This window comes from Schistocerca cancellata, chromosome 3, assembly GCF_023864275.1.
Source record: "Schistocerca cancellata isolate TAMUIC-IGC-003103 chromosome 3, iqSchCanc2.1, whole genome shotgun sequence".
Classification (NCBI taxonomy): Eukaryota; Metazoa; Arthropoda; class Insecta; order Orthoptera; family Acrididae; genus Schistocerca; species Schistocerca cancellata.
The window spans coordinates 51874160-52018338 of NC_064628.1; the positions used below are offsets into that span (position 1 = coordinate 51874160).

At 40.5% G+C, this 144179-nt stretch overlaps 1 protein-coding gene and 2 non-coding genes across 7 annotated transcripts; all 3 read right to left on the reverse strand.

The window, feature by feature from the left end:
• Nucleotides 1–10121: 10121 nt before the first annotated feature.
• LOC126176938 (uncharacterized) lies at nucleotides 10122–111893 on the reverse strand. 5 transcript variants are annotated; one of them, XM_049924136.1, is made up of 4 exons: nucleotides 91147–91285; nucleotides 90305–90412; nucleotides 63016–63237; nucleotides 10123–16325 (listed from the first exon to the last, which is right to left on the reverse strand). In XM_049924136.1, exons 3-4 carry the CDS (start codon nucleotides 63025–63027, stop codon nucleotides 12720–12722), a joined length of 3618 nt encoding a protein of 1205 aa, XP_049780093.1. In that variant the 5' UTR covers nucleotides 63028–63237; nucleotides 90305–90412; nucleotides 91147–91285; the 3' UTR covers nucleotides 10123–12719. The 5 variants fall into 5 exon arrangements, with proteins under 5 accessions (XP_049780092.1, XP_049780091.1, XP_049780093.1 ...); XM_049924135.1 differs by lacking the exons at nucleotides 63016–63237; nucleotides 90305–90412 and adding an exon at nucleotides 111324–111893 and having other exon boundaries at nucleotides 10122–16325; nucleotides 91147–91286; XM_049924134.1 differs by lacking the exons at nucleotides 63016–63237; nucleotides 90305–90412 and adding an exon at nucleotides 91569–91719 and having other exon boundaries at nucleotides 10122–16325; nucleotides 91147–91286.
• Nucleotides 21319–21392, reverse strand: Trnat-ugu (transfer RNA threonine (anticodon UGU)). Its single transcript has one exon. It is a non-coding gene; the product is annotated as a tRNA-Thr (tRNA).
• An 8013-nt stretch (nucleotides 111894–119906) lies between the features above and the next one.
• Trnas-cga (transfer RNA serine (anticodon CGA)) lies at nucleotides 119907–119981 on the reverse strand. Its single transcript has one exon. It is a non-coding gene; the product is annotated as a tRNA-Ser (tRNA).
• Between the last annotated feature and the right edge of the window lie 24198 nt (nucleotides 119982–144179).

A 144179-nucleotide genomic window follows, 5' to 3' on the forward strand; every position in this document is an offset into this window, starting at 1 on the left:
CTCTCTCTCTCTCTCTCTCTCTCTCTCTCTTCATTCAGATCTTTTATACAGTTCATTTACTTTCTGCCACTAATACCATGTCATTGGCAAATCTAATACTTTTTGTTCTCTTTTCGCCAACACATACACTTATTTTTTCCACCTGAGAGCCTTTCGCAGTAATCTCTTTGATTTAAGTTGAACAGTAAAAGAGAGATACAACAACCTTCTCTAATGACCCTTCCAGTTCTGCTTCCTCCTGACAGTTCATTTCCAATCCTTATTCTTACTTTCTATTGTAAATATAGATTCTGTACCAGTCATCTCTCCTCCTAATCTACATCTTTCATCTTCAAAGCATCAATCAGTTATGTACTATGTCAAAAGCTTTTTCCCAATCAAAAAACAGCATCACTTTCTCTACCTTTCTGAACACATCTTTCCCTATGATTCTCACAGGCCAATAACACCTCTTGTTCTTTTTCCTCTTCTAAATCCAAACTGTTCCTCCTCAATCCGCCTATCCAACTTGCCATTCAACATTCTCAGCAATATTTTACCTGCATGAGAAATTAGACTCCTAGTCCTATGCTCTTCACGTTTTTTGGTATTTCTCTTTTTCTCAACTGGTGTCATTACCACTGCAAGAAAAATGTCAGGCAATTCCCCTTTGTCATGTACCTCATTACACAGGCACACTCTTTCCTTCATTATCATTTCCCAAACTCTTCAACACCTCTGACAGCGAGTTATCGATCCCATGTAACTTCTGGTTCTTCATCTCCACCAGTGCTTTTCCTACTTCTGCTTCCAAGATGCTGCACCCCCTTCCATCTTTTCGGACATATTCCTTCTCTTCAATCTTGAATTCACTTAGTATTTGATCTATTTTACACAGACATTCTATATATTCTTGCAACCTGCTCAAAACCTCTATTATTCTTCAGCTAATCTACCATTTATTCTTTCTATTTCCATATTCCTCTTCCTTCTTTCACTTTCAGAAACCATCTCCCTAGCCAATTTGTACATCATTTCATATGATCCCCTCTCTCCATTTTCTCTATTTCCTCACACTTCTCTTTCATCCCTCTTTCTTTTCTTAATTCATTTTCCAGTTCCCTGCACCTCTTCTTCCCTCCTTCATTTTTCACTTTCTCCCTTTTTCCAAGATGTTTTCCATTATCCATTCTTTCCTGATACTTTTGCACACACTAATTCCTAGAACTTCTTTTGCAGAATCCACTAGTCCTTATTTTTATCCATTTGTCATTTACATATTCTTCAAATTCACCTCTTCCCATTTTTCCATAAAACTGTCTCCCAACTCTGAAGCATTTACCTACCTCCTTGAGTATCTCCTAAGTTTAATCTTACTTTTGCTTCCTCACTCCACACTTTCTTCAACTTCACTTGTGTTTCCCTCATTACAAGGTTGTGGTCTGAATTTGTCTGCTCCTGGGTAAGACTTGGCATTCTTCAGACAGTTCCCAAACCTTTCTGTATTAGGATGTAGTACAACTGACGCCTTTCTCTATTCAAATTTGAGATCTATGCCTAACATCTTTTGTTATTTTCACGTAATGTGTAACTCACTACTAGCGAGTTTTCTTTACAGAAGCTAATTGGCTGACCTCTCTCACTTTTTATCCCTAACCAAAATTTTCCTACCATATGGTTCTCTCTCTCTTCACCCACCACTGCATTCCAATCCCCCATAATGATAATGCAGGAATTTCTTTCTCGATAAGTTCTTGAATTTTCTCATAATATTCTTCCACCTCCCTCGACTCTATGCTGGCTGGTTGGCACACATATATGTATTAACAACATCTTTTGAACTACAATGTAGTCATATTACGATCAATCTTCCATCAATATATTGCAGATTCATTACCTCATTTCTCAGTTTCTGTCCTATCAATATTCCAACTCAGTTTTCACCACTCTTTAGTTTCCCCCTAATACAAAAGCTTACATTCTCTACTTTCTATATCTCCATTCTGTCCCCATCTAACGTCGTACATGCCAAACACGTCTAAATCTGTTCTTTTTCATGTCCTGCTTTGCATTTTCTAATTTTCCTGCTTGTAGCAGTTTGCAGAAATTTCATATGTCAATCCTTACCATTCCTTCCTTCTATCTCTCCTCCTTCCTTTCACACGTGTAGCCTCACAATGTGTTCCCCTGCCAGAGATCAGAGTGAGGGAAGTTTTAACTTTGGACTCTTTCACATGAAGACGTACCATATCCTGCTTGGGAATTTAACATGGTAGTATCCTGTTACTTTCCTCGTAGACAGTAGGTTGCCAAAATGGCTGTGCAGACGCTTTCTGTAGCTGCCCCTCTGGCATACAGTTGCTACTTGCTATCTTTATGTACCCAAAGAGAAAGGTGCCTCTTCTGCCAGCTTCTACATTCCGAAAGACTATGATGCCACTGCATTGAGGTCTTCACCATTACCCTGCCAAGGGGTCCTTACATGGAGCTACAAACCAGACCCAGATGAACCAATGTTTTTTTAACAAGGTGCTCTGCCTGTAACTTCTTCCTCCCGTTACTTGAGAAGTATAACAGTATTGCCACCAGCTTAGCATTAGTGTTATGTTAATATGCATTCAATGAATTGCAAGTTGTTTTGGATAAGCAGGAAAACCTTTGTGACGTATTTCATATCAATGAGGAGTATATGTAATGTGCTATGTCAATTTTGATAAAAGGATATGTCACATTCCTTAAGCCTTCATAACGATGGAGGATGGTTGTGAGATTTGAAGAAAGTTGTGGGAGGAACGGTTTGCAATATGAGCAGGTATTATGAAAGACAAGGGTGCATCAGGCTTACAAGATGGAATGGTGAGTTAGTGTCTCCATCTGCTGTTTCTCGTAGTTTTGCAGCCATAAAGAAAAGGGTTGTTATAACAACAGTGCAAACTGTGTGTCAAGCAAAAAGCTAATGAACTGTTACCTGAATCTTGTCCGAACTAAGATGTAAAGAAGTCAGTCACCATAATATATTTTGAAGACTGTGACAGTTATTGTGATAGGATGTCATGAGTTACTGTATTAAGAGGAGTTAATACAACAGTTCAGTGTGGAATTATTCCAAGTGATTTGGGTAGTATGGAAGAAAACCACAGCTCCCTTTCAGCATACAAACAACTAAGGGGACATAAGTCCATAAACTACTATTACATTACTGTTATTTAATCCTGTCTTGCAGGTCCAAATCAGCAAAATATTGAAATAGGTGACCACAAGAAATTTTATTAATATGTGTCATCAAAAATTTCCATAAATAACTTCCTTGAGCAAGTTTCAAAGGGCATAAGGAGGGGTAGTCAAAGCCCTGGTGATGGATGTGGCTGAGATTTTCAAGGTCAGTGTGGCAACAGGAGGCTAGTCAGTGGCTGGTTAACAGTTTACAAGTGACAGAGGAGACGTCAGAGAAGATCTGTTTATTGATGAGCTGGATTGGATATTTTTCTGTCAAAGGCTCTGGTAACAATATTGGCATATTTAAACAACTCCTGCTCTCCACTGTAGATGAGTGCCATCCACAAATGGAGATGCTGTGTGGAAGACACTTTTTGGCAAGGAATGGGTGTCAGGTGGGAAAGTGGAGGTACTGTTGGGGGTTGTTGCACTTTACCTGCACAGACACATTTACAGAGCCATCTGAGAGGTAGAGATCGAAATCTGGGAAGGTGGTTTGTCAGGCTGAGAAGGACCTGGTACGCTGATCTGGCAGTAGGTGTTGAGGTTGTGGAGAAATGCGTGAAGTTGTCCTTGCCACAAGTCCAGATCATGAAAATGTCAATGTATCTGAACAAGACAAGTGGTTTCAGGTATTGACTGGATAGGAAGGATTCCTCCAGATCGACACGTAAGTTTGCTTAAGATGGTGCCATGTGACTACCCATGGCAGAACTCTGGATTCACTTATAAATTTGGCCTTTAAAGTGAATTAATTGTGGGTCAGGGTGTAGTTGGCTAGAAGGATTAGGAAAGAGGTGATAGGTTTGGTACCAGGACATTTGAGAAGGTAGTGTTCCATGGCCACAAGCCGATGGGCATGGGGAATGCTGGTGTAAAAGGACTTTGCGTGCACAGTGGCAAACAGAGGGCCTGGTTATAATGGTAAATTAACTGTGGAAAGGTGATGAAGCTTAGTGAGCAGTGTCTTGAATGTAGGATAAGAGGTTACACAAAATACTTTGGAGGTGTTGATCAACAAAAGGTAGAGGTTTGTTTTATAGAAGCCTTGCAGCCAGCCACAATAAGACAACCAGTAGAGAGCCCTGTGGGTTTGGGTTTGGAGAGTAGGTAAAAGGTAGGTGTGCTGGAGGTTGCTGGTGTGAGGAGGGAGGCCGATTCAGGTGTCATGTTTTAGGATGGACCTAAGGCCTTCAGCAGCTGCTAGAGGTCATGCTGGACTTGTATGATAGGATCATGGTCTGAAGGGTTGTATGCATGTTTCCCTTTTATGCATGGTTTCATTCCGGAATCTCCATTATTATTATTATCATCATAAATGGTTTTGTTATTTCTTTCTGTATATTCTTTTTGTGTTATTACCACAGTTTATTTACTTAACAGGTTACAAAATCACAACAGTTTACTATATATGCCCAACATTCGAAATAAAGTTTTAAACAAATAACAATAATCATTTAACCATCAATGTGTGTCTCTACATTCCTTATTACAGTATCTGTGTATATGAAGCAACGTAACAGTTAATGTCATGCATCCCAATTTCTTCTACACAAATCTGTCTTCATAAGGCCCGACATTGTCAGGTGAGGGAGATAAGAGCTATCTGCATTATTTATTATAAATTTTAATGGCCTTGATTACAGTATAATGCAAATGCACTATACTGTGATGAAGCCCTTTAAACTCTCTAATAAATCTGTCTTCATCTGACATCATACAGAAAACTCGTAATGTATTAGGTCTAGTGAGATCTTGGTGGCCTGGTAATGGTAATGTCATGACTAATCCAAAAATTGCGTAATGTATAACAAGGAACTGCCTCGAAAGTGTTAAAAGGTGGAAACACTCCATCCTGCTGTGAAAGTACCTTCCATTCTATGTAGCTAGTGAAAATCATCCACTAGCCCTGTGGGGCTGGGTTTGGGGAGTAGGTATAAAGTAGGAGTGCTGGAGGTTCCTGGTGTGAGGAGGGATGTGGATTCAGGTGTCATGCTAGTAACTTTCACTATCTTCCATTCCTCCAAAATAAACGTAGCACTGTGTTCTAACTTCAACAATTTGGAACAAAGAATATGTACATATGTTTTTTGCTTTTAATATTCATTTATGTCTCCTCCCGTAGTATGAGTTGTATAAGTTTGTGTGTGGCCCACTCAATAACAAAAGCAGTCTGGTATGGAGAACAATAAACTGAATTAGGAGACTACACTGTACCAACATGTGTGACTATAAATGACAGAAACTGAAGTAGTGAATCTTTTGTTTTAATTACATTCCTAATTTGTCATGTCTCCATTATGGAGTAGCTGTTAAAAAAAATTCAATGCACCTGTGTTGAAATCATAGGTAAATAACTGCAAGAGTTCAGCATATTTAATATCTGTCTAGATTTGTATAAATGGTTGAAACACACTGACCTGTGGCACAGCTGGAAATCTGTGTATGAAGTTTGATCAACACACAGCCCTGTAGTGTACACTGATTCAACTAAGCTTGTAAGAACAAGAAATCATTCAAACATGATGGTAAAAAAAAATTTTTAAAAATGGAAGGCACAAGACAGATCAGGTAGAACTGAAGCTGCAATGGCACAGCTGTCAGTAACTGATTCATATGTAATGTTCTGAAGATCCCATGGACATTCAGGGATGTGTAACAATTTAAGGTTTGAAACTATGTTTTCACATATCTCGATCTTTATGACATATCTCCTGAACTATACATTGACAATGAAATAATTTCGCAAGTGCTCTCATTGGAGTATGTGTATACTACATGCACTGTGTGTTGTTAATAGAGTTAGCAGTAAGTAATAAATTAAAATGTCATGCTCAATACTAAAGTTTTACTGCATGAACAGCAAATACACAGAAAGCGATAAACATTTTTTCCTTTCATTATTCTGTGTGGGATACCATTGAGAAAACTTTTTGAAAAGGTTTGAAAGTATGTAATAAGATTGTTGGAAGTCACTAAGGGCTCTTTCTCCAATTCTGGATGAATAGTTTACATAAACATCAATATTACGAAAAGGATAAATTGCTACTCACCGTAAAACAACACACTGAGTTGCGGACAGGCACAGCAAAAATATTTTTCGACTCTGAGCTTTTGGCCGAAGCCTGGTTCATAATGGAAAACACGCACACAAGCAAGCACACCACACACACACACGAACACTTCTTGGCCAGAATGCAACAGTGTTGCATCGCAAAGCAGCAATCCCGAGTGGGGCAGGGAAGGGAAAGAGATAGCAGGGTACAGTTGGTTGGGAGAGAAGTTAGTGCAGCTTGGCAGAGTGATAGGGACTAGATCATGGCAGGACAAGGCTACCAGGTGCACCATCCAGAGGCTGGGGAATGGGGGGGGGGGGGGGGGGGGGGGAAGGTTGAGAGGACAGGGAGTGGGAAAGCAGAGGAGCAGAGATGGGGAAAAGACTAATGAGTGCACTAGCAGAGAGTGGTGCACAAAGAGGGTGAGATGGTGTGAACTGTGAGGTGGTGATAGGCCAGGGACAGAAACTGTTGGGTGGAGGGTATGGGGGCAGTAGGTTACCGTATGCTGAGGCTGGGATGATTTCAGAAGTGAACAGTGTGTTTTAAAGAGAACTTTCATCTGCACAGTGCAGAAAAGCCGATGGTGGGAGGAGGATCCAGATGGCTTGCGTTGTGAAGCAGCCATTTAAATCAAGAATGTTACGTTCACTTGCATGCCATGCCAGAGGTGGGCGATTTTGCTCTTGGCCACAGTTAGGAAATGGCCATGCATCCTGGGGGATAGGAATGGAATAGGAAGTGTTGGGTGGGTGGATTGGGCAGGTCTTGCACATGGGTATTACACAAGGATATGATCCTTGTGGCTTGGGATTGGGAGTTTCCATCCCTATGTCACACCAAATCCCACCCCTTGCCACAAGGATTATTTCCCTGTGGAAGACCCAGGTGTAAGACTTGTTCGATTCATCCAATCAGCACTTTCTATTTCAGCCCTGTCACAGGCTTTTCCTTCCCCATCAGAGGCCAGGCCACCTGTGAAAGCAGCTATGTCATATACCAGCTCTGCTGCAATCATTGCACAGCTTTTTATATTGGTGTGACTACCAACTAGCTGTCCATCAGGATGAATGCTCATGCTTGATTTCAGTGGCTGCTTCACAACAAAGGCCATCTGGATCCTCCCTTTCATCACCAGGTTTTCCTGAATTGTGCAGGTGGGATTTATCCTTACAACATATCGTCCACTTCTGAAATCATCTTTGATTCAACCTACAGCAATCTATTGTCTTCACACCCTCCACCCAACAATTTCTGTCCCCCCTGTCTATAACAACCTCACCCTCACTGTACACTGCTCTCTGCCAATGCACTCACCGGTCTTTACCCCATCTTTGCCTCTCTCCCTGTTTCCACTTCCCCTCCCTCACTGCCACTGGACACTGCACCTTGCAGCTTGTCCTGCTATCATCTAGCCCTTTCAAGCTCCTCCAGGCTGCGCTGCCTTCTCTCTCCCCAGCCGTATCCTGCTACCTCTTCCCCTCCCCACCCTGGATTTCTCCTTTGCAAAGCAAGACAGTTGCATTCTGGCCAGAGATAGTGGTCATATGTGCTTGCCTGTATGAACATGTGTGAGATTTCCTTTCTGAAGAAGGCTTTGGACAAAAGTTCAATGTGTAACAGTCTTTGCACCCATCTGCAACTCAATGTGTCATCTTTACATTGAGGAGCGAGCTATCCTTTCCATAATATAGTCTAGCTGATTTGCACACTGTGAGATATGCTGACTCGAGATATTTACACGCTTTCTAACTTTAATACTTGACTTACTGAGTTAAAACTTCATCAAAACATCTCTGCTAGATAGGCAATCATGTATGCTTGAAAATTTGAGGTTGCCTATCTGCTGGCTTCCAGGGACAACAAAACATTCATTTCTTATGCAGTCTTGGATCATTAATTACAAGTGTTTACCAAAACATTTTATACACTAGAATATTGCTCAAATAATGACAATAGCTTGCAATTGCACATCCTCTGCTGCACTGTCACAATTATATTCCTCCTCACAAAGCATACCATACATTAATTTTCAAAGAAGGCCAGGCAGGGGTTTTGAATGCACCTACTGTAGGGCCCCACTTGAGCTCCAGTGATGTGTGTTTCAGGAATAGATAGCTATTTCTCTCTTCAACATATCTGAACTTAATGGAAATCCTGACCTGAATGTTAAGCCTTGTGAGGTCATACATGCTGAAAGTTACAAACCTGGGATTCCGGAACTAACAGCAAAGGACGTACACTGATTAGCCAGAACATTATGACCACCAACCTAACAGCCGGTATGTTCACCTTTGGCACTGATAACAGTGGCAACGCATCACGGCATGAAGGCAAAGAAGCCTTTGTATGCCATTCGAGGGAGTTGGCACCACATCTGCACACACAAGTTGCCGAATTCCCATAAATTCCAGGCAGTGGGGTGATGACCTCTGACCCCAAATTCAATAACATCCCAGATGTCTTTGAAAGGGTTCAGATCTGGCGAGCTGGGGGGGCCAGCACATCAACTGGAACTCACCACCATGTTCCACAAACCACTCTTTCACATTCCTAGCCTTGTGACATAATGCATTATTTTGTTGAAAAATGCCATTACCAACAGCAACACATCACCACCACAAAGGGGTGTACATGGTCTGCAACAAGTGTACGATATTCCTTGGCCGCCATGGTGCCTTGAACCAGCTCCACTGGACCCACGTACGAGTGTTCGGTGCAATGTGTGTTTAGACACACCTGCACTCTGTCCAGCATTTAAGTTTGATGTTAGTTCCTCCACTGTTCACTGGCTGTACTGTTTTACCAGTCTGCCCAGCCTACGAAGTCCGACATCTGTACTGAGGGGTGGACGCCCAAAGCCCATGACGTCTGGCTGAGGTTTCACCTGGATTTCACCATGTGTTGAAAACACTCACTACAGCACTCCTTGAACACCCGGCAAGTTTAACAGCTTCCAAAATGCTTGTGCCAAGCCTCTGGGCCATCAAAATCTGCCCTCTTTGAAACTCAGATCACGCGACTTCACCATTCAACACATGAACAGTGTGCTCACTGATGCTGCAAGAATCATGAGTGTGTCTGACTAGTAGTCATTCCTCTCTAGGTGACTCTGCTATCAACTGGATGTGTTTGTATCGATAGTAGGTCAGTGGTCCTAATGTTCTGGTTCATCAGCGTATTTGAAAAACTTATGCCATGAACTTCTGAAGAACATATGTGAAATGATTATGCTTACACTGAAAATACACTATATATAGTCAGTCTGCAACTGAAGATCAAGCAGACGAGTCCCCATATTCTACCCTACTACTATATTAAACAGCCTGGATATAATACTTGTGGCAAGGTTATACTGACTGTTTCATTGTGAGCACTTAAAATCAGTGGCAATGCAAATGCACATGGGTCTTTTTTTTCTGTTTTACTGAATGTGTTAACACTATAGAATACACTACTGAATATAAGAATAACTAATGTACTAATGCTCATCAACAGTCTGCATAAATCACTGCACTGCTCAACAGGAAACTGATTCTCAGTGTTCCTGTATGGCAGTTCTAGCTTTGTTCTGGAATAGGGCACATTCCCAACACCAAGTGCCACTCACTCTTCAGTTTACAGACTGAGTATACTAATCTTTAATAAGATATTAGTGTTTTTAGACTCACTGGCTGATAGATTCAAAAGCCACCAAGGTGCCTTTAGTCAGTATCTTACAAAAAGCTAATCAGTTAGCACATTGCATTCTTTCATTTGCACATAATACTCTTATAGGTAGATGCCAAAACAAAGCTGATACCAATACTACAATTGTCACAAGAACAATATGTAAAATTTAATGTATGAACTATTCATACATAGAGGTTTTAATGGATTGATACAATGACAGCAAATATGTGAATCAATTCCTGAAATACGAGAAGTTCTGGAGTTCTTCCTTATGCTGCATCCCCACAGGTAAGCTTTGAAAATAAACAACAGGAAAATCTCAGCCAGAAACTTGCAACTATGGAACATCAACATCCTTATTCATCTTCAGAATAAACACTATGAACAAACTTATCACAATGAAGATTACACTCAGCTAAAAGTTAACCAATTCATGAAATGAGTTTCAATAATACAGTTAACACTTTACATGTTTAACATTCTAATCCAGCTGGAAATTTGAGTATGTGCTGTTTAAGTAAGAAGCCACTAAAGTCTCCATTTGCATAACCACACGCTATTTACAGCAGACCAGTTCAGAGCAGTTGTTATTTGGTGATAATGTCAACTTTAGAAATAAAAAAGTCAAAGATGAAGAGGCGAAGTTGTAACAATATCTGAACAACACTGTTTGGAAACTTTATTATTCTAAAACATTCTTCACACAAGAAGTGAACATAGATACATTCTCAACATGGGTAGCAACTGCTCAGAAATGATCACATAATACACCTTTATGCAATATGTTTCTGCTGCACTATCCAATGGCAGTTTTTTTTAACATCTGGTATGCCAACCACACAGGTTTGGATTTGGCACTGAAAAATGTAAATGCATGAAATGGCCACATTAACTCTACTACACGTCACTGACAAAGATTGGTGGAGAACATCCTAAAGAAGACTGCAGATAGTGAATTCCTCAACAACATTAAAAAAGTTTTAAAGGAAGGCTCTAAAAATAGTCAACTTTAAGTTTGAAAAAATATAACACAGATCCTTGCATCTCAAGCAGCATTGTCAAATGTATTTTTCATTTTGTGAAGAAAAATTCCCATTTGTATTAACATTTTGAAAGAGCACAGAAAAGTCTTACCACTGACAGCTATATTTAGTATCACAATCAACCTCGAATAAATGTCACATGGTTTGAGTTTTCTCTCAAATATGCTTCAGTAACAAGCATAATTTGTGATGCAAGAGAACAAGCCTCAGTACACAGGAGAAAGGAAAGGTGAGGCCTTCACAGTCAACTGTATACTTCGATCAAACGTCCAAACTGAAGCACAGTAAACCCTAATCTTCTTTACTTACAAAGTTTAGTTTGAGTACATATTCACATACCACAACAGCTGTCTGAAAATAAACTACAGATGGAACATTTCGAAATTAAAGCATCAGGATGTCAACTTTCTTTATTATTTTAATGGCAGAAAGCAAGCAAACTGCTCTTTTTCTGATAGGAAAGCAATCATAGTTTACAAGCTTTGCACCATTAAATATACAGCGGTTCTACCACAAAGCAATAGAAGAATCCATCAAGAAAGAAAGTTTCATAAACATAAGTAATCATTACCATCTGGGAGTACGTTTTCTTGGAGAAATACACAGTAGAAGCAGTTGAGTGTCTTGGAAAGATATTTCATACTGATAAGAAACACTATGTTTTTTTAAGGAAGAAATTGCAGAAAACTAAAGAACACCTCAGTATAAAATTATTTCTTAAAATAAACAAATCTGTTCAGAGGTAAACAGACATAAAAATGTATCACAAACTATATTTAATGGGACGTCCACATGAATTAAATTTCTCATTTAGTGAAAAACATAGTTTAAAGGTAACAAAAATTAAAGGTCTCTCTCTCTCTCTCTCTCTCTCTCTCTCTCTCTCTCTCTCTCTGAAAATGGAGCTTTGTACTTTATACACTAAAATATGAAATAAATAAGCTATTAAATGCAGTAATTCATGTATCCAAACAGAATATGAAATAAATAAGCTATTAAATGCAGTATTTCATGTATCCAAACAGAATAATCATGTCTAGCTGTAGTCCATACACATGTATTAAAAATCAGCTTTGTCCAACTGGCTTCCCAAGGAAACACCATTACCCTGTAAATGCTGTACACCACTTTAAACAGATTTCACAAAGGTAAATACATCTGCTTGAAATAAGGGCAGAATTACAGTTTTCATTTCAGTTTACTGGATAATGAAGCAAATCAGCCACCCATCCCCCAAGAAAATAATCTTTTCGTTTCCCACCCCTAAAACAAAATGCATAAATAAATAAAAATCACTATTTCTTGTAGAAATCTTAATTTAATATCTGAAGTTATATCAAGACTCAATACTATATTTCACAATCTATCACAACGATTGATACAGCTTTTAATTTTGTTTCAATCTGGAAACATGCAGTGTCTGAAATTGATTAACAATGGAAGTCACTTAAAATATGTATCTATTAAAATTTAAATATAGTATCTGCATGACACATATTGATAAAAAAAACTCAGCAGCACACATAATAAAATACAACTAAAAAATTATATAAAAGACAACAAATTAATTTCCATGTATATTAAGTATGTACAAATAAATTTTCTTTATGTACAATTTATAAATATATCAGCACATTCAAGACATTTAAAAACCAAAACACAAAAGGCTCTGAATTACAACAGTCTCCAACACACAGCTTTTATACAATTTAATAAGATATGAACACAAAATGGAAATTACGTGTTTCCCAAATCATCTACGATTAGGAGTCAACCAAGTGTCCCAACTATCTGAAAATTTTGGTCTCTTTTTCCGGCACGATCTTCTGTTATTAACAGTATCATCTTTGATACTGTCGTCTACAAAATCCATTTTTGTAACAGGAGTATATGTTAACGATGAGGAAGAGGCACTGCGTAGCCGCCTGTTAGATATACCAATTTTAATTGTAGGTACTATCTGATATTCAGCAAGATTAGGAATTCTTTTGACTTTTACACACGGTTTTAGCTCTGAACAAGTGCTGGAGTCTAAACTTCCAGTTCGTAGAAGTCTGCTATGTTTTTCATGCCTCACATTATACGTAACAGGAACATTTTCTGAAGGATCTTTATCAGTTTTTTTATCAGATTGGCTGGATTCACTGGAGACCAAAGCAGAACTAACTAAATCACCCTTTGAAACTGAGTTACCCAGTGGGGTACATGTGCTATGCATACCGTCCTCCTCTATCCTCTCCAAGGGTTCTGGAACTTCAATCTTTTCAGCTTTGTCAGGATATTTTTGCACTTCAGTGTCTATGCCTAAGCTACCAGAACAACCTGCATTAATACTGACATCTAATGGAACTTCAGATTCTGTAGGCTTGCACAAATCTTCCCCATCATGCTTGTGAACATTATCAGAATGTTGCACAGGGATATTTTCATTGCTCTTTTTAAACCTCAAATAGAATTTCCTCCTAAACTTTTGTTTGTCCACAGGCCACCCTGTCCGATTCTTTTTCCTCTTTCTCCGCTTGCCACGGATACCCTGTCTTCCTTCTGGAACATCAGAATACGCAATTGTATCACACGTAGATGAGGCGCCACATTCAGAACTGTTACATGACATCTCTCTCATGGCTGGACAAAATATGTCTACACCACACCTGAGGCAATCCTTGCTACTTACAGGGGGACCTGGACAATGGCAGTCAGTAATGTTACTGAGTAATGAAACTACATCCACTGTTGGACCACCTCTACTACAAGTTTCAGCCTTTGGAATGCAGTCTATGGTATCTTTTGACATTGTTGCTAAACTGGCCAACACAGAATGATCAATATCAATTAGATCTGACTCTCTTAAAGGCAGCTGATTTAATTTCTTAGAAAATTTCTCTCTCTGAGATTTGCTCTGTTTCTTACAAATGACACGACTAGATCGAGGTGTTCTTAATTTCACTTCACTGTTGTCATTTGTATTTCTTGGAGAAGCACTGATACAGCTTCCACTGCTTTCTGGAAAAGATTCCAGCATTTCATCAATATTCTGAGCAAGCTCACTAAAATCTTTCTTCAGTTCCGACGGACCTTCAACAGTTGACATTTCTCCCAAAAATGAAGTATTTGATCGCTCATCTTTGTTTTGCACATCTTCATTAACAACATCATCGGATGATGATGGGCCATCATCTTTCACTGGTGGTGTATCCTCTTTGAACTTGTCTGGTTCTTTGCGTTTTCTGAAATGCATAAGACTTGACAGTATAGCCAATGTAGAAGCATGACAGCGCGGAGACTTTCTAGGTTTCTTATCTAGCAAATGTGCAAATCTTTTCTTCTTCTTTCTAAAAGAAACTGGTGCGTCAATTGATCTGGTGCAAGAAGGAAGGTTACTACTTGCTGCAGCAGCTGCTAATTCAGTTGGGGACATTTCATACGGAAGCAGGAAAGATTTCCAGAATGATGTGTCAATTGGACACGAGAGATAAATCTCATTTCCAGTATCTTGCCTCTGATATGTTTGGTACCACGGCTCTCCCTGCGGCGCAGCTTCAAAAGAAAATCGCAGTCTATCAAGAGAGAGATCCTTTGTAGCTAATTCATTGCCATTCTTTTTGTCACTGGACTCCTCTTTCTTAACACCTGTTTCAACAATTGCCTCAGGGGTATTCTTAACCTCATTCTCAGCATTCAATTTATCATTTAATCCTTTCCTTATTGCTTCGAGAGATTTTACATTAAATTGCACTAACTGACTATCCGATGAATTTAAGCTATTTTCTTTATTTGAATCACATGTGTGACTATTTTCACTTGACTTTTTATTATAGTTACTGTCTGTTTCTGACCCCTGAGTCTCACTGATATTCATCTGAGGCAGCACACTACCTTGGAAACGTAACCGAGATCCAGGTATTTCAAACTTGTAATAATCTAAATTGTCATGTATGAATGCTTCAGCATGTGTACGTCTCTTTCGGTGTCTCCCAGAAAGTGTATTTGCATCCGAAGTACTTCCAACACTGCATGCATCTGCTGATCCCAAAGAACTGTCATCAAACTGATGCACGCTAGCCAAGCGTCGTTTCCTACCACGAGAAGTAATACCATTTTTTGTTTTTCTGGTTGTTACTTTCACTTTTCTGTGTACTTTTCTGTATATACGACGTCCCTTTTTGCGACCAACAGCTCGTTTTGCTTTCCACTTTGCTTTTGTGTCACCATTGTTACTTTTCTTGACAATTTTCAGTTTAAGTGCCACACATTCATCATCTGAAGATTCATCTGATGAAACCTTTTTCACTGGCTCGCCAAACATGAAATTCTCTGCTTCATTGCTCAACAGGGAAAGTTCTGAAAGCCGAATCCTTGTTCGGCTAGGACCACTCCCAGAACTTTCGGTCTTCGATTCCCGCTGTTCCTCAGACTCACAGCTGGCTTGCTTGTTAGAGCTGTCGTTCTTCTCTTCAGTCTCCTTACACTCATTCACAGTGAAACACTGGGAATCTGTTTCTTTCCCACCATCTATAGCCTTGCGGATGGTACTCTTGTTATCAATGCTATTTTTATGCAGGTTGTTATTTTTAGTTTCACATGAACTACTCTTGCCTTGATCATTATCAATGACACCAGACTCATTATGATTAATGCTATTCTCAATATTATCAAGACTGTTACTGCAATCACTCTCAGGTTTTCGACAACTTCGTAGCCTGCACCTTTCTGATTCATCTCCCTGATTGTCCTTAGTAACACATTCACTGGAAATTTTTTGTTCAATGTTTTTATGCTCAAAGTTTTTCTGGTCATAATTATTTTTATGACCACCACTACAATTAACCAAACCAGAATATTGTTTACTAATGTTCACTGGTGACACTTCAGCCTCCTTGACAAAAGCGTGACCCATTTCAAAAGAACTTCTGCTTGTGACAAAGTAACCACTTGACCGAAGTTTGTTGTTTTTCATTTCCAACTTGTAGTACGCTTTATTATCCTCAATTAGCTTTTCTTCAGCAGTCAAACGCTTTCTTTTACGAGCAGGTGTACCTGTGGCCAGATGGGACACTGTCTCTTCAGCATCCCTAGTTGTTCTTGCCGGTTGCGGATGTGAGCTTGAATCTGGAGCCTTTTCCTCAGCAGTTGTTGCGACCAAACCAGCCTGGGGCCAGAAATGGCTTCGAGACCTCAGATGGTGTCCAGTTTCTCCCGTTGGTTGTTCACAAGAAGCCAACTGTTTGGGCTGGCAGCTACGAGGTTCTTCACAGTGGTTATTTTTCTGATTTGCTGATGGTAATGTTACCTCAGCTGCACACTTCCCACCAAATCTTGTCTCATAACAATGCATGCTTGAACTAATATTCCACAGCACCTGCAAAAATAATAACAGAGGTACCATGAAATTCTATTATAACAATTTCTTAGAACAAGACAAAATAAAGATTTATAAGGAAAGAGGACTACACAAGACAAATGCAGCCATTCTGGTTGTCTGTGCAATACACATGGTTGTAACACACGTGGTTAACTGCACAATTGCAAAAAGTGAGGCAAGTATAAAAATCCAATATGTCTTGACATTACGAAGTAATATAGTGGCCTGCCTATTTATTGCTGCAATGAAACTCCCATATTCCACAACATATCACAGTGAAACACTAACTACAAATGCATTAAAAGTTGTTACTTAACATGGTCTGCCTTCACATCACTTTTGAACTGACTGACCAAATCTGTCTTCAGGAGATCTAAAATTTAATGTGGATTTCAAACTATGGGACAACTCTGTATTTTTCATGTTGATAAGTCATTGACAGAGGTGATGAGTGACAGAAAAAAGTTCTAGGACTGAATGGAGAAAGAATCCCAGATGTTTGGATTTGAAGTCCCCACTTATCCACTGAATTACTATACTACAAGGGGAAGACAAAAAAAGGAGGAAAAATAAAGGATATATGAAGTAAACAAAGTGCAGCCACTAACAGAAACTTATTTTCCATGGTATGGACATCATAACACAAACAAGGTCAGTCAACAGAAAAATTTTGAAATCTCTAAACATCCGAAATTTGTAATTGTTTTGGCATGTAAATTTTGTCCAAATAATGATATTTTCATGAGTAATGTGGCAATAATTATCATAGGGGCTGTAGCATTCAATGTAAAAGCTCTTCACGTAAGCAAGAAACATAACTATTCTAGATATTTCTAATTTTATTCAGTGTATGCCATCGACTGGGACATCTATGGGCATTCATGTTTTAGTATCATGTGTGGACATATCAAAGCCACACCTCTTGACTAAATTTGGCCACTGGAAGTCGCTGTATTAAGGACAGTAATTTAAGGTCATTGTGCTGCAAAAGTATTTTATGCAAATGACCTTCCCCCAACTGCATAAAAGTGGATTAAATGGTAGTAGTAGCAAGCTGGAGATTCCAAACAGCACTTTACACCACATTTCAGAAGCAAGAAAATATATTACTAGCCAAAAGCTCTTGGGAGAACCAATATTTAGGTGCTGTGCAGCTCCTGTACACTGAATCACAACATAATTCAGTAGTGACTAAACAAAATCAAATCATCATTGCAAAGGGTCTCATCAAAGGGGACTTTGAAAGTAAGTTACACATGTCCCAAACTGAGAGCATTGCACAAAAAAGAGTGGTGCATTGTGAAAAGGGAAAGCATATTCTTGGTTTCCTGCAGAGACAGTTCTGCACAGTACAGATAACTAGTGCATTACGGTATGGGAGTGAAACTGTGCAGCCACTAGAAACATACTCCAAAGCTTAAGTACGCAAAACAGAACACTACTTGTCAGCAAATTGTCTAAATTACACACAGATTCATCATGAAATTCTGGTAGTCCATGGACCAAATGCACTGTCACATGCACCTGCAGCGAAATAGTGCCAACAATTTGGCCAAGGTTGCACAGAAGTGGGTGATGCTGAACAGGAAAGAAGGCCATGGAAATCTAACACAGGCAACAATGTCCAGGCAATCTAGGAACTGATTTGCAGAAATCACAGGTTTTTCAATGAGGGACATATTCACTCAGCAGTTCTTAAAGGGTTCCATGACCAAGGGCTGGATTTCTATCGCCAAGGAATTTAACAACTGTCAAAACGTTCCAACCATTGTTTACAGAAGAACTTTGTTTCTGGGATAGTTTTGTTTATGAAGCTTTTTAAAGCTGTGTGTTACACAGATAAACTAAAAACCCTCACCACCTTAAAATTCTTTATTCTGGAAGTTTTATTATAGATTACACACAGAAATTCATGAAAAGTCGATGAAAGTTTACGGGGGGGTCTACTTCCCCATTTTCTGCAGTTCAGAATAGGCAATTAATTTCAAATATGGACAATACCCTTCAAAGTGCTCGCATGAACCACGTACCAAAACTACAACAATTGACTGAAAAGCTGATAAAATGCACAATATGTGTACTGAATAAGCACTTAATAACTTCCAATGAAACATGCAAAATATTTGTCACTATAAAAGACAAGGAAGATTTGTCCAAAAATAACTGTGGAAACAAATTTCCCCAGAAATGTTTAGACCAAAAACAATCCAACTAATTTTATTACATACATTTTTTACTGTGGATGTCACATAGGACCATCACATCAAACAAGATATGTAACAGTGAACAAAGCAGTGTGTGGAAGCCCTGTACTAAGAAAAGGTGACGTCTATTTTATTTTCTGAAACATTATCACTTGTATTTTGTGGCATACAGAGGGGACTTCTCGCAGAAAGTACAACATAACTGGTGGTCCCAGACAAGTCATCTGAACCAAAAGGTGATACAATTCCCGATTGTAGAAGAATACTATTTTCACCAGGGAAATAAAGCTGCCCATGAAAGTGGTTTGTAAGTGGAGAAACAGGTTTAAGATAAGCATTGTTAGAACATGTGATTCACCACACTTTGCACACACTGACTACCAATTCCCACTTCTGTCACCAGAATACATAGTGAATCAGAAGGGGCTTTACAGCAGCCACGGACAGGAATCTTGAAAAATGGAACCCACTCACCAGGAAAACACTAGATGAATGGCACTGACTTAAAAGAGGACTACAATGAATAATAAGTGCACTTTTGAGCTTAACAAAATAGTCTTTCACTACATGGTCAAGAACTTTTTACCTTATCCTCATACGTAAACTCTTTACTGTTACTAGTAAAGCTGCAACAACCTGCTTATCACTGTCTCACATTACACAAATAGCCTACAACCAGCACACTATAATTATTTAGCAAATTCTGATCAGCCTATAGCCAAAAATTTGTGTCATGCTTAATTAGTTTCTAGTACAAAGGTGGTCCATTGTCTAATGCAATGCATCAAAATACTCCAAATACCAATGAGTGATCAAGAACTGTATCAGCACATATAACCCTCTTTTCTTTCTAAAATTTAATCTGGAAACAAGCTTTAAAACTGGCAGTGTATAGGAACAAAAACAGAAGCCTATTTAGCACTGACCATAACAAGTGCAATATGAGTCACGAAAATCCCACAGATTTTCTACATCGCTACAGCAGCCCTGCCAAGTAGCTGGCCTGTGTGAACATAACACATTGCGAAATCATTGGTTATGTGTATAAGGGGGGGATACGCACATTCAAAATGCAGTCACATTTTTTAGGTCACTGTGGTGCTATAAACTCTAGCACTATTCAAAAGTACAGGCCCGGAAACATCTCTTTTTTGGTATCCAAAAGATACTTTGAGGTAAACCAATAACGTAACATTAACAAAATGTTTCAGGGGAAGCAAGAAAATGTTTAATGTTTCCATTCACTCATAGTATCTTCAGAAGTGTCTCTTAATGAGCACTGCAAAATCTTAACCACCATTTCATTATATTACTACTGTATAAAAATGTGTGTGTGTTTCCCAATCACAGATAAGCGATCAACTTTTTCAAAAGGGGCTACTTAGTTTCATACATACTGGGAGGGGGGTATGGAGAGGGGGGGGGTATGGAGAGGGAGGGGGTATGGAGGGGGAATGGGAGTGGGGAGAGGAAGGGGGAATGGGAGTGGGGAGAGGAAGGGGGAATGGGGGTGGGGAGAGGGAGGGAGAGGGAGGGGGAGAGGGAGGGAGAGGGAGGGGGAGAGGGAACTCTGACATTTCTGATTTTTGACTGTTGTAGTTTCAGAGGACCTGTAACACTGGAAAATGGTATCCCAAGTCATTCTGAGTATTTGACAGTTTTATTGAGAATGAAACCTTTGACTGAACCCTGAAGATCTGTAATTAAGGTATAGATCAAATGTAAAAAAAACATTGATAAATGAATATGTCTTCACTGCAGTGGATGGTAAACGAGGTCATACTAGGATGTGACAAATATCTATTAATGAAGAAGGTAAACCAAGATGGATTAGAGAATATTTTTTCTGAAGCAATCCTCCTCCAAAGCAATTCACTGCTCTGTTCAACAATGCTATATGTCCCTCAGCCAATAGAAATTGTGAAAGAGTAGACTGAGGGAAGGCAATTTTAGATATTAAGACTCTACAAAGTATTACATCTCCCTCAAACTGCACGTATGTGGAGCCCAACATCCCAGTACTTCCTTTTGAAACCAAACTGGTAGACCTGGGAGAAGAAAACAGTCTGTGAGATGTTTGTGTCTATATTGTGAGAAAAATATTGTCATTTCATAAATGTGAAACATGGTCTGTCTTTTTAACCAATGATAGCACTGTGTCAGATAACCATAATAAACTGTGGAAACATTTCAGAAACTTCAAGATGATACTACTTTTCGTAGTTTTATCATGATCAGTGAAGAGCGGTTCAATTTTTTGGTAAAATGTAAAATTACATTAGCTAGTAACTCTGAGAGGTACACTCAAGAGCATCAGCGTGGCATTACGACTGTATAGAAGTTAATGGATGTTGCAGGGTCTGCTGTGAGGAAACAAAGTTACTGACTGTTAAGTACTTTGTATGATTAAGGCTCTATTTCATTCTCAAGTAGGTAATCATGAACTATTACAAAACAAGAGAAAGACCATAAAATACTTCAGTTGTTATTAGAAAGAGAAATTAACTTTGTTTGCTCTGTCACTTACTGTAGTAGTATATTTCCACCCAATATCCTTTGTCTGTCCATTTCATACTGCAGATTACAAGGTTTTCTTCTTTTTTTTAATAATTGCACTGAGGTAAGTTAATTTTGTAAAAAGGAATGTCGATAGATGGTCAAGTTTCTTTAGAGTACTAAAGAATAACATCTGTTGGGATTAAGTGAAGGATACATTTACAATGAAATGAATACCCTTAGCTGCTTACAGGCATTGACATACGTCAACGGGGACACAGGAAAATGTGTGCCCCGACCGGGACTCGAACCCAGGATCTCCTGCTTACATGGCAGACGCTCTATCCATCTGAGCCACCGAGGACACAGAGGATAGCGCAACTGCAGGGATTTATCTCTGGCACGCCTCGCGTGAAACCCACATTCTCAATGTATTGTCCCGCTCTACATTCGTAATGCCCCCGCCCATTATACTCATTACTCGTGGCACGTTGCCGATTCGGGCACTATTTTTGCATTCGCACAGAAGAAGAAGATGGTCAAGTGGCCGGTGATTATATACCCAAAAAGAAAGATGATGAGACCTACCAAACAAAAGCGCTGGCAGGTCGACAGACACACAAACAAACACAAACATACACACAAAATTCCAGCCTTCGCAACCAACGGTTGCCTCGTCAGGAAAGAGGGAAGGAGAAGGAAAGACATATCCTTTTGTCTTTCCTTCTCCTTCCCTCTTTCCTGACGAGGCAACCGTTGGTTGCGAAGGCTGGAATTTTGTGTGTATGTTTGTGTGTCTGTCGACCTGCCAGCGCTTTTGTTTGGTAGGTCTCATCATCTTTCTTTTTGGGTATATTTTCCCACGTGGAATGTTTCCCTCTATTATATATATATATATATATATATATATATATATATATATATATATATATATATATATATATATATATTTAAAAAGAAAGATTATGAGACTTACCAAACAAAAGCGCTGGCAGGTCGATAGACACACAAACAAGCACAAACATACACACAAAATCTAGCTTTCGCAACCAACGGTTGCCTCGTCAGGAAAGAGGGAAGGAGAAGGAAAGACAAAAGGATATGGGTTTTAAGGGAGAGGGTAAGGAGTCATTCCAATCCCGGGAGCGGAAAGACTTACCTTAAGGGGAAAAAAGGACAGGTATACACTCGCACACACACACATATCCATCCATACATACAAGACACAAGCAGACATTTTTGACAAATGTCTGCTTGTGTCTTGTATGTATGGATGGATATGTGTGTGTGTGCGAGTGTATACCTGTCCTTTTTTCCCCTTAAGGTAAGTCTTTCCGCTCCCGGGATTGGAATGACTCCTTACCCTCTCCCTTAAAACCCATATCCTTTTGTCTTTCCTTCTCCTTCCCTCTTTCCTGACGAGGCAACCGTTGGTTGCGAAAGCTAGATTTTGTGTGTATGTTTGTGCTTGTTTGTGTGTCTATCGACCTGCCAGCGCTTTTGTTTGGTAAGTCTCATAATCTTTCTTTTTAAATATATTTTTCCCACGTGGAATGTTTCCCTCTATTATATATATATATATATATATATATATATATATATATATATATATATATATAAAAACAAAGATGATGTGACTTACCAAATGAAAGTGCTGGCAGGTCGACAGACACACAAACAAACACAAACATACACACAAAATCCAAGCTTTCGCAACCAACGGTTGCCTCGTCAGGAAAGAGGGAAGGAGAAGGAAAGACAAAAGGATATGGGTTTTAAGGGAGAGGGTAAGGAGTCATTCCAATCCCGGGAGCGGAAAGACTTACCTTAGGGGGAAAAAAGGACAGGTATACACTCGCACACACACACATATCCATCCACACATACACAGACCAAAATACACACACACACACACACACACACACACACACACACACACACACACACACACACACAGCACAGTGGTTGAAAAAAATCAGTTCATGGTTGCAGTGCTAATTAAATTTGTAACCCTCATAGGGTGTCACTTTAACACTTACTGTAATTTGCATTTGGGGCATATATTTTTTCACAACATTTATGTATCTGTTGTGTCTGGTCTCCCTCAAGTTGAAGGACAGAATGATGAACAGGTTTTATTTGAGGTTACAAAATGGAACACCATGGCAATTTCTGCAAAAGCATCACATCTGGCAATGAGAGCTCTTAATGGATCTCAGTTAAGAGTGTGACAGTAACACTGTAGAATGAATAACAAATTTCAGTCACAATAGAGACATGTGGGAGGGCACTCCAGAAAGTGTTTCACCATAGTGTTAAGTTATACAGGAAAACTAAGGAAATGTATATTATTTTTTGCAAATACCAAAAGGTGTTTTACAATGTAGGATGAAATAAAACGCTTTCCTTTATTAGGCAGTAAAGGTTTGATAACAGAGAGAGATGGATAACTAAACTCATTATCTTTCTTCAAAGCAATTTTTAATAGTATGCACTCACAGATTTATATAAGAATTCAAAACCAATCCATGAAAGGCATAACACACTAATGTTCATTGTAAACACTAGTGTCTGTTTTGTACTTTGAATAGGGAATGAGGGAAGTAAAAGACTGTTATTGTTTGGCAAGGCCAGAAAGTTAGCACAATACTGTTAATTGATGATGAAGCAGTGGTGCCTGAAAGTGAACAGGAATTGGGTTTTGTGTAAATGTAATGGAACATGGGATAAGCTGTAGTTGTAGCTGTAGATAAAGCACATAAATAATAAGAAAGCTTCATAGGTGTACATGCTGGAGACTAAGTGTTACATTCTTGAAGAGAGATATACATTTGAGAAGCAGGATTGAAGAGAGATATACATTTGAGAAGCAGGAAAGGTAAGCACATTAGGTGCATGCAAGACAGAAGCAAGGACATGGCAAAAAAAGCGTATATAAGAAGTAGCACCTAATGTCCAAACGTAGAAATCTTGTCTAATTTTGAACTATTAAAATGAGTCAGAAAGCTGCTAAAAAAACTCTTGAAGTGAACTATAATCGGTGCAAAGAATCAGAAAGTATGCACTAAGCATGTGGATATAATCATAATCATTTCTTCTTCTGGTTACAATTCATTTCTTGTCTTATACAATTTTCAACAATATGATCACAACTCTGTCACTGTGAACCATATGGATTACAATGTGCTAACATTTTATTATTATAGACTGACATTAACAGGAGATGGGTTATTTGGTTTAATCACATTTTCCTATTTGTACTGGAAAATTCACAACAACTTTTAGTGACTAGGAAATATGGAAGTAACTGCATTAAAAATAACAAGTTCTCCATTTGTATCATGCCATTCTTCTGTTACTACAGGATAGCCACTTTGAGCAGTAGCACCACTTCAGCTACCGAAAGGTTGCACTTTTTGTCCTACAGAATTTGCAAATGTGTGAAGATTGTGATATATGTCAAAACAAAAAGCAACTGGATACTTCTGCCTTCACTATTTCTTTTAGGCTTTGTTTAAGTGCTTCAATGTTTACAACTGATAAGAACATGCTTATCTTGTCTTAGGTGAAGTGTTTATGACCCTTCCATTCTCTTCTGCTTACTTTTTCCATTATATTTCCCATCTTCTCTGCATAAAGACAATATGAAGCACCTTTGCTTCTCTTTCTGGTCTTTTAATAAATGTCTATCACATTATCACAACTCTCCCTAGTTTACATGTCTCATTATTAACAACTGCTTTCTTTTTCTGGTTTACTACATAAACTCCCCACCGACCTAAAATTTAATTTCTTCTGATGAGAGCTATTATGGTGCTTAACAATTCTGTAATCAAGTTCTTGATATAAATGAAATGATGTGTTCCCATATCCCAGCAACTGTAAAATTCTTGAGCATGTAGTCCTGTTTGGGTCTAAACAACCCAATACCAATATGTCTTGGTTATTATCCATTTTATACTTGTACACAAAACATTGAGTTTGTCTACAATTCATACTCAAAAACACATTTTTTGTTTTGTTCCAAATGGTAATACACAACAAGATGATTTCTTTTTATTATTTGAGTGTGTTTGTTGATTAGAGCCATGTAACACTTTTATTTTGTCAAAAGTTGCTTTTCATATAACAATGAAAGCAGCACCAATGACTGAATTATTCTGCGATGTTGCCCACTTGAAATTTCACTAGCAACAATGTCCTTAAACTGCTCAAGTGTTATTACTTAGTTTGTGATGTCTCACAGAAAGGCACAGACCAGCAAGTATCGCTGATGAGGAAGCAACAGTAAATGCTTCTGTACTGAAGACCCCTTTCTCAATACGGAAGTATATGAGTATATACTTCTCAGACCCCAGATATTTTTGCAACCCCGGCAAGGACTTAAAAAAAAACAAACGGACTGTCAGGGCTAGCCCTCGAACTTTCATAAGCCAATACATTGGGGCCCTGTTACTTCCCCTAGGAAAAATAATATGCTAGGATAACTACTCTTATCACTTGCAGACACAATAACTGTTGTCTCCACTCTGCACTATTCACAATAAACACTACAGTGGTTAAAAACATTCACCATACCTAAATTAATGGGACAATAAATGCTAAATGTGAACTGCACTTCCTGTAGTGTACACTACAAACAGATGCTGCAGATAACATGGTATATTGACCAGCTGCTATCACATATCGCTCCACCACCTGCCCTGCCTATTCACCTACAAATAACTGTATGAACTATTCCTTTGAGAAATCAAGCTGTAGGGTGGTAGTTATATTTACTTCTGGAATACACCAATCTTTCTGTAGAAAATGTCATCAAGGCCATATCTGGAATCACAAGCCTTAATAGTAACTGATAAATATTTTAGAAATCAACTGAAAACTAAATTACGGAGATGACAAACATTTAAGATAAGTGGATTTGTAGCTGACACTGGATAAACATGATCCAGTCAAATTACTATAATCACTGCCTGCGTTTTTGGTGTCAACATGCAATCACCATCCAAAGGCGGCAGGAGGCAGCACTAGCAGTGGAGGGTATATAAAGCGGGCCACAGGGACGAGAAAACAGTGCAGTCATTGTCGTAATGCGGAAATAGAGTGATTTATCTGATGTCTAAAAGGGCATGATCATTGGGTTCCAGACGAAAGGTGGAGGCATTTCCAAAATGGCTAACTTTCGAAACTGTTAGCATGCCACCATGGTTAAAGTATACTGTGCATGGCAAAATGGCACAGTCCAAAACTGGCACTGAGGCAAATGTGATGCACCACAGAGCATACACGACTGAGGTGAACAACGGCTCTGGAGATGTGTACAGGCGAATGGACATGCAACTGTTGAGCAACTGACTGCTCAGACGAACCAAGGGGCTATCAACAGTGTCTCCTCAATGACCATTCAGCGCACGTTGGTATGCACGGGTCTACACAGCAGGCACCTGGTTCGTGCACCCACGCTGACTGCTGTTCACCCATGGTGAACGCTGGAATTTGCAAACCAATACCGTAACTGTGTCTACTGAGTGATGACAGGTGGTCTTTTCAGATGAATCACATTTTATGCGTGTATGGCATAAAACATCTGAAAGCAAATAGCCTGCAACAATTGTTGAAACGGTCCAAGTCAGAGGAGGGAGTGTTATGGTCCAGAGAACGTTCTTGAAGTATTCCCTGGGTGATCTTATCATTCTGGAAGGAACAGTGGATCAACACAAGTATACATCTATCCTTGGAAACCATGTCGGCCACTATATGCAATTTCTTTTTCTTCAGCACGGTGGCATCCACCAGCAAGACAGTGCAACCTGTCACACAGTTCGCAATGTATTTGAATGGTTCGAAGAGCACCAGGATGAGTTTACTCCACTCTCCTGGCCATCAAACTGCTTGGATTTAAACCCAATCAGGAATCTGTGGGATCACCTCAATCGAGAAATCTATCACAGCTGGCCACGGTACTACATTTGGCATGGTTCCACATCCATGTCGGTATCTTCTTTAACCTACACTGGTACCTTCCTTAACCTCACCGACACACTCCCTGCATTTCTCATGGCCGTCCGCAGTGTGAAAGGTGATTATTCAGGCTTTAGGCATGTGGTCACATTAATGTGATTCGACAGTGTACATTGATAATGTTATTTTTCAAGCATATCTACATCTGCTGTTTCTTGCACATGTTCACCAATCCTGCAGAGAGTCAACACCTGTGTGATATGGAAATTGGCTCAATAATACACTGGCTACATGTACAATGAGAAATCTATTAGAGAAGAGGTGCAACATCCTGACCAACTTGCTGCAGTTCACACTATCTAGGACACATTTGTAGAAATACTTCCCAAAGTGATTGTTTATGAACAACTGAGGTGTATGTCCCTTAACACAGTATATTCCAAGTAAATCACCAAACATATTTCATTTGCATTAAATTGCAAATTTATGTATTTGAAACAGCACAAGGAAAAAAAATCAAGGTATGAGAATGGAGTTAAGCTGTCAAAACATACCGAGCAACCCTTTTTTTTTAATACTGATTATGAACCGGAATAAATTATTTTTAAAATGGAACTGACACTGCTGGGAATGATATAGTAATAATAGCTAGAATATAGAAAGAGAACATGCAGCGGAGAATTTCAGTCAGTCGTTTTACCTCACTAATGACTTACTATGTTCAAGCCCACTCATATAGTGTAACAAGTAGTGTGCTTGTCTACAAGACAGAAAGGTGAACCAGACCGTGATCAAACCTGTGCAGCGGATTAACAGCTGTCGGCTGGTACACCAGCCAGCCTGAGTGAAGTTTTAAGGTAATTTTCCAAGTTTGTTTAGTAAAATGCCGGGTTGGTACCAACATTCCACCTCAGAGGATGTAGCTCACAAACTGTTAAAACACGATAACAAACAATTCCCAGAAAGATGGCACATACAGATTCCGTACCGTAGGCAGAGCCTTTTGACAAGTGAAGTGACAGGTGGCATAGTAGGTACATGGTAGTGGCATGGCATGCTCAAATTCTACGCCAATGAAAGTAATGTGCACCATGCCTTCTGCCCCTGGTAGCCAAGTGGTCAGCGCAACGGACTGTCAAACCTAACAGCCCGCGTTCGATTCCCAGCTGGGTCGAAGATTTACTCCGTTCAGGGACAGGGTGTTGTGTTGTCATCATCATCATCATCATCATCATCATCATCATCATCATCATCATTTCATCCCCATCGACATGAAGTCGCCGAAGTGGCGTCAACTCGAAAGACTTGCACCAGGCGAATGGTCTACCCAACGGGAGGCCCTAGTCACACGGCGGGTGTTCTAGCTTTAGTTAACCTATGTTTTATGTAAAGAAAGCAAACTATTCACATAAAAATTTAAGAACCACAGATTTGGGATTTATGAATCTTTCTCATCCAATTTCTGAGGAAACTACTCAATAAAAATTTTTTGTTTCTTTCACACCATATAGTTCAATATTGCAGACTGATGATGAATTGGCTCTCTTTAAAATATTGTTTATAGTTACTTTGATATTTGGAAATTAAGTACTGTGCATATACTGAAAAGTTTACAGTACAAACTGTAGTCATTGGCCAGTTTACATTTGGTACATTTTACTTTCTTTTTTGCTGCATGTGAAATGGAGTTAAAATATTGAAACTGTTTTTAGCACTGGAAGGAGAGCCATCTCTCTTTTCACTGCCAAGCAACTATGTGACATGTTTTGATGTGTAACCGCAACAAGCTACATAGTGACACACTCAACATTACGACCACATGCTATGCGGGGTTGTAACTTGTGTTTCCCTTTTGTATGTGGTTTATGTAGTCAGTTACAATCAAATTAAGAGTATTTTTTTATTTTAAAACTAAAGTTAGACAATCGTAGATCCAGAACAGAGTTAGCTATACTAAGTGTAACTAAATTCCCTTTACAAACCTTGAGTACTCATAGCAGGGACTAAGACACTTACGTTCGGCACAAGAACTCATGTCCAGAAATCTATTATTTTCCTGCTACATGCAAAAATGTCGTTTGCCAGTTCCCTGATATTTCACTACAGATTTGTTAGCAGGTCATTCAGTTGAGTTTGTGAACTGCCCAGAAATGTTTGTAATTGTTGTCATCCTTGAGGTATTTATTCACCACAGTGCAGAATACAAGTTGTATGTACATTATATTTTCAGTATGTCACACTTATAGAGGAAGAAACAGCCGAATATATGACCACTAAAGTAATACCGTTTTCTGGTTACAATGGCAAAGTAATAAATAATATGGCAATAAACAAATGGTGAGTGTGAAAATAACTTTAAATTAAAGACATACAATCAGATGATTAATTTTTTTTATTTGTATTATAGGATTAACAATGTCTCAAAGTAAAGAGTGGTTAGAAGAAGGAGACACTAATAATGTGTTCCCAGTCTGGTTGGAGTCCAGACAGTAAGTACACTTAATGACAAAATTCACAGCATCTGAAGAAGACGGATGGGTCGCTTGTCGAAATATTGTGCATAAAATGAAAACAACAACTCTGAAGAACAGCCGGAAGCTCATCATTAATAAATGGCACCGAGAAAACCTGAGAGAAGGGCATATTATCTATGTAAAGAATGTTGTATCCAACTATATGTAGCATGACTAGCTTAGCACCCACTGTTCGCTTGCATAGACTGTACGGCCTGCAGAGATTTAGTTTCTTTTTATTTCATTGAATTTTCATGGTTTCCACAAACTGTAACACCTTTTAAGCTTTTCACTGTAATAATGGTCATATATGCACGGTCTTTTCCGAACGTACTTCTGGCCAAAAAGATTCTGGTAGCTGGAGTCTAAAGTTTTTGCTTATCATATCTTTTACGTTCTTGTGGGGATATTTCCATGGCAACTTTCACCCCCTAACAAATATTTCTATATATCAACTGAAATACCAATTGTCATGGATGAAGACTTTCACAATCACTTAATCTTTCACCCACTATTTTAACCCCTTAGTGGTTGAACCTCCAAAAATGCTGACATGTATTTTCTACTTCTTGACTAGGAAACCAAATACCAGTTTTCACAGTTCTAGCTTCAAAATTCCCTTAATAGCGACATGGTTTCAAAAAGCCTTTCATCCCTTATTTCAACCCTTTAGGAATGGAATTTCGGACAATCCCTTCTTAAACGATGCCTACAGTGTAATATCCACACCCTCTCAAAACTTCATGTTTCCATCCTTAGCAGTTTAGGCTGAGTGACAATGTATTAGTCTCACACTACTTCATTCCCCTAGAGATTGAATTTCCAAAAACAGTAAGAGATATTTTTTCATCTCTAGCCAAGAAGCCAAACACCAATTTTCAAAGATTTAGGTTTAAAAATGCTTTTGCAATGAAATATTTTCATTAAAGATTTCAAACCCTGTTTCCCCCCCTTAGAGACTGAATTTTCACAAACAATGACATGCATACGTTTTATTTCTAACACTGAAGTCAAATACAAACTTTCATAGATTTAGCTTCAAAAATGCTTGCACAATGAAACATTTCCATAAAAACTTTCATCCCTATTTCACCCCTTTAGGGGTTCAATTTCCAAAAACAGTGAAAGATGTAATTTTCTTATTGTAACTGAGAAATCAAATATCAACCTTCTTAGATGTACCTTTAAAAACACTTTAGTAGTTCTTTAATAATGATACGCTTTCAAAAAAAAGCTTTCACCCACTATGGTGTATATCCCAAGTCATCTGTACAGCACAATTTAGATGACCCTACTTATAACTCTCATCAAAAACCAGAAAACCAACATCATCTTTCTCAGTCCAAGAGGAGCACTGTCTCCTCAGAATAAAGTATGTATGTAGCTACATACCAAAGGGATCTGACTTTACATTAGATCTAGAAATCAATGAAGAGGTTTGCAAATACTTTTTATAGAAAATCAGCTTACGTAGTTCCATTTAGTTCTATGTCGTCATTCTCTTCCACAAACGAACTGATTCACTAATAATTACTGTAAACATTTGACGTTTCTCTAGAGATCATCCCAGACTCTACGGGATAAACACCACAGAAAGGAAAGAAAATCATACTGTGTTCAACTACATAAAAAAAGATTCTATTTTTAAGTACATTACATTGCATTGCATTGGCAAAATCTTCAAGTAAAATGAAAAGACAAAACAAATATACAAAATCTAGAAAAGTGCAAGTAGGATTCGTGATCCGAGGAGGTCCAAACAAACTTAATTATGTATACAGACATTTCATCTATCTCAGGAATCAAGAATTTCAACAATTTTTGCCTACTAATGATATTAATACTGGCAAGATATCAAAATACATCATGTAAATAAAAGTGTCTTTCGATTGCAAAGACGTAGAAGCTTAATTTTTTTTACACTGCCAAGGGACCATAGACCTCATTATGCAACACAAATTTCAAGTTGATATGTCTACCTGTTTATGTGAAAAACGGTTCTTAGCACATGGGCAGACAGACAAAGAAAGTGATCCTGCAACTGTTCCACTTTTACTGATTGACGTACGAAATTCTAAAAAGGGTAGGAATGTCCTATGACTACTATAGGAGTAAATTGTCTGTTGACACCCTTGATCAACTACTAAGTACTTACACCTAAAAATGAAAAACAAGTTGTGGGTTAATGTTCCACAACATTCTAACATTCCTTGGTCCAATGCTTGTGCCTTTAGACTTCAGTAAATCCTGGGTAGAACATAAAAAAAGTGACAAGAAGAGCTGGCTGCTGTGGCCGAGCGATTCTAGGCGCTTCAGTCTGGAACTGTGCTGCTGCTACGGTCGCAGGTTCGAATCCTGCCTCAGGCATCAATGTGTGTAATGTCCATAGGTTGGTTAGGTTTAAGCAGTTCTAAGTCTAGGGGACTGATGACCTCAGATGTTAAGTCCCATAGTGCTTAGAGCCATTTGACAAGAAGAGTATATTAGATTCTCGGTTCAAAATGTTCAAATGTGTGAGAATTCCTAAGGGACCAAACTGCTGAGGTCATCAGTCCCTAAACTTACACACTACTTAAACTTAACTTATGCTAAGAACACCACACACACCCATACCCAAGGGAGGACTCAAACCTCCTGCAGGAGGGGCCACGTAATCCATGACATGACACCTAAACTGCGTGGCGGAGTCACTGTAATATCTAGCATGCACTGGAACATGCAACAGGAAAAAAAATCTGTAAAACCATGAATTTAGGCAATGTAACTTGACTGGAAACTGCTGCGAACTTATTACACACACACACACACACACACACACACACACACACACACACACACACACACACACACAACCTATTTTTCAATATTAATTTTTTCATCTTTGAGCTTATGACCTGACATGACAAAACTGGACACATTGTCAATCACAATATATTCTCAAAGTATGTTCAAACAGAACAGTGAAGTTACAGTAATTACAAAAATGATTATGTCCTATATAACCATTCTTCCTTTTTATATTGTTTCTTGCAATTAATATAATTTATTCTGACTTTTTAAGTACATTAACTACTTCCTAATAAAAGCCAACTAAAAGAATGAACATGCAATGAATATTCTTAAAGATAAGATTCAGCAAAATGCATAAATGTAAAATAATTGCATCTTTTTGATAAGCAGCTTGCATGAACTGTAACTGTTTCCAACAATAACACACAAAGACCATTATTTTGCTACCTTTACTGTCACGTTCAGTACACAATTAAAAGAGCACCCTACAATAAAGACAATACAAATGACACACAAAAGATAACAAAATTATTAATCGCTAGATATACAAAACTTACGGAGGTAGAGATTAATATAAGTTGTTCCAGTATGGAAAGCTAGAACAAAACAATATGGATAGCTGAAACAAAACTGTCTGGTAACATAGGCAGATGTTCAAGGAAAAAAAATACAGCCCACATCATATATATTCCTCTACACCACAGGCATTCATTCACGTTACCACTCAACAGAACAGCAAAACTTTGCTCCTGATCCAGATCATCTGGAGTCTACCAATGTGAATGCTTACCGCTAGAAAATGCATCGTGCAGTGACAGCTGTCTCGTCAACTAAAGATAATGCATAATGTGACCGAACGGGCTGAATGTGAGTCCCTCGGAGAGAGTGGTGTCTTAAAATTGAAAACAGCAGCTGCAGTGTAATTTGTAATAAATAAATGTTATGATTTCCAGTTCAGGAAATGGAAACTAAATGAACAACGAAGAAATTATGAAAATAATTCAGCACACATTTTCACGGTTTAAGATGGTACATGAATGCAACAAACAAATCAAAATAGATTTAACCACAGAAGAAACAGTCCAGGCAAAATAATGAGAGGAAATTAATGTAATAATGAACTCTGCATTTGTCATTGGGGTAGTCACTGTTCTTTGCCAAGGGTTTTATTGTCTAATGCTGCTATGAATTTAGTTTTTTACATGGTTTAATATTTTGTACACTAAATACTTCCCATAAAAAAATCTGCAAAACGATATAGCGCCTCCCACAATATTAAAAACAGTTGATAGTCAACAAAGAAAATAAATGAACAGTTATTAGAACTCTCTCTCAATATACTTATGTAAGCTGAAATTATATACATGTGTATTACACAGGACTGCAGCTATTATACAATTTATGTATATGGGGAGGGGAGAGGTGAAAGGTGAAAGGAAAGGAAAAGAAAGGTAAAAGAAAAGAACTAATGATATCAGCTGCATCAGGACTTTGTGCGGAATGAGTGAAACTGTGTGCTGGGCTGGAACTTCAACACAGGATCCCCAGCTTACTAGGCAGTTGCATCAACCTCTGCACTTCCCATACCCAGTGTTTATAGCAAAAGCACGGATTATCTCAGCACACTCCCTGGCCAACTCTCATGGACGGTGAATGCGGATAGGTGGTGCTCAGTGGGAGCACGAGTCAACCACAGAGCGTGCCGAGATAGTCTGCATGTTTGCAATAAACAGTTCCTGGGCACTGCAGTGGGTAGCTCAGCTGCCTAATAAGCAGGTGATCCCAGGTTCACGTCCCAGTCCAACACACACTTTCACTCTTCGCTGCTGATTCCGCACAAAGTCCTGATGCAGCTGATATTGTTAGTTCAGTTCCTTCACTTTTGGAATTGTCTGAGAGCTGTCCACCCAAAACTGTCACTGAGCTCTCTTAGAGCCATCAATCTCCTGCAGATGTAAACGAAGTCACCACTGCATAGTAGGTCCACATCAACAAGAAAGCCACCAAGAGGGTGAGTCAAGTTTAAATAAGACAAAGGTGGTCATATGAAGCATCAGGATGACAGAGTGATCAAGGAGTTACGACTTAGTTACAACCCATAAGAGTTTTTTTTTATTTACCTTCAAACAGATGAAGGCATCAGAAAGACATATTTGTGTAAAGCAGTAAAAACAGGAGGTAAACTTCATGATTCCCTTTAATACTGACAATGACTGCATAATACCATCTCACTGAAGCGGCTATATAATCTGTTTCCACCTCTTCCTTTAGCTGCAGCTGACATTCCTATTCAGTTTTAAACTTCAACTATTTATTCCACTTCAGGCATTTAAGCTTTATCTCTTTTTACTCGTGGTGACAAGTCAAATTTATACACCAACCCATTACTTCTTGTATTACACTGATGGGCAGGTAATTTCTACAAATTTTAAGGTTAGCTTTTCAGTTGCATTTTGAAGGAACCCTTGCAAAGATAAGTACAGACAAAGCATGTTAAATGTTTTTGACTTCGTCTGTTACGAATTATGACTTTTGTGACTGAAAATGACTATAAAAATTTCACAGCAGGTCTGATATGAATGACCAGTAAGTGACAAAGTACATATATAACCACCAACTATATAAACAATGAGTACAACTAGTAAACGGGACAAAGTAGCAGAGTGAGTGTGGAGAAAGAGAAACTGCAAACACTGACTATCGACATATCTTTATAAAGTTATCAATGTAATATGAAAATAATACATATGTATAAATAGTATATACAAACAGTTCCTCAATGCCATAAAAAAGATAAAGCTCTAATCAATCGAAAGGATGGTTTGAATGCTACAGCATTTAACTAGGAATGGTCTAGTTAGAGATGAGGAATGTCATTGCCTTCCTCTCATTTCTGAACTGACCTCCCCATCCAGTTACGGGAGGACCTGCTACATCAGTCCCTAAAAAGTTTCTAGATTGGAACAATAAAAAGCAACTGCCCTATCCTCTCTTCACCTTGTCCCTGTGTATTTCCACAAGCAACACTTAACTGGTCCCCACCCCTACCCTATTATCCCTCCCCCTCCCAACCCCAGCTTCTTCCTTACCTGGCAGTACCTGGGCCACCCAGATTGCTTCTCCCATCATGTGCAGCTGCCCGCAGTCTGGTCTCAGCAGCGAGAGATAGCGGTCATCTGTGTGTGAGTCGTGTTTCTGAGAATATGTGTATGTGTATATTTTTTCTAATTCTGAAAAAAAAGCTTTTTGGCCGAAAGCTTACTTGTTAACAGTCTTTGTTGTGTCTCTCTGCGACACAGAATCTTAGCAATCTATCCTTTTCATAATAATGTCATTATTCCGTCCTGGATTTTCTATCGTTTAGAAAGTAAAGAAATGTTAAGACTGTGGTTCTGATGCTTCTGGTGTTCTACATAGCAACCCCCCCCCCCGCCCCCCCCCCCCCCCCCACACACACACACACACACACACTTATGTACAACATGCAGAACATTCATAAAACTGCACATGAAATTGTCAGAAAAGACCTGTGTTTCAGATAGTATTCAATTCGCTTGTCACATTGGCTTGAATGTCATTTATGTCATTTAAGTGCTGACCCTCATGTGAATTTCACATTTTGATGTTTCGTGGTAGTTTCATATTGTTAACACTAAGTCTCAGCATCCGTGATGATATCTTCCAGAAAAGAAAATGTCTTACATCTCAATCAAATGTGTGTGAATTCCTAAGGGACCAAACTACTGAGTCATCGGTCTCTAGATTTACACATTACTTAACCCTTTAACTGCTCTGGACGTGTTAATGGGCTCGCTTTTGTACCTGTCTGCTACACGTTCAGAGTACCAGGTAGAAGGACTGGTGGCGCGCATAAATACATTCAGATCACACGGGAACAGGCACAAAGGCAAGCGCGTTAACACGTCCAGAGCAGTTAAAGGGTTAAAGTAACGTATGCTAAGAACAACACACACACACACACACACACACACACACACACACACACACACACACACACAAAAGGAAGGACTCTAACCTCCAGCAGGAAGGGCAGCACAATCAATGACATGGCGCCTCTAACCACACGGCAATCTCGATCAAATCATGGTAGGCATCCACAATCATCCATTTTGTTCAAGAGCCTGGGAGACTGGCAGAAATTAACACACAATTTGTTACACTTTCATACTGATGTGCCATTTGAAACAGTTATAAATTCCGGATACTGTAAAAATTATATGGTTTTTTCGCCGTACATCTCAAAATGTCATTTATAAATTGAAAATGGAATATGTTTTTAATCACTGCAAATAATGGACAACTATGTAAATTATTTTGTAATGTATTTTGCACTGTGTCAATGCCAATAAGGAAGACTAGTGAATATCATTTGTCATAGAGTGAAGTTAAAATGCTTGCCCCTTTTCTGGGCAGAGTTGTGCGGCATCAGACGGAGTGCACTGTACAATTAGTCAGGCCTCTGTAAGACCAACTTGTTAGTTGTGTGGCACCAAGGCACAATAAGTATGGGCAGATGCAGAGGCTTCAGGAACATCAAGATCCTGCCCAATAACTAGTCATGCTAATCAAAATGTGCCCATAATATACATTGTCTTTAAAAAAGATTTCATGAATTCACTATAGCTACATTGACATATTGTCACAGAACTCAACACTCATATAGAAAAATTTGAAAGTTTTGGATTGTCGCAAGTGCATTTTAGATTTCTGCCGCATGAACACAGCAGTGAGCAGTTAAGCTAGATAGTGACAGGCACTGAGGAAGCATATGTTGTGCTTGAAATGCATTCACACCAGTCTGCTGTAACAGTGCAATGACACTTCATTCTGAAGTTCAACAAAGAGCCACAAAGTGGCAACTCCATTCAATGATGGTAAGTGCAATTTAGAGAGAGAGAGAGAGAGAGAGAGAGAGAGAGAGAGAGAGAGTGAGTGAGTGAGTGAGTGAGTGTGTGTGTACGCGCGCGCGCGCGCGCGCGCAGGGGGGGGGGGGGGGGACAAAGATTCCCCCACACTACTGTGCACCACATTTTGAGATTCACCAAAAGTTAAGGTGTTCTGTGCAGTCTCATGGTTTAAAGTTTATGGTTGCTTTTCCTACTGCAGAAAGACCATTATAAGATTTGTGTATCGGGACAAGCTGAAAATTTGGTCGTACCAGAACTGGAGACTGACAGTCTGGATTTCATCTACAAACAGGATGGTGCTCCACCCCAATTCCATCATGATGTTCATGAATTCTTAAACAGGAAATTGAAAAACTGATGGAGTATCCAAAAGGGTGTTGTTGATCAGCAATTCATGTTGTGGTCTCCAAACTCTTACAACCTAATCTCCTGTGATTTTTTTGTGAGAGGTTATGTGAATGATTCGACGTTTGTGCCTCCTCTACCAACAAACCTACCAGAACTGCGAGCTCGATAAACAGAGCTTCTGAACATACAGATAGGGACATTTTGCACTAAACGTGGGAAATATTTAGTTATCAAGTTGATATGAGCAGAATCAGTAAGTGGGCACCTACGGAGCACATCCAATAAATTAAAAAACTGAGTTTTCTATGTCTGTGCAAGCCCCTGTGACAATATATCAAATAATACAGCTACAGCAAATTTGTGAAATTGCAAGAGTCATTTATAATTATTTTGTATGGAGTAACAGCAGCACTGTCAACAACAGTGATGATAACGTCCCAACATCTATGATGAATTGTAATATCTTTTTATTTTCGTTCACACCTGAAGCGCTGTGAGGCATTACCCTAGTGCTGTCATTTAAAGCCAAAAGAACATTACTAAGAAAGAATAATAATGCTAGTTTGTTTTCTTGTTGAAAGTATAATAGAGTAATTATTAATTATGTCTCAGACAATTAACTGTTCTGTTCTATAATAATAAAGAGAGAAAATGCGTTCTTGCGATCTAAATATGAAGTAAACTACATTAACTTCAATGAAAGTAACACTAGCATGTTAAAATTCAAGTAATAGAATATATTAATACTATGGAACAGTGTGGGAGGAAAAAAAGGAAAAAGAATCAAGAAGCTTCGCGTGATCCAACAGGGTATAATTGCACATAATAATAGTAATAATACTGTACGCTTCATTTTATACTGTTTGCCAAACCCTTATTTTCTGCTGGCTTGGTTCGTACTCTGGCATTGCAATTGTGCTCAAGGTTAATTGTGATTTATGCACCAACGTGGATTCTAAATTAGGCCAGTAGGAAATCCTAAAGAGATTCACTAGCCAATTTCCTAAGTTCTGTACATGTAAATAAATGTTACTGAGAAGGTACATAATGCTCACTATAACAGAAAAGGAGACAATGGAAAATCCAGGAAGGAACAACGACAATATTATGAAAAGGATAGACTGCTGCTCTCCATATAGTGGAAATGTTGAGTCACAGACTGGCACAACAAAAAGACTGCCAAACAAGTAAGCTATCAAGCCAAGTTGGGGCGGTTGCTGAGAGCGAGCCCGATTTATTCTAGCTACTAAACAATGTAAACAGTTTTGTGAAAACTGCTCTGTATTGTAATTATGATGTGTTCTCTTTACAGCTATTTTTACAATTACGGATTATACAGATAGCTAAGGTCACAATATATCATAGATCATAACACATACTGTCGTATTGGTTTGTCATTAGCTTCTTGAATAAAAGTTCTCAAGTATTCTTCATTTGTTCAGATGTTTACTTTCTTGCCCATGCCCTTTCCTCCATGACTTCCAAGGCATTGCTGAGCCGAACACCAAAGCATATGTGGACCTCCACAGCAGATGAAGACTCGCATTCGCTGTCGTGCCCTATGGATATGCTGAGATGACTTCCTTTTGCATCCATGTGCACATACATCAAACCAGGGTGTGCACACCCAACAACTGCCTAAACTAAGTTTTCAGTTTCCACTAACATCTGTTGTCAGTCTAATTGGTTAAAAGTAGAACATGTTATTCTGTAGATCACCATGTTACACCACAAATAGTGCAGTCACACACGGTTAATGTATGAAATGATGAGGGGTATCACGAACTTGAAAATTTGACAGCAAAACATAAATGAAATAATTTGGAAGTAATTAACGTGTTGAGTGCTGTGTGGCTGCTGGTGGGCACATCAGAACTGCATGCTTGATGGCGTGTTGCCACCGCTGGCCACAGCTTGGTCACACTCATGCCCGAGTGATGCACCTGCTAGCCTGGTGATGAAACATCCATTGCTAATCGTGCGGCAACCAGTGTGTTGAACTGGGTACCAGTCCATTTAGACAATGTCTACTCACTACCTAAAAGATAATTAAAGCAGCAATGATTGTGTTTCTGCAACCGCCCCAACTGCAAAAGGTAGTTACACAACACAGTCTAGCAGCATCGCTTATCATATCCCCTCAAGTAATTAACTTTCAAGAACAGCAACCGCACATTATTTGCAAGGTAAAGTTGGCACACACATGCGACTGGGTGAAAGATCGTGTGTAGAGTGGAACATACAATAACCCAAACCATCCACCAGTAACACCCCATTTCTTAACATATTAATCAAGATTCAAGTGTGCTGGGAGTATAGGAAGTGATATTTGTTGTTCATAACATTAACTTCTTGTACACTTCTCCCCACTAACCAGTTATTCTCTTTGTAAACGACTCCCTTACAAAATTCACTTGCTATTATTAGGCTCACATGACCACTGTCAATAAGTTTGCATTGATCGATTAATAAGTTAGGGAGATTACACATGGCACTTGGGACGGGACAATATCAGTGCCGATACTGCCTTACCTCCAGTAGTGCAAATTCATGTTCGAATAAAACCCTTTCACTATTAATAAAAAGTCACTCCCATGCAATAACAGTCAGTGGAAACAGGAAACCATGATGAGTACAAAACATCATTGGTCGATTTTCACAGACAGAAAAGATGCCATATGCAGTGGAATCCACTGCCAAGAGCTGGGACGCAAACATCACAGACATTGCCATACAAACACAAGCACGTACAGAAACGGAATTTCAAACATTTGCATTCGCCATCAAATATGGTATACATACTAAACCGAACTGACACTGAGTATAAGGTAGAATTAAAAAGGGACACGAGTCAGAATCATAACTGGAACCTCCTATAACTATGAATGATTTATTAAGAATTTTGGTAAATAAAATTGGGTGTTCAAGCAGATCCTCAGTCGTACAAAATGGATGGGCAAATTGCATCCATCAACACTTAATAGCAATACTGGGACAGTAAACAAAAAAGTAAATTCTGTCAAAAAAGGAAAATCCTTAAGCTGGAACTAGCAATGGTACAGAGCAAATTTAATCATCACCAACACTTGGTTTAAAAATCATGAAAGAAGTTTGTATACGTGGAAGAGACCTGGAGACACTGGAAGGTTTCAGATTGACTACGTAATGGTAACACAGTTTTCAGAGGCAGATTTTACATTGTAAGACATTTCCAGGGACAGGTGTAGACTATGACCACAATTTATTTGTTATGAACTGTAAATTAAAACTGAAAAAATTGCAAAGACGTATGATATTAGAGAGACAGGACCAGCATAAGCTGAAAGAACCAGTATGAGTAATCCTTGGATAACAAGAGATACTGAATTTAGTTGATGAAGGGAAAAAATATAAAAAAGGCAGCAAATGAAGCAGGTGAAAGTGAATACAAACATCTAAAAAATGATACTGACAGGAAGTGCAAAATAGGTAAGCAGGATTGGCTAGAGGACAAATTAAAGGACTTAGAAGCATATTCCACTAAGGAAAAGACAGATGCCCCATTCAGGAAAATTTAGGTGACTTTTGGAGAAAAGAGAATCTGCTGAATAAATATCAAGAGCTCAGGTGGAAAACCAATACTAAGCAGTGTGCTGAAAATTGGAAGGAGTATATAGAGGGTCTACACAAGGGAGGTGAACTTTAAGCCAATATTATAAAAATGGAATAGGACATGGATGAAGATGAGATCAGAGATATGATAGTGTGAGAAGAATTTGACAGAGCACTGAAAGACCTAAGTCAAAACAAGGCCCCTGGAGTGGCCTCCAAGTTTAGGGAGAAGAAATAAAAACTCTGAGATTTGCCGATGACATCGTATTCCGTCAGAGTAAGCAAAGTACTTGGAAGAGACGTTTGAACGGAATGTACAGTGTCTTGAAAGGATATAAGATGAATATCCACAAAAACAAGACAAGGATAATGAACAATAAATGAATTAAATCAGATGATGCCGAGGGAATCGCAGATTAGGAAACGAGACACTTAAAGTAGTCTATAAGGTTTTTTTTATTATTATTATTATTTGGGCAGCAAAGTAACTGATGGTGGCCACAGAAGAGAGGATGGGAAGGCGATGGCATGAAAAGTGTTTCTGAAGAGAAATTTGTTAACACTGAATATAGATTTAAGTGTTAGAAAGTCTTTTCTGAAGGCACTCGTCAGGACTGTTTCACTGTATGGAAGTGAAATATAGATGATAAACAGTATAGATAAGAAAAAGAATTTAAGATTATGAAAAATGGCACTACATAAAAATGCTGGAGATTAGATGGGTGGGTCATTTAACTAATGAGGTACCGAACACAACTGGGAAGACAAGAAATTTGTGGCACAGTTTGACTAAAAGAAGGGAATAGTTGATAAGACACATTCTGAAACATCAAGCAATCACCAATTCATTACTGGATGGAAGCATGGGGGGGGGGGGGGGGGGGGGGGGGTTAAAATTGTAGAGAGAGACCAGGAGATGAATACAGTAATCAGATTTAGAAGGGTTGCAGTATTTATTCAGAGATGATGAGGCTTGTACAGGATAGAGTACCACTGAGAGCTGTATCAAACAAGTCTTTGGACTAAGGACAACAATAACAGTCACAATTTACTGACATAAATAGTCAACCAGACTCAGATTCAAGAAAATGTGTAGCCTATCACAGAAAGTAGAAGAGTAGCGAGATGAAATTCGGGCCAGACAGCAGTTGAAAAAAACCACAAATTTGAGAAACGTGGTGTCTGTAGCAGATAATAATGTTAACAAACGGGTTGACCCTTCTGACAAGAAAGGGTCAGGAATGGAGACGCTGGTCATGACCACTTTCGACGTAGTAAGCAGAACTGCAAAATAGAACAAACACTTCATAAAATTACAATATTTGCAAAAACATCGCACAGAATCAGAGAAACCTTAGAAGAAGCTTCCTGATGATTAGAAGTGTTACATCGATAGTAATTACAGAAAAATTACTACATTTTTGGAAAAATGTTGTACAGTAGAGACAACTATCAGAATAATTTCAAAAATTTTAGGTACTGAAGTAATAATGACGGGAACGGGAAAGGCCAGTAACACACAAGAACATGGCACTGAGCCCACAGTAAGATTATAATTGGAACAGAAACATCTAAATTATGTGCAAGCCAAAAGAAACAGTACTACCAACAAAGATTGGGAAAATCTTTAATTATGCTGGTTATGGGCCCGACAGGCACTGATAGCAACTGGCAGCTCAGAAATAAGACAACTTTGGAATCCCTGTGATAAACCTGTTTGGATAAATCAGCGATCAGAGACAGAGCGTGTTAACACAGACCGTAATGCACCTGCAGTTACAATAAAGGAAATAAATGCAAGCAAAAGCTAAGAGCTCAGTTTGCATAAACTAAAGTTTCAGATTTGTATTAGACTTCGACCACTCTGGTTCCACTGGCTGCACTCTTCTGTAATGATTGCTAAAGTATTTCTGTATTCAAACTGTGGTCTACATGCATCCGAACTTTATGTCAATGTGACCACACTACGTGTTTTATGCACTGATGATGACTATTCTATAGTTGAAATTTATCTGCAGCAAAATTCAGACTTTTGTGAGTGTTTGCTATTCTTCCTTTCTGAAAATGCAATGGTCACTGCATATTGTGATCTTATGGACACCAACATAAAAACTCTTCTAAATATCATATCAATGTTGCATGTACAGAAGTGATTCTTTTCTCTTAGTGTGCAACAGCCAAAAATGAGGCAACAAGCAGTATAATAAATCTACAATGCTACAATCAAAAACCAAAAGTCTGTTTAAAATTACTTTAGGACTGACATTTTGGGAGGAACATGTTGATGTGCTGAGCAGCATAATCTTACATTTCATTCAACTTTCTCCAACTCACAAACCACGCACTTTATAACTATGGAACTTGCATCAATGTGTTCTACATGAGCTGCACCACGCTTTCACTTTTATTTCTGGCAACAAATTACTAAGACAATACAAGGACAGTATATGAAAATATATTTTCTGGCAATTTTATCAAAAACTTACAAAATTATAATTTTGTTACGTAGCTACTTTCCAGTGCAAGTTGCACACTTCAAACATACATCTGAATCTGCCTATACTTCATTTCTATTGTGATAATCGAAAAGCTCCATTGTAATCACTCTCATCATTATGACTCATGCTTGAAATGTCACCTGTAACTGCCACTGTTATTATTTGATGAAATAATTGTCTCCTCCACTAATGCTGACCAAATACTGGCAGTGAAAATTTTTTCCACCGCCAGGATACAAATCAGCTGAACACCAGCTCAAAGTTTATAATAAACTTAGCCGTCCAATCTCCCAACCACAGCACTTTATAGCCACACGTCACGGGTTTCACTGGCATATATTGTTGTGTTAAATGTCCTTTGAATGCCAGCATACATTTGTCAACTACCAAAACAGAAGAATGTTTGTACACTTCACACATCTTCTTTGTTACAGCCCTGATGACATCAGATTTTGTGCAGCTTGTCATATCCCAGTTGTCCCTATAATCTACGAGGTGCATTCAAGTTCTAAGGCCTCCAATTTTTTTTCTAATTAACTACTCATCCGAAATCGATGAAACTGGCGTTACTTCTCGACGTAATCGCCCTGCAGACGTACACATTTTTCACAACGCTGACGCCATGATTCCATGGCAGCGGCGAAGGCTTCTTTAGGAGTCTGTTTTGACCACTGAAAAATTGCCGAGGCAATAGCAGCACGGCTGGTTAATGTGCGGCCACGGAGAGTGTCTTTCATTGTTGGAAAAAGCCAAAAGTCACTAGGAGCCAGGTCAGGCGAGTAGGGAGCATGAGGAATCACTTCAAAGTTGTTATCACGAAGAAACTGCTGTGTAACATTAGCTCGATATGCGGGTGCGTTGTCTTGGTGAAACAGCACACGCGCAGCCCTTCCTGGACGTTTTTGTTGCAGTGCAGGAAGGAATTTGTTCTTCAAAACATTTTCGTAGGATGCACCTGTTACCGTAGTGCCCTTTGGAACGCAATGGGTAAGGATTACGCCCTCGCTGTCCCAGAACATGGACACCATCATTTTTTCAGCACTGGCGGTTACCCGAAATTTCTTTGGTGGTGGTGAATCTGTGTGCTTCCATTGAGCTGACTGGCGCTTTGTTTCTGGATTGAAAAATGGCATCCACGTCTCATCCATTGTCACAACCGATGAAAAGGAAGTCCCATTCATGCTGTCGTCGTGCGTCAACATTGCTTGGCAACATGCCACACGGGCAGCCATGTGGTCGTCCGTCAGCATTCGTGGCACCCACCTGGATGACACTTTTCGCATTTTCAGGTCGTCATGCAGGATTGTGTGCACAGAACCCACAGAAATGCCAACTCTGGAGGCGATCTGTTCAACAGTCATTCGGCGAGCCCCCAAAACAATTCTCTCCACTTTCTCGATCATGTCGTCAGGCCGGCTTGTGCGAGCCCGAGGTTGTTTCAGTTTGTTCTCACACGATGTTCTGCCTTCATTAAACTGTCGCACCCACGAACGCGCTTTCGACACATCCATAACTCCATCACCACATGTCTCCTTCAACTGTCGATTAATTTCAATTGGTTTCACACCACGCAAATTCAGAAAACGAATGATTGCACGCTGTTCAAGTAAGGAAAATGTCGCCATTTTAAGTATTTAAAACAGTTCTCATTCTCGCCGCTGGCAGTAAAATTCCATCTGCCATACGGTGCTGCCATCTCTGGGACGTATTGACAATGAACGCGGCCACATTTTAAAACAATGTGCATGTTTCTATCTCTTTCCAGTCCAGGGAAAAAAAATCGGAGGCCTTAGAACTTGATTGCACCTCTTAACACACATGCTGTTGTCACTGCAATGCAGATTCTGAACAATTTTTTTGTATCGATGCTTTGTCATCACCAATGAGATAGCAGGACACTAAGAATATGATTGCTACTCCAATAATAACCCAGTTATGGAATTTAACATACACCCAACAAAATAAGCATTCTTATAAAAGAATTTAGCACAGTGACAGTAATGTCCTGCCAGTTTTAAGTTACTTTACTAGTTTCTTCCCTCACTCCACTAAACATCTTTCTTCCTTTGCACATAAGTTCATTTGATTGTAAAGGTGTAGCAACAAATCTTCTGTGAATCAAGACTGGAAACATTATTTCTTTGTCAAACTTTGAGAAATTAGTGTGATTTTCTGGGCCTTTTTCAATTTCACTGGAAGATTTTCGAAATAAGAAACATCGTCACTCCATGTATTAACACTGGGAGAAAACGTGGAAGCAGCTTTTACTGGAGTTAAGTTAGATACACTGGCATGCCAAGGAGACCCTTTTTTTTCAATTTCAGATACTTCTACTGTCAAATCTAAATCATTATCTTCACTTAGTACAATAATGTTATTAATTTATTCGTTGAATCAATGTCTTCACCAGAATAAGAGTCAGCATCAAAATCTTAATTTGCTATATCCTCTGGTAAGGACTGCAAAACTCAGAATCTCCTCTGGTGTCAGTCCCAAGTATTCTAAACAATGAGAAACATACAATAAACATGATGCCAATTTCACAGCCACACAACTCGCACATCAAAGACAGTTCAGTGGGGTACACAGTTCCCAATAACTTACCTTCAATATTTGTCATTTCAGTGAAAGCTGCCAAATACAGGCATATAATACAAGTCACTTCACACACAAAAGAAAAGCGCAGAATACAAAAAAAGTTGTTGATGTCAAAATAATGGCTTCATTTCACTCAGAAACATCGCCTCTACACTGACTGTCTAAAGACATAGACACACAACAGCTTCTGGGTGCCAGTTGACATTCTATAGGCAGTTAGCACACTATAACAGAGATGGCAGCAGAAGCTAGAAGTGAGAACACTGATTATCACTGAACTTATTGCGAAAGCAAAAAAAGTGGGAACTATAATTTCCATTGGTCACGAAAGGGTTAAATCACACCCACTTCATGCAAATTGTTTTCAATGTTGTGTGAAGATTTTGGGGCAGACATGAAACACTCCTGTTCCACGCCAAGGTTAGATGGTTGTCTTGGGTAAGACCTTAACAAGATTATTCAAACTAGGAGGTAAATTATAAGCTTTTCGATTTTTTTAAATTTTTATTATTTTTTATTTAAAAGACCATTTGAGTGGTGCGACTTCATCTTGACACTAACTTTTCTGGCATATAAGTGGGAAAAATTAATGACTAAATGATCTCGTAAGGAAAACAGACAACTGTTTTTAATACTAATAACAAAATAACCGCTTTAGAAAAAAATATATTTTTGGATTGTTTGTGTTTGCGAGAGAGAACTTGAAAGGTTTTTAAGACTAAATGTCTTTGTTGGTGAGACAGCAGATTTACTGACTGAAATATTTGAAGAAATGATCCAATGTCTCCATCATACGAGCACATCTTCTGAGACATTTTCCTGAAGATCAAAATACAAAACAAACTGAATTCATGGATTAAGAATCCTTTTGTACCAAATTTGCAAAAGCCAGTAAATATTTCAAATTAAGCCTGTGAATCCTTTTCAGAAATGACATCACATTCAAGCATGAAAGTATTGTTCAAAACGTCGTCATTTCATTTTTGTTGATGTATTTCCACAAATGGCCCTGGCCACACAGATGGTGTTCTCCCATTCCCAACAACATACTCACGTGAAATGGGATTCTCAGAATATTCAGCTACAAAGCCAAAATATCAAACTGACTGGATGGTGAACCTAACATGTGTCCCAAGCTCTCTTATTAAGCCTGACAGTTGGCCAAAAATACAAAAATAACTTCATACCTCCCACTAATCTGAAAAAATTTCATCAATTTACAGTGGAATCAACAGTGTTATTTTTGTGTGCTGTATTACTGTGTGGAGTTTTTATATTGTTGTTTACATCAGTAGAGTATAATGCACCTGTTTGTGTATGATTTTCATTAAATGATGTAATTAACAAATGAACATATTATTTTAGGGCTCTGTAGAAAATTTAGTATTTCAAATGTATTCAGTTACCAAAACAAGTTTGAAAATTGCTAACACAACAAAATAATTGTCTTACATCTGAATTAATTTGTTTGATAAACACATTTTTATCTATTCATGCTAAGCATCATTAGTGCTCTATAATACAAAGAAAATTATTTAATCATACATATTTCAATGTAAGATCTGTAGTGATTGGAAGAGACGGAAAAGTAGTAGGTGAATATGGAATGGAGGTAAGGAATGAAAGAGGAAGCGTCCTGGTGGAATTTTGCACAAAGCATAACGTAATCATAGCTAACACATGGTTTCAGAATCATGAAAGAAGGTTGTATATGTGGAAGAGGCCTGGAGACACTGGAAGGTTTCAAATAAATTATATAATTGTAAGACAGATATTTAGGAACCGGGTTTTAAATTGTAAGATACTTCCAGGGGCAGATGTGGATTCTGGCCACAATTTACTGGTTATGAACTGTAGATTAAAACTGAAGAAACTGCAAAAAGGTGGGAATTTAAGGAGGTGGGACCTGGATAAACTGAAAGAACCAGAGGTTGTAGAGAGTTTCAGAGAGAGCATTAGGGAACAGCTGACAAGAACAGGGGAAAGAAACACAGTAGAATAAGAGTGGGCAGCTTTGAGAGATGACATAGTGAAGGCAGCAGAGGATCAAGTAAGTAAAAAGTCGAGGACTAGTAGAAATCCTTGGGTAACAGAAGAGAGATTGAATTTAACTGGTGAAAGGAGAAAATATAAAAATGAAGCAGGCAAAAAGGACTACAAACTTCTCAAAAATAAGATCGGCAGGAAGTGCAATATGACTAAGCAGCGTTGGCCAGAGGATAAATATAAGGATGTAGAGGCATTTATCACTAGGGGTAAGATACATAGATACTGTCTACAGGAAAATTATAGACACCTTTGGAGAAAAGAGAACCACTTGCATGAATATCAAGAGCTCAGATGGAAAACCAGTTCTAAGCAAAGAAGGGAAAGCAGAAAGGTGGAAGAAGTATATAGAGCGTCTATACAAGGGCGATGTTCTTGAGCACTATATTATGGAAATGGAAGAGAACTTAGGTGAAGATGAAATGGCAGATATGATACTGCATTAAGAATTTGACAGAGCACTGGAAGACCTAAGCTGAAACAAGGCCCTGGGAATAGACAACATCCCATTAGAACTATTGACAGCCTTGGGAGAACCAGCCCTGACAAAACTCTACCATCTGGTTAGCAAGATGTATGAGACAGGTGAAATACCCTCAGACTTAAAGAAGAATATATTAATTCCAATCCCAAAACCTGAAAATTACCGAACTTTCAGATTAATAAGACATGGCTGCAAAACACTGACACGAATTCTTTACAGACGAATGGAATGGAGAAACTGGTAGAAGCCGACCTCAGGGAAGATCCGTTTGGATTCCATAGAAATGTTGGGACATGTGAGGTAATACTGACCCTACGACTTATCTTAGAAGAAAGATTAAGGAAAGACAAACCTACATTTCTAGCATTTGTAGACTTAGAGAAAGCTTTTGAAAATGTTGACTGGAATACTCTCTTTCAAATTCTGAAAGTGGCAGGAGTCAAATACAGGGAGTAAAAGGTAATTCACAATTTGTACAGAAACCAGATGACAGTTATAAGAGTCGAGGGGTATGAAAGAGAAGCAGTGGTTGGGAAGGGAATGAGACAGGGTTGTAGCCTATCCCTGATGTTATTCAACCTATATATTAAACAAGCAGTACAGGAAACAAAAGAAAAATTCGGAGTAGGAATTAAAATCCATGGAGAAGAAATAAAAACTTTGAGGTTTGTTGATGACATAATAATTCTGTCAGAGACAGCAAAGGACCTGGAAGAGCAGCTGAACCGAATAGACAGTGTCTTGAAAGGAGGGTATAAGATGAACATCAACAAAAGCAAAACGAGGATAATGGAATGTAGTCAAACTAAATCTAGTGATGCTGATGGTATTAGATTAGGAAATGACACACTTAAAGTAGTAAAGGAGTTTTGCTATTTGGGGAGCAAAATAACTGATGATGGTCGAAGTAGAGAGGATATAAAATGTAGACTGGCAACAACAAGGAAATTGTTTCTAAATAAGAGAAATTTGCTGACATCGAGTATAGATTTAAGTGTCAGGAAGTCATTTCTCAATGTATCTCTATGGAGTGTAGCCATGTATGGAAGTGAAACATGGTCGATAAATAGTTTAGACAAGAAGTGAATAGAAGCTTTTGAAATGTGGTGCTACAGAAGAATGCTGAAGACTAGATGGGTAGATCACATAACTAATGAGGTGGTACTGAATAGAATTGGGGAGAGGAGAAATTTGTGGTACAACTTGACTAGAAGAAGGGATCGGTTTGTAGGACATGTTCTGAGGCATCAAGGGATCACCAATGTAGTACTGGAGGGCAGTGTAGAGGGTAAAAATCGTAGAGGGAGACCAAGAGGCGAATACACTAAGCAGATTCAGAAGGATGTAGGTGACAGTAGGTGCTGGGAGATGATGAAGCTTGCACAGGATAGAGCAGCATGGAGATCTGCATCAAACCAGTCTCTGGACTGAAGACAACAACCACAACAACAACAACAACAACAACAACAACAACAACACAAACAAAAACGAATATCAACACGAAAACTCTTCTGATTATCACTACTGGAATTATTTTCTACAGATAGACCTTTCTATGTACTCTTGGATGTTTCCCAATGTCATCTAACCTTCCATTGGGTCATTGATCTGATCTTTTCTACCTCAAAAGAATTTCTTTGGTTCATCCACTTCAATTTGCCTGGCTACATGTAACACCCACCTCAATTTTGTTTTCATTATGGCCATAATCTTATCTGCAACCTCAATCTGTTTTCTGTGTGTTCTAGAATTCCTAACATATGTCTTTAATTGCTGCAACTTCAACTTTTTAAATGGTTTTTGAATTAAAAAATCTACTGTATTTACCCACATACAAGACAACTCTGAATATAGGATGACATCCTTTTTTCCAAAAGGCTTCTCAATAAAAATATATTTTTAACATATTCCGATCAATCAAAATTACAAACTGTTGGTGCATTAATCCACAGAACATTTTCTTTTTTGTCTCCCTACATTTTTCACTTAGTAACCCTGTCGTCTGTGGTATCACTATCTGTAATTATCATTATCATTCTAATAGCACAGCCATGAAATTTATATCTTCATTCCCTTAAGTGTTTGTTGTTGTTGTTGTTGTTGTTGTTGTTGTTGTTGGTGGTGGTGGTGGTGGTGGTGGTGGCGGCGGCAGTTTAAAAGAGGGGGGAAGGGACCAAACTAAGACGTTATCAGTTCTTTGTTCCTAATAAAGCAATATCCTAAGTGTGAGAATAAAACGAACAAGACATATAACACAAAACAGAAAGAAAGGAAAAACCACATGTATGAAGGAAAAGCAACAAACCGACAAGAAAACAACAGAGATGCTAGAAACAGAAGAAAGTAAAACAAGAAAGCAGATTATAGTGGCTGGGTGACCACGAGAAGAAAAAGGAGAAGCCAGCCACTCTGCAACACATTAAAACTTCAACCCTAAAAGCACTAGGGTGGAGGACACAGAGGAACAAAGGACATGTGCTAAAACCTTCATAGAAGTATAAAACCCACTCTCACAGATAAAACTTAAAACTAAAGCTGCTGCTGAGACATCATCACCCAACACTGAAGGTAGGGAGCTGGGAAAGTTAAAAGTCCGCCGTAGAGCAGCTAAAGTGGGCAGTCCAGCAAGAGGTGGACGACTGTCATTTGGGAGTCAGAGCGACACAGAGGTGGGTCCTCGCGATGGAGTGGGTGACCATGCGTTAGCCATGTATGGCCAACGTGGAGCCAGCAGAGGACAACTGATTCCCTGCGAGAGAACCGCACGGAAAACTTCCGCACGTTCGTCTCCTTAATGATACGCAGCTTGTTGTGCGTACTGTTATGCCATTCCGTCTCCCAAAGCCTGAAAACCCTGCAGCGTAAGACAGAACGCAGATCAGCTTTGGAGATGCCCATCTCCAGAAGCGGTTTCCACATCGTCTGTTTAGCCAGTCTGTCGGCAAGTTCATTGCCTGGGATTCCGACATGTCCAGGGTCCATACAAACACCACTGAACGACGGGGCCATTCCAGAGCATAGATGAACTCCTGGAATGATGCTACCAGAGGATGGCAAGGGTAACACTAGTCGATAGCTTGTAGGCTGCTCAATGAGTCAGTACATAGCAGAAATGACGCACCAGGGCATGAGTGGATGTGCCCAAGAGCATGAGATATGGCTTCCAGCTCTTCAGTGAAAACACTGCAGCCATCTGGCAAGGAGTGCTGTTCAATATGTCCTCCATGAAAATACGCAAAGCCTATGTAACCATCAGCCACCGAGCTGTTGGTGTAAACCACTTATGGCCCTGGTACACATCTAGAATCGAGAAGAAGTGATAGCGGAGAGCCACAGAATTAATGGAGTCCTTAGGGTGACGTGAAAGATCCAGACAAAGCTGCGGCCAAGGCATACACCATGGAGGCATACATGATCGGACCACAAGTAGAGGCAGTAAAGGGAAGGACTCCAGTTCAGAAGAAAGGACTGCACGCAAACCGCAATCGTTAGCCCCAACCAGGGCCGCCAATGGGGAAGATGGACTGCTGCGGGTGGAAAAAGGAGATATTAATTCGGATGCTCAGAAGAACTACGAATATATGCAACGTAAATGGCGAGCAGTTGTGCACGTCTGATCTGCAATGGAGGAACCCCAGTCTCCACCAGTACGCTGGCCACCGGACTCGTCCTAAAAGTTCCTGTCACTAGCTGAACCCCGCAGTGGTGCACAGGGTCGAGTAAATGCAATGTTGAGGGTGCTGCCGAACTGTAAACCACACTCCCATAGTCAATTCAGGGTTGAACAAGGGCTCTGTAGAGCCGCAGCAGCGTAGTGCGATCTGCACCCCAATTGGTGCTGCTCAGGCAATGGAGGGCATTGAGGTGCTTCTGCTTAAGCTAATTAAGATGAAGAAGCCAAATCAATGAGCATCAAAAACCAGCCCTAAGAATCAATCCACTACAGTGAGTGGATCATCATTAAGGTAAAGTTCTGGGTCCAGATGAATGGTACGATGCCGACGGAAGCGCATGACACACGACTTTGCGGCTCAAAACTGGAAGCCGTGGGCTGCAGAAATCATCTGCATACAGAGAAGGTGAGACGGAGGGCCAGACAGCTGCTGCTAGACCATTAATGACCACGAAAAATAGACAACACAGAGCCCTGCAGGACTCCATTCACCTGGGTTGGATGGAACTATGGTAGGCAGGAACTTGGACACGGAAAGTATGGAGTGACGGGAAGTTTTGGATAAAAATCGGGAGCGGGCCCGAGATACCACTCATACAATGTGGCAAGGAAATGGCACCGTCAGGTCATTTCGTATGCTTTATGTAAGTAAAAAAGACGGCAACCAGGTGTTGCGCCTGGAAAAGGCTGTTCGGATGGCAGACTCAAGGGACACAATGTTATCAGCGGTAGAGTGACCCTGGCAGAAGCCACCCTGACAGAGCCAGTAGGCCACGTGACTCCATGACCCAACACAACCGCCGACATACCATACGTTCCAGCAGCTTATAAAGAACGTTGGTGAGGCTGATGGGCCGAAAGCTGTCCACATCAAGCGGGTTTTTACCAGGTTTGAGCACTGGAACAATGGTGTTCTCCCCCCACTGTGATGGAAATGACACCATCGCACCAGATCCAATTGAAGATGACGAGGAGATGTCTCTTTTAGTGAGATGAGAGATGTTTAATCATCTGGCTGTGGATCCGATCAGGCCCAGGAGCTGTGTCAGGGCAATGTGCAAGGGCACTGAGGAGCTTCCACTCTGTAAATGGGGCGTTACAGGATTCACTGTGGCGTGTAGTGAATGAGAGGACGTTCCCTTCCAGCTGCCGTTTGAGAGTGCAAAAGCTGGGAGGTAATTCTCCGACGCAGAGGCTCGAGCAAAGTGCTCGGCAATCACGTTTGCGCCAGTAGATAACACGCCATTTATGGTAACACCAGAACACCTTTGGTGTCAGGTACGCGAAAACACATTTAACTTGGGAAGGTAACGTATGGCACCCAATGATCGAGACTTATCTCTCCCAACACTCTTGCTTCCATCGTTTGATAAGTTGGCGAACGCAGGCACGGAGCCGTTTAAGGGCTGTGAGGTGGTCCAGGGAAGGTTGCTGCTTATGCCGCGGCAGAGCTCGCCGATGCTCCGTAATTCCTTCAGCAACTTCCGGAGACAACCAAGGGACTGCCTTTTGCCAGGTGCACCCTAAAGAGCGAGGGATCTCATTTTCAGCCGCAAGAACAATTGCCGTAGTCATCTGCTCAACCATCACATCAATGTTACTGTGTGGGAGAGATTCAATGGTAACAGCAGAGGTGAAAGTTTCCCAGTCCGCCTTGTTTAAAGCCCATCCCATCTGGGCAGGCGTCCGTGGGCCTGACACTGGGGCAGTGACAGGAAGATGGGGAAGTGGTCACTACCACACAGGTTGTCATGTGCTCTCCAGTGGATAGATGGGAAAGTCCTAGGCTGCAAACTGATTTATCATTGGCCGAGTAAATACCATGAGCCACACTGAAATGCGTGGCAACCCCAGTATTTAAGAGACAGAGGTCGAACTGAGACGGTAAAGTTTCGACATCTCTGCCTCAACCAATATGCAAAGTGCCACCCCACAAGGGTTATGGGCGTTAAAATCTCCCAAAAGTAGGAAAGGTTTAGGGAGTTGATCAATCAGTGCAGCTAATATATTCAGGAGTACTGCACCATCTGGAGGAAGATATACATTGCAGACAGTTATTTTCTACAGCCACAGCTTCAAGAGTGGTTTGAAGGGACACAGTGTCACAACAGACTGAGTTTAGGACATAAACACAAACTCCACCTGAACTCTATTATAGTCGCTACGGTTCCTGTAATGTCCCTTATAGCCACGGAGGGCAGGGGTCCGCATTGCCAGGAACCAGGTTTCCTGGAGGGCAACACAGATAGCAGGTGTAAAGCTTAACAGTTGCCATAGCTCAGCTAGATGGTGGAAAAACCTGCCGCAATTCCACTGGAGAATGATGCGATCGTGAGACTTTGAAGGCATGGAACATTCAATTAGGTAGGTTACGCCTCAAGAGTCACCTGCTGCCACCGACTTATTGCCTGAGCAGTCTATATCCATTGTGTCCGAGGGCCTGGCGAGATCTAGGTCCTCAGCGGATGCCAAAATTTCCATCCAATCCTCACATGCAGAGCTTGTAGGTAGCGGCGGTGTGGCTGCCACTGCAATTTCCTTGGTCTTAGGGGGTTTTCATTTTGGATTTCTCTCGTTGCTCCTTGGGTTTCCATGGCTGGGAGGACTTCACTGGCTCAGTCTCCGAGACTGAGGATGAGTGTGAAGCCTGACAACCAGCTGCTTTTGGGATCTTCAGCCACTGGCAGGTGTCTTTTTCCCACTAGCAGAGATCTGGGAAGGGAGTGACCCAAGGGACCCCTTCCTAGCAAGAGAAGAAGACTAACGCTTCTCCGGCTTAAAAGTGGAGACGGACATATGCGATGGTTGGGGAGTGTTGTTCCCGAAGTAGGTGGTGCAGGAGCAACAGGGATGGAAATGCCCCCTACCATCAAGGGGGCAGGTGTAGTCTTCCAGCTCAGAGAGGTGACTGGGGTTGGCGTAGCTGATGGTGCCAGAACTGTTGTAGCGGCAGCGTAAGAGGTCATATCCACAGGAATGCAAGCGTTCAAATTTTCTCTTAGCCTCAGTGTATGTCAGTCGGTCCAGCGTCTTGTACTCAATGATTTACCTTTCTTTCTGGAGAATCCTGCCGTCTGGCGAGCAAGGTGAATGATGCTCTTCGCAGCTGACACAGATAGGAGGCAGGGCACATGGAGTATTGGGATGTAATGGGGGTCCACAATCTCGACATGTGACACTGGAAGTACAGCTGGAAGACATATGGCCGAACTTCCAGCACTTAAAGCACCGCATCGGGGGAGGGATATAGGGCTTTACATCACACCGGTAGACCATCACCTTGACTTTATCGCGCAATGTATCACCCTTGAAGGCCAAGATGAAGGCACCGGTGGCAACCTGATTATCCCTCAGACCCCGGTGGACACGCCAGATGAAATGTACACCTTGCTGCTCTAAATTGGCATGCAGCTCATCGTCAGACTGCAAAAGAAGGTCCCTGTGAAATATAATACCCTGGACCATATTTAAGTTCTTATGGGGTGTGATGGTTACAGAAATATCTCCCAGCTTGTCACAAGCGATTAACACCCATGACTGGGCAGAGGGTGCTGTTTTGATCAAGACTGACGCAGATCTCATTACGGACAAGCCCTCCACCTCCCCGAACTTGTCCTCTAAATGCTCAACAAAAAACTGAGGCTTCGTTGTCATGAAAGATTCCCCATCAGCTCTTCAACATACAAGGTACTGGGGCAAATAAGATCCGCTGCCATCCTTAGCCTGACATTCCTCCTATGGTGTGGCCAGGGAGGGGAACGATTTGGGGTCGTACTTCTGTGCATTGAATTGAGCTTGTGAACATTTAGAGACTGCTGGTGTTTCACCATCAGCAAGAGATGATGGACTACGCTTCATCACGTGTCATCCACTCCACCCTGATGCCACCCACTTTGACCAGGGGCCCTCCCCACAGGCACCACCCAGCCGCAGCAAAGGCCACCTAGCAGGATGCCATTGCCAGGAGTCCCAATGCCCCAGTAGGATGGGCATCTACCCCTTGGCATACGTGGGGAGTTAAAGGTGCAGGCATCAGCAGAGCAATCCCTGTGTGGTAAGGGGGCTACAACCAACAGGGTACATAGTGGCCCCACCACAACGGACTGGCTACCATGCTGGATATCAGGTGCAAAGAAGTCCATGGTCATCATCAACGCAGAAAGCGACACTGCATAGACGTTGGTGGGAAACGCACCCAGGAAGGTGTCCCACCCAAGAGATGGAGAATAGGCGGGACTGCAATGCGGCGATGAAAAAGCGGGCTAAAGATCTCAATGCACGATGGACACAATGCACCATGTAAGGTGCCCTTCCCCAATTGGCTCGCTCTCACCACATCACTATGAACACAATTGAACTAGAGCCAAATTAAGTGATTTGTTGCAAGAAATAACAAGACATTTAAGGTACCAGATGTAATGTGACTAATGCACGAAGCTTTGTCCCCTGTCATCATTGAACACTGGCAGCATACAGAACAACACATCAAAAGAAAAGGAGAAAATGTGGCACTTGGATGGCTTCATGGCTTTTGTTGTTGGTCAACTCGTTACAATGTAGTAGATGACAGCTCCAGTGCTGAAATTTGCAGTATAACGTCACTAATCTGTCCCCTATGGGACCAGGAGCATGGTCAGAACACAAAAAAGGTTGGGTTATCAGAACACTTTTAATGATCCATAACATAACAATGCAGTATCTTGGGACTGTGGTTAATGTTACTACAGACCAATAATTATTCTATATTTGTCAAGTTCTGCACCCATTACAGATTCACTTTGTGCAGCAAGAATTCTTGTAGGGAAGCATTTTGAAGTTTAAACCAGGCTCATCAATGTTGCACACTTTATCAAGATTAAACTCAACCAGTTTCCAAAATTCAGAATGAATTCAATGGCAGCTGTTTCGGTAGCAGACAACTTCCCACCAGAAATCATTACATTGCCATGTCATTTTTTTCCACCGATGTAATAAGCCTTTACTCACTGCAACTTTTTATTTTTCATTGTTTCCACCTAATTTTTAATACAAAGTCAGTGCCTTTTCTTTTATGAATGGTCCAGAAATTAAGTTTCTTTTCTTCTCACCTGCTTGAACCACACCCACAAAGCACTGTCTAGAATTTCACTTTCAGGTTTCTTGAAAGTCTTGCATATTTTCAGTCCTTTCTCATTGTCAGTCACGACTGTACGACCTTTAAGAGTTTTCCTAGTTTCCCCCCCTCCAGTCTTTAACAGTTGTTATGCCAATCCCTCCCTCAGTTGCAATGGTTTTGGAGTGAATCGTTTTTATCTAATCTTTCAATTACTTTCAGTTTCTTCGCTAAAGCCAGTACCATATGTTTATGGTAAGCTGATGCCGTAATATAGTTTTACTCATTTTAGTGAAAGACGAACACTGTCACTAATTTACACAACCAATGTGTACACAACAACATTTAGTGGCAAATTTGGAAAAATTAATTATTTCACACTAAAACTGATCGACCTACTGCTCCAACCAGACCATCCAAGAGCTTTAGCGAGGTTCTACTGTATTTCTCGGATTGGATATGAGAAGTTCAGAGGTTACCAAATGGATGACTGTAATTAATTTCAGTGGCTTCAGTATTTAACTGCACAATAAAATCCCTGGAATAGGCTTCTGCATCACGCATAGCTCGCTCAGAAGAACTGCTTAAGAATTTTCATTACTCTTGCTTTTAATTGCCATATTATGTTATCTGAGAACGAAAGCAAGTGTGTGGTATTGTTGGAATTTTAGCAAATATTATTTCATTCTCTTCATGCTCGTCTCTTTTTACATCTTAACTGAAACTGCTCACATCACTGGCTGGCTAGGGCTGTCCAAGTTAAATGCACTGGTAAGCAGTTGCCCCATATTATCCCTCAATCAATGTGAGTGTAACACAAAGCATAAAATGTATCTTTATTATCTTACTTAACTGTGCTCGAGTCAGCATGGCTTCGGCTCCACATGAAATGCAATCCAATGAGATTCCTGCAAAAGCGTAACAATACACGGTGTAACGCTTACATCACGTTTATTCTGATGATGAACACAGTATAGTGCATATTTTCTCATTTATCCCTTGCACTAGTACCAGGTGAGTCAAATGTCACTTGATTGTTCGCACAACACTGATAATAACCAAATCTTCACCTGTAAATGCAAGAGAACCCTTATATACTCTATTACACAATGTAAAAATGCTAACCCCAGCAGCAACAGTTTAATTTATTAATGTAAGACAACCCTGTATTTTTTTTGATGATGAATTTGGGAAAAAACTTGTCTTATAATCAGGTAAATATGGTATGCCCCACTACCATTTTTACTTTTCTGTTCCTTCTTTACCAGTTCGTTCAGATTTCATTTCCTAAATACACAGATATTCAAAATAAATATTGTGATTACATACAACTATAGCTATTTAATGCATAATTATGTACTGATAAGAATTATGGAGAATGTAAAAGGAAGTTCAAATTGAATCATTGTGCAAAAGTAGTGAATCAAAAGCTGGCATTTGCATGGTGACATGTAAGTGAAAAGCTTTTAACAATGAGGTAGCCTTAAGTGGCAAACTTAACTGACACATTTGAATATGGATTATAAAAAGACCTTCCTGTGTAATTGTACATCAGAGTGACACACAGAATATCAATGTTTTCAGCACAAAAATTTACAGTACATTTTTCTTCATCACTAGAACACATTTGAGTAATGGCTGATGCCACAGTTTGTTATGATTCCACGGATTACATGTTTCAGCAAGGTGGATCACCCCCACTTTGAGATTCACACCTTTTTTAAATCAACATCTCCCAAAACCACTGGATCAGTCATACTGGAGATGACGTCGTTCTGCTCTTGGCCATCTAGTTCTCTTGACCTTTCACACACAGATTTCTTTTCATGGGTTTATGTGAAAGACCTTGTGCACGTGTCCTCTTCACTAAAAATTCCAGAGATCAAAATGCACATTTATAATGTGCTTCAGAATGTATAGCATGAAGTGAATTATTGCTTAGATGTTGTCCATCTTACCAATGGAGGTCATATAGAACACTTTTTAAACTGGAATTTCTTTCATATTGCCTCTAACTCTTACTGATGCATTAAATGGTCACAGCCATATGTAATCACTATTCATTTACAGTTGTCCTGTATAAAAACCTATCAACTTGTGCAACAACTTCAATCTTAATTTTTACTACTTTCTTTTAAAGGTATTAGTAATAAATTATTTTAGTGAGACTGCAGTTGATTTTCAGTCCTACTGCAAACTACTTCTATAAGTACGTACCGTTAGTTACTACAGTTTAGCTGCACTAGAAGCAAATAGTGCTATGTCGTCATTAAAATGAAGGTAGTTCAAATATTGTCCACTAACATGTATTTCTCCTTCGTTTTTCCAGCTTGAGAATCATGAAACTTCCTCCGAGACTGCTGAGAACAGTTCTGCCGGTATAGAATCTCCTTGCCGATTCCCCCTTCCAATTCAAAATTTCTCACTATCCCGATGAAGTCTAACAGAGGCTGAAGTATTAATTAGTACTTTTCAGTATACTAACATGTTGAATAATGCCCTTTTCTCAGGGGCTGGGAGTACAGATTTTGTTGAAACTGACCTTTATCAAAAACCACAAATCCCAGAAAAAATGATAATTTGTACTCACTGCTCCAAACTATAATCATCCATTGTGCCATGTCAATTTCTGAAGCCTGCTTATCCCTTTGATTCAAGAAAATTTCATTCCTCTATACAGTTAGTGAAATTTTTTATAAATGTCTATTGCATTACTGACAGGCAGCTGATAAATTGAAATTTTTATTTTGCGTGTTCACCTTTTCTTGTTATAGAGAAAGTGCTGTTCCCGTTTTGAAGAACGGTTTTCTTTTGCAATTCTGTAAATAATTCTGTTAGTCCCATTTTCAAAACTGTTCCTCCAACTTTAATCATTTCAACAAACACCTCCTGGTACCTTCACTTTCTTCGTATCTTTAATGACTTTGTATACCACATCTAACATTACTTCCAAAACATCATTTAACTGTGTGTTTCTGATTCATCTGAGGAGCAATACAAATATTTAATTTCAGTTTTCATGAGTTATATCTTATTTTTAAAAATCACCTATCAGCTCAGTTTAATAACTTTATGTTCCCAATGACAGGATAAGCCCAAGTATCTGTCTAATAACGGAATTATTTAAATTCTACTTCAGTGTTCTTTGAAAATAAGATGTCGTTCATAGAAGTTACAAGTCTTAAAGTTTTAGTTTCTGCTTCAATTTTTTCATACATTTATTGTTTATAATTGCTCTCATCAAATTTTAACTGCTGCTCTCAAGTCCTCGCATAAACTCTCACCTTTTCTTTCATAGTTGTCTCATTCCATTTGGCATTTGCACCTTCCTGGCCCCCCCCCCCCTCTGCCCCCCCCCCCCCCCCACTGCGTGTGCATGCGCGCACGCGCGCGCGTCTGTAGTCATTTATGACTCTGTAACCTTCATTTCTTAGATGCTGACCTTTGAACTTCCTAATATAATCTCTTATGCCTCTCTAATCATGCGTACATTCTCAAACTGCATTTCTGATTTCCTGCTCGAAAAGCCTGTTCCTTTGCATCTTTGAACATATTTTGCCTCTGCATCTTACAAGTATACTATCACTTCAAAAGCCATTCAGGATCATTGGATTGTGTGCACAGTCAATTACAATTTTAATTCCATTTGGTTCTTGCCAATCCCTTTTTGTATTTGTTTTCTTCTGGAAGAATGTTTAAAAGTCATACATATTCTCAGCAAATTCTGTTAATGTATGATCTCTGTCATTTCTGGTATCGTGTCTAAAGTTTCCCAGTTAGCACCTACTATTTAGTTTCTGTCCTACTTTAACATTAAAATTTTCATTCTAACCTCTTAGAGGGATTCCTTCAATTAGCTTCCCTCTCTCTTTATTGAGGCCCTCTGTGTCTCATCATCTTACTGGTACTGGATTTTAATCATTCTGTTTACAATAAAGTCTACACTTTAATTTCTTACTGTTTCACTCTTCTGTAATAAAACAAATTACAGTGTTTAATTCAATTTGGTCTTTTTTTTTTGCCATGCTTATCATAACTACTGCAATATATACCATTCAATATTATGTAGCTCATTTTCAAACTACTATCCGATCTACTGGTTCTAAAGTTCTGCACTTTATTGTCTATCAATAAAAAAGTAGAAGCAGTTACATTTCAAGCTCCATGTTACTATCTGTTTAGACAAATCTCATGGAGCGAAGTGTCAGCCTTGAAGTCAGGTATACTCTCATGGCCTGAAGACATTACCTGATTTTCCTTTGTCCACCAGCCCCAAATATCTTGTCGCCTGGGCTAGAATACTAACCTACTAGGGACTCTTACATGGCATTATGTTCCTACAGCCATAAACATTGTACCAGAGCCAGATCCAAAAAAAGTTTGGCAACAAACACAAACAGCACTAAATGTCTGCAAAATTATGCTGACATCAGTCTCTGCCCAGAGACGATTCTGAATTACAGTGCCTGGAACAAACATTTGTTCATAATCCGATCACATGCAAACAGAACTCAAGTCTCCAGTCAATATCATAAATTAGCAGTGAAATGAGTCCTTGTCAATCTTAATACATTTTGTCAAGAGAGTAGTTGCATCTGATTCATCATGCTGCCTAAGGCACGGGTTGATGAGAAGCCCATCCATACTTGTTCCCCATAAACTGATGCATTAAGGTTAGTGTCTTATAAGTGCTGACAGCTCCATAGTGTAAACAACTAGACTGGAAGTATGATGAAATTAGCATAAAAATAAACTCACCATATAAGGGCAACATAGACAATGAAGTGGTGGAAGGGTGCATAGCCAAGTTAATGCTGCTATCTAGGTTCTTTGTGTGTATCTAAAGCTCAACATCTCCTCTGCACAGCATTTGTTGACATTTAACAAAAATTGAACACAGAAAAAAAAATGGACAACTTGTCTGCTCAGAGTTTGGTTTTCGTAAGGTTTTCCATCCCTCCGCCACCCTTAATACATTTCTTCAGTTCCCTTTTTCTTTTCTTCTTTGTTATTTTCAGTACCCAGTGATGTAACTATAGGCTCCCAACACTTCAGGTCTATTACATCAAGTTATTTCAAGTTTTCTTTAATTTTTTCCCATCTTTACATTCCCTATTACAGCTGATACTATATTGCAATCAAAATGTCGTAACTGATGTACTGACCTTAACGAGTGGAACTCCGGAAAATAAACTGCATTTACCAACCTTTTAAGGGCAAAATTATTTGAATTTAACTTTCTGGGTATCATAGGATTTGAAGAATAGGTATTTCACTAAGTAGCTTACTCACCTGAATGACCAGACCATGACGATAACTGTAAAGCAAATTGTCCATATGCTTAGAAGCCACATAACAAATGCATGCATTGCCACATAATAAGGGCATGCTTCACCCAAAGAAGTGAGACCAGAAGACAGAAACTGAATCAATATTTTGTGACCTGCTGGAAGTCTGATACACACCTTACATCGCATGTAGTATAAACTTCAGAGTATGGTTCCATCAAGTTTTTGTTGATAACAGCATTCTCAAGGAGGTGAGGGATCACTACAACTTTTGTTCGTTGATCTGTTTTTCTGTTTTCTTTGTGCCATCTGGAACTCAACTGACAGATTCTGCAATATGCTGACCGATTTCCCAGTGTTGAATGACGCTTATTTGCTTTATGTTTTTCCCCTGTCATTCTTAAAAACAAGAAATGGCATGTGAGACTTAAATTTCAGATATAATAATATTTATGCTTTTCCTAATGTTAGTACTGTCTAGCTGTATAAGAAAAGTGTGATTATCTTATTCGGACAAACGTGATCTTAATTTTTTTTCTCGTACTCTGAATCCTATAGCTGAAGCATAAAAAAATACACTTTTGCAGTTCCATGTAGTTTTATCATTTGAGTATGTCGAAAGGTTAAGCAACTGATTTGCTAATAGTAAACTTCAACGTTATAGTTACACCCAACCATGACAAAGTGAAGACAAATGCAATACTTCATCAAATGAACCCACTGAAATTTATTTCTTACGGTCACAGTAGGCAAGTGTACTGTAATCAAAGTTAATTCATTAAGCAAAAACACAATATAACCCCTTGATGACCACCCGGAGGAAACAAAACTATAATGGCGTTGCTTGTGTGTGACAAGCGAAACTGCACCAAACTTTGCATAATGAGGCAAAAAAGTAGCTAGTAGTAAAAAAAAATACAAACATTAACTGAGGTTTGCACATGAAACTTGGCATTAACTTTCAACTTTTAGACAACGTAAAACAAAAAAAATTGACACACTGAATATTTCTCAAGTAAAAATATGAAGTTGACTCCACACTAAAACCTCAGACCTAATTTTGTGACCAGGCAGAAGTTCTGATGTTGCACCTGGATTCTGATAATTTTGCTTTGCCAATAACAAATGTCGTGGGGGAAAAACGACACAGAATATTTACAGACCACATACCTGCAATCTTTAAATGTTAGCATAAAAATTGCAGTAAACGCAACGCGCACACACACAAATTATCTCATTATGTCTAAACTCTAGATGTAAACAGAGAACAACATTATCCACTACAAGCTTTCTCACAATATTGACAGCAGAAACAGAAATAGATGTAACTTAGGAGGAAAGCTGTACAACATAAAAATAGTAACATGAAACAGTGATGTACCCACAGTAACAAGCTATTTCTTCACCTTTAGTATGCCACAAAAAGACTGAAGCAACCACGAATAATGAACTGATCTTTGAATTATCAAACATGCCATCATGCATCACGGAATAAAGGGAATGTGACCTAATTCTCAAAAATCAGATACCTACAGTTGTGTATTCAACTCAGAAACAAGAAAAGCACTTTGCAAGCACAGGCTAACTGTGGTGTACAATCACATAGTCTGTTCAGGAGACTGTGTCCAAGTAGTATTATACCTTCCACATGTCAAAAATTATATCAAGAGTCAGCTCACAAATGACTGTTATAAAGCTCTCTCCAATACTAACAAGTTAGCAATGATGTAATGATAATTATTGAAGCATACTGAAAGCAAGTAAGTTTTCCATTACTCTATAGTTATTTAGTTTGTTTCTGCTGCTCACATTACATGAACAGAGGTGCAATTACTAAAAGTAAATAGTATTAAAGTTCTCTGGTTTGATAAGTAATATGTTGCAGCACTTACTATCCACTGTATAACTACTCCATCTGTGTAGTGTTAAATAGACAAAAGAGAATCTGTTCAAATTAGTGTGTGTTGTTATACAGCATTCCATCTTGTTTTGGAATAAAAAAAAAAGAGTAATGCAGAGCTCTTATGATGTAAAGTTCAGTACTACAAGAAGAGAGCAGCAACTGAATGGATCCTGGATGCTAAAACTGGAATTACATCTACCTCACCTTAAAACCTTCTTGCTGGATTAAAACAATGTGCTCAACTAGGCTCTAACCAAGCTTCTGTCGTAAGTCATTTCTCCACAACATCATTTCTTCAGCAATGATAGTCTTGCTTAGTATGCAAGAGAATATAAGCAACATTCCAAAACTAGGAGATAGGTACCAGCAAAAGTCAAGTTGTGAGAGCAGAACACCAGTAATGCCCGGATAGCTTAGTCATTAAAAGCATTGTCCGCGAAAGGCAAGTTTCCGGGTTTGAGTACCATCTGCCATACAGTTTTAATATTCAGCAACTTTCAAAACAGTGCACAATCTACTCCAGCAACAGATTCATTTTGATAACTACCTGTTCCTTCTGTTGTCTTTCAAGAGCATAATTAAAGACGATAATTTTCGTTCTATGATACACCATAAAATTTATTTGATATTGGTTAAATGTTGCCAGTTACAGACACACAAAACATTTTCTTCTTTATTATAGGCAGTGTCTGATACTGATCTACCTTTCTCATTAATATTACTTTCAACACTGCAGCAATTTAAGTGGGAATATAAAAAAGAAAGAAAGAAAGAAAAAAGTGAAAACTGCTGAGCAAATGTTAATACCATTGCCTGGCGTGACCCCTATAATACCGTGGAGGCCTCAGACTCACTACTAAAGGGGCATGGGTGCACAATCACATGACAACAGAGTGAACGTGTGCACATGTCAACTATCCACTACACTCACTCAGTCACACTGAAAAAAATCCACTAGAAGAGGAAAGGGGTACATTTCCTGGCAATGGAAGGAAAGAAGTGTACAAATCTTTTTTTTTTTTTGTGGCGCTCAACTACTAAGGTCAATAGCAGCCAGTCACAAATGTAAATGCACATATAATCGCGTAAAACTCAAGAGGAGGGGGAGGGGGGGGGGGGGGGGGACACCAGAAAGTTCTTACAAAGACGCAGATAAAATAGTTAAAACAGTTAGATGTCTTTGGACAAGTCCATCAAAGTAATAAAACGAAGAACGTGAGCAGCTGCTCGAGCGTCATCAGCTAAAATTTCCTGTAAGGTAGATGGGAGAGACAAGACAACACGAGATTGAATTAAAACAGGGACACGACAATAAAACATGGCGCACTGTCAATGCAGGACCACAAGGGCACTGCAGGGCAGGGTCACCGGATAGCAGGTAGCGGTGGCTAACCAGCAATGCCCAATCCGCAACCTGGCCAAAATGACCTCTTCTCGCCGAGAGGGTCGGGAGGAGGTTGTCCAAGCTGTTGGGAATGGTTTTATGGCCCGGAGCTTATTTTCTTGAAGTGACGACCAAGTATCCCACCATAATGACACAAACCTCTTACAAACAACCCCACTTATGTCAGACGATGGGACACAAAGGCAGTCTGGCCGAGGCAGGAGGACTGCAGCCTTGGCTGCAGCATCAGCAGCCTCATTCCCAGGCACTCCTACATGGCCTGGAACCCACATAAAGCTAACACGAGAGCCATCATCAGCAAAAGAATGGAGGGATTGCTGGATCCGTTGCACCAAGGGATGGACCGGATATGGAGCTCCAAGGCTCTGAAGAGTACCGAGTGAATCAGAGCAGAGTACATACGGAGAATGGCGGTGGCGGCGGACATACTTAACGGCCTGATAAAGAGCAAAAAGCTCGGCCGTAAAGCGGGAACACTGGTCGAGGAACCGGTATGTAAAGGTGACGTCCCCGACGACAAAGGCACAGCCGACACCATTGTCAGTTTTGGACCCGTCAGTGTAAATAAAGGTGTTACTGGCGAGTCGCGCACGAAGTTCGACAAACCCGTGAGCAATACACTGCATCCGGAGTACCCTCCTTCGGGAGCGAGCAGAGGTCAAGGTGAATGTGAACCGGAGCCTGGAGCCAAGGTGGTGTTGGGCTCTCACCCTCTCTGAAGGTGGTAGGGAGGGCAAAATCCAATTGTTGAAGCAGGCGACGAAAGCGGACTCCAGGGGGCAGCAGGGCAGACACACACAACCCATACTGACGGTCAAGAGAATCGTCGAAGAAAGGGGTGGTCGGGCATTTACAACAACCGGCAGGCATACCAACAAAGCCGTACGTCACGCCAGTAGGTCAATGGTAATTCGGCAGCTTCAGCAAAAAGACTCTCGACGGGACTAGTAGAGAATGATCCGGTCGCAAGACGTAACCCCCGATGATGGATGGAGTTGAGACGGCGTAAGAGGGATGGCCGAGCAGACGAGGCTCCCATAATCCAGCTTTGATCGGACTATGGACCGATATAAGCGAAGCAGGACAGTGCGATCCGCTCCCCAAGATGAACCACTAAGAACACGGAGGACACTAAGGGAACGTGTACAACGGGCAGCCAAATGAGAGACATGCGGAGACCAACATAGTTTCCTGTCCAGTGTGAGCCCTAAAAACTTCATTGTCTTCACGAATGGGAGAACAACGGGACCGAGATGTAAGGATGGTGGAAGGAATGCTTTATATCGCCAAAAGTTGATGCAAACCGTGTTTCTCTTCAGAGAACCGGAAGCCATTAGCCACACTCCATGAGTATAGGCTCTCAAGACAACGCTGAAGGCAGCGCCCCAGGAGGCATGTTCTCTGGGCACTGCAGTAGATCGCGAAGTCATCGACGAAAAGAGAGCCAGAGACATTAGGTGGAATGCAATCCATAATTGGATTGATCGCTATGGCAAAAAGGGCTATGCTCAAAACGGAGCCCTGAGGCACTCCTTCTCATGGAGGAAGACGTCTGACAATATGGAACCCACACATACCCTAAACATTCGATCTGTTAAAAATTAATCAATAAAATGGGGCAGGCGACCACGTAGGCCCCACCTGTGCATAGTGTGGAGGATATCTCCTCTCCAACAGGTATCATAAGCCTTCTCCAAATCGAAGAACACAGCTACCATTTGGCGCTTGCGCAAAAAGTTGTTCATGATAAACGTTGACAAGGTCACAAGCGGCATCGATGAAAGCCGCATTGAACATTGGTAAGTAGCCGTCGAGATTCAAGAATCCAAACCAACCGAGCGTTAACCATGCGCTCCATCACCTTACAGACACAGCTTGTAAGAGAAATGGGGTGGTAACTAGAAGGAAGGTGTCTATCCTTCCTGGGTTTGGGTATGGGAACAACGATGGCCTCACGCCAACGCATGGGGACCTGACCTTCGGTCCAGACATGATTATAGGTACGAAGAAGAAAGCATTTGCCTGCCGGAGAAAGGTGTGCCAGCATCTGAATGTGAATGGCATCTGGCCCCGGAGCAGAGGACCGGGACAGTGCAAGTGCATGTTCGAGTTCCTGCATGGTAAAGGGGGCATTATAATCTTCCAGATTCAGCGAGTGGAAGGAAGGTTGCCAAGCCTCTTCTGCCTCTTCTGCCTCTTTTCTGGGAAGGAAGGCAGAATGGTAATGGGCGAAGCTTGAAACCTCCGCGAAAAAGCGGCCGAAGGCGTTGGAGACATCCACAGGGTCCATAAGTACCTCATTCCCTGAAGTCAGGCCAGGTATCGAGGAGTGGGCCTTAATGCCCGACAGCCGGTGCAGGCCACCCCAGACGACAGAAGAGGGAGTAAAACTGTTGAAGGAGCTTGTGAAAGAGGCCCAACAAGCTTTTTTGCTGTCTTCGATGACTCTATGACATTGCGCTTGGAGTCGTTTGAAATGAATACAATTCGCCAGCGTAGGATGGCGGCGAAAGGTGCGTAAAGCACGTCGTCGAGCACGGATAGCGTCTCTGCAAGCCTCATTGAGTTATGAAGGACCAGGTGAAGTGGATCTGGGAGTAGGTATTGAGGTTATGAAGAAAGACTGAAGGTTGTCTTTTCCACGTGTCCTGATCATGACAATGTCATCAACGTATCTGAATCACATAAATGGTTTCAGGTGTTGATTGTATAAGAAAGGTTCCTCCAGAAGACCTATAAATGTGTTTGATATTAGATAGTGCCATGTAAGTACTCACAGCAGAAACATAGATTTGTTTATAAATTTGGCCTTCAAAGTGAATTAATTGTGGGTCATAGTGTGACTGGCTAGAAGGATTAGGAAAGAGGTGATGTGTTTGGTATCAGGAGGACACTGGAGAAGGTGTTCCTTGGCTGCAAGCCAACGAGCATGAGGGATGGTGGTGTTAAGAGGAATTTTCATGCACAGTGACAAACAAGGGAGCCTGGTAAAAACGGGACAGTAACTGTGGTAAGGCAATGAAGGAAGTGAGCTGTTTCTTGAATGTAAGATGGGAGGTTACACACAATAGTTTGGATGTGTTGGTCAACAAAGGTGGTGATTTGGATTGGGTTTGGGGAGTAGGTAGACAGAGAGTGCAGGGGGTTGCAGTTGTGAGGAAGGAGACTGATTCATATCATGTTTTGGGATGGTTCCAAGGCATTGAGGAGCTGCTGAACATCATGTCGTGTGGACTGTTGGGATGGGATCACAGTTGGAAGGTTTGTATGCACAGGTGTTGGAAATTTGATGGGGACCCTCAACCACACAGGCAGTATGAATCATGACCACAGTAACAGAACCATTGCCCATGGGAAAGATGATAAGGTCTGGATTGTTTTTCACATTACAGGTAGCTGTCCCAGAGAAATGATGTTGGACTTACTAGGGATGGAAATTGGAAAGGAAGGTGAAGCCATGTTAGAAGTGAGAACTTCTTAATAGGTTATCAGGAAAAGTAAGCATTTCTTAATAGATTATAGGGGATAACACTATGAATTTCTAACACATTCACAAAATTTAAAGTACTGACACTGATGATCTGAGATCAAAACCGGTCATGGAATAAAGCTATATTTTCAGACTGTCTGGGCACCATGAACCTTACATAATATTTATTGGCTGTTGCTAATCACCTTATACAAATGCTTCAAGCCATTTACTGTTCCTGAGTCAGCATGCAAACCACCTATTTATCTTCCTTTTGTAGAGAAAACAGTGCATCCTAAGCAAGATTCTCTGCTGGACACACTATGCAGATGTTCTGCAGGGCACTCAGCAAGTCATAGAAGATGTTTGACATCTATCTCACAAGCCATGAGGTTTGCTTATAGCTCAACACTGATGTCCCCTTGGGTGGTGTCACCTCAGTAAAAACACTGGTGCATGGCAGGATGTAGCTTGCACCACTATCTGCCATTTGCTTTCCTGTTCCACACACAAATAGAGAGAGAGAGAAAAATGACTGCCTACATGCCTCAGTATGAGCCCTAAATTTGGTCATCTTATCTTGGTGGTGCTTACATGAAATGTACATTGGTGGCAGTGTAATGATTCTCTTGTCAGCTTCAAATGCTGGTCCTCTAAAATTTTCTCAATATTGTTCCATTAGAACAACATACTTCCCTCCAGGGATTCCCATTTCAGTTCACAAAGGATCTCTCTAACACTCATGTCATGTTCGAATTGGCCGGTAAAAAATCTAACATCACACTTTTGAACTGTTTTGATGTTTTCCTTTAATCTCTTGGGGATCCCAAACACTTGAGCAGTACTGAAGCACTGATCAAACTATTGTTCTATACACCAGCCTCCTTTACAGATGAACCACACTTTCTTAAAATTCTGCCAATAAACTGAAGTCAAGCAATCAGTTTCCCTGCTATCATCCTTACACACACACACGTTCTATTTCATGCTGCTTTGCAACTGTAAACCTAGATTTTTAAACTATGTGGCTACGTCAAGAAGCGCAATTTTAAAATTACACAATTGTTTTTCCAACTCATCTTCATTAACTTGCAATACTCTGTATGTAGGGCAAGCTGCCATTCACCACATAAACTAGCAATTTTGTCTAAGTCATTCTGCATCCTTCTGCAGTCATTCAATGAAGACACCTTCCAGTACGCCACAGTATCATCAGCGAACAGCTACAGATTGCTGTTCACTCTGTCCGTTGCAGCATTTATGCGTACACAGAATAAGAGTGGTCCTATCATACTTCCCTGGAGCACTCCTGATGACACCCTTGCCTCTCATGAACACTTACCACTGTGGATAACGTACTGGGTTCTATTAAAAAAAATCTTCGAACCACTTACATATCTGTGAACCTAATCAGTATGCTCTTATCCTTGTTAACAGTCTGCAGTGGGGCACCACGTCAAATTATTTCCAAAAATCTAGGATTATAGAATGTGTCTGTTGCCCTTCATCCACAGTTTGCAGGATATAATGTGAGAAAAGGGCAAGCTGTGTTTTGGATGAGAAACATGCTTTATAAATTCTTATCAATTTGTGGATAGAACCTTTTTCATCTAAAGAAAATACTAACGATATTGGTCTGTAATTTTGTGTCTTTCTTTTATCCTTATGTACAGGTGTCACCTGTGCTTTTTCCAGTCACTTGGGACTTTGCCATGGGCAAGAAATTCGAGATAAAAGCCAGCAAAGTAAGAGGCCCGTGCTGTAGAATACTCTCTGTAAAACCAAATTAGGATTCCATCTGGACAAGGTGACTTATTTGTTTACAACTCCTTCAGTTGCTTCTCTATGCCAGGGGTGTCTATTAATATGTTCTCCACGCAGGAAGCTATAAGATTGTGACACAATGGTATATTTATACCGTTCGTCCAACGTGAATGATTTCTTAGACATGAAATATAAAAGTTCAGCTTTCCTTTTGATGTCTTTTACTGCCACACTATAAATGAGTGACTGGACAGCAGCCTTCGACCTGCTTAGCAATTTTACTTCGGACCAGAATTTTCTTGGATTCTCGGCAAGATCTTTTGCTATGGTAAAACAGTGGTAGCTGTACACTTCTCTCATCAATCTTTCAATAAACGCACAAATATCTGACTGACTTTTACCTGTCATCATTTGTGTGTTCTTTTTTGAACCAAGAGTGCAACATTATCTGCTTCCTCTGCTTTCTCCAAAATTTGTCTTTAAGACATGATGGGTCCTTCCCATCCCTCATCAACTTACTCAGCACATACTTCTACAGAGAATGATTTAAATCCATTTAAATATTGCCCATAATTGTACTGAAATTGAATTATGTCCATTCATCGTCTAACTTGGATGCTGACAACTGCTTATTTGCTCTTGCCAGCAAAATGACGGTCCTATCCTTCTTGCTGGATTTATTAACTTCAGCAACCACCATCACTATATCATGATCATTAATCAACATCTCTACATTGCTCTGCTGGGCGTTGGAGACACTTTTGTCGACTTGTCTTGAAAAAGCATGTTTTATGGACAGGAGCAGCCATCAGGTAGTGAAGGGTGGGTCACTTATTTTTAAAAAAGAGAGAGAGAGAGAGAGAGAGAGAGAGAGAGAGAGAGGGGGGGGGGGGGAGGAGAGAGAGAGAGAGAGAGAGAGAGAGAGAGAGAGAGAGAGAGAGAGAGAGAGAGGGGCATCATCTGGATCACAATTTCTTTTATTGATGACTTGGTGTTACGATCCTCCCAGCAGATCAAACATGAAGTCGCCAATAAAAAAAAATTGAGATGTAAATGGTGTTTTTTTTTTATTTACTTGCTTTAGAACATCTAAAAACATGTGATCTTATTTTAAGGTTCCACAAAACGGGCAATCATGAGCCTGACTGACTGACTAAAATTGAGAATAGTACCACTAAGAGGCAGTTCTTGATCATTAAAATTTTGATTTCAGTCATCAGTCTTCTCACTGGTTTGATGTGGCCAGTCACAAATTCCTTTCCTGTGCCATCCTCTTCATCTCAGAGTAGTTCTTGCAATCTACGTCCTCAATTATTTCCTGGAGGTATTCAAATATCTGTCTTCCTCTACAGTCTTTGCCCTCTACAGCTCCATCTAGCACCATGGAAGTCACTCCCTCATGTCTTAACAGATGTCCTATCACCTTGTCCCTTCACCTTGTCAGTGTTTCCCACATATTCCTTTTCTCTCCAATTCTGTACAGAACCTCTTCATTCCTTACCTTATCAGTCCCATCTAATTTTCAACATTCATCTGTAGCACATCTCAAATGTTTCAATTCTTTTCTGTTGCAGTTTACCTATAGTCCATGTTTCACTATCACAATGCTGTGCTCCAAACGCGCATTCTCAGAAATTTCCTCCTCAAATTAAGCACTATGTTTGAAACTAGTAGACTTATCTTGGCCAGTAATGACCTTTCTGCCAGTGCTTGTCTGCTTTTGATGTCCGCCTTGCTTCATCTGTCATGGGTATTCTGCTGCCTAGGTAGTGGAATTCCTTAACTTTATCTACTTCGTGACCATCAATCGTAATGTTAAGTTTCTCACTGTTCTCGTTTCTGCTACTTCTCATTACTTTCATCTTTCAATTTACTCTCAATCCATATTCTGTACTTATTACACTGTTCATTCCATTCAGCAGATCCAGTAATTTTTCCTCGCTTTCACTCAGGATAGCAATGTCATCAGTGAATGATGTCCATTCGTCTTGAATTTTAATCCCACTCCTGAACCTTTCTTATATTTCCATCATAGTTTCTTCCATGTACAGACTGAACGGTAGGAGCGAAAGAGTACAGCGTTTGTATAAAAAGTAATTAAACTGATTTTTTGCTGATGCGACTGTACTGCGCTCGCCTGGGGGGGGGTGGGGGATCAGTGGTGGGGGATGTCTGGCCGAAAACGCACGGCGTGCCAGTTGCCTGAGAGCTCTTGTCTCAGCAGCGTCGTGTGTTGAGTGGACACATCCCAAAGAAGTCGGTTGTGGCGCAACATGCAGCAAACGATCAATCAAGGTTAGCCATAAAGCTTTGTGCGAAACTAGGAAAATCGGGTACGGAAACGTTGGATATGTGTCGGCAAGCCTACAGCAATGATGCCTTCCAAAAGGCCAGATTTTCAGGTGGGTGAAGAGCTTTAAAGAGGGCTGGGACAGCTTTGAGGACGAGGACCGCTCCAGACGCTCGTCAACCAGCAGAACTGACAAAAACATCGACTGTGTGCATATTTTATTGAACACCGAGCATTGGATGAGTGTCAGGATGATAGCAGATGACCTCGGACTTCATAAAATGACAGTGCACAACATCGCCACCACAAAGAAGTATCGATTATGAAGATCTGCGCCAAGATGGTCCTAACGATTTTGTCAGGCATTCAAAAGCAAGCACGTGTGCACGCCTGCCAAAACAATCTCCAGAGCCTTGAAGCTGATGCAGAATTCTTAGATAATATTATCACTGAAGATTACGCCTGGTTGTTTCAGTACAGCCCACAGACAAAGCATATGAGTGCTAAATGGCACAACGCAGCACCCCCACGTATAAAAAAGGCTCACAAGAGCAAATCAAAGGTGAACGCCTTGCCAATTGTGTTTTTCAATGTCTGGAGAGCGGCTCATCATGAGTGTGCCCCAAAGCCAAACTGTCAATGCTGCTTTTTATTGCAGAGTGCTCAATAGACTGAAAGCCAAGGTCCATCACGTACAGGCAGCTATCACCAATGACTGGAAGCTGCATTATGACAACGCGCTATGTCCCACCTGCTTCATGGTGGCCAGCTACCTGGTCAAGAAAGGGAGACCAATGATTCCCCAGCCCTTTACAGTCCCGATGTGGCCCCGCCAGACTTTTTTTTTTGTTCCTCAAACTGGGAGCATCCCTGAAAGGACACCGTCATGGGACCCTGGAGGAGTTCCAAGCCGCTATAACGAGGGCTTTGAAGGCCAACCCGGACTCAGCATTCGCAGCAGCATTTGAAGCATGTAAATATCACATGCAGAGGGTTGTTGACTCTCCAGAGTCATACATAGACAAGTACTAAGTGGTTGTAGTGGTATCTACAACAATTTTTTATTCAAAAGCTCAGTCTCATTACTTTTTATACAAACCCTGTACATTCCTGTCTTACACCCTCTTTAAACCTAGGACTTTGTTCTTGATCATTCACTCTTCAGTCTATCCCTATAGCTTACCCCTATCTTTCTCAGAATTTCAAATGCTCTGATTTTCAAACATCTTGCACCACTGTCAAACACTTCTTCCAGGCCGACAAATCCTATGAGCGCCGTCTTGTTTTCCTTTAGTCTTGCTTCCATCATCAAGCAAGTCAGAATTGCCTCTCTGGTACCTTTATCTTTCCTAAAGCCAAACTGATCATCACTTAAATAAAAAAAAAACATCCTCAATTTTCTTTTCCATTCTTCTGTATATTATTCTTGTCAGCAAAGTCGATGCATGAGCTGTTAAGCAGATTGTGCGATAATTCCTGAACTTGGCAGCTCTTGCAGTCATTGGAATTGTGTGTATGATATTTTTCCGAATGTCAGATGGTATGTCACCAGGGTCACACACTCTACACACCAATGTGAGTAGTCAATTTGTTGCCACTTTCCCAATGACTTTAGAAACTCTGAGGGAATGTTTTCTATCCCTTTTGCCTTATTTGATCTTAAATCCTTCAAAGCTCACTTAAATTTTGATTCTAATTCTGGATCCCCTATATCTTCTAAATTTACTCCTTTTTCTTCTTCCATCTACTCTTTCCACCTATCCACTCTCTCTTCTGCATTTAACAGTGGAATTCATGTTACCACACTTGCTTTTAATTTCATTGAAGTTTATTTTGACTTTCCTACATGCTGATTCAGTTCTTCCGACAGTCCTCTTTTTTTATTTCTTCTCATTTTTCATGCAACCATGTCATCTTAGCTTCCCTGACTTCTTATTTATTTCATTCCTCAGCGGCTTGTATTTCTGTATTCCTCAATGTTCCTGAACATTTTTATACTTCCTTCTTTCATGAATCAACTGAAGCATTTTTTCTGTTACACGTGGTTTCCATACAGTTACTATCTTTGTAACCAAGTTTTTCTTTCCAACTTCTGTGACTGCGCTTTTTAGAGATGTCCATTCCTCTTCAACTGTACTGCCTGCTGAGTTGTTGTATCTACAGCCTTAGACAGCATGTATACGCAGACAAGGAAAAAAAATTCCTGGTTTTTACTGGTTTTCCCAGTTAAAAAATACACTTTCTCCTGGGTGAAAATATGCTTTTTTAGTGTTAAGGACACTATAGTTTCCCTCGGGATCGTAAAAATTAACACTCTTTTGAATGGTTAAAGTTTTATACACTGGCGTAGAACCTCTCACCACTTTAGGAAAAGAACCCAGGGAGAGGGGGGGGGGAGGGGGAAATCGTTTTGGAAAGGTCTTTGATTTGCAGCTATATATACACTGCATATTTTCATATTATTAAAGTATACAGTCGAATTCCACCAAACATACAACAGTAGTTTCCAAAGCATTGAAATCGAGAATGTGATGTGCTTTTGTAAGCCAATCATAGCTCATATCACGTGATCTCGCCAACTGATGATAGCAGGTATTCATCGCGTTTACCGGATTTTGTAAACCAATCTCCCAATACCACTTCTGGGTGATCATGTAAACACTTCAAAATTGATTCTGGAAATCTGCTTCTGGTTGCCAGTTTTCCAGTTTCGCAATCTATTTTCACTTCCATGTAAACGCAGCCGATATTAAAACGTTCATGGGATGTCAGGTTTTGTCTTGTTTTTAAAAATTTCAGCTAATATTGATGAGTGGTGGTTAAGTTCCTATGGGACCAAACTGATTAAGTCAACAGTCCCTAGGCTTACACACAACTGAATCTAGCTTAAACTAACTTACGCTAAGGACAACACACACGCCCATGCCCGAGGGGGGACTATAACTTCTAATGGGGGGGGGGGGGGGGGGGGGGGGAGGAGCAGCGCGAACCGTGGCAAAGTGCCTCAGATTGTACGGCTACCCCATGCGGCTAAATATTGACAAGGTGGCTTTTTGTACAGCGAAGGCTAAATAGAAATATTAGACTGAAGCTCTGTAACCTTGTCTAATTGAAGAGAAACAGCAACTGTGCTGACTAAATCATAAACTATATCTGCTGTTTCTCAGGCGCTGTAGTTAACTGGGCTAGCAAATCCACTTCAGACATTAACATGTAAACACGAAAGCGAAAAAGTTTCCAAAATTTTGTTTTTCTGTTTCAGACGATATGTCACATGTAAACGTAGTGATTTAGAGTATAGGATATCTGATGTAGTCAGCGTGTAGCAACAACAATTACGTAGCGCGAACACACAAATAGGAGAAGTTAATGGTATAAATTAATGTACGTAGTACAGGTACAAGAAAAGCTAAGCTTTCACATATAACATGTCTTATGTGTGGTACACTTCGATACATCACACAAATGTGGCAGTAAAGTTTTAAGTAATGACGTAAATGCCTGGTCTTCCAGGCATGTAAATCTTCTAAGTATCGGGCTCTCAAAGTGTTAAGCTTTAAATGAAAATCAAACACTCTGTGATTTAAGAAATTCAAAGCACATTTGCACACGTAATGTAACTCATGTTGCGTAAAATAAAATGTACTTTGAAAGTAACGCTTTTCAAATGACCAATTGCAATATTTTTCTGCAACCTGTTAGAACTCGTTTCAGCAGTTGTCAGAGAGCAGCAGAAAACGGCATTACTGTGGGCTGCACAGTTACAATGACGTAGGTACACAATATGTTTGTACGTATATGGCATTAAGAGATCTGACATTATGTCATAAACGAAACACGACATCAGAATTTTGTAAACAACACTAAAATGCACAACATATACATTCATATGTCCAGATTCACAAAGAAGTAGGCCCCAACTTGACAAACTTTTCAGTGTGGTTTTCAGAATGCAAATTTGCTTGGAGTACTAGTACTGCATTATCTCATGTTTAGTTCTTTATTATGGCATAATCTCATATGTACCAAAAGTGCATTAGAAATTCTGCAAACAGCTGACGCTAGCCAATAGTGTTTCAGATAAATTGATTGCCTCTGCGGGAGAGGTTAATTAAAGCCAATTTTTTTTAACAAATCAACAACAATACCTTCACTGTTCTGCAAGGCAATTAATACCAGACTGTCAAAACCCTGGAAATTAAAATCAGAAAACTGAAACTAACAACGTATTTTAGCATTCTGTAATTATGTGAATATTTTAATTCACTCTATAGCTCCAGACCACAGAAATCCATTTAGTTCTTGAGAGCTGTAAAATAAGAGAAAGCAGCAAAATCCCTAAACAATAAGCATGGTTCACATGGAGACTGCCCCTCATCTCACTAAAATTCAGACTGTTCTGTGCAAGTGCGATCTAGCAGCTTGGGTGTGCCAGAAAAATTCTTTCTGGGTAGCAACTGGTTGCTTATTGCTACTGCTGATACAGCTCACGTCTAGTTACCTTGGATACAGTTAACAGCCGCACTTCAAGTAGCCGGAAGCAGGAGAAGGTACTGCTTGTATGCGACTCAACTGCGCATCCATAAGCCGACTGGCAACTGCTCAAACAAACTCAATGTTAACCCAAGACCCATCGGAAGCAGTTTGTTGTTATGAAGTATTGCATAGTCTTTGTTCTGAAGCCTTTGACTCGTTTTGCTGTTTGCAGACGCTTGTGTGTGTGGGCCGCCTTCTGTTGCTGTAAATAGCGCATTTCCTTTGCAACTTATGTTTTTTTTCCTCATTTATGTTTTACTGCTGCAGTATTTAATTGCAATAACAGGCTAAAGTAAAATTCTTTGTTACAGTATCAATTTTTACCAGTCAAAACTACAAAAACTTAACTGAAAACTAAAACAACGTAAAATTCCCAGTTTTTCCCAGTTTTCTACAGGATGAAAAAGTTCCCAGGTTTTTCCTGGTTGTCCCGGAGCGTATACATCCCGGTAGAGAACTTCAAGCATGTTTGGCATTCCTTAGTACTTCCATAACCCACCTTCTTTGCACATTGGTTCTTCCTAAATAATCTCTTAAAACTTCAGCCTACTCTTCATCACTACTAAATTGTTATCTGAGTCTATATCTGCTCCTGGGTACCCTTACAGTTCAGTATCCGATTTTGGAATCTCTGCCTGACCGTGATGTAATCTAATCAAAATCTTCTCATATCACCCGGTTTTCTCCAAGTATACAACCTCCTCTTGTGTTTCTTGAACAGAGTATTGACCAGTACTACCTAAATTTATTGCACAGCTCAATTAGTCTTTCTCCTGTTTCATTTCTTGTCCCATGCCCATATTCTCCTGTAACCCATTCTTCTACTACTTCCCCTATAGCTGCATTCCAGTCACCCATGACTATTAGATTTCCATCTCCCTTTACTTCCCTTTCATTATCCTCATACAGTTACTTATCTCTTCATCCTGAGCTTGCAACGTCAGTATGTATACCTGAACTACCATTGTTGGTGTTTGTTTGCTGTCAATTCTGACGAGAACAAACCAATCACTGATCTGTTCACATTAACACACTCTCTGCCCTTCCTTCCTATTCATAACAAATCCTAATCCGATTATACCATTTTCTGCTGCTATTGAGATTACCCTACACTCATCTGACCATACATCCTTGTCTTCTTTCCCTTTCACTTTGACTTTGATGACTGCTACATATCTACATTGTGCCTTTGCATTTCCCTTTTCAAATTTTCTAGTTTCCCAGCCACGTTCAAGCTTCTGACATTCCACGCCCCGAGTCATGGAACATTATCCTTTCGCTGGTTATTCAACCTTTTTCTCCTGGTCACTTCCCCTTTGGCAATCACCTCCCGGTAATCCAAATGGGGGACTATTCTGGATTCTTTTGTAAGTGTAGAGATCGTCATGACACTTTTTCCATTTTAGATCAAGTGTTCTGTGGAATACATGTTATGTGTCTTTAATGCAGTGGTTTCCATAGCCTTCTGTGTCCTCATGTACTTGATCATTCCTGATTCTTCCACCGTTAAGGGCAGTTTCTAACCCCAAGGGCAAGAGTGTGTCCTGATCCTCTGTCCACTCCTCCACCCTCTTTGACAAGGCCATTGGCAGAATGAGGGTGACTTCTTATGCCGTAAGTCTTCAGACACCAATGCTGATTGTTAATTAAAATTTAAGCCGACACGGATTTCAAACCCGGGACTGAGGGTGTTTTGATTACTAATCAAAGGTGCCACACCTAGACCCAATTAAAATGAGTGCGCACTGTTTTATCTGTTAAAAACTTGTCATTTGTACCTAATCTTCCAGTCTCTGAAGTGTCAACTGAAATTGAAGAGCTTAGGGAGTGAGGGTGTAATACTTAGGTTGCACAGCTAATCATACAACCGTCTACAAATAAAGTCTTCATTGGACTGCTCACTGCTTATACTTGGTTACCACAGTGGTTCCTCATCTTTTCTACTTAGTACCCCACCTTGCAAATGCAAAATATCTCCTGCCCCCTGCGTTTGGTTATTTATTTATTTATTAGGGTTTTAAACGACTTCATAGCGAAAATGGAATTGTATGTGCCTTACTTTAAAACCTAATAAATGCCCAGTGATATTGTTTTCACCTGAACAGCACTCTTCACGTCCAACACTTTTGTATGTGATGAACAACAAAAGAAAAATTCAGACTATCAATGAAAGAGGTGAAACTTCGCCTATCAAAATTTTATCAGTAAATTGCCCTAGTATTTGTAACAAAATTCCTGAATTTACTGCCCTCCACATTCTAATGCTCAAATTATTCTTGGAATCAAGAGCTAGCGGAAACCCAACATAAAAAAGGTCCGAGATATTTAGCAAGTTGTAGAATGTATATCATGAAGATATTTTGATGCCACAGGGGTGGGAGTGTTCATCGCAACTGACTGAAGTATTGTCTCTAATGAACTTAAGTGTTACAATGAAGTTATTGATCATGTGTAATAGGTCTATGCGAAACAAAGTTAATTGTTGGAAGTTTTTACTGGACACCTGATCTGCAGCGACAGTTTAAGTCATTAAAAAAAAGTCTGCAGTCAATAGCATGTGCATACCCATATCATGCAACACTAATTGGAGGTGATTTTGAACTACTGAGTACAGACTTTGAAGTCTACCGATTCAGGATATCAGATGGACAGTCTCTAAGTACGAGGTGTGTCCGTAAAATAAGGTCTCCAACTTTTTTCACATAGAAAACGCGTTCATTGACAATGAATTTTACACTGATGGAAAAGCTGGACTTTCAGCTATTTTTCAATGTAATCATCATTGTGATTGAAGCACATCTGCATGCGCTGTGGCATTTTTTGTATACCCTTGGCAAACTACTCTCCCACCACGTTGCATGGGTAGTGCTCGCTCGACCTCACTTTTTGACTCATTATCAGTCTGGAAATGTGTTCCACCAGGTGTGACTTCAACTCAGGAAACATAAGAAAATCACTAGGTCTAAGTCTGGGCTGTCGGGGAATGATGAGAGAAGTTGTACCATCCGGAATGGGCCACGAGATCAGCTGTTGCATGGGCAGGACGGGGTACGAGTGCTGTCATGATGAGAACATACTCCTTCAACAGCATTCCCCTTCTTTGATTTTGAATGACATGGTGCAGTTGTTTTAAAGTCTCATAGTAGTGAGCAGCATTTTTTGTTGTACCATTAGGCGTATTCTCTCACAACGGAACACTTTTTGTCAAAGACTGCAATGGCAACAATTTTTCCTGCAGACAATGTTTGTCTGAACTTTCGTGGCTTTGGCGGATTTGAATGCTGCCACTGGCGAGACATTTCCTTATGAGTAGTGTACCCCAAGTGAAACCAAAAATTTCTTAACCTGTTCTGCATGTGCTCCAGGAATCCATGGGCCGCTTGAACATGTTGCAGTTTTTGGTCTTCGTTGAACATTTCAGTGACCCACCTCGCACACACCTTGCAATAAGACAAACATTCAATAAAAATCTTCTCAATCGTAATCTTACTGACTTTCCATTCACATAGCTCGTGAACCATCACATACTGACCTTCAAGCACTTATTTCTCCATTTTTGTAACTCTTTTGGCTGTAACAGAAGGCCGACCAGAATGCTGTTCAAAATTGACGTCTGTGTGTCCGTCCTTTAATTCTCTGATCCACTTTGCACATTTTTGACGTCTATACATTATAGTCCATAGACTTTGCATTACTACTGATAAATGTCAATGGGGGTAGTGCACTTGACACTCAAAAAACAGATCACTGCATATAACTCACACCTGGCAGGAGAAGAGAGGGGGGACTCTATCACAAACGGCTGCTCGGTCAAGACTGGTTGTTACAGTAAGCTGGGGTTGGTAGACATTTCAAGGGGAGGAGCCCAGCTGCATGCCAGTGCATGCAGTGCCAGTGATCTTGTGTAAAAGCATTCTTCACGGCTCCAGCAACTCAGACATTATTTTACTGATACACCTCATACTTTTCACAATTTTTCTAAAAATTGTCTTTAGCAGCTAGTTTGGCAGCCCACACATAGTGGAAATATCTTTGCAGCTACAAACAGACCAGACCTTATTGATACCATCAATATAGAGACGGAGACCAGTGATCATTATGTCATTATAGTAACTACTGTTACGGAAGTTAATAACCAGTAATAAATTCTAAGTGAATGTTTCTGCTAGAGTTTGAAGAACTATGTGCACATTAAGCGCATTCTGAGTGGTAGAGACTCACCATGGTTTAACAATGCAATTCAGAAAAGATGTGCAGCAAAGGCTGTTGCACTATTGATTCAAAACGGTACACGCAAATGACAACAGAGGTTCAAGCATATGTAAAAAGATTTGTGTGTGAAGCATACAACTGCAGCAAAAGATGTGGCTGAGAACCCGAGAAAATTATGGTCATATGTAAAATTTCTAAGGGATCGAAGGCTTCCACCCAGTCACTCACTGACCACATTGGTGTCGCAGTTGAAGATAAGAAAACAAAAGTTTAAGTTTTAAATTACACATTTAAGAAATCTTACATGCAGGAGAATCACACAAACATACCATCTGATCATCAGATAGACTCCCATTTGGACATGATAACATGCATTCCTGATTTAGAGAAACAACTGAAAGAGTTAAAAACAAGTAAGTCACCAGAACTGGACGGAATCCCAATTCAGTTTTTGGTACTGTATGGCATTGGTCCCTTACATACCTAGAAATCATCGTGAATCTCTTGCCCACGTCCAAAGTGACTGGAAAAACGAGCAGGTGACTCCTGTATATAAGGAGGGTAAAACAACAGACCCACAAAATTACAAACCAGTATCCCTAACATCGGTTTCCTACAGAATCCTCAAACACAATAAATTCTCTTGAGACCAAGAAGCTGGATTGTTTTAGAAAGCAGCGCACTTGCAAAACTAATACTGAAAACTATGGATGAAAGGCAACATTTAAATACCACATTTTTAAATTTTTGGAAAGCATTTGACACATTGCCCTGCTGGAGACTTAACAAAGGTACAAGCATACCAAATAGGTACCTACTAAGAGAAGTGTGATATGACCACTATTATTTTGTTCATACACAAATGACTTGGCGGACGGGGTGAGCAGCAATCTGTTGTTGTTTGCCAATGCTGCCATGGTGTTTCAGAAGCTGTCGAAATTGAGTGACTGTAGGGTGACATAAGATGACTGACAAAATTTCTAGTTGGTGTGATGAATGGCAACTAGCTAAAAATGTAGAAAAGTCTTAGTTAATTCAGGTGACTGGAAAACAATTCTGCGATGTTTGGATACAGCATTAGAGTGTCCTGCTTGGCAGTCACGTCATTTAAATATCTGGATGTAATGTTGCAAAGTGATATGAAATGAAACAAGCATATGTGGATTGTGGTAGGAAAGGCAGATGGTCAATTTCAGTTTATTGGGAGAATTTTGGGAAAATGTGGTTCACCTGTAGAGGAGACAGCATGTAGGACGCTAGTGCAATCTATTCTTGAGTACTGTTGGAGTATTTGGGATCCCCACCACGTCGGATTAATGGAAGGCATCCAAGCAATTTAGAGGTGGGCTGCCAGATTTGTTACTGATAGGTTTGAACAACAAGTGTTACGAAGATACTCTGGGAACTCAAATCGGAAAACCTGTAGCGAAGGCAACATTCTTTTCGATGAACACTATTGAGAAAATTTAGAGAACCGGTGTTTGAATCTGACTGCAGAACAATTCTACTGCTGCTGACACATATTTCGTGTAAGGATCACAAAGAGTGTTGCATTTTTAACTTTGTTGGAGCAAAAGGTTTTAGGTTATATTCAGATTCATAAGGGCCCAAATAAAGTAAGGTGCATACAGTGGCAGGCACTCAGACTTTTCCCTCGCTCTATTTCCAACTGGAACAGGAAAGGACATGACTAGCAGTGGTACAAGGCACCCTTCGTCATGCACCATACAGTGGCTCGTATGTATGTGTGTGTGTATGTATGTATGTATGTATGTATGAAGGTATTTTCTAATTCCCACATACATAAGAAGAGGTTACAGTCTCCTAAGACCTCTGAATTAAAAAGCCCAACAGAAGGCACGAAATATATTCTATGATAACTTGGGTCACAACTTTCTATACTCACATCAAAGTCAGAATTTGAGCTACTATTGAAAAACTGAAAGCCATGTATAATATTTTGTAGGAGAGTTTGTGAAGGTCAGAAATCCCAGATGATAAAAAGTGCTCAGCAGCTCGCTCTAGCTATTCTCAATGAAGTTCAACTACTGATTTTGGATTTATAGCACAAGCTACAATTTGTTTCTGATGTTATGGCAAATATCTTGCAACTTTTGGAATTACAATTTTTTTTCCTCTCTCTCCATAAAGCACATTCTCTCCGAACAGCCTCTTCCATGACAAACTTTACTTTGCAAGACACTGAAGTAACAATATTGTTCTATGTTTGTACCTTACTTGCCATATTCACATTAATTCAACAGACAATGAATTTTAGCTTCCCTTAAATACATAATATATTTTTAATTTACACACAACACAAAACAGATCCTGAAATGAGGAATAACAAAATCAAGCAAAAATCTTTAAATAGTTTTGAAAACAGTTCCAAGGAGAAAGAAAGCCAGTTCCTATATGGAAAATCCTTTTACATGATGCAGTAAAAAAGAATAACTACAACACTAATAACTTGATATTCATGAATAATTTATAAGACACAAGCAACTGAATTAGAGATAGCTGCTCTGTTGGAGAGAGAATACTGCAATTACTTCAGCAGTCATACGCCAAGGATGTCCTCAGATCTGGTATGGGACACTGGCATGACAGTGAAGTGTTACCATATTATCAAGGATGTATCATGGGTACCAGATTCATGGGAAGCTGCCAAAAACAATCAACTGCCATGTCTGGTAATTTTAACTTTAAATAGATGGGCCCTAGTGCAACAAAAATTATACAATAATTCAGTGTGGGTAGTTAACAACAAGCGAGTAGGGTCATTCCATCTCAAATCAACTAACAATCTGAACCTTGATATCTCAGATTTGGATGAGACCTAGAGATGAATACACTAAACAGATTCAGGAGGATGTAGGCCGCAGTAGGTACTGGGAGATGATGAAGCTTGCACAGGATAGAGTAGCATGGAGAGCTGCATCAAACCAGTCTCAGGAGTGAAGACCACCACCACCACCACCACCACCACCACCACCACCACCACCACCACAACAACAACAACAACAACAACAACAACAAATACTAAGGTAGGCCTATGTAATTCTAACAAACTTAAATTATTATGTTAGTCTTTTTATGCAACATTACCCTCTTATTGTTTGTTAATTCATTAAATGATATTTTAATGCGAGAATAAAATATATAAAAAATAATAACTTAAGAATCTTACAAATTTATACGACATTCACTTTTTATTATAAAAACGTGAGATTTTCATATAGGGTCAAGGCTCTACTTTTGCCCACTACCCCATTTATGGCCACCCTGATGTAAAGGGTGCAATTTTAAGCTCCTTTAGAATACCAGCCAGTCCTACCATAGATTATAATGAGCAATATGAAATATGCTATTCAATCGTCTATAGAAACATTTCTTTGTTTAGTCTTGTTTGAAGTCACCATTTAATGAAAAGATCTGGGTTGCAGATGTTGGTTTTGTAGTGTTTTTCTTTAAGCAACACACGATCTGTTTTTTTGTATTTTACATGTTGTACAAAGCATCAGAAGAAACTTAATTCATTGAGAGGTAAGATTAAGTATTATATTTTCATTTCCTACTAGTTAAACACGATAAAACCTAAAAACATGGCATTAATGTGGCCCTAAGTGGGGCCTCGACCCTACATTAAATGTGTATGAAATAATCACAGCAAAAAAACTTATGAGTGCTCTATATTGTACTGTGTTTTAGTGTTAAGTTGTCCAAGTGATCTAGTATAGAGTGGTGTAGTCTTAGTGTACGCCGTGTCATGTATGTGTTAATATATCAAACATCATAAAATATGATTATTTACGATATTTATTTTTTCTAGAATGAGCCGAATAATAGAAATGTAGTTATTTAAGTTGTGTGTGAGATGATTATATATATATATATAAAAATAGAGGGAAACATTCCACATGGGAAAAATATATCTAAAAACAAAGATGATGTGACTTACCAAACAAAAGCGCTGGCAGGTCGATAGACACACAAACCAACACAAACACACACACAAAATTCAAGCTTTCGCAACCAATGGTTGCTTCATCAGGAAAGAGGGAAGGAGAGGGAAAGACGAAAGGATGTGGATTTTAAGGGAGAGGGTAAGAAGTCATTCCAATCCCGGGAGCGGAAAGACTTACCTTAGGGGGAAAAAAGGACAGGTATACACTCGCACACACACCCATATCCAACCGCACATACACAGACACAAGCAGACATTTGTAAAGGCAAAGAGTTTGGGCAGAGATGTCAGTCGAGGCGGAAGTACAGAGGCAAAGATGATGTTGAAAGACAGGTGAGGTATGAGCGGCAGCAACTTGAAATTAGCGGAGGTTGAGGCCTGGCGGATAATGAGAAGAGAGGATATACTGAAGGGCAAGTTCCCATCTCCGGAGTTCTGACAGGTTGGTGTTAGTGGGAAGTATCCAGATAACCCGGACGGTGTAACACTGTGCCAAGATGTGCTGGCGTGCACCAAGGCGTGTTTAGCCACAGGGTGATCCTCATTACCAACAAACACTGCCTGCCTGTGTCCATTCATGCGAATGGACAGTTTGTTGCTGGTCATTCCCACATAGAAAGCTTCACAGTGTAGGCAGGCCAGTTGGTAAATCACGTGGGTGCTTTCACACGTGGCTCTGCCTTTGATCGTGTACACCTTCCGGGTTACAGGACTGGAGTAGGTAGTGGTGGGAGGCTGCATGGGACAGGTTTTACGCCGGGGGCGGTTACAAGGGTAGGAGCCAGAGGGTAGGGAAGGTGGTTTGGGGATTTCATAGGGATGAACTAAGAGGTTACGAAGGTTAGGTGGACGGCGGAAAGACACTCTTGGTGGAGTGGGGAGGATTTCATTAAGGATGGATCTCATTTCAGGGCAGGATTTGAGGAAGTCGTATATCCGGGACTGGATCAGACTCTGAATGTGGCTTTCCAGCAGGGATGGCCTTGGTGGAACTGTTAAGCGGCTAGCTGCTAAAGCCAGCTTACAAAGGCCATATGACCAACAAATCTTAAAACCCAAATCACTTTATGTATTTGCCATGGAAAACATAATAAACATTGACTTTGAATATTGCACAACAGAGGACTATGAACTGACCAAAGAATACTTACTTCCTCAGTTTAGTGAATCAAAAGCGATTGTGGGAACACAAATGTTTCACTCATATAAACCCTGCACAGAGTGTCAAATTACTGTCAAGCCTTATCATTTTAGTCTGTATGAGTCTCTTGAATATGTGACAACACTGAACCAAATAACACCGTCACATATGGAAAATATTGCTGCTGGTTTTGTGACAGTAGCATATGATGACTCTTGGTGGCCACAATGCATTGAAGAAAAATACAATTACATGTGCCGAATAAATTTTTTACACCCAGAGGGTCCAGCCCAGTCTCTTTACTACCCACAACCAAAAGATATAAACACTAAGCTGTATAAATACCATGTGTATTAACTTTCTAAATACCAATTAGTATTAGAAAAAGAGTTCTATCCATGCAAATACCAACAAGTTAATCTTTTTCCCATGTGAATTCACTTATATGCCAATTTCTAATACAAGGAACTTGTAAATGATTACAAGTAACACTGGAAAACCAAGAAAAAGATAATCTCTGTCATTTACAACTAAGGATGAAGGTGAGTGGCTTTATTCAAAATTTTAACTTGTAGCACATATATTACCAATTAAAATATGTTCACTTCCTTCTGATGCATAGTTAAAAGAATCATGAACATTAAATTAAAACAACACTATATCATTTAATGAATTAACAAACAATAAGAGGGTAATGTTAGGAAAAAGGCTAACATAATACTTTAAGTTTGTTAGAATTACATAGGCCTACCTTAGTATTCATAGCCTAGAAATAGTCTGCTTTTCACCTCACTAGTGTGTATTGTGGTAGTAAAATATTATTTTATACAAGAACCCATTGAGATCCCATCTTGAAATGTTGCATGCATGTAGTCAGACTGGACAACACATACAATTTTTTACAATAAAATCCAAGGGTACATATTTTGGAAATTTCAAAAAAAAAATTTTTTTTTGAATAGTTTAAAATTTTCAGATTTAGGTAGCATAGTCATGCTACATACCAAATTGAAGGTAATTTTAAAGAGGAAAACAATGGCGCAAGTTTGAGCTCTTTAGGTTGTATAGTTTTTGAGCTACAGCATTTTAAAACAATCAACAATTGATCAAAAACAGACTTTTTTTATCTTTAAACCCTCGAAATTAAAAAACCGAAGGTCAGAAAAATTTGAAATTTCAATTTTACACTAGTGTTAGTGGATACATTACCTGGAAAAAAAAAATCATCCAAATCTGAAGGGTCATGGTTCAAATCATGTAGTACAATTGGTTGATTTGACACGGAATGACCCAGTAGCCATTACCACCCAAAACGAAAACCTCACTGTAGAGTGGGTACACAAGCCACTGTCCCAAAAATTTACCTCTGCTGCCATTCCCAGAACAGGAAATAGACCGTAATAGGTCCAGCAATGCTGCCAATGAGCATTCAAAGGGAGGAAAAATGTGCTCAGATTGACGAAAATGTCTCAAATAACAGGAGATAATACACCTGCCAGCAGGGCACCACTTGAACTTCACATATTTATGTGCCTGTCGGGTGGGGGGGGGGGGGTTCCTTACATGGAACAAAATGTGCCTCTCATTTACTTATGTTAGTATCTCCCGCAAAAAAATGCACCACCCTGTCAGTCGAAAATTGTGTTAAGACTGTTTTGTGGATCCCATCATTCGCATGAGGGCACTTATGTTCCTCTCCCCAAGTCATCTGAAATTAAAATAGAGAACATCTGGGATGATACTGAGCAAGATTTTCACACCTGATATGAATATCCAACAAATCACTGTAACCTGTAGGCAGTGGTTCAGCTGTCATGAATGAGGATTGCTACCCAATACTTCAACATCTCATGGAGTCCCAAGTTTCAACACATTACATCACAGATAACAGGGTATAAGAGATTCTTACATGTTATGAGGTAGGTCTCTAATTCAGCTGCAGTGTACACTGGATATATAACAAATTTATGAACCTAGTTATTTCATTCCAAAACATAAAATTGTTACTTGAATTACAAGAGATGAGAGGCACTACTTATCGAAGTGTAAAAAAGAACAGAAAATAGTGCGCGCGCGCACACACACACACAACCACACACACACACACAGGGAGGGGTAGGGGGGAGTGGGGAGGGGGAGGGGGGAGTGGGGGAGAGGGAGAGGTATCTCCTCCTAACAAATATAAAATTTATGAATAAAACAATGAGCATATGAGTTACTCACAATAACCACTAAAAGAAGAATCTTTTGAGTATTCCTAACTAATCAATATCTAACACTATTAACACCACCATTGCCAAGGTTAATTCAAGATGCTAAACTTGGAACAAGGATTTTCACCTACAGCACATAATTGTTCTCATATACGAGTACAATACTCACTAGCATTGCTGATGTTAGAAGTTGGGCCGTAACTCACAGTTCCTGTGAAAAATTATTCTATTTGCCTTATTAGAACCTACTTCAATTCCAGATTATGAAAATGAAAAGTGGAAAATTAGGTCAACCACCTATACACGAAAGGTTTATTTTATTTCTACAGAAGGGAAAAGGGGCACGACAAGCAGTAGCATCAGATAACCTACTTTTTAGTTTGCTAACGGTAAAATGGAGAAAAGAAACCAACCACCATGCAAGTGCATGCACTTCAAAATCATGCTTGTAAGTCTACTCGATTAATTAGCCTGGAATTGGTTTCAACTAAATTGTGAAATACCGGTATCGTATGCTGAAATTAAACATTAGCGAGCTCCTGTTAAGATTTTACAATCACACTTACGTTCATATACGTTTTGAAAAACTGATTGATGACCAAGTTTGAAAGGCAGTTTTACAGATGTGATGCTGCTGAAACTTCAGTCTCCCACTTTCACCTCATGTGTACCTCCTGCAATGCATGGACAAATACTAAATTTGCATAATGTACAAAGTAACTGACACACAGTAGTAGCTATTACCCACACTACAATGACTATCAACCTCCCTGAACGAAGCATTAAACAACATCTAAGGCTTCTTTTCTGTGCAGTCAAACATACTCTCAAACACTTAAGAGTGACATAGGAACCTTACATATTTCTGTACAGCCTATGTCTCCAAATAAAATCAAAACAAAAATTATAACCAATGTAACAGGGCACACATCAAACCTGTAGCTAAATAGCGCATTTTTTGTACTATATTGAAGTAGTTTCTAACCCTCAGTACAAGCAAAAACTGTACCTATCAGTAGCATAAACAATTATTTATGACAAATACACCACTTAAATTTTAAACTATGGTGCCCATTTATAATCAACTCAAATATTGACACCAAAATAAGGAAAGTGTGAGCTGAAAATTTTAAACAGTAAAGTAAAGTGTACCCATAGCTACAACGTAACAAATGCTCACTGGGGTTATGGCTGTAGTCTACTGTACTAAAATATCAGAAGGCCAAACTGAAAGGAATGTCGATAACAACTGAACACGATGGCATTTTTCTCATCTACAGAAAGAGTTAAACAAGACAGCTGAACAATTCTTGTCACTATGGCAAAACATTAACCTCCACTGAAAACGTTTGGAAACAGTCTTGGAGAAACAGAAGACACAAGTACCGTGACTAAACATACAACTCACCTGACGTGGATAACGTTCGTAACATCTGCAAAGATGGCAATATATCTTCCCCGATCCATTCCTCTTGACGTCTGTCATCGTGTATAGCCAATATAGGAATGGAGTTACTTCATCTTTTGCATCGAAGATTGCGTAGTCTCCTGCAAAGAAGCAAAACTGTACCACTGGTTTCGATTTAGTGGAAGTGCCATTTAAGCGTTACGTGCCTTCTCTACAGTCCAGTCTTATTGCTTTCGAGTGAAAGTACGACGAACGCTCCTAGAATTAACTGTAGGAACGCAACATACAACTGGCACACAAAACGTAAAGTTGCTACCACCCATGACGGCGATATCTTCGTTTGTAAACAACACTAGACCCGCCTCCTCAATTCATTCTCAATGCACGAGCAATATAATTATCAAAGTTCAGCAACAACTTACACAATTCCAGTGTTTACTGTCACAAACATCTCACATTAACAGAAACTGCAAATAATCTCCTTGGGTGAAACAAGCCTAAATAGGTGAACTGTCACAAAATGGCTTTAGCTTCTCCCACAAAACTTGCGCCGGTTCGACAAGTGATGGCAGCACAAACGCGCAAAAAGAAACATGGCTGCATCAACTTGGTGGGAGACAAATACAACACGATAGCGGCTAAAACAACAAATAATTGATGTTCTGATGAACCACGGGTTCGTTAGCGAAGAAAAATGTGTATCCTATCACCTACTAACATTTGCAACTTCTGTAAATAAACGCGGGTCGAAATCTGGGTCCAGAGTTAAGGAAACAAGATATATTGTGTGAACAGCAGAGTGCAAGTGTGTGACTTCATTGTATGACCTACTATAAACGTATTATGTTTTGATATTTCCCTAGGCATCACATTAAATCAGAGTTCCCGTATTAGCCCGTAATATAGATACTTGGAACAATGCATTTATGTTCAAGTAATGCGGAAGCTCATGTACACAGAAAAAAATACGAATGCTATTCCGTAACGCTTTCAACGGTTATTACATCGGTGCTTTCATGAGCATTTTTGTGTATCTGAAGTCTCGGTGACATGATCAATAGGGCAACAGAAAAATAAATAAATGTTCGATTTATGTTTATAAGGTTACCGTTCGTTCTCTATCCCTCACACAAGCATATTTGTCTCATTTCGTAATGTGAACCAACTCATCAACACACACAGCATACCATCATTGTTGACACACATTTCGCCTTTCGTCACTTTTACTGTAATGAATACTTTGGTCAGCTGTTCCATAGCTCAAATTCGTTTCATAATTTCAAATAGTCATCATGCACTCCAAACCACTAAAATGTTTCTACTATAAATGTGCATTCTTGTTCATGTTCTATACAATAAGTCGTTACTGCTCTTTACACACTACCTGCATCAAGCTTTATGGGAAGCAGATACAGCAAAGGCAGTTACCTTTTCTCCTTTCATCAATGACAGTAACACTAAGACTGCATATCATCTAATCTTATTATCCAATTATCGAAATTAGTCTCTCACGAATCGCTTAGATGATGATGCTTCCACTGTAAACCTTTGAGTTCCTCCTACTGTTCTATCAAAAATTGAATATGAAGACTCACATGTAAGCTTTCAACTGGTGCATCATAGTTAGTTTCATGTTCTGTGGATGATTTATGCAATAAATAGTAATGATGTGGAACACATCATTTTACATTCACATCACAAATTAATTTGTAAATATAGCTACATACTGAACATTTATAAGGTCTTTTATTTTAATATACATTTGTGAGTTAGTAATTCCTACCCACCATGTTTAAAACTACAATAATAGGAACTCTTTTACAGAACAGGTGGTGTTCTCAAGGCGAAGCTTTTTCAGTTTGTTTTCAAATTTCACTCTTTGCTGTCTGTCAGACATTTTATATCACCAGATAATTTATCAAAAATTTTCATTGTAGCATTGTGCGCCACTTTTTGCATTAAGACAACCTTAATGTGATGTAATAAATGTCATTTTTACTTCTGGTATTGCAATAATTTGCATCACAGTTCCTTTTGAACTGCAGAGGATAGAGAGAATAAATATACAGTGACACAATAGTCAGAACTTCAAACTCATTGAACAGATTTCTACTTTACTAAGATGACACTCAGTGCGTTGGCTGATAGGAGCAATTGTAAAGGCATTCCCCGTTCATAGCCACACTCTCCAGTGCTGAGTGTCACTTTAGTTTGCATGTGTAGCACAAGGTGATCATGGATGAGCACCACATATTATTCTTACAGCACATTTTTGAGCAATGAAGAAGACTTACTTTCTTAAAGAGAGAGTTACCCCAGAATGTTATTCCATATGACGTAACTGAATGAAAATATACAAAATATGTCAACTTATTAATTTGTCCCTCCCCAAGATTTCCAATGATTCTAAATGCAAATGAGGCTGAACTAAGTTGCTTTTAGATTTCCAAAACGTAATTATTCTAGTTTAAATTCTCACCATTGGTGCTGTATCCATATGTGTGCATAGCTGAATATATTGCGACTTTTCAAAATTGAGGGTGAGACCATTCACAGAAAACCAGTCAATGATACTTTTATGTAGAGTTTACCATTTCTTTTATTTCTGTATGTATGCTTAGTCTGATTACAATAGTAGATCCATCTGAAAAAAGAACTAATTCTGCTTGTTGTCTATCAGACAGAAGATCATTTACTTATTTGAGGAACAATAATGGACCTAAAGACTGAGCCTTGGAGAACTCCATACTTGATTTTTCCCCCATCAGTATAATGTCCCTGGAATACATTGTTTGGCTTGCTAAGTAAAAAAACTTTCTGCATTCTTTTGGTTAGATAGGATACTACCCATTGGTTGGATATACCATCAACTCCATAAAACTTTAATTTATCTCAGAGAATACTGTGATTCATGCAGTCAAATACCTTTAAATAGGTCACAGAAAATACCCATAGGTGCTATTTTATTATTTAATGCTTGTAAACCTTTGTGAACGAAGAAGGAAATGGCATTCTTAATAAAAACAACTCTTATGAAATCGGGACTGTGATTTGCTGAGGATGTTGTTGCTCTGGTGAGATACTATTCGAGAAGACAGCACCTTCTCAAAACTTTCGGAAAATCGTGTCAGCATTGAAACAGACCAGTAGTTACTGACATCTCTCCTATCATCTTTGTTATGGAGCGGTTTAAAAATGACATATTTCAACCTCTCTGGAAAATATGCCCCAAGTCAATGATGCATTACATATTTCAGAGAAGACAGAGCTTATTATATGAGTACAAGTCTTTCGTTTTTTTTTTTTTTTTAAGAACATATAATTTTCTTAATTTCAGAGGGAGAAGTTGCCAATACATTCGTATGACTGAATTTTATAAGAGTTTCTTTTCGAAACACTGCTGTGACTTTTCTCTTGAGCTTTTTGTCCCTATACTTTCTACTATCCCTTTAGTGTCCCATGGTTTTTTATGTGGTTGTTTGATGTCCTTTCTTTTAGCTTTTGCAGAAGGATATTTTCAAATAATGATAAAGCTTTATCACTGAATAGATTAAATTTTATGCTAACACTTGTTTCATTATAATTTCATCCCAAGTTATATCTTGTAAACTATTCTTAAAAACACTTGTCCTTGAGTCATTAATTGTTCTAACTGAATTCCACTGAGGAGTATCCATGCTGCAAGGCATTATCTTATCTATCCTAACTAAATGTGTATCATGATCAGAGAGAGCATCTGTTACTGAGTAAACAGTTATTTTCTCAATTTTCTCTCTTTTCACCAAAGAAAACATTGTCAATTCCCACTGTCTTTACCTAACTGTGTTGGTAAGTTAATTACTAAGATCATATTTATTAATAACAGGAAATAAATTTATTGAATAAAGTGTATCACATATTTATAAAGTGCAGTTAGAAAAAAATATTCTTTCTTCTTCTTCTGTGGTGCTACACTCCAGGACGAACCTTGGCCTTTCCAACGAGCTTCTACCTTACTTCAGGGTCACATGCTACCCTCCTCCAATTTCTGCACCCACGCTTCAGTAGGTCTTCTTCCACTCCATCCAGCCACCTTGCTCGAGGTCGACTTTGCCATCTTTGTCCTCCTGGATTAACAAAGAGAGTCTTCTTTATCACCTCAGACGCCTCCATTCTTGCCACATGACCTGCCCATCTGATCCTTCCTGATCATTTAATTTTTGTTACAGGAGCATCGGCATATATAGTGTACAATTCTGCATTGTGCCTTTTCTTCCCTTGTTCTCTATCATACACCGGGCCAATTATTCTCCTCAAAACTTTCCTCTCAAATCCATCGAGCAGCCTTGCATCGGTTTCTGTCAAGGGCCATGTTTCCGAAGCATAAGTGAGAACTGGTCTAACAAGGCTTTTATAAATAGCGAATTTTGTTGGGCAGCTGAGGAGTCTTGATAGAATAAATTACTCAAGGTGAAATAAATGTCTTATTTGCTGATATCAGCCTAATCTTAATTTCAGTTCAGATGTCATTAAAGCAAGGGACTGTGGAACCAAGATACTTGAAGCTATCAACTCTTTCAAATGTGTATCCATTCACACTGAAAGTTGACAGCATACTGGGTTGATATGCTTTCTCACAGGCCATGTATTTAGTTTTATCTTCATTTATCATAAGATTCATCTTCTTACTTGCTTGACCTAAGGCTGTAAAAGCTTTTTCCAGTGCTGGTACTGTCCATGCTATGATGCCTGCGTCATCTGCATATGCTAAAATCTGCACTGACTTGTAGAAGATGGTGCCCCGGTCTGTTGGCCTGTTTCCCTAATCACCTTCTCGAGTGCTACATTAAATAATAAGCGTGCTAATCCATCTCCTTGACATGGCCCATTTTTTGTTTCCAGGGGGTCTGAGTAATTTCCTCAAAATCAAATGCAGCTTCTCACATCATACATCATCATTTTAACCATTCTCAGGAGCTTTCAGTGTATCCCCACCTCCTGTAAGGCATGAAACAACCGGTTTCTACTGATGCTGTCACATGCAGCAGTAAAGTCAATAAAGAGGTGATGTGTTCCTATTCTACATTCAAATGCTTTATCCAAAATTTGGTGCAGGTAATCTGGTCTATTGTTGACCTTCCTCGTCGAATCGGCTTTGGTATATTACAGTTTCTTTATCCACCTGTGAGACTAGCCAATAAGAAATATATTAGGTAACACCTTGTACTCCAGGTTCAGAAGGGTGATTCCATGGTGGTTTCTACAATCCATTCGGGCACTCTTTTTATGTATGAGACATAATATTCCTTCATTCCATTCATCTGGTATCCTTTCCTGTTCCCGAATGAGAGTGATAAGCTCAAACAGAGAATGCTCTAATGTTGCTCCTCCACATTTTAGCAATTCTGCAGGAATGCTATCAGTGCTGGGGGTCTTGTTATTCTTCAGTTTCCTTAAAGTTTTTTTAACATCCTCTAACCCTAGGCCATCCACTGACTAGTCATCATCCAATCCTTGCTCACAATCATTAGAGACATCCTCTGCTTGCTCTATCCCTCGATTCAGGAGGTCATTAAAGTACCTTCGCCAATTTTCCAGAGTCTGGTTACTCTCGGTTATGTTCCTTCTTCATCTCTAATCAAGCTGGTTATTGGAGCAAATTGTCTTCTAGCATTGTTTACTTTTATAAAGAACTTCCTTGTTTCATTCTTCTTCTTGGACAATTCCATACATTTCATATACACATCAAAGTTAATAAAAATATCGTCCATCCCTGTCTCTGATTAATATCTAGTAGACATGCAACAATTAGAATGCTCACCATGTAGCCTACACAAAGTGGAGAGCATTTCAATTTCTACAACAAAGTGCAATAACTTTAATTTTAGAAGCAACTGTAAAAAATAGTTTTGCTTTTCTTATAACAAAAAATGAATATGGGCTAAAATAAGTTTGTTTTGAGCTGATACTTATCCATCAAGGTTGCAGCATATGTCAAGTAGTTTGACAGTAGCAGATCTATTTTGAAAGACATAAAGTTACTTCATATACACTCACCAAAAAAGTTATGCATATTTCCAAATTATCCACCAACAGTCACTCTGGATGTTCCTTTTGTGTTTATGTAGGAAGGCGGCTGTGTAAATAATGCGAACTCGTTTGTAGCTGCCATTCTCCCTCATCAGCAGCCTTGCAAACAAACACAGTACACCAGAGCTGAGTTCTCGTGAATGCACAGTTGTGCCTTGTAGTGCACCGCAATGCCTCGGAAAAGGCTCTCCGTGGCAGGCCATATCAAAATAATCACATTGGTGGGAGAAAACATGAGACACGACATTGCGAATATTGTTCACATTAATAAGTGCTGTCTCCAGACTGCGGAAAAAGTTCCAGGAAACGCATTCAACAGCAGATTGACATAGCGAAGGGCGTCCATGCAAAACTACAACAGCTCTTGACCGGTATGTAATGATATCTACACAAATATACCCTACAAAGACAGCTACTACTCTGCACCGTGAGCTTCAAGAAGCCACAGCGGTTACCGTAAGTACCCAAACTGTGGGCAAGAGACTTCATGATGGGGCGGGGAGGGGGGGGGGGGTGTACAGCCGAAGACCTCAAGACTCTACCACTCTATCCACATCATAGTGGTGCTCGTCTAAAATGGGCTACAGCATATGAACATTGGAAACCAAAGGACCAGAACACTGTTCACAGATGAAGTGCAAATAAGCTTGCACCCTGATGACAAATCTGTTCATATATGGAGACGAACATGGGAACACAGTCGCCCATCAATGACTGTGGAACGTCACCAACAATCTGGTGGCTCAATCGTATTGTGGGCAGGTGTCAAGTATGACTGCCGCGCACTACTCGTTCCAATTGAAGGCAACATGACTGCTGCAGTGTATGAAAACAACATTCTCCGACTCATAGTTAGTGGTTTTAGAGAGTCTGTAGGGGAAGGGTTCACTCTACAGGGTAACACCCGACCTCACCGTGCTCGCAGTGTGTGACAGGATGTGGGATCCAATGAAAAGATTGCCCAGCATGCTCACCAGATATTAATTGCGCAGAGCATGCAAGGAGCTTGCACAGTATTACAGAAGCATCCAATTCCACCAATCTGCTGTGACACATGAAATCGTCAATATGCTGAGAAAAATAAAAATGACAATAACATCTCACTCCAAAAATAAGATGAAACTTAACAGGACAACCATGGAAAATTGGGAGTTTAGGGCAGGGACAAGCCAAATATACAACAAGAAAAAAATATTGCACCATCCTAAAACAAACAACATAAAAAATTAAGAGTTCTTCCTGCACAACAAACACCAAATTAATCGGCCTAACAAAAAGCTAAACATATAAACAAAAAGAAAACCTTAATAACTCACTGAATTACTCCCACAGCCCACGTTACCAAACCAACTACCTAAACTCAAAACCACATTCGCACAATGACAACCAAAGCTCAAAATGGACCCAATGCCACACATTAAATTCAGCATGTCCACATCCACCACCAGAGGGCACAACCAAATACAACAACATGACATCTACAAACACAACCAACTCAAAAACTCTGCACTGTAGTGACACCACACACCACACCACCACTACGTCATGGGTCAAAGCAGACGTGTGGAATCAGGCACTTCTGTTAACGCACTTGCTCAAAATAGAGATTTCTTGTCATCAATATAATCCATTAATGACTGAAGCTGTTGGGAATGCTGCCATTAAGAGGTGGGAAAATGTGTCTGAAGAGGCCTGCAATGAGTTGGTACTGAGCATGTCCCGTCACATTCAAGAGAGCCTGAGGGTTCATAAAGGACAAAGATGTTATTAACAGACCAGTGAACAAACCATTTTGTTTTTTAATGTTGTGGGACATTGTAATTTCTTTATTTTTTCAAAAAATGACCCTTTTTCATTTCATAACGATTTTAAAAAGGAACAGAATGTATATTGCAGTTTTCCATTGCACAATATTCTAGTCTATACTAGACAAGACATCTACCTCATTCTAAAATAAGATGAATAATTATATGCTTAACCTTTTTGACAAGTGTATATATTACACTTTTTTTTTTATTTTTATTCATCAGTCTTCTGACTGGTTTGATGCAGCTCGCCACGAATTCCTCTCCTGTGCCAGCCTCTTCATCTCAAAGCAGCACTTGCAACCTACATCCTCAATTATATGCTGGATGTATTCCAATCTCTGTCTTCCTCAACAGTTTTTGCCTTCTACAGCTCCCTCTAGTACCACTAAAGTCACTCCCTGATGTCTTAACAGATGTCCAATCATCTTGCCCTTCTCCTTGTCAGCAATTTCCACATATTCCTTTCCTCCGATTCTGCACAGAACCCCCTAATTCCACCTAATTATTATACTATGTAATATACTATCATAACATATTTATATTCAATATCACTTTCTAGACATATAGAGCTCATTAATGAAGACATGCGAGCATTGTTAAGCTGACAATTTTTCCATTTTGTAGCAAATCTGGAGTTTGGATTTCATTATGTTTCTGTGTTTGTATTCCACTATGTTTTTGTGCTTTGCAGCATTAGTAATCTCTCAATTTCTATTTCAATATACCTGACTGGAAACACTAGAGTCATCAGGAGGGTGACTATTCAAATCCACATCTGGCCATCCGGAGTTAGGTTTACCGTGATTACCCTAAACTATTTTGGGCAAATGCCAGGATGGTTCCTTTGAAGGGGCATGACCGATTTTGTTTGTTATCATGGCAACATTCTGAGCTTGTCCTCCATCTGTAGGCCTAATGACCTTTCTTCCTTTTTTCAATTGAAAGGTAGTTTTACGCAAAGCATTTATTTCCTCTGATTATGAAGTAATGTTTTGACATATTTCAGTGAACAGAAAAAAAATCTGAAATACTGGATACTAAAGAACCAGAGTTGTGCACAGGACGGAAAATCACAAATGTGTTCAGCCGCACAGAAACAGTCTAAATACCACGCAAATCTGTTTGGAGAAGGCCATACAGGATACAAAGGAATGTTCCATACAAGTTGTCAGCTTTGAACAGTGTCATAGGAAATATGCGGCAAATGCCACCAACTCACAACCCAAATCTCACCATCCAATCAATGTAACCTAGATGTTGGTCAAAGCTACAGAGCTCTCTGTCACCACAACCAGTTTTGTTTTAAGTATCACATTCATTGGTTCGCCAACTCTCAACCAAGCTATTACCTTCCAATCTAACTTGTACCTCAGGCTAAGCTACAGATCAATCTGGTATCATAACAAGGTCCCCCCCTTTCAAATTCATTTGCTTCGCCAACTAAAAACAAAACTGTGAATATACATGCATAAAAAAGTGACGTGACAGCAGCCACTAACATCACACCACCAGCCAAAGCTGGCAACTTGTATCGAACATTCCATGAAATATTCCATCGAAAACCAGAAGACAACTAGTAATAAAACTTCATCAACTTCAAAGTGACTTTACGGCACAACAAGGGTGACAACTGTTCACTTCACTAATTGATGAAGGTACAATACATAGTATGTAAAAGGTTATAAACATGCTGAATGGGGAAACTCACTTGTATGTCGTTTATGTTAGTGTCCTACATAACCGAAATTCCTACCACTTTTGGCTGTATGCAGTTTCATGAGTCTAGTGTTTCCAGTCAGGTATATTGAAATAGAAATTGTGAGATTACTAATGCTGCAAAGCACAGGAACATAAAGGAATACAAACACAATGGAATCTAAACTCCAGATTTGCTATAAAACAGAAAAATTGTCAGCTTAACAATGCTCACATATCTTCATTAATGAGCTCTATGTGTCTAGAAAGTGATATTGAATATAAATATGTTATGATACTACAGGGTGGCGCACGAAATGTGTTACCAATTGTTTCTTTCACAATTTACGATGCACATTAGAAATTTACGACGCACATTAGATATCCTGCTGGGATCTCTACAGCAGTACCAGCAGAGCTTGGAAAAACAAATGAGTTACGAAATGACGTGTAATTCACGATACTGCTGCTAGGAGACTAGTAAGCAGCAATGGCTGACAATGGAAGACTGACAACACAGCAACGATCGGCAATTGTGTTACTTATTCATGAAACGAAAAGCCTTGCTGTGACTCAGAGGCGTTATCGACAACATTTTAACACACGATGGGTCCCTTGCAAGAAGACCATCCACAGGTTGTTGAATAAATTTGTACAGGAAGGAACAGGATTGGAAGCGAAGCGACCTCGGCCTAAGACTGTTTGTTCGCCAGAGAATATTGAAGCAGTACGAGTTGCTGTACAGAGAAGTCCCGGGAAATTGTGTAGAAAGGCAGCAGTGCAACTGGGAATATCCAGACACTCCGTTCAACGCGTTCTTAAAGGTGACCTCCATATGTATCCACACAAGATGATCTGTGCACAGAAGCTCACTGAAGAACACAAGCAGCAGAGACTACTTTTTGCTCAGTGGGCAGAGGATAGGGAAAAAACTCTCAACAACATTTGGTCTTCAGACGAGGTGCATTTTCATTTAGAGTGTGTGGTTGACAAACAAAATGTACGCTTTTGGGCCACTGAAAACCCACAAGTGCTTCATGAACGACAACATTATGCTCCGAGGATTACAGCGTGGGCAAGAATTTCCAGTCACGGACTTATTGGATCCTTTTTCTTTGAAGAAACTGAACAGCGAGCGTTATTTGAGCATGCTTCGCAATAGCTTCATTCCACAGCTTCTTGCTACTGCCTTGCCCTTCAACACACAGTGGTTCATGCAAGATGGAGCAAGGCCACATACTGCAAACACTGTGTTGGAGTTTTTACACAAGCATTTCGCCATGCAAATCATTTCACTCAGGTTTCCAGGTCACTTCAATGACAGACAAAATTGCCCCCCCCCCCCCCCCCCCACATAGGCCAGACCTCAATCCATGTGACTTTTTTCTCGGGGGGTACCTAAAAGAAAAAATTTTCCCAAAATGTCCAAGTGAAGCCAAAGGAAAACCTTACATTAACATTACTGGTTTTTTTTTAATACGTGTTCCATTGATCAATAGCATAGAAATACCGTTATGATGTGTAACGTGTCAAATGCACAAGAAATGCGCACAGGAAACAAGGTTTTTTTTTCATTATAGTGTTATATCTAGATATTTCTATTATATATCCCATTTCCTTAAATGGCACAAAATGCATATATTATATCTCCAGATTTATTTACTCATATTCAAGAATTCATCTATGGTATAATAGGAGTTGTCAAGGAGGTATGGCCAAGATAGATACGAAGCCCACACCTACTACAGTAGTACAAGTTTATATGCCAACTAGCTCTGCAGATGACGAGGAAATTGAAGAAATGTATGATGAAATAAAAGAAATTATTCAGATAGTGAAGGGAGACGGAAATTTAATAGTCATGGGTGACTGGAATTCGAGTGTAGGAAAAGGGAGAGAAGGAAACGTTGTAGGTGAATATGGATTGGGGCTAAGAAATGAAAGAGGAAGCTGCCTGGTAGAATTTTGCACAGAGCACAACTTAATCATAGCTAATACTTGGTTTAAGAATCATGAAAGAAGGTTGTATACATGGAAGAACCCTGGAGATACTAAAAGGTATCAGATAGATTATATAATGGTAAGACAGAGATTTAGGAACCAGGTTTTAAATTGTAAGACATTTCCAGGGGCAGATGTGGACTCTGACCACAATCTATTGGTTATGACCTGTAGATTAAAACTGAAGAAACTCCAAAAAGGTGGGAATTTAAGGAGATGTGACCTGGATAAACTGAAAGAACCAGAGGTTGTACAGAGTTTCAGGGAGACCATAAGGGAACAATTGACAGGAATGGGGGAAAGAAATACAGTAGAAGAAGAATGGGTAGCTTTGAGGGATGAAGTAGTGAAGGCAGCAGAGAATCAAGTAGGTAAAAAAACGAGGGCTAGTAGAAATCCTTGGGTAACAGAAGAAATATTGAATTTAACTGATGAAAGGAGAAAATATAAAAATGCAGTAAATGAAGCAGGCAAAAAGGAATACACATGTCTCAAAAATGAGATCGACAGGAAGTGCAAAATGGCTAAGCAGGGATGGCTAGAGGACAAATGTAAGGATGTAGAGGCTTATCTCACTAGGTATAAGATAGATACAGCCTACAGGAAAATTAAAGAGACCTTTGGAGATAAGAGAACCACTTGTATGAACATCAAGAGCTCAAATGGAAACCCAGTTCTAAGCAAAGAAGGGAAAGCAGAAAGGTGGAAGGAGTATATAGAGGGTCTATACAAGGGCGATGTACTTGAGGACAATATTATGGAAATGGAAGAGGATGTAGATGAAGATGAAATGGAAGATACAATACTGCGTGAAGAGTTTGACAGAGCACTGAAAGACCCGAGTTGAAACAAGGCCCCTGGAATAGACAACATTCCATTGTAACTACTGACGGCCTTGGGAGAGCCAGTCCTGACAAAAAACTCTACCATCTGGTGAGCAAGATGTATGAAATACCCTCAGACTTCAAGAAGAATATAATAATTCCAATCCCAAAGAAAGCACGTGTTGACAGATGTGAAAATTACCGAACAATCAGTTTAATAAGCCACAGTTGCAAAAAACACGAATTCTTTACAGACGAATGGAAAAACTAGTAGAAGCCGACCTCGGGGAAGATCAGTTTGGATTCCGTAGAAATACTGGAACACGTGAGGCAATACTGACCATACGACTCATCTTAGAAGAAAGATTAAGGAAAGGCAAACCTACGTTTCTAGCATTTGTGGACTTAGAGAAAGCTTTTGACAATGCTGACTGGAATACTCTCTTTCAACTTCTATAGGTGGCAGGGGTAAAATACAGGGAGCAAAAAGCTATTTACAATTTGTACAGAAACCAGATAGCAGTTATAAGAGTCGAGGGACATGAAAGGGAAGCAGTGGTTGGGAAGGGAGTAAGACAGGGTTGCAGGCTCTCCCCGATGTTATTCAATCTGTATATTGAGCAAGCAGTAAAGGAAACAAAAGAAAAATTGGAAGTAGGTATTAAAATCCATGGAGAAGAAATAAAAACTTTGAGGTTCGCCGATGACATTGTAATTCTGTCAGAGACAGCAAAGGACTTGGAAGAGCAGTTGAACGGAATGGATGGTGTCTTGAAGGGAGGATATAAGATGAACATCAACAAATGTAAAACGAGGATAATGGAATGTGGTCGAATTAAGTCGGGTGATGTTGAGGGTATTAGATTAGGAAATGAGACACTTAAAGTAGTAAAGGAGTTTTGCTATTTGGGGAGCAAAGTAACTGATGATGGTCAAAGTAGAGAGGATATAAAATGTAGACTGGCAATGGCAAGGAAAGCGTTTAGTGTCAGGAAGTCATTTCTGAAAGTATTTGTATGGAGTGTAGCCATGTATGGAAGTGAAACATGGACGGTAAATAGTTTGGACAAGAAGAGAATAGAAGCTTTCAAAATGTGGTGCTACAGAAGAATGCTGAAGATTAGATGGGTAGATCACATAACTAATGAGGAAGTATTGAATAGGATTGGGGAGAAGAGAAGTTTGTGGCACAACTTGACCAGAAGTAAGGATCGGTTGGTAGGACATGTTCTGAGGCATCAAGGGATCACCAATTTAGTATTGGAGGGCAGCGTGGAGGGTAAAAACCGTAGGGGGAGACCAAGAGATGAATACACTATGCAGATTCAGAAGGATGTAGGTTGCAGTAGGTACTGGGAGATGAAGAAGCTTGCACAGGATAGAGTAGCATGGAGAGCTGCATCAAACCAGTCTCAGGACTGAAGACCACAACAACAACAACGAGGTATGATTCCAATTTGTTTTTGAAACTATTACTGCTGTCTGTCAGACATTTTATTTCATCTGGTAATTTATCAAAAAGTTTTATAGCAGCATATTTTACCCCTTTTTGTGCCAAAGACAGGTTAAGTAAAGGATAGTGTAGGTCGTTCTTTTTTCTGATATTGTAATCATGAATGTCACTGTTGATTTTAAACTGGTCCATGCTGATGAGAAAAAATTTCATTACTGAGTAAATGTACAGTGAAGCAGTTGAATTCCTAACCTTTCAAACAGATGCCTACAAGATGAGCGACTATGAACCCCACACATTATTCTAGCTACTTTCTTTTGAGCAGTGAATACCTTTTGACTTAGTGTTGAGTTGCCCCAGAATATTATTCTGTATGACGTCAGAGAGTGGAAGTATGCAAAGTATGTTAGCTTACTAATTTCTACAGCCTCAAAATTGGCAATTATTCTGATTGCAAAAGTTGCTGAACTGAGTCACTTTAGGAGATCCAAAATATGAATTTTCCAATTAAGATTCTCATCTATATGTACACCCAAAAACTTAGTATGCTCTACCCTGGCTGTTGACTTCTTTTGATGTGTTATGTTTATTGAAGGAATTATACTTTTGCAGCAGAAAATTGGATGTACTGCGTTATTTCAAAGTTCAGAGCACGCCCATTCACAGAAAACCAATTAATAACTTTTCCAAAGACCTTATTTGTATCATTTTCTATAGGACTTTCTTTTACTGGATTAATAATTATGCTTGTATCATCAGCAAACAGTGTCAGTTCATCACGAACAGGAGGGGACCCATGATCGAACCTTGTGGAACACCTAATGTTATTTCACCCCGGTTAGATGAAGTGGCAAGCTCCTTTGAATCACTTGAAGCATATAAAGAGACTTTTTGCTTCCTGTTCTGTAGATATGACTTAAACCACTCATATGCTGTTCAATTTATACCATACAATTGTAATTTCTCTAACATAATGTTATGGTTCACACAATCAAATGCTTTGGACAAGTCACAGAATATTCCTACTGGAGACATTTTACTATTTAAAGACTATTATGTGGACAGTGAAATTATATATTGCTGTCTCAGTGGAACAGCATTTCTGAAATCCGAACTTTTGATTTACTAAGTATCCCATTACTGCTGAGATGGCTAACCACTCTCGAGTACATTACTTTCTCAAAGATTTTTGAAAATGCTGTAAGCAAGGATACTGGCCAGTAATTACTGACATCCTTTTTGTAGAGAGGCCTGACAATAGCATATTTTGAACTGTCTGGAAAAATACCCTGAGTCAGTGATGCATTACATATGTGACTCAAAACATCAGCTGTAATTGCTCCACATTGTTTTAATAACTTGTTAGGGGTCGACAGAAGCGTCCGATCCCATGCGTCGGCTTTGACCCATGACGTAAGGGTGTTGTCGTGTGTGACGTCATGACGGCGCAGAGTTTGGTTTGAGTGTGGCTGTCTCCAGTTCTGTTTTCTTATTTTATTTACTTTTCTGATCTGTTCGTTCTATCCTGTGAGATTTTTTAAAAAAATACAAAAAACATTAATCAGCTACTGAAGCATCTTTATCTTCTATGGGTTGCAGGGGTTACGACCCTTGGGGAGGTGGGTGGGTATTCATGCATGGCTGTCTTCACTTATACGTTGTAGCTACGCAAGGCGTCTAAATTTGTTTATATTTAGTTTGCCCCCCCCACCCAAAACACCCCATTTCCTGCGCTTGTCCCGTTAGTGTCATTAGGCTTCTTTTGGAAAAGTGTGTGTGTTTGTTTTTGTTTCCGCCATATTTGTGACGTCATGGGTCAAAGCAGACGGGCGGGATCGGACGCTTCCGTATTTCCCTTGTTAGAGATGTCATCTACTCCAACGGAACATTTACTTTTCAAAGATTTAATAATTTTCGTTATTTCACAAGAGGTTGTTAAATGAAACTTAATCTGACTAAAATTTTTCAAAACTGACTCTTCCATGTACTGCCTGACTTTTTCGTTTGAACTATTCTCACCAATTTTTTCTCCTACATTTAACAAGTGATTGTTAAATACATTGGCTACCTGTGTACTGTTGGTTAAGATGGTCTCATTCTCTTTTACAGTAATACTACCTACCCCCGTGGTAACTATTTCTGTCACCCTTCTAACAACATTCCATATTGATTTGATTGCTGGAGTTGTTAATTTCTTCTCTGACATACATATTTCTTGATTTCCTTACAACTTTTCCCAGTATGTTACAATAATTTTTATAGGTAAAACTATTTCTTGATCTTTACTAGTTCTTGCTGTCTCATACAGTTTTCTTTTTATTTTTGAAGACACTTTAATACCTGTAGTTATCCAAGGTTTCTTTGAAAAGGTTGTGGTGTTACATTTAGTAATTTTCTTTGGAAAACAATGAGCAAAAAGGGATATAAATTCATCAAGAAATATGCTGCATTTATCATTAGCATTTGGCTCATTGTATACATCTTCTCAGTTTAGATTTCCTAAACTTTCTCTGAGGTGATCTATAGATACCAGGTTGAGCACCCACACACTTTTACTTAATTGTTTCTGAAGTGTACACCCTGTTAGGTTTTGTAAGTTAATCAGTTGTGCATCATGGTCAGATAATCCATTTACCACAGGGAGAGCATGTGTTTGTTCTACATCCTCTTGCTGTACAAATACATTATCTATTAGAGTACTACTGTCCTGAGCTATACGTGTAGGGAAATTGATCGCTGATTGTGAGTTATATGTTGTTAACAACACTTCCAGTTCACTTTTCCTATCAGAAGTGCTTAGAAAGTTAACATTGAAATCACCACAGATTAATAACTACTTCTTTTTGTCTGACAGACAGCATAATAGGGAGTCAAACTTTTCTATAAATAGCTCCTAATCTCCTAGTGGAGACCTGTACCCTGTTGCTAATATCAACACAACATTATCTAGCTGAAGTTAACATGCACCAACCTCAAAGTGCTGATCAACACAAAATTTGCTTACTTCAACAGTTCTGTATTTATACCCTTGTTTTATGAAAACGGCAACTCCTCCTTTATCCATACTAGATCTACAAGTGTAAGATGCTAAATTATACCCATTTATACTGACATTTTCCATCCCCACAGTTACATGGTGCTAGACAGACAAAGCATATCAATCTCATTCTTATTTTTGAGATCATCTAAACACATTACCCGCTCATCTACTTCCCCCCCCCCCCTGATAATTTGGTGAAGTAAGTTGATACCACCCTTAGCTTTATCCCTATTTGCTGTGCATGAAGTTTCTTTTCTCTTATTTTCCTTGGTTGTTGTCTGTCTGGAATTTGGCTTTAACCTAAAAAAAACTGTCTGCCTGGTCCCAATAACCACAGGGATCACCCCTTGTGTTACTGTGCCCCCCCCCCCCTTACAGTATATGCTAATAGAGAAGCTAACTTATCTTTCCCCTTCCTATTAAGGTGCAGGTCATGTGTAGTGTAACCCCACCTATCAATAGCATCAACTGGAACAACACTCATGTGAGACTTTGCCAGTGTCTGGAGCATCCCGTTCAGTTCAGTGTTAACACGACTTACAGCAGTGTTTACCCAGGGCTGATCATGGCGCTGAAAGACCTCCACAAAACCCACATTCGTGGGCCCAGTTTCTGCTCCTATTTTATCCAGGTCACTCCTAATACTATATCTTGAATTCATAGCCAGGATGTTTCCTGGTCCCCCAACTATAATTACCTGATCTTCCTTCTCAAAGTCCTTACATAACAGACCTAAGTTTTCTGTCACCTGGCTAAGGCTAGCACTTGGTTTCACAAAACTTGTTACCAGGTACTCTGTCCCTAATTTCTCCTGAAGCTGTTGGCCCACACCCCTCTCATGACTGCTACCTGTAAGTACAATTTTTCTTTTCCTATTCTGTTTTGATCCTGACCTGTCTTTTTTCTTTAAGCTAGTATTCTGTTTCAACCTACATTCAACTACATCTGAATGAGGCTTTCCTCCACTACTTCAGATAGCAAAGCCAAACTGATTTACTAACTGAATTTCAGAAGTTTTATCAATTGTTTCCCTTTTTCGCCCTTTGCTTGCTACTTTTTCCTCCCTTAGCTTACGTAATTCTAAATTCACAATTTCTAATTCAGCCTTAAGGGCACAAACAAATCTTTGCCTCCTGTTCCGCGATTTTTCTGTCCTTTCTATATAACCTACACTGCCGTGGAAGAGACTCATGATCTACCCTTGTTTCCTCTCCACTGCACTCGCCCCAATGAAACCACAACCTACAGTCTATACAGAACACCCCCTTTTTCAAATTTCTACAGCAACCACCACACTTGTCACACATGGTATGATGGTAAAACGTAACACAAAATCAGAAAATAACTTCAACAACACAACAGTTTCATAACCTGTACTAATACGTAACTAAACACTAATGTAAACAAACATAAACTTGCTTCAGAAACTTTTAATTAACCACACTAATTCTGGATGAGAGACACAAATTAATTTAACTTTGAAGCACTAAGTCTAGTCAAAAACAAATATCTACACTCGTACGAAATTTACGCCTAAAAATGTAAACAAACTCGTGACTGCCGGCCTTTACGAAATACTTCCTTTTCGATGTAGGCCTAATTGCATTTACAAAAGCGAAACCTTCAATAGATAGATTAGATATGAGGTAAATGCACTAATCTAAAATGTTATATTAACTAAATTAGCTCTTAATTCAATATTAATCGCTTAACTTAATGAGAGCTTCGTACACACACGTCCACCTGGCTGCAGGGCTGCTGTCATTGTGAGTTCTGATACTATGCCACAATTCACTGTAATATGCTTGCCTATTGCTAAGTAGGCCTGCTAACAGTAATCTGTCGAATATCAAATAATATCAAACATCATGATACAAAACTAGAGGTAATGCAGCAGACATGGGAGATAACAAGAGTAACAAAAAATACAGGACTTAAAATTCCTATTAATAAAAGAAAGGTGCAGAACACCAACAGCAGTAAATTTTATGTGTAATACAGATTATCTGGCAAAACACTTTGAAGCACTAACAATTCAATGTAACCCAGCATAAATAGAGAGAGACAATAAGGCTAGAAAAATCAAGGGGAGAGAACAGAAATGAGACTGATCAATGTCTGTGATAAAAGTTTAAAGGAAGGAAAGAAGATGAACCTAGAGTAACCTCCCTCCGATAAGACATCTTTAGAGATGAAGCACTCAAACCGGGCAACAATTATCAGGAAGGAGATCACCAACATTCTTTCAACAGAACCATTGCAGAATTATCAAAATTCTTTCCTCTATTCATTAATTTTTTTAGATCTTACCAAGAAGACCTGCTTTTAACAGCACCTCTTAGAAATGTAGTCACCTTCACAGGGTTTAAGGAAAACAGCACCTATACCAAATCCAGGTTGATGGGACAGATATTCGAACTCCGCTTCTCCCAAATACAATTGTATTAATCATTGTGCCACCTTCCTTAGTCAATATTTTTCAGTAGAAAAAGGTAATGGAACCAAGTTCATGAGAAACAAGATGTAATTTGGTACAGACATGTGTGAAAACCATGACAGAGCTGAAGAAATAAAGCACTTCTGCACAAGAGAATCATATAAAGATGTAGGATAGAGATGAAGAAAACACTCTGTGACAATGCATTTAAAACAGAAATGGCAGTATGCAGTCCCCACCTGTAGAATCTATATTTATACTTTTTACTGTTCAGGGGTGGAAAAATTATGCCTGATAATGTACTGTACTTTTTAAATGTATGCAAGGCCATAAAGTACAACATAGCCTACTTGTGAAAAGCTTCCGACAGCACAACTACTAACAAATATGTATCGCTGAATACATAATTAATTAGTCTGTTGCCAGGGCTGGAAATGGCTCAAATTTACTAGAACATGAAACAAAATACGTGACAACTGAGAGAGGGCTGTATGTTCTTACAAACTTCAAACTAGTTCTAAATGGTGAAAACACATAATTCCTCAAAATGTTGAAACAAGATTTACTATGAATCTAAAATGATTAACAAACAAATCGTATGCTGATCGCGACTGCTCGATAACCCAGCATCTCATAGCTTTCTGTCAAAGAATTCTTCATGTGCTGTTCTACAAATACCCAGTCCTGAATCATTTACCTAACTATAGAAGCCAACGTAAAACGAACATGGCGTGTAATTTCTGCTATTTATTCAGACAAACAGTCAATATATAACCGAATTTACTGCATTATATGAGATGATGTTTACAAATAACTTATCGTATTAGTTACGTGAAACTACAGTACTTACCTCAGCAATTTCTTAAGGCATTAACAATAAATTTTCTTCGTCCGTTGAAGTACTGAAAGTAAGCATTACTTGCACCAACTAATGTCACTTTAACTCAACACGATAAGAGCTGATAGTCACACAACAGTTCAATACTATAACCAGAAAAAAACGCGTTTTCACTCTACGCGCGCAATGCTACACATTGACTCCATGATGCGAGTTTTGTTTACATGTGCAGAAGTAGAATCAAATCTCAACTGTTAAGTTCGTATTAAAGCATCTATAAGTGACGGTAAGTAACACAGAGCGCAACTCAGTTTCTTTTTCAAGGGGGTGAAATATACTTTCCCACATTTATCCATCCCTACATACACTTCACTTCAATCTAATTGCCACGCTCTCTAAAGGAAAGGAAACGCCATTTGCGCAAGCTTCGAAAAGAAGCACCCACATCAGCTGAATTTCGTTGGCGAATAATTGGACCAATGTTGTTCAATCGTACATTGTTTACCTTCCTTTAGAAAAGTCTGTTTATTACTATCCAAAGCACATGTATCTCTGTATCAAAGGCTATTTACATAAAAAAGCATTCCCCGCCAATTTTTAAATATAGCTATTGAAATAAAGGAAGCATATGTGCGCAACAAGTATGAGTGACAGTTGTTCTCATTGACTAAAGGAGAGGTTTTAACCGCTTTTCTTAATATGGGCTACAAGTTGATGTTTACAAGTTGTTCCTGTAATTTAGTTTCTGAATCAAAATATTTGAAATTCGTATTAATGCAAGCACGACAGTTAATGCGTTTACTGTTTCGATATCGAATTATTGTGGGAGACATGATATTCGTGAGTGTTTATCTATGCAAAATATAACGCTGATGATTCGCGAGTGTCTGGTTATACAAAAAACAACGCTGATGATTATTATATGATGTCCAGAAGTGGGCATCTCTGCCGCAATACACCGAGAAATCAGTCGGTTTAATTGGAGTAAAGGCAGAAAGAAAGAAAGATATCTTCTCTTCGCCCGAACTGTGATATGTTAGTGGGGTAATAGAAAAAACATCACAGTGTGGCAGACGAAGTTAAGATACAGGTGATAATGTAACTTAAAGCTATAAATCAAACATTTATGTTCCAGGGTGTCCATTACCCTGAGTCTACAGATCTTCCGACTTTAAAAAAATGGAATCATCTAAACCTCACAAAATAGAGCCCATTGTTCTAATAATTTCACGTTTATTCATCCCTGAAACCAATGATTCAATTGAGATAACTTCATGAAAATGGAAAATTAATGCAAAAAGTTCACAGTTGCTGTCGCAAAGACCAAACAAATATACCTAGCAGTTCCAGACTATCAGCCTACAGAAACTTGTCATCCAATCTCGCAACATTTTTGACAGTATATCGGTATTTCAAACTAAATGAATTATATTTCTACTCAGGTATTTACTCCATAGTACAGAAAAACATATAAATGCAGGAAACTGAATTTTTTCTTTAAATGTAGATTAACCAGTGGTCTAGTGTTGTTTGTTTTTGAAGTATCCTCAGGTTATAGGCGGAGTCTGGGTCTCGACCTGCCAGAAAACTTCGATAATTTTCCTACTAGTCATCTTCAGGCTAAGAATTGGGATCATGCTCGGTCTCTCTCTTCTCTCTCTCTCTCTCTCATCTAGTACTTTCCCCTTTTGGTTTTTCCTCCAATTGTGTGTGTGATTTTTTTCTATGTTTTTAAGAAGTCTATGTACTGTGATGATTGTTCTGTTTGTGTCAGGGGTGAAATGAAATGTCTTGTGGCTAGGGCCTCCCGTCGGGTAGACCTTCGCCTGGTGCAAGTCTTTTTGAGTGATGCCATTGCGGCGCGGCGACTTGCGCGTCGATGAGGACGAACACAATACAACACCCAGTCCCTGAGCGGAGAAACTCTCAAACCCAGTCAGGAATCGAACCCGGGCCCTAAGCATGACATTCCGTCACGGTGGCCACTTTTTTTTATCTCGTTTTGTTCCGTATTGTTCGCTCTATTGGTTCGGGGCGGACGTCCCATGACACTTATTCACATTCATCATTGGTCCATTAACTCAGGGTTTTTTTTTTTTTACTATTTTATTACAGAGAGCAGCTAACCCTCTGACTGAACATGCTGAGCTACCGTGCTGGCGCCACTCAGCTATCGAGGCGGACGTGTCAGGGTTGAAGGAACGGAAATAGGAATTGGAGATTCGTATTTTCCCCTTCGACTTACATCTACATCTACATCACACTCCGCAAGCCACCTAATGGTGTGCGCTGGAGGGTACCTTCGGTACCGCGATCTGATCCCTCCAACCACGTTCCACTCGCGAATAGAGCGTGGGAAGAATGATTGTCGGTAAGCCTCTGTATTGGCTCTAATTTCTCGAATTTTCTCCTCGTGGTCAATACGAGATATGTATGTGGGGGAAGTAATATGTTGTTAACTTCTCTTGAAAAGTGCTGCTCTGAAATTTCAATAGTAAATCTCTCCGTGATGCACAACATCTCTCTTGTAACGTCTCTCAGTTGAATTTGTTCAGCATCTCCGTAACGCTCTCTCGCCAGCTAAACGATCCCATGATAGAACGCACCACTCTTCGTTGGATCTTCTCTATCTCCTCTTTCAGCCCTACCTGATAGGGATCCCCTATAGATGAACAATACTCAAGAATTGGGCGAACAAACGCCTTATAAGCCACTTCTTTCGTGGATGAGTTACATTTCCTTAAGATTCTTCCAGTGAATCTGAGTCTGGTGTTTGCTTTTCCCACTATCTGTTTTATATGGTCATTCTACTTAACGTCGCTCTGGATAGTTACGCCTAGATATTTTACGGCAGACGCTGTCTCCACCTGTTTCTCATCGATAGTGTAGCTGTACAGTAGTGCATTTCTTTTCCTATGTATGCACATTTTGTTACATCTATTTACGTTCAGGGTCAGTTGCCACAGTATGCATCATTCATCAATTCTCTGCAGGTCGTTCTGCAAATTCTTAGTATCTTCTGCCGTTGCTGCTTTGGTATAAACAATTGCATCATCTGCGAATAGCGTTAAAGAGCATCACACGCTTTCTACTACATCATTTACATACAGGGTTATTACAAATGATTGAAGCGATTTCACAGCTCTACAATAACTTTATTATTTGAGATATTTTCACAATGCTTTGCACACACATACAAAATGTCTAAAAGTTTTTTTAGGCATTCACAAATGTTCGATATGTGCCCCTTTAGTGATTCGGCAGACGTCAAGCCGATAATCAAGTTCCTCCCACACTCGGCGCAGCATGTCCCCATCAATGAGTTCGAAACGGTAAGGCTTCTGCTTTAGCCTTTTCCGTAAGATTTTCCAAACCGTCGGCTGTGGTACGTTTAGCTCCCTGCTTGCTTTATTCGTCGACTTCCGCGGGCTACGCGTGAAACTTGCCCGCACGCGTTCAACCGTTTCTTCGCTCACTGCAGGCCGACCCGTTGATTTCCCCTTACAGAGGCATCCAGAAGCTATAAACTGCGCATACCATCGCCGAATGGAGTTAGCAGTTGGTGGATCTTTGTTGAACTTCGTCCTGAAGTGTCGTTGCACTGTTATGACTGACTGATGTGAGTGCATTTCAAGCACGACATACGCTTTCTCGGTTCCTGTCGCCATTTTGTCTCACTGCGCTCTCGAGCGCTCTGGCGGCAGAAACCTGAAATGCGGCTTCAGCCGAACAAAACTTTATGAGTTTTTCTACGTATCTGTAGTGTGTCGTGACCATATGTCAATGAATGGAGCTACAGTGAATTTATGAAATCGCTTCAATGATTTGTAATATCCCTGTATATAGCGTGAACAGCAACGGTCCTGTCACACTTCCCTCTGGTACTCCGGATATTACCTTTACATCTGTCGATTTAGTTCCGTTAAGAGCGACGTGTTGAGTTCTATCTGCAAGGAAGTCTTGAATCCAATCGCAGGCCACTCCCTAAGCTCGTATTTTTGTCATTAAACGACAATGCGGTACGATGTCAAATGCCTCACTGAATTCAAGGAACACGGCATCCGCCTGAGCGCCGTTGTCCACTGCGCTGTAGATCTCTTGGAGGAACAGAGCGAGCTGGGTATCGCAGGATCTCTGTTTGCGGAACCCTTGTTAATTTTTATAGAGGAGCTGTTCATTTTCCAAGAACGCCATAATTATTTAGCATAAAACATGTTCCATAATTCTACAACAGATTGATGTCAACGATATAGGTCTATAATTTTGTGGATCTGTCTTCTGGCCTTTCTTAAAAACGGGAATGACCTGCGCTTTTTTCCATGCCTTAGGTACCTTTCGTTGCTCAAGCGCTCTACGATAAATTACTGCTAGAAGAGGAGCAAGTTCTTTCGCATAATCTTTATAGAATCTTATAGGTATCTCATCTGGTCCTGAAGCCTTTCCACTACTAAGCGATTGTAGCTGCTTTTCAGTTCCGCGATCGGTTATCTCAGTATCTGCCATTTCGACGTTCACACGACGATTGAAAGGAGGGACAGTGTTTCGATCTAGCGCAGTGAACAACTTCGGAAGACCGAATTCAGTGTTTCGGCCTTCTCTCTGTTATCTTCCGTTTATGTGCCGGTAGGGTCGCTGAGAGAATAAATACACTCCTGGAAATGGAAAAAAGAACACATTGACACCGGTGTGTCAGACCCACCATACTTGCTCCGGACACTGCGAGAGGGCTGTACAAGCAATGATCACACGCACGGCACAGCGGACACACCAGGAACCGCGGTGTTGGCCGTCGAATGGCGCTAGCTGCGCAGCATTTGTGCACCGCCGCCGTCAGTGTCAGCCAGTTTGGCGTGGCATACGGAGCTCCATCGCAGTCTTTAACACTGGTAGCATGCCGCGACAGCGTGGACGTGAACCGTATGTGCAGTTGACGGACTTTGAGCGAGGGCGTATAGTGGGCATGCGGGAGGCCGGGTGGACGTACCGCCGAATTGCTCAACACGTGGGGCGTGAGGTCTCCACAGTACATCGATGTTGTCGCCAGTGGTCGGCGGAAGGTGCACGTGCCCGTCGACCTGGGACTGGACCGCAGCGACGCACGGATGCACGCCAAGACCGTAGGATCCTACGCAGTGCCATAGGGGACCGCACCGCCACTTCCCAGCAAATTAGGGACACTGTTGCTCCTGGGGTATCGGCGAGGACCATTCGCAACCGTCTCCATGAAGCTGGGCTACGGTCCCGCACACCGTTAGGCCGTCTTCCGCTCACGCCCCAACATCGTGCAGCCCGCCTCCAGTGGTGTCGCGACAGGCGTGAATGGAGGGACGAATGGAGACGTGTCGTCTTCAGCGATGAGAGTCGCTTCTGCCTTGGTGCCAATGATGGTCGTATGCGTGTTTGGCGCCGTGCAGGTGAGCGCCACAATCAGGACTGCATACGACCGAGGCACACAGGGCCAACACCCGGCATCATGGTGTGGGGAGCGATCTCCTACACTGGCCGTACACCACTGGTGATCGTCGAGGGGACACTGAATAGTGCACGGTACATCCAAACCGTCATCGAACCCATCGTTCTACCATTCCTAGACCGGCAAGGGAACTTGCTGTTCCAACAGGACAATGCACGTCCGCATGTATCCCGTGCCACCCAACGTGCTCTAGAAGGTGTAAGTCAACTACCCTGGCCAGCAAGATCTCCGGATCTGTCCGCCATTGAGCATGTTTGGGACTGGATGAAGCGTCGTCTCACGCGGTCTGCACGTCCAGCACGAACGCTGGTCCAACTGAGGCGCCAGGTGGAAATGGCATGGCAAGCCGTTCCACAGGACTACATCCAGCATTTCTACGATCGTCTCCATGGGAGAATAGCAGCCTGCATTGCTGCGAAAGGTGGATATACACTGTACTAGTGCCGACATTGTGCATGCTCTGTTGCCTGTGTCTATGTGCCTGTGGTTCTGTCAGTGTGATCATGTGATGTATCTGACCCCAGGAATGTGTCAATAAAGTTTCCCCTTCCTGGGACAATGAATTCACGGTGTTCTTATTTCAATTTCCAGGAGTGTAGATGATTTTGACCCACTTACTGATTTTACATACGACCAAAATCTCTTAGGGTTTTTACTCAGGTCGGTTGACAACGTCTTACTTTCAAAATTATTGAACGCTTCTCTCATTGCTCTCCTTACGCTCATTTTCGCTTCGTTCCGCTTTTATTTGTCAGCTAGGTTTTTACTTCTCCTGAATCTGAGATGAAGTGCTCTTTGATTACGTAGCGCTTTTCTAACACGGCTATTAAACCATGGTGTATCTTTCCCATCCCTTAAAACCTTACTCGGTATACACTTGTCTAGGGCATATTGAACGATGCCTTTGAATTTTTTCCGTTTGTTCTCCACTACTTCATCTTAACCACAGAATATTTGATGCTGAATGCTGAGATATTCTGAAATTTGTATCTCATCAGTCTTGCTGAGCATATATATCTTCCTGCATTTCTTAACATTCCCTGTAGGACCCGTCGTCATAGATGCTGTCACAGCCTTAATATCACTGACAACTTCCTCTACGTTAACTGATGCGATAAGTTCAGGTCTGTTTGTTGCCAGGAGGTCTAAGACGTTACCCTCACGAGTTGGTTCTCTACCTGTCTGCTCAAGGTAAGTTTTGGACAAAACATCCAGAATAATGTCACACGATTCCCTGTCTCTGGCACCAGTTTTGATGGTATAACAATCCCAATCTATACCTGGCAAATAGAAGTCACCTCCTATTATAACGGCATTGCTAATGATATTCTGCAGCTCTGTCTGAAGCGCTCTACAACTGCAGATCCTGACCCAGGTGGTCTATAAAAGTATCCGATCACCATTTTTGACCGTTATTTGATACTCAGTTTCACCCAGTTTAATTCACATTCGGAATCCGTGACAACCTCACTAGATTTTATCGAATTTTTTACTGCAATAAACACGCCGCCACCATTGGCGACTAACCTATCCTTACGATAAATATTCCAGTCTGAGCACAGGATTTCGTTGTCACTGACGTCTGGCTTCAACCAGCTTTCTGTTCCCAATACTATCTGTGCTTTATTGCCTACAATAAACGATACTAATTCTGGGACCTTTCCTTGGATGCTCCTGCAGTTTACTAAAATCATATTAATCTTTTCTATTTCTGATCTGTGAGGACCTAGATTCTATGAGGTCGCTGTGACTGATTTATCAGGCAAATCGTGTTTTCTCCCAAGGGATGGGTCCTCTAACCTAAAAAAGCCATCGAAGATAGTCATCGTGCATTTGTGCTTGTTGGGGGACATGTCATACGTCCTAGGTAGTGGATGAGATCATTTCCAGATCTGGAAGAGTTCTCCTAGAAAGCCCTTGCCAGATCTTGGAAAACGCTCTTTAAGGAAGGGAACTTCAGCAGTGGTGTGCAGATCGTCTGTCCGGACATTTCTCGGCCGCGTATCCCGAAGCAGGGCACATATATTCCATAATTGGCCTTATAAGTGACTGGTACACCTTAAGGCCAGTATTACACTATCAAATTTCTTTGTCAAAGATTTGATCAAAGCTGTGATCAAATATTCCGTCAAATATATTTGACAAAGATCTTTGATGTAGCACTAGAAGGGGTATTACACTGTCATCATATTTTTCGTCAAAGTTCAAGATGGCTGACAACAACAACTTGTTATTAATCGCAGCAGTTGCATGTACCACAATTGCACTGTGTGCACATGCGGAAGAGAAGCGGAGGAAAAAAAGGTTCAAATGGTTCAAATGGCTCTGAGCACTATGGGACTCAACTGCTGTGGTCATCAGTCCCCTAGAACTTAGAACTACTTAAACCTAACTAACCTAAGGACATCACACACACCCATGCCCGAGGCAGGATTTGAACCTGCGACCGTAGCAGCAGCGCGGCTCCGGACTGGAGCGCCTAGAACCGCACGACCACCGCGGCCGGCGGAAAAAATGGAAACATACTTGCATGAAGCTGTGGATTTTACGACGACACAATAAAAGCATTCAACAAAACTTGTTACGTGAGCTTATAGTGGAGGACGTCAAGTCATACATCAATTACTTAAGAATGGATGACCATACATTTCAGTATGTGCTCAATTAAGTGTATCCTCATATCACAAAGCACAATATTCACTTACGAACTGCTACATCTGCAGAAGACAGGCTCACTGTAACACTGCGATTCCTTGCTACAGGAGAGGGTTGGGTTAGGTTAGGTTAGGTCAGGTCTCTAATCTTCGTAATCTATTTTTGTATTCAGTGCGCCTCACGTTGTAAAGCACCTCATCAGCTTTATACAAAAAAAAATCAAATGGCTCTGAGCACTATGGGACTTAACATCTATGGTCATCAGTCCCCTTGAACTTAGAACTACTTAAACCTAACTAACCTAAGGACATCACACACATCCATGCCCGAGGCAGGATTCGAACCTGCGACCGTAGCAGTCGCGCGGCTCCGGACTGAGCGCCTAGAACCACTAGACCACCGCTGCCGGCAGCTTTATACATCTCTATTAATTTTGTAGTTGAAACTTCCTGGCAGATTAAAACTGTGTGCCCGACCGAGACTCGAACTCGGGACCTTTGCCTTTCGCGGGCAAGCGCTCTACCAACTGAGCTACCGAAGCACGACTCACGCCCGGTACTCACAGCTTTACTTCTGCCAGTATCTCGTCTCCTACCTTCCAAACTTTACAGAAGCTCTCCTGCGAACCTTGTAGAACTAGCACTCCTGAAAGAAAGGATATAGCGGAGACATGGCTTAGCCACAGCCTGCAGAGTGAAAATCTCATTCTGGAATTTTGTAGTTGTCGGCAAACACCAATTGTATTTACCAGCAATGTTTATAAAAACAGAATGCAGCGATGCTAGCGATGTGGTAACATGTCACATTGCGGTGAACAGAAGACAAACGACTTCTTTGATCAAATCTACAGTGAGGCCCTAGATTTGATCATATATTGGACGACATTTGACAAAGTTCCCTATTACACCATCAAATATCTTTGACAAATACCAGCCTTACCCCTATAGACCAGGAAAGGGAGCTGGTTGAGTTCAGGATATGATAGAGGATGGACATTCTGGCATGGACCTGCATGTGAACCTCATCTATGTGGGGCTTCCACGTAAGACGAGAGACCAAGGTCACGCCAATGTACTTAGTGGTTCTGCACCAAGTGAGTTGGGTATCGTGTAGGAGGAGCTGGAAGGGGGGGGGGGCGTTAAGGGGGTCCATGCATGTCTCCTGAGTCTCCGATTGATCAGCATAGCCTGTGTCTTCTCAGAATTGATAGTGATATGCAAGCAGCAGGCCCGAGTCTATGTCGTCTAAAACCCTGTGTAGTCTACGAACGACCAGGTCCTTGTTCGTATTATGTGTGTAGAAGGCTGTGTCGTCAGCATATTGTGGGTATGCACCAGGGGGGCTGTGGGGGTGTCTACAGTGTACAAACTGTACAATACGCGTCTCAGAACCGATCTGCACGACACGCCAGCACAAATACGCCTTTTGTTGGAGGTGGCTGTTTCTACTTTGACAGAGAAAGTTCAATTCCTATGATAGCTTTTTATAAACTTACCTATGCTCCTGGGGAATCCTTGTATGCATAACTTGTATATAAAAAGCTATCACACGACTTGAACTTTCTCTGTCAAAGTAGGAACAGCCACCTCCGAGAAAAGGCGTATTTGAAGCAGGCACAGAGGGCTACGACCACTCTTGTGATCTGTTGTGGGGTGGAGTGGTTCTGCCGGAATATGGTAGAAGTTGCTCTCTGGCTGTAAGCTCTTGTATGGTTATTAGCAGAAGGTGCTCATAGATCTTGCTGAGAGTTGGCAGGAGGCTAATCGGCCAGTAATGCTGCAGGAATAAAGGGTGTTTCCCTGGTTTGTGTATCGTGACCACTTCCGCGTGTTTCCAGCGAGCTGAGAACTCACGGGAAGTAATTTTGTTGAAGACGTTCGCGAGGTGTGTGATCGCCGAGGGCGGGAGGTTTTTAACTAACTGATTGGTTACACTGTCATGTCTGGCGTCTTTTTTGTCAAAAGGGACCTAATTACTTTTGCCACGTCTTCTGTAGCGAAAAGTGAGAGTTCGTCTTGTGGGTCTTCCTCGGCATTGAGGAAGACAGCCAGTTGATGATGAACTACATTATCCTGTTCTTCATCTTGGGGATCTGCCGCCTGGAACTGCTTCTCGAAAGCATTGGCGAGGGGCCTTTTCAACATGGCTGTAGAACATACCCCACTCGCTGTGCAGGGGTGGCTTCCTAGCGCATCTTCTGGTGTATTGTCTGGTGTCTTGCCAGAGTGTGTGATCATCTATTTTGAGAGTCGAGAGGCTGTTTTGCCACTGCTGGTTTCTGTGCTATTGAGTGGTGCCTTCAGCTCTCTCTGTAGACGATTTAGCAGCCTCCTGGTGGCCTGGTCTCTAATGATCTCCTGCTCCTTTGATAATATGTTGTTGTGCCGAATTTGAGCTAACAAATGTCCCAGGAGTTGTATACTCAGGCGCGCCCTGTCCGTCTGAGAGGGGTGGCATCTTCCGCTGGCTGCAAGATGGTACCTGTTAAGTCTCATAGCGCTTGCTCTACTGTTTTGGCAATAGGTGGCGGAGCGCTGGCGATATCCGAGGTATCGCTCCCAGTCTGTGCGTTTGTATGACATCTGGTACCGTGGGAGTGCTACCCAATCTCCCACATAAACCTGGAATATGACGTGATTGTGATTGGAAGGCATTCTGTTGACCATCTTTGCACCCATGAACCCCAAGATCCTCCTAGAGAGAGCTATGTCTAATACGTTGGGCCTACCTCCATTTTCAGGGAAGTGTGTGGGCTAGACTGGACCCCATGTTTCAAAGTGGTGGTCATGCACTAGTTGTTGGAATTTGGCGCCTGCTCCGGAGGTTACTCTAGAGTTCCAATCTGGGTTCTTGGCACTGAAGTCGCCTTCGATTTACCCTACTGCTGCTATATCTCCCTTGTCTATTTCTTCATTTGGGGTCAGTAGATTGCAACAACTGTTAGAGGTCTGGTGGCAGTGGTTATTTCTACTGCTGTTAATGTATCTGATGGTGGAGGATCCCTCTTTTTATGTATATTGTCACTCCTCCACCTTGGGTTGGCCTATCAACATGGTAACTATTGTAATTTTGAACTGTCACTTTGATTCCCAGCTTGAGCTGGGTTTCCACCATCTTGCGTATGTCAACTGAGAAGTCCTTCATGAATTCTCTGATTTCGACCACTTGATTAACAAAGCCATCTGCGTTAAAGAGCACATTGTCAGGCCTTGGGTATTTGGTCGTCTATCCATGATAGGGTATTGCCGCTACTGATAAAGGCGCAGAGGGAAGTGACTGCTGGACTGCTGCCTGAAGGGCAATGAGGATCTGCGTGTTCTGTCTCTGGGCCTCCCTGAATTACTTCATCATCTCCACGATGAGGTTCATGGTCTGGACCATAATGACAAACAGCTGATCCGGTGGGGGGGGGGGGGGGGGGGCTCTGATAGCTGCTGAGGAGAGGCTTGCACTCTCTGTTGCATTTTGCGTTTGTAATTTTTTTTTTTTTTTTTTTTTTTTGTCATATCAGTCTACTGACTGGTTTGATGCGGCCCACCACGAATTCCTTTCCTGTGCTAACCTCTTCATCTCAGAGTAGCACTTGCAGCCTACGTCCTCAATTATTTGCTTGATGTATTCCAATCTCTGTCTTCCTCTACAGTTTTTGCCCTCTACAGCTCCCTCTAGTACCATGGAAGTCATTCCCTCATGTCTTAGCAGATGTCCTGTCATCCTGTCCCTTCTCCTTATCAGTGTTTTTCATATATTCCTTTCCTCTCCGATTCTGCGTAGAACCTCCTCATTGCTTACCTTATCAGTCCACCTAATTTTCAACATTCGTCTATAGCACCACATCTCAAATGTTTCGATTCTCTTCTGTTCCGGTTTTCCCACAGTCCACGTTTCACTACCATACAATGCTGTACTCCAGACGTACATCCTCAGAAATTTCTTCCTCAAATTAAGGCCGGTATTTGATATTAGTAGACTTCTCTTGGCCAGAAATGCCTTTTTTGCCATAGCGAGTCTGCTTTTGATGTCCTCCTTGCTCCGTCCGTCATTGGTTATTTTACTGCCTAGGTAGCAGAATGCCTTAACTTCATTGATTTCGTGATCATCAATCCTGATGTTAAGTTTCTCGCTGTTCTCATTTCTACTACTTCTCATTACCTTCGTCTTTCTCCGATTTACTCTCAAACCATACTGTGTACTCATTAGACTGTTCATTCTGTTCAGCAGATCATTTAATTCTTCTTCACTTTCACTCAGGATAGCAATGTCATCAGCGAATCATATCATTGATATCCTTTCACCTTCTATTTTAATTCCACTCCTGAACCTTTCTTTTATTTCCATCATTGCTTCCTCCATGTACAGATTGAAGAGTAGGGGCGAAAGGCTACAGCCTTGTCTTACACCCTTCTTAATACGAGCACTTCGTTCTTGATCGTCCACTCTTATTATTCCCTCTTGGTTGTTGTACATATTGTATATGACCCGTCTCTCCCTATAGCTTACCCCTACTTTTTTCAGAATCTCGAACAGCTTGCACCATTTTATATTGTCGAACGATTTTTCCAGGTCGACAAATCCTATGAAAGTGTCTTGATTTTTCTTTAGCCTTGCTTCCATTGTTAACCGTAACGTCAGAATTGTCTCTCTCGTCCCTTTACTTTTCCTAAAGCCAAACTGATCGTCACTTAGCGTATTCTCAATTTTCTTTTCCATTCTTCTGTATATTATTCTTGTAAGCATCTTCGATGCATGAGCTGTTAAGCTTATTGTGCGATAATTCTCGCACTTGTCAGCTCTTGCCGTCTTCGGAATTGTGTGGATGATATTTTTCCGAAAGTCAGATGGTATATCGCCAGACTCATATATTCTACACACCAACGTGAATAGCCGTTTTGTTGCCACTCCCCCCAATGATTTTAGAAATTCTGATGGAATGTTATCTATCCCTTCTGCCTTATTTGACCGTAAGTCCTCCAAAGCTCTTTTAAATTCCGATTCTAATACTGGATCCCCTATCTCTTCTAAATCGACTCCTGTTTCTTCTTCTATCACGTCAGACAAATCTTCACCCTCATCGAGGCTTTCAATGTATTCTTTCCACCTATCTGCTCTCTCCTCTGCATTTAACAGTGGAATTCCCGTTGCACTCTTAATGTTACCACCGTTGCTTTTAATGTCACCAAAGGTTGTTTTGACTTTCCTGTATGCTGAGTCTGTCCTTCCGACAATCATATCTTTTTTGATGTCTTCACATTTTTCCTGCAGCCATTTCGTCTTAGCTTCCCTGCACTTCCTATTTATTTCATTCCTCAGCGACTTGTATTTCTGTATTCCTGATTTTCATGGAACATGTTTGTACTTCCTCCTTTCATCAATCAACTGAAGTATTTCTTCTGTTACCCATGGTTTCTTCGCAGCTACCTTCTTTGTACCTATGTTTTCCTTCCCAACTTCTGTGACGGCCCTTTTTAGAGATGTCCATTCCTCTTCAACTGTACTGCCTACTGCGCTATTCCTTATTGCTGTATCTATAGCGTTAGAGAACTTCAAACGTATCTCGTCGTTCCTTAGTACTTCCGTATCCCACTTCTTTGCGTATTGATTCTTCCTGACTAATGTCTTGAACTTCAGCCTACTCTTCATCACTACTATATTGTGATCTGAGTCTATATCTGCTCCTGGGTACGCCTTACAATCCAGTATCTGATTTCTGAATGTCTGTCTGACCATGATGTAATCTAGTTGAAAACTTCCCGTATCTCACTGCCTTTTCCAAGTATACCTCCTCCTCTTGTGATTCTTGAACAGGGTATTCGCTATTACTAGCTGAAACTTGTTACAGAACTCAATTAGTCTTTCTCCTCTTTCATTCCTTGTCCCAAGCCCATATTCTCCTGTAACCTTTTCTTCTACTCCTTCCCCTACAACTGCATTCCAGTCGTCCATGGCTATTAGATTTTCGTCCCCCTTTACATACTGCATTACCCTTTCAATATCCTCATACACTTTCTCTGTCTGTTCATCTTCAGCTTGCGACGTCGGCATTTATACCTGAACTATCGTTGTCGGTGTTGGTCTGCTGTCGATTCTGATTAGAACAACCCGGTCACTGAACTGTTCACAGCAACACACCCTCTGCCCTACCTTCCTATTCATAACGAATCCTACACCTGTTATACCATTTTCTGCTGCTGTTGATATTACCCGATACTCATCTGACCAGAAATCCTTGTCTTCCTTCCACTTCACTTCACTGACCCCTACTATATCTAGATTGAGCCTTTGCATTTCCCTTTTCAGATTTTCTAGTTTCCCTACCACGTTCAAGCTTCTGACATTCCACGCCCCGACTTGTAGAACGTTATCCTTTCGTTGATTATTCAATCTTTTTCTCATGGTAACCTCCCCCTTGGCAGTCCCCTCCCGGAGATCCGAATGGGGGACTATTCCGGAATCTTTTGCCAATGGAGAGATCATCATGACACTTCTTCAATTACAGGCCACATGTCCTGTGGATACACGTTACGTGTCTTTAATGCAGTGGTTTCCATTGCCTTCTGCATCCTCATCTCGTTGATCATTGCTGATTCTTCCGCCTTTGGGGGCAATTTCCCACCCCTAGGACAAGAGAGTGCCCTGAACCTCTATCCGCTCCTCCACCCTCTTTGACAAGGCTGTTGGCTGATTATTTATCAAAATTTAGGCAGTGGTGGGGATCGAACCCAGGACCGAAGACGTTTTGATTATGAATCAAAGATGCTACCCCTAGACCACGGGTAGCCCCCCTTTGGGATTTACTAGAGCTTTCTCTGTTTTGGTGGACCTGGTCATTGTTGTTGTGCCTTCCCCAGTGTTGTTCTTGCATGTGTGTCTGGTGTTGTGGTGACTGTGCTACGCTTTCGTGGTTTCTTGGTGGAGAAACCACTTCAGCATATGTTGCCCTTGGTGTGTCAGGTCTTGTTTTTACCTAAGTTTTGTCTGTGTGTGTTGTCCTGTTTTGTTCAAAAAAATGGTTCAAATGGCTCTGAGCACTATGGGACTTAACTACTGAGGTCATCAGTCCCCTGGAACTTACTACTACTTAAACCTAACTAACCTAAGGACATCACACACATCCATGCCCGAGGCAGGATTCGAACCTGCGACCGTAGCGGTCACACGGTTCCAAACTGACGCGCTTAGAACCGCATGGCCACACCGGCTGGCTCCTGTTTTGTTACTTTGTGTGTGTCTAGAGGGGATGGTGGTGTCTTGTTTCTATGTGGGGGGGGGGGGGGGGGCAGCCTTTGCACCCTTTGCCTGCTCTGCATATTGTAAGTGGACCTCGAAACCTTAGTAACCCACTGTGTGGTTTTTGCCACACAGCGTGCATCTAATTTGGGCTCCATGGGTAGGAGTGTCATGGGGCTCAGTGCTCTTCCTATGTCATACAGCCATCTTGCAGTATGCAGTTTAGTCCCTGACACCTGAAGCACTGCACTGCCTTGTTTTTGTGGCACAGTGGCTCGGTGGTGACAGGATGGACAGAACCACGTTAATCTCCCTTTTGTTTCAGCTGATGTATGGGAATGTGACCTAAAATAATGGCCACTTGCTCTCTACCCTGGGTTTACTCGTCTATTTGACCATTTTAACTACAAATCCCTGGGCAGTCAGGTCCGTTTTAATTGCCTGGGGGGATAGCCGTTTTTGGAGGTCCCTGATGACTATGTTTTGGTTTCTTGTTTTTGTTGTGGGGAACGTCTAGTGAAGTATGTGTTTGTCAGTGAAAAGAGTCTTGATTGTGTTATAGTCCTCCATCGTGTGTAGTGTGGGATCATGCACATTTCGTTCATTTTATAGGCAAGGACTGCAGACTTCTTTACCAAGAGTCCAAAGGGTGGGCCACTCACTTGCCACTGGAAGAGATGCCACGACCGGTGATGGAGAGGTGAAGTGGGGCAGTAGTGTGTAGAGGGTCCGATCATTGAGTCCTAGTGCTGCCTGTCTATTCTGCCTGCTGCCTCTGCCACTTTTACTTCAAAGCATTCACGACATCTTTTTGATTTATTAACCAATCCTCTCCAGATACATGTCATATTTTGAAATCATCAAGTAGAGAATAACTTATATTTTGATCTTTGAAAATTCTTAGTTGGTATTCAACTGTGTCTAGCAGAGACTATGAAGAGCGTGGACTATGTGATTTGTCCAAAAATCTTAATATGTTGGAGACTGTTGTCAATGTTGTCTGAACTTTGTGTGAAGAAGATCTTAACATGGACGCTCAAGAGATTGTACAATCTGGGAAACGACAAGGAGCTACTGAAAATATGACGCCAGATAAGCATATTGGCCCAGTGCCTACTCACAGCTCAGGTATGACCTCCTATAATAATTTTAACCATGCCCAGGTTAGTGGCAGAAAGTAGACTTCATAAAAAGTCTCAGCTAAACAGAGAAAACGCTATTGGACCTAATTCAGCCTATAGTGAAAGTGTGTCATAAGTTTTCAGCCATCTTCATCCTTTGGCCTTAGGTAAAATAATTCATTCAACTTTTCCAGAAAAGAAAGATCACATACCCAAATTCTGCAAACAGATCGCAAAATAGTGATCCAGATACAGCAACCTTATTAATTAAATTCCCATCCTGGAGATCTAAAACTATGATTCCATACATTATGTCACATGTGATATACAGATAATGAATAATACATAATTGTAGACATTTCAGAAGAAGAAATCTTCTCACCTGTACACGTTATTAATGTAAAAAGAATGAGAAAAAAGATTTTCAGAGAGAACAACGAAAATATAACAAAACTACAAACATGCGTTTTAACTTTTTATTCTCTAACCCTTCCACAATACTTACATTTATTTGGTACAGTAAGTGAAGTATCTCTGTATTTTCATTGTTTTAATTGTCTCTGAATTGGGCATACAGGGAAAAATTGCAGAAGCCAGATGCAATGCAGAAGGTGTGATAGACTCCACTCACACCTGAATTGTACAAGTATGCTTAATTGTCGTGAGACTGGAGCAAGACATGTTCATCACACTATTCTCTGTTTTGTGCCACAAGTTGAAATTGAGAAACAGAATCTTACACAACAGATCAGAGTGTCTCAGGGCTCAAGTTCAGAATGTGTTGCACATGGCATGCTTTTAATTCAGCTAAATTCGTTTCTGGAGCAGCGAACACAACATCATTCAAATAACCCCACAGCCAGAAGTCACACAGATTAAGATCAGGTTATCTGTACAGAAAGGCATTAGGGAAACGACAGCTGATAATTCTAGCATTTCCGAAATCTCTCTGCAGTAGCCACTTCACTGTTTTCACAATGTGCGGAGGAGTGCCATTTTGCATAAGAATGATCCTACCTACACATCCACGCTGTTTAAGAGTTGTAATGACGTTGGTGCACAGACGAATCTCATAGCCCTTGCCAGTGACAGTACAGGTAACAGGACCTACAGGAATCTCCTCAAAAAATATGGCCCTACAATAAGTAATGCCATCAACTTGTACCACACAGTCATCTTTACCGAATGAAGTGTTACCAGTTGACGTGCATGCGGATTTTCCTTTGCCCATATTCTGCAATTCTGTGTATTAACATGTCCTGATGTAAATGGGCTTCATTTGTCCACAGAATTTTCCGTGGCCATTCATTGTCCACTTCCATGTGAACAAGAAATTCCAGAGCAAATGTCTGTGTTGCTGGCAGATCAACAGGAAGCAACTCTGAACATGGATGGTTTTATATGATTAGCATATAGGATTTTATGCACTGTGCTCGTGGGCATGTCCAGTGTTCAGGCAGTTACACATACACTCCTGGAAATGGAAAAAAGAACACATTGACACCGGTGTGTCAGACCCACCATACTTGCTCCGGACACTGCGAGAGGGCTGTACAAGCAATGATCACATGCACGGCACAGCGGACACACCAGGAACCGCGGTGTTGGCCGTCGAATGGCGCTAGCTGCGCAGCATTTGTGCACCGCCGCCGTCAGTGTCAGCCAGTTTGGCGTGGCATACGGAGCTCCATCGCAGTCTTTAACACTGGTAGCATGCCGCGACAGCGTGGACGTGAACCGTATGTGCAGTTGACGGACTTTGAGCGAGGGCGTATAGTGGGCATGCGGGAGGCCGGGTGGACGTACCGCCGAATTGCTCAACACGTGGGGCGTGAGGTCTCCACAGTACATCGATGTTGTCGCCAGTGGTCGGCGGAAGGTGCACGTGCCCGTCGACCTGGGACCGGACCGCAGCGACGCACGGATGCACGCCAACACCGTAGGATCCTACGCAGTGCCGTAGGGGACCGCACCGCCACTTCCCAGCAAATTAGGGACACTGTTGCTCCTGGGGTATCGGCGAGGACCATTCGCAACCGTCTCCATGAAGCTGGGCTACGGTCCCGCACACCGTTAGGCCGTCTTCCGCTCACGCCCCAACATCGTGCAGCCCGCCTCCAGTGGTGTCGCGACAGGCGTGAATGGAGGGACGAATGGAGACGTGTCGTCTTCAGCGATGAGAGTCGCTTCTGCCTTGGTGCCAATGATGGTCGTATACGTGTTTGGCGCCGTGCAGGTGAGCGCCACAATCAGGACTGCATACAACCGAGGCACACAGGGCCAACACCCGGCATCATGGTGTGGCAAGCGATCTCCTACACTGGCCGTACACCACTGGTGATCGTCGAGGGGACACTGAATAGTGCACGGTACATCCAAACCGTCATCGAACCCATCGTTCTACCATTCCTAGATCGGCAAGGGAACTTGCTGTTCCAACAGGACAATGCACGTCCGCATGTATCCCGTGCCACCCAACGTGCTCTAGAAGGTGTAAGTCAACTACCCTGGCCAGCAAGATCTCCGGATCTGTCCCCCATTGAGCATGTTTGGGACTGGATGAAGCGTCGTCTCACGCGGTCTGCACGTCCAGCACGAACGCTGGTCCAACTGAGGCGCCAGGTGGAAATGGCATGGCAAGCCGTTCCACAGGACTACATCCAGCATCTCTACGATCGTCTCCATGGGAGAATAGCAGCCTGCATTGCTGCGAAAGGTGGATATACACTGTACTAGTGTCGACATTGTGCATGCTCTGTTGCCTTTGTCTATGTGCCTGTGGTTCTGTCAGTGTGATCATGTGATGTATCTGACCCCAGGAATGTGTCAATAAAGTTTCCCCTTCCTGGGACAATGAATTCACGGTGTTCTTATTTCAATTTCCAGGAGTGTATATTGCATGTTTGCACACCAAGGCTTGACACCTCCTCCAATGCTGTGTCCATTTCTTTGACAGACCTTGGATCAACTCTGCCATAGTGCACTTCAAAAGAACCTGTCTTTTCGAATTATGTAATCATCTTCTCCAGACTCTTAGTGGACATCGGACCAATGCCTTTTCTCATGCCCTTGAGTGTTCAGAACCGTTCTTGTAAAAGAGTCGTAACAGCAGTGCACAATCCTTCACGGAGACAATAATGTTTGGCATCTCAGATGCAAACTGAGAAACAGCCATGTGCCTAATGTCTCTTGCTGCATTTCTGTTGGTGTGCATTTTCTGACCCTTACAGTGACATCTATTGACGAAATTTTCGTTTTGTTCCATGACATTTCCCGTGCATCAATAATATTCTGTTCAAATGCGACATCGTAGTGAGCAGTGGTTCTCTTTCTACAGAAATTTGAAACTATAACTGTACTCTTTGTGTGTAAAGTAGAGGAAAAATGGTCGCTTAAATGCCTATGTATATGTTGTAACTAGTTTAATTTTCTCATCACGATTCTTTTGGGAGTGATACGTAAGGGGCTGTGATGTACTCCTAGATTCTTCACATAATACTGGTTGTTGGACCTTGGTATGAATGCATTTGTCTGGTAATTGGCATATGTTTTCAGAGATATGTCACTTCAAGTTTTTCAGTATTTTCATGACACTCTCCCTTGAGTCAAGTGAAGACACTATGATCTGTGCTATCATTCTTTGTATACACTCCATAAACAGCAATAACAACAACGTTGTTCATATATGTTTTAAGATGGAACACATTAGTATTTTGCAAGCGGTCTCCTTAGTATACACCACCCTATGTAACAATACTTAGACCAGACGACTTTATAAACCTGAAATTAGTTTCATATTTGACTTGAATCTTCCATGATAAGCTTATGTTACTGGTAATATTCTGGAGTCTTTTTCTTATTTAAATTTATCTGTAAACTTGACACAATTCAATTCCCTGATAGCAGTTGTCCTACTCATGCATCGACAAATCATGATACTTCACCTCGAATATAACACAGAAACATTTGCAACACATGATGCTCTGATGGTAACGATAAGTTTCAAATTTTGTGAAACTCTTGCAAATGGTCTCACACCTAGCTACAAAAACCATACTGAATATTACTGTAATGAAGGGTCACAATACTGTTAGTGACTGTAAAGACTGCAGAGACATCTACCACCTCATTTAATAATTGCACTTTGGCTTAACAACCAGCCATATGGGAATGCAGGCCTTCTCAAAGAATTTCATTGATGATATCTTCTAAGATTATCATGGCATTATGTTGCCACAACGTTTTGACGAATTTACTACTCATCACTTGCAGGTGAAATGTTGAGATCGTGTCCAGCTCTTTCCTTTATAGCCACTGGACCTCACGATTTTTTGTCTAGGGCACAATGGATGACCTAATGGCATGCCTCTGAAAAAGATGTGGCTAGTTTGGGAGGGACCCACGGGCAGGGTTGAGGATGATCCAGACGCTGAGAACTGGTGCTGCCAGGGTATTCTGTCCGCCGCCACCGCCAACATCCCATCAGAGTGTTCACAATGTATTTTTGGTCGGTGATGGGTGGCTCTGGCAGGGTGGAGGGGGATCCAGGCGTTGGGTCCTGGTGCTGACAGCCTGTTCTGTCTCCTGCCTTGTCCACTATCAGATCACAGCATTCATGAAGTATTTTTGATAACATCACATCCCATGCAGATCTCAGCTGGAAACAGCTGTCCCAGTTGATGTGATCGACATGTACTCATATTATCAATGCCTCTTTGACCTACCAAATGCCAGAACTAATTTGCATGGCGCAGCACTGTTGTGTATTTACAAGCAAACACGTGTCCTTTGTTGAATGGATTGCAGCCTGCTGATGTACTGCATGTCACATTCGTAACTGCTGCTGTGTTAGTTGGTCTTTGACTGATCCAACCATACTCTTGAATTTAATCGTTCAGCAGAAAATGGTTTAAATGTTGTCTTTCTCCACTATTATTGCAATCTTGGCTGTGCATGGCCATGCATATGCAACGAATGACATATACTGATTTCTTTATCTTGATTGTCTTCTTTTTGCTTCTTCTTTGGCTGAAAAGTGCATCTTATTTGTGTCGTCAAGTAGCTGTTCTTGCAAAATGTTTTACACAGATGCTGTAACTTGGAAGGCAGGGATTTCTTATCACATATGCCTCACTCTCTTGTGTATGAGGGTAGTGCATGCAGATTTGTATTGCACTGTATGGTGGCTACTATTGCTGTAGGGACAGGTTCCTGTGTGTCTTATTCCTGTACATAGAATGTCCCATCGTCTTATCAGAATTCTTCTTTATCAGAATGTCCAGGAACCATAGGTAACCATTTTCTTTCACTTCCATGGTGAATGCGATGTTTTTCGTTGTACTATTCAGATGACACAGGAATTACTGCAAGTTTTCTTCACAGTGTGACCAAACCACGAATGTGTCGTCCATAGATCTGTAGAACGCCTTTGGTTTTAGTTTATTTATATGGTTTTGAACACTGTTTCCTCAAATTGTTCCATTACAGATTAGCAGTTCATGCCACTAGAAGGTATTCGATATTGACTTCACCTATCCATTAATTTAACATCTCACCACACTGAAAGTAGGACGTGATGAGTGCATATCAGAACAGTTTCACCAAGTCATTATCTGAGCAACCCTCTAGTAGTACTACTGAATCTTTTAGCAGTACCCGAGTGAAGAGAGATGTGACATCGAAGCTAACTAGAAATCGCCGTTGCCCAGAAGTATATTTTGAAGCAATTTCACAAACTCTGTCGAGTTCTTGATGTGGTGTGGACAGTGAGGCACTATTGGTTGTAGTAGCTGTGCCAGGTGTTTGGCTATGCTGCTCATTGGCGAGTTCATAGCATTCGCTTTCGGACATAGTGGAACTCTCTTTTTGTGTAGTTTTGGGACACCATAAAGCCATGGTTGTACCACTGCTCTGGTCTACAGCATTCTGACAATATCCTTGACCAGTTCTCAGTTGCTGAGGTTTGAGATGTTCTTCCTTGTCATGGCTGATGTAGGATGCTTCCTCACTTGCTTCTATGACATATCCTGTAGTAGCATGACTATTGGCAGAAGTTTAAGATGTTACTGCAGGATGCAGCATAGAAGCAAGTGAAGAAGGATCCTGTGCCAGCTATGACAAGAAAGGCGATCTCGCTCCTCAACAACTTGTAACTGGACAAGTAAGAAGCGGTGTCACCATAGATTTATGCCCTCAAAAAAAATTGGAAAAGAAAACAAAGAGAGAGTTCCACTACATCCAACAGCAAACACAATAAATTCACCGACGTATGGCATAGCCAAATCCCTGACACAGCTACTAAAACCGTTCCTGATTCACTTTTCAAGAACTTGACAGTGTATGTGCAACTGCTTCAAGAGGTACATCCGGAGAAATGTGATCAAATCACCTCCGGCATCATGTCTCTCTCCACATCAGTACTGCTAGAGGATTACATGGTACTACAATAGTCTGATTAAAATTACTTCACAGTTTACACTCCACGCATTGGAGCTGGCTTCCTCCAGTCAGAGTGTTCAATGTCACGCCCAAATCATTCACCATTGGCAAACTGCCACAACAACTATTCACATCACTGCCAGTTCCTTGTCCAACATTCTTTCATGATGTGTTTCGATCCTGAATCATGGGTCCAGTACTTCGTCTTTCATCATACATGTCAACTACACCACAAACAAAACACCACACACACACACACACACACACACACACACACACACACACATATAACAATGCTAATGAAAGACACACATTTGGAACACAGCACTAACTGTATACCACTGGATACTTCCTCACAAGACGCAGTTCATCGTCCCACATTTAGTCCACATCATTTTCATCACCTTATTGACTATTTTATTCGCTCTTATTTTTCTACCTATCATTCTTTTTTCGTCTGGAATCTGCCTGTGCCGTCTATAATCTGCACCCAAGTGCTAACCGCGACTACTCATCTGTTGGTAACATGGCAACTCGTGTAGCCAGTGAGAGGATAGTATCAGGAACCCAATGACAGCAAGAAATTACAGGTCGTGTTTAGCGCTGAAACTGAACTTGGGATGAACTCATGGATGTTAGCTTTCACAGTTGTAAACAAAGTGAACTTGATTTTAGTTCTGCCACAGCTTGTTGACCACCGCTTTCTCAGATATATTACACATCACAAGGCTGTGGGTAGCTTCGGTCATGATTTTAAATTCAGAGCTATAAAATGCTTCTCCTACAGCAGTTCAATCATTGGTCACTTAAAATCATCTGCCTACAGAGCACCTCGCATTTCTGGCATATCTTGCAGCAGCCATTCCAATACTACTCCACATTACACATTAACAGAGTTTGTGAAGCTGTTTGTCATGTTGGTGCCTTACCTATAACCAAACGGCTGATATGCAACACCGTAGGGGCAAGTGACAGACGTCAACTATCAAGTAATTTTAAATGGACTATAGAGAGTCATTTTGATAACAATACAGTGAAATTCTTTCAACACACACTCACCACCTCCTGCCTCAAGTATGATTGCGTGTTCTATGAACAGAAAGATGGGGTCACTATGGTATTCTCTCTAGCACCAAGCATTGATAACCTATTTGTGGATCACATCAAGGAAACAACCCTCAAAACCATGTGCCTCAAACCAAATTCGTTCTATAGATATGTGGACAACACATTTCTATTTTGATCACATTGTGAAGAAAACCTACAATAATTTCCTGTGTCGTCCTAACAGCACACACAGCAATATCATGTTCACCATAGAGGTAGAAGAAAATGAATACCTATGTTTCATGGACATTCTGATGAAGAAGAACTCTGATTACACAGCGGGACATTCTGACTTCAGGAAGAAGGCACACAAGGTCCTGTACCTAAACGACAGTAGTAGCCACCACCCAGTACCATGCAGATCTGTGCTCACCACTCTGACATCCAGACAGTCAGCCATATGTGACAATCAAGGCGTGCCTACCAATTTACAGCATCTGTGTAAAACATTTCGCAAAAACAGCTACTCAAAGACAAATAATATGCAATCTTCGAGCATACAAGGAAAAGACAGAAAAAATCAAGAACAAGAAATCAATGTATGCAGTCCCTTATGTATGCACAGCCAGCCACAGGCAGGATTGCAAGGATAATGGACCAACATAACATAAAAACCATTTTCTGCTCAATGATTATATTCAAGAGTATGCTTGGGTCAGTCAGGTGTTATAGCATCAGTTCCGAATGTGGCATTCAGTACATTGGCAAGATGCAGCAATGCATCTTGTACCACCATAGTGTGGAGCATGTGAAAAGCATTCGCCTCAGCCAGATCAACTAGTCAGCAGTTACATAGCACAATTTCAATGAAGGACACATATTTGTTTTTGAGCAGACAGTGGAGCTGTGCCATGTCAATGAGTCTTGGGATTCAGTCATCAAAGAGGCATTGTAAGTACACTCCTGGAAATTGAAATAAGAACACCGTGAATTCATTGTCCCAGGAAGGGGAAACTTTATTGACACATTCCTGGGGTCAGATACATCATATGATCACACTGACAGAACCACAGGCACATAGACACAGGCAACAGAGCATGCACAATGTCGGCACTAGTACAGTGTATATCCACCTTTCGCAGCAATGCAGACTGCTATTCTCCCATGGAGATGATCGTAGAGATGCTGGACGTAGTCCTGTGGAACGGCTTGCCATACCATTTCCACCTGGCGCCTCAGCTGGACCAGCGTTCGTGCTGGACGTGCAGACCGCGTGAGACGACGCTTCATCCAGTCCCAAACATGCTCAATGGGGGACAGATCCGGAGATCTTGCTGGCCAGGGTAGTTGACTTACACCTTCTAGAGCACGTTGGGTGGCACGGGATATATGCGGATGTGCATTGTCCTGTTGGAACAGCAAGTTCCCTTGCCGATCTAGGAATGGTAGAACGATGGGTTCGATGACGGTTTGGATGTACCGTGCACTATTCAGTGTTCCCTCGACGATCAGTGGTGTACGGCCAGTGTAGGAGATCGCTCCCCACACCATGATGCCGGGTGTTGGCCCTGTGTGCCTCGGTCGTACGCAGTCCTGATTGTGGCGCTCACCTGCACGGCGCCAAACACGCATACGACCATCATTGGCACCAAGGCAGAAGCGACTCTCATCGCTGAAGACGACACGTCTTCATTCGGCCCTCCATTCACGCCTGTCGCGACACCACTGGAGGCGGGCTGCACGATGTTGGGGCGTGAGCGGAAGACGGCCTAACGGTGTGCGGGACCGTAGCCCAGCTTCATGGAGACGGTTGCGAATGGTCCTCGCCAATACCCCAGGAGCAACAGTGTCCCTAATTTGCTGGGAAGTGGCGGTGCGGTCCCCTACGGCACTGCGTAGGGTCCTACGGTCTTGGCGTGCATCCATGCGTCGCTGCGGTCCGGTCCCAGGTCGACGGGCACGTGCACCTTCCGCCGACCACTGGCGACAACATCGATGTACTGTGGAGACCTCACGCCCCACGTGTTGAGCAATTCAGCGGTACGTCCACCCGGCCTCCCGCATGCCCACTATACGCCCTCGCTCAAAGTCCGTCAACTGCACATACGGTTCACGTCCACGCTGTCGCGGCATGCTACCAGTGTTAAAGACTGCGATGGAGCTCCGTATGCCACGGCAAATTGGCTGACACTGACGGCGGCGGTGCACAAATGCTGCGCAGCTAGCGCCATTCGACGGCCAACACCGCGGTTCCTGGTGTGTCTGCTGTGCCGTGCGTGTGGTCATTGCTTGTACAGCCCTCTCGCAGTGTCCGGAGCAAGTATGGTAGGTCTGACACACCGGTGTCAATGTGTTCTTTTTTCCATTTCCAGGAGTGTATGTGTACATGTCAAGTGGGACAGAAGTTTCCAGCTGAGCTCTGCATGGAATGTGGTGTTAGTAAAAATACTCTGATGTGAAAGTGTTGGGGGCAGCAGGTGAAATAGGCTATCAGCACCAGGATTGGGCACCTGGATCCATCTCCACATCGCCCCCATCTTTCCCATCGCCAGCCTCAGCAAAGGAGTCTGTGGTCTGTGAGGTAATGGGCGAATTGTGGCGCCCTGGAAATATTCTAAGTTCAGAGTTGGCATGGCCACGCAGGGGCCTCTCGGCAGGCTGTGGCCCGGGAGCAACCACGTGGTGCAAATGTTAGTTGAGCTTGAGGAGCAGCCCCAGCATGTGGTCCAGCTGTGTGATTGGGAATTCCATGGTGACACTGTGTCGATGAAGGAGGCACGCCGGGAGAACCAAAGATGGCAGACTTTGTGAAACCTTAATGGCAGACACTTCACAGTTCATACCGTAATTAATAGTAGTCAGATTAATCATGACACCTCAAAAGGAAACACATACATGACCATTATTTGCACGACGATTCTGATGGTGGAATCAGATTTTCAATATCTTTATTAGTTTAATCGGCTTGGTCAGGGATTTTCTTTGCCTTGTGATGATTGGGTGTTGTATGATGTCCTTAGGTTAGTTAGGTTTAAGTTCTAGGGGACTGATGACCATAGATGTTAAGTCCCATAGTGCTCAGAGCCATTTGAACCATTTGAATTAGTTTAAAGTTTAGTATCTGACTGTAAATTATACAAGTAAAACCAAGCAACAAATTTCTAAAATCTTAACGGTTCATCCGATTTTGTCAAGCGACGTGTCCTTAGAAAGCTATTAGTGTAAACCTAAATTGGTATAAATTACAGGGATGTAACTTGAATAGTACATGAGTTATTAGAGGCCAGCGGCTCCGGTCAAAGAAGACCACCATAACGACTGGGAGAGCGGTGCGCTGACCACACGCCCCTCCTATCCGTATCCTCACCTGAGGACGACACGGCGGTCGAATGGTTCCGATGGGCCACTTGTGGCCTGAAGACGAAGTGCATCAGGCAGTAAGTACTCCACAGTTACACAAAAACGGTAGCAGCATGCTATGTCTTTGTTTATAACCGATATATGCAATTCAGTAAGAAATTGTTCAATTATTTACTGTGTTTTAGAAAGCACAGAGACATTATGCTACTGTCCTACTTTTGCCTGCTATTCCTTTGATAAATGTCTATTTAATTTGTTTATGTATTTATTAACGTGTGTTTGAGCGTGTTTATGGTCCAGCCGTAGGAATATTTATTTAATATCAAGTTATTTAAATGTAAATCCAGTATTTCGAAAGTGATTCATTATGTTTGTGAATGTGTGTTGGTTTGGAGACATGACGGGAGTGCTATCGCCAATCACAGCGCTTGTTACTAAGGGAGGCGATTACCGAGGTGAGTGAAGGGGAAGTTCAGAAGAGTATGGCGCGAGGGACAGTATGGCACAGGACACAGGAAGTCTGCGAAAGGACGCCGCGAGGGATGCACGGTGGCCAGAGAGACTTGGACAATGGAGCAGTTTGCGCGTGGTCGCGGAGGATAGAAATATTTCAGGGCGCTGACCTGTGCTCTTGTGTGATTTCTGTGGCTTCTGAAGTGAAGACATAGTATGCGTTCAGAAAAGAATATCTTGCGAGCTATGTTGTTGTTCATAACTAATTATGTGAATTAGGAATCTATTGTTTCCCTGTTATTCAACTTATATTTTATTTAACTGCTGGACCATCGACACCAATAAGTGTTTTGCAGAAATATACCATATTCCCAAAAGTATTTATACTATCATACTCATCATTTAAAGTCATTAAGATAGTACCTGCAGATTTTATTTAATTACAATCTTTCATTTATAAATTTCTACATTACATTCGGAATTGCTGAGAGATAGGAACTTTCGACCATCCAATTCAAGTGTATATTCATATTATATACTGTAGACTCAACAGTATTTGGCTTGTAATACGGCAACTACGTATCCCAGCCCCTAAACAACGAAACCAGCCAAAACTTTTAGTATTTCAACTTTGAGGGTAGGCAGTTGAGGGCCACCACACCATTTCATTTAATACTTTGAAAGCCCACAGGTCCTTGGCTGTAAAGGAAAGAATGAGGCATAATCCCTACACTTTGCCTGAAGGCGATGAGGAAAAAAATTCGTCGAAACGTTCTGGCAGTATGGAGCCATGAAGCTGCTGATAACCTGAGAGGATTTCATCATCAGTGAACTACACTACACAACAATTTAATGTACATATAAAGAAAAATTTTCTGCATTTAGATTTTTTTGTTCAGCACGGAAAAAGTTCATTAATATAAATGTCTTTCATTTAGTTTTAATATTGGTATGTTGTTTAACGTGTTGCTAGAGTGGATATATTTGTCTGATAGATTAACATGCTGGAAAATGTTTAAGTGTACATTTGATTGCACTCTGGTAACTCTTGATATCTTTGGCTGATTTTCCATTTATCATGAAATAATCTCTATCGAAAAATTGGTTTCAAGGATTGTAAAACTTGAAATATTTAGAACACCAAGCTCTATTATATGAGATTAGCAAGATTCCAGTTTTTTAGACCAGGAAATCTGTTGTGCCAAGGTAATGGGATATCCCAGAATGTAAGTTTTTGCCTTGTGGGTATAAATTACATAATCTCCTTTATCTAGGCTTCATCTACCACACTTCTACTATGCCACTGCGTTATGACAGTTCAAGTGAAGATATGATATATCTTTCTTTTCTTGAGTGAAATTGACTGAGTTCTGTGTGGAGAGCGACAGAGGTGCCCTTGACTCCACTCATAGTCACCACATAATTGTCATCAGTATTAGTTTTTGCATTGTAAGCACTAATGAATATGATGACTCTCACAATAATTTCATATCAAAACAGCAACCGTTACTAACCATCATGTTTGCATAAATACAAACATACATTTCTTGATTTAGAAACTAAATTGCGGGATTGTCTTGTAAACATCAGCTTGCAGCTGATAATAAGAAAAGTGGACAAAACTTCTTCTTCAGTCTATGTGAAATCGGTCGTTGAACTTGAAGCTGACATATGTTTCCTTTATTTCTTTAGACTTACATTTAAAAATTGGCATTATGTGCCTCTTTATGTCAATAGCGTTTGATAAAGACAAACATTTGTTTTGGGTGGTAATAAACAGACTCTTCGAAACGAATATAAACAATGTACAGTGGAACAAATTTGTGCAGCTATTTACCAAAAAAATTTAGCTGATGGAGTGATTCTTTTTGAAGCTTGTGCAAATGGTATTTCGTTTCACTTAGAGAGTATGACATCGGGAGTGAAGTACATGTAAGAATGGATAAATGTGGGAAAGTATTAATGTTTTTTGTGACTGAGGCGTTTAATTGCTTTAACTTTAGTGGGAAAGTATATTTCACCTCTTTGAAAAAGAAGTTTAATTTCACTGTTCGTTGCTTGCCATTGCATTTAAATATCTCAATATAAACTTAATTGCTGAGTTAGATTTTGGTTCATCAGATATAAGCAAAGTTTGCATCCCTTTCTTGGCATCCATAAAAAATGCCACACAGGCATAAATATTACAAATACATTACATTACAAATATCATCTTAAATATTCATTCTATGTTTTACAAATGCAGGATATATTTGAGTTTAAACAGATATCAATAATTTAAATATTATATATATATATATATATATATATATATATATATATATATAATTTATTTATTTATTTGTTTATTTATTTATGGATGGAGTTGCCATAAAGGATAAAGGGAAAACTACAGGGTAAATAATGTCAACTCTTCTCAAATTTTTAATAACGTCTGTCTGTGCACAACACGTTTGGAATAATTGAAAAAATGATTGAAATCAGTGTAGAGGTTGTTAATACCGCACAATAAGGAGAATTCAAGATTCCTGTTCAGTGAAGATTGGCTGTAAAATGTCTAAAACTCTTCCAGATAAATTTTTGCATTGATACATGCCATTTGCCCTTGATAGATATAGGTAAATGCCAATATCCCTTCCAAAATGTATAAATTTTCTCCTTTATCCATAGTAATGTGTGATTTAGGAACTGCTGAGTGGTAGAAATTTCCTGATGTAACTGCTGACTTGTCAACTAATCTACCTGCTCATTGCAAGTGATGCCCAAGTGAGAAGGACTTCAGATGAAAGAGGTCCAAGATGCTACTCCAGGCAGGTGTAAAATTAATGTTCGCAGTGGAAAACAATGAACGTGAGAATGAAGATTTAGTCCTGTCTGACTACACTCTGAAGCAGATGTGAGGATCTCTTAACGGTGATATTATCTCCTCCTTCTTGCTCTTTAACATATAAATTACAACATAAACATAAATGAATGATTAAGGCAACTACTAACTACAAAATGGTAAATGCTGTTTCTGCTTATACATTTATTGTAAAGCCCCTTTATATATTACAAATGATTATATATCAATGTCCAATGGACATAAAGAGGTACAAACGAATTTCTTAACTAATATGATTGATCAGTTGCCCAAATCTGTCCCTTTTTATGGCTGCGCGATCTAATATAAATAACGTGAAATGACTGATATCATCTACGTAGCAAACACTAGAAGACACTACTTTCAAGGACGATTTACAGTGGTGTGCAACCTCAGTGGAAATAAAACTTACCTGATCACAGCTGTTTAGCTTTATACCCCTAATATGCCAAAGCAATTAGTAATATCACTGTATGTACTGTGTCTGGTGCGTTGGAGTTGCGGTTCTCATACACGTCTGAGACGATGGAGGAACCCCAGCCACAAAATAAAAACTCTATCAAACACCAAGACAGCAGAAGGCGGTCCTCTGACTAGTATAATCTAATACTGTCTTCTCCTCTCTGTGCTCTACAGACAAGAAACGCGAACTCTCAGCCACAAGGACGGAATTCAGATAATGTCTCTACGTGAGTATAGGCAGAACCACTGAACACAGCGTACTCAGCGACTAGTCCCTATCCGGAGATTGAGCGACTGTCAAACCCGGGCTCTCAAAACGGAAGACCTCTTTCTCTCCACTGCTGGCTTCCCAGCAAAACGCGGTTCCCATCCTTCATAACTGCAGAAGGCGAATCATATTCTCGAAACCATGGAACATTCTCCCTTTCTACAGATTCTTCCGAACGCCGACCAACAATACTTTAGTCTTTTGTCGTCCAGTGCGGAAAGTTTGGGAGGAAATACATATACTCATGCAATGGTACGCTTCTCACAGTAAAAATCCTCGGAAATAACCCAATCTGCGTGATTTCCGAGGTAACACTGCCTCATTCCCCTCTGTGGCGTCCAAGATTTTCAGAGTCTCTGAAGTATTATCCGTTTATACTTACGACCTCGCTACAATACTGGCCAGCCCACTCTCTATTGTGCTTCAGCGCTCAGGTGCCCTGACAGTCTGTCTTGGGGGTACTTCCTGTGTTTAGCAGGACCAACACACGTCTGTGGGCTTTTCCTCCCAGGGCCTGAGTTACGCCTGCCTTTTCATTTCCACTGGCGTTCCAACCTCTGCTAGTATAGGCAGTCATTCATTACGCCATTTTGATAATAAGACAATCCATCATCTTTCATGCAAAAGCGTTCACAACTATTTACAAAGTGTATGTGAAAATGTCAGTTTTCTTTAAATATTCAAATATATTGTGTACAACCTATCAAATGATACCTAATTGCGGTTGTAAATCATGACAAAGTATGTAGATGAGTGCTTGTAAGGTGCGAAATTGTACCCACTTTACAATACCTCCACCTGATGAACTATTTTGTGTTAGGATGGGGTAATTCTTATAGTATTATCTCATCCAGTACAAAATAATATAACCATCAATTGTCTGTACAACCGAACTAATTAGAATACAAGGGCAGAGGAACAACTGAATCACGATTTATTCTTCTACAGTCATTCTGCGTTCATTCATGGGCTTACTGCCATAAATTTATTTATGACATGTTTATTATTTAAGCTGTCTGCTCCTTATATTTGAACAATTTTTCGAGACATGACAATTGGAGTATACAATAACTTGCAAAATAACCCATGTTATAAAAAGAAGTTTAATCATTACAATTTTTTATACTCTTTCAAAAATGGCAGTTACCATCTTTCTTTAGACTTAAGGCCCATTGTCTCTGTCATTCATCCTTCCCTAAGACATAGGTTAAGGCAAGAAATATTAAAGTATTCTAATCTTGTCAAGTTGGTCATCCAATAAATTATATGGGCTTCATTTAGCCATTAATAGGCAAAACAAGCAGTTATGTCAGTTATTCTAGAGGTTATCTGTTGGTCATTATACAATTATATAAAATTCTGAGAAACATCCTACGTAACTTTACTTCATCATATTTATGCTCTTGGTTTGCATTTAAAAAAAATCCACAAACTGATTGTCCAAGTCGAGTGTTTCCCTAACATATACGACGCCTGTCTAAAAAGTATCCGACCTTTGGCA

Bases quoted from the DNA above. Each gene is read 5' to 3' on its own strand.
- LOC126176938 (XM_049924135.1), bottom strand. From the start codon at position 91,224: ATGACAGACGTCAAGAGGAATGGATCGGGGAAGATATATTGCCATCTT. The intron at 16,326-91,146 runs GTGAGTTGTATG...TTATTTTTGCAG, and splicing joins ACGAACGTTATCCACGTCAG to GTGCTGTGGAATATTAGTTC.